Source organism: Drosophila yakuba, chromosome 3L (assembly GCF_016746365.2).
Source record: "Drosophila yakuba strain Tai18E2 chromosome 3L, Prin_Dyak_Tai18E2_2.1, whole genome shotgun sequence".
Taxonomy (NCBI): domain Eukaryota; kingdom Metazoa; phylum Arthropoda; class Insecta; order Diptera; family Drosophilidae; genus Drosophila; species Drosophila yakuba.
In genome coordinates this window covers 11460356-11578255 of record NC_052529.2, presented here as the reverse complement: position 1 = coordinate 11578255, position 117900 = coordinate 11460356, and the positions used below count along the sequence as shown (strand labels likewise).

General features: G+C 41.3%; 10 protein-coding genes and 3 long non-coding RNA genes across 15 annotated transcripts; 7 read left to right on the top strand and 6 right to left on the bottom strand.

Annotated features, from left to right (window-relative positions):
* Positions 1–3516: 3516 nt before the first annotated feature.
* On the top strand, positions 3517–5209 carry LOC6533708 (probable fumarate hydratase, mitochondrial). The gene is made up of 3 exons (XM_002094377.4): positions 3517–3756; positions 3819–4827; positions 4879–5209. The coding sequence occupies exons 1-3, from the start codon at positions 3613–3615 to the stop codon at positions 5136–5138; spliced, it is 1413 nt and encodes a 470-aa protein (XP_002094413.1). The 5' UTR covers positions 3517–3612; the 3' UTR covers positions 5139–5209.
* Positions 5210–8957: 3748 nt separating this feature from the next.
* LOC6533707 (ketohexokinase) lies at positions 8958–10119 on the bottom strand. The gene has a single exon (XM_002094376.4). It carries the CDS (start codon positions 10026–10028, stop codon positions 9060–9062), a length of 969 nt encoding a protein of 322 aa, XP_002094412.1. The 5' UTR covers positions 10029–10119; the 3' UTR covers positions 8958–9059.
* A 43-nt stretch (positions 10120–10162) lies between these two features.
* On the top strand, positions 10163–11547 carry LOC6533706 (ketohexokinase). The gene has a single exon (XM_002094375.3). The coding sequence runs from the start codon at positions 10284–10286 to the stop codon at positions 11424–11426; it is 1143 nt and encodes a 380-aa protein (XP_002094411.1). The 5' UTR covers positions 10163–10283; the 3' UTR covers positions 11427–11547.
* A 10457-nt stretch (positions 11548–22004) lies between these two features.
* Positions 22005–23485, bottom strand: LOC6533705. The gene is made up of 2 exons (XM_002094374.4): positions 22900–23485; positions 22005–22845 (listed from the first exon to the last, which is right to left on the bottom strand). The coding sequence occupies exons 1-2, from the start codon at positions 23278–23280 to the stop codon at positions 22156–22158; spliced, it is 1071 nt and encodes a 356-aa protein (XP_002094410.2). The 5' UTR covers positions 23281–23485; the 3' UTR covers positions 22005–22155.
* Positions 23486–33118: 9633 nt separating this feature from the next.
* LOC6533703 (androgen-induced gene 1 protein) lies at positions 33119–34065 on the top strand. The gene has a single exon (XM_002094372.3). It carries the CDS (start codon positions 33156–33158, stop codon positions 33843–33845), a length of 690 nt encoding a protein of 229 aa, XP_002094408.1. The 5' UTR covers positions 33119–33155; the 3' UTR covers positions 33846–34065.
* Positions 34066–39150: 5085 nt separating this feature from the next.
* LOC120321493 lies at positions 39151–41693 on the top strand. The gene is made up of 2 exons (XR_005561128.1): positions 39151–39255; positions 41371–41693. It is a non-coding gene; the product is annotated as an uncharacterized LOC120321493 (long non-coding RNA).
* A 1000-nt stretch (positions 41694–42693) lies between these two features.
* Positions 42694–44023, bottom strand: LOC6533702 (methylenetetrahydrofolate reductase 1). Of its 2 annotated transcripts, none has more exons than XM_002094371.4 (3): positions 43446–44014; positions 43245–43345; positions 42694–43186 (listed from the first exon to the last, which is right to left on the bottom strand). In XM_002094371.4, exons 1-3 carry the CDS (start codon positions 43957–43959, stop codon positions 42764–42766), a joined length of 1038 nt encoding a protein of 345 aa, XP_002094407.1. In that variant the 5' UTR covers positions 43960–44014; the 3' UTR covers positions 42694–42763. The 2 variants fall into 2 exon arrangements, 1 of the variants encoding a protein (XP_002094407.1); XR_005561127.1 differs by having other exon boundaries at positions 43176–43186; positions 43425–44023.
* Positions 44024–51858: 7835 nt separating this feature from the next.
* Positions 51859–52692, top strand: LOC122319591. Its single transcript, XR_006245195.1, has 2 exons — positions 51859–52293; positions 52364–52692. It is a non-coding gene; the product is annotated as an uncharacterized LOC122319591 (long non-coding RNA).
* A 20502-nt stretch (positions 52693–73194) lies between these two features.
* Positions 73195–73551, bottom strand: LOC120321602. The gene is given in 3 exon segments (XM_039374732.1): positions 73195–73273; positions 73275–73503; positions 73506–73551. Coding segments are annotated over 3 exon segments (354 nt in total).
* Positions 73552–75442: 1891 nt separating this feature from the next.
* On the bottom strand, positions 75443–77807 carry LOC6533699. The gene is made up of 2 exons (XM_002094368.2): positions 77789–77807; positions 75443–76515 (listed from the first exon to the last, which is right to left on the bottom strand). The coding sequence occupies exons 1-2, from the start codon at positions 77805–77807 to the stop codon at positions 75551–75553; spliced, it is 984 nt and encodes a 327-aa protein (XP_002094404.2). The 3' UTR covers positions 75443–75550.
* Positions 77808–91427: 13620 nt separating this feature from the next.
* LOC26536043 lies at positions 91428–92464 on the bottom strand. Its single transcript, XM_015194737.3, has 2 exons — positions 92228–92464; positions 91428–91791 (listed from the first exon to the last, which is right to left on the bottom strand). Exons 1-2 carry the CDS (start codon positions 92332–92334, stop codon positions 91560–91562), a joined length of 339 nt encoding a protein of 112 aa, XP_015050223.1. The 5' UTR covers positions 92335–92464; the 3' UTR covers positions 91428–91559.
* Positions 92465–92591: 127 nt separating this feature from the next.
* LOC120321547 lies at positions 92592–93189 on the top strand. Of its 2 annotated transcripts, XR_005561208.1 has the most exons (3): positions 92592–92636; positions 92788–92911; positions 92991–93189. It is a non-coding gene; the product is annotated as an uncharacterized LOC120321547 (long non-coding RNA). The 2 variants fall into 2 exon arrangements; XR_005561207.1 differs by having other exon boundaries at positions 92600–92911.
* Positions 93190–106727: 13538 nt separating this feature from the next.
* Positions 106728–110393, top strand: LOC6533698. The gene is made up of 3 exons (XM_002094367.4): positions 106728–108066; positions 108745–109380; positions 109560–110393. Exons 1-3 carry the CDS (start codon positions 107382–107384, stop codon positions 110042–110044), a joined length of 1806 nt encoding a protein of 601 aa, XP_002094403.2. The 5' UTR covers positions 106728–107381; the 3' UTR covers positions 110045–110393.
* Positions 110394–117900: the final 7507 nt, after the last annotated feature.

The following is a 117900-nucleotide window of genomic DNA, read 5'->3' as shown; positions in this document are numbered from 1 at the left end:
TACTCAGTTTTGCTTATCCACATGGCTTTGTTTCAAAATACATTCCATTTCCACGGCTCTGGCAAGAAATAAACTTTCGCAGTCCAATTTTCGCCTGCTGCCCAAGCAATTTGGCCACATCTAGCAAGTTTGGCAGTTGCTAGCAAAGCACGAAGCAAAAACAGGCCAGAAACTAAGCGAAAAAGTTGCGTAAACTTCAAGTGCAGGATAAACAGGACGAAGAAAGGAATGTGTACTGTGCACTGTAGTAATGCGAACGTGTGTAAGTATTCTCAGCCAACACAATTCAATTTAACTTTTTCATTCCTTTCGCCGAGCTCTGTTATTTTTATTTATATACATATATATGTATATATGTATATTATTTTTATATGGCTCGGTAAGCTCCAGTGGGTGGGATGGGTTGTCCTCTGTGTGGAAGTGTGATATGTGGATGCTATGGCAATTGCCAACGGAGTGGAGTCAGCAGTCAGCAGTCAGCAGTCCCTTTCAAAATTAAAATGTTCCTTATGCACGAGAGATTTCTGATGGAACGAACCGAAATGAAATGAAAGCTAACGGCCTGGAAGTCAACCAACCTGCGAAAGACGACAATGCTCCTGCTATATGGATATACATATACACTCATACCCAGGGGCGCAGATCGGAGTGCTTCAATCCGGGCTCATACAAATGGCTCATACATATGGCTCATACATATGGCTCATACTTATGGCCAACCGCACACACACGAGGTGGTCGGAAGTGTAGCAAGCTCACTGGTTACCATGGCTCTGGCTATGAGGAGCCAGTCAGTCAGTCAGTCTTTCAGTCAGCAGGGTAAATTAATTAATGCCAAGTGTGTATATTAGCCCGGAACATGCGTCTGGGAAATTTACAATACAACAACACCGCCCCATTGACCCGAATTCTTTGCATTTCTCCACAGAGTAAATAGTTTTGGGCGCAGATAAATCAATGATATAATTGCCCAAAGGCATAACACAAAGTTTTAATACCACATATGCTCTTTCATTCAAAAAGATATGACAAATAAGAGCTAAAGTTAATTATTTAAATAAAAGTATTTACTCACAGTTCAAGATTCACTGGAATCTAATACTAGTGCTATCGCAGTTTACTTCCTGTGCGATTGTGCAGTTGTGGCAACACGAATTTGTAGGCAAATCCACGTGTCCGACATGAAAGCCTGGTCATCATCTTGGCCAAAAAGAAGAACCGGGAAAAGATGGAAAACGTATCCGTCTCATTTCGTTTGCAGGCAGGCTGGCCATAAATCTCCGCAAACTAGCGCCCAGTGGGTGGGGCAGTTGGGTGGTTCGGTGGCTGGGTGGTTGGGCGTTGGAAGAGGGCACGAAACACGAAATCACATTCGCAAAAAATAATTAATATTTATTACCCGAGAATGAAGTATTATCAAATTGCATAATTGCTGTGTTTCTCATTCGACACGACAGGCGGACAGTGGAAGACCGGGTGGGTCGAGACCCCAGTAGCCACTCTGCCACACTGCCCCTCCTCCTACTCCTCCGTATCCCTCGGCTTTGGCTTTCCTGGCCAGTTCCCCGGATCCTGGATGACCACCCACCCGCACGGCGCTCCTCCAGAAATCCAAGCCCCAAATCGAGGACCTGCCTGCAAAGTGTGTGCAATGTAATGCACACTGTCCAAAATTAGCGTGTAGTTGGTGTTTAAAAAATACATTTACAACTCTAATCTAATTTCTATTAAAAATAGGAATATTTTCATACCAAAAACTAAATCTAAGCAAATGTATTTCATTGCCTTTATTACTACACATAATACATTAAATCATAATACATTGAAAAAGCTGAATTTCTTGCATTTCCAAGCCAAACTTCCTCTGTTTTTCTCTCAGTGATGGACTTCGTCTTGGACTTGGTCTGCGTTTTTGGTCTTGGTAGTGGAGTCCGGCTACTTGCGCGTAAATTGCTACTCTCGTCCACTGGTCGGTCCGAAAAACTTTTTGATATATGAATTAAGTTTCCTTTGGCCCTCTCTCTCTGTGTGTGTTAGTATGTGTGTTTGTGTGTGTGAGTGAGTGTGTTTGTTTGGGTGAGTTTGCAACGGCTGTGCGGCGTTGAGACATTTTGGATTTACGTTGTAATTACAGGATTTTGGATTTCTTCGTTGGCCAGCACCAGAACCAGAGTCAAAGTCAGAGTTTGAGTTGGAAGTTGGAGTTGGTGTGTTCGAGTCAACTGGCAGGCCCCCAGGTCGCTTGAAGGTTATTTATTATGACATGTTATTTAGGTTTCATTTCAAAAACTTGATTGGACACTTTAGACTGCCGCTGCAGCGGAAACATTGCGTGCCCATGTGCTGTTCGCCAAGCCAAGAAAACCAAACCAAAAGAAAGAACTTCGCTGGACGGGCCCAAGAAACCGCAGGAATATGGCCAGAACCATAATGGAAGTCGGCGAAGGAGGCGACTTCGTGTGCCCTGGGTGTGAAGTATCAAGCGGCCGGAATACACGCGATTGGCCACGGGGTCAACAGTTGACTCCAGTCCAGGATTCGCCCAACTAAAAATAGCTTGTAATCCAGTATTATCGCACAGAATGCTTTGCTTCACTTGAATGCATCTGGTTTGATAAGAAATTAAACTGAATATTATATTACCTATAAGTTGCTTATCTCTCCTAAAACTTATTAAAGCCCTGCTATTTCGGGGCTCAACTATAATAATCCAAGCAGACACACCCAACTTGAGTGATGAGTAACTGCGAAGGGCGGGGAAATCCTTTCAAGTAGAACCTCTAAGGTCAGACCTACAACCGAAAAACAAAAAACTCACGATGATGTGCATGATTTACGGACTTGGGACAGATAATGTGAGAAATGAAAAGCGAAATCCCAACGTGAATTCATTTAAATAATTAAACCATGATTCCCGCGCACACATTTTGACCTCAAGAGCCGCCGACTTAATAGACCTCAAATTATAGCAACTTGTATGACGGACAGCAAAGTAGGAATCGAGTGTTTCGCAGTGCAGTACAGAATAGAATAGAATAGAATAAGAGGAATAATTAAAGCGAACAAAATTAATTTGTTCCACTTCAGCCACCCGCCTGGCGAACTCAAGCCGTTTTCACCCAACATCGATTGTCTAAGCCAGGTTGTCTTAGCCATGGCCCAAACACAAAAAGTGCGGACAGTGCCATGTATGTATGTATGATGATATAACGTGTTTTTGGAATATAAAGAACACTCACACACCCTTTCATTAAATGGTTAGGAAAAGTACAGGTAATTTATCTAGGCGGTACACTTTCAGAAATTAAAGTTGATCAGTGATTAATATAAACATAAACTATAAGTTCAAGTCTGGATTTATTAATAAGCACTTTTGACTAAGTTAAGAATAGCTATTCATATTAAAATATGTTTATAATCTTATATAAATGTATGTACATGTGTGCTAGTGTTTTTTTTCCAGTGCAGACATAACCAGCAGGTATATAGTAATGACTAGCCGAAATCCGAACCAGAAATCCCCTGTTGTTTGTTGTCAAATCACCAGTGTCCAGCCAGACACCAGAGCATTTTTTGTAGTGCTTGCCAAGTAAAATACCTGATCTCACCAGGATGAGCACCAGCAAGAAGGTGGAGACGCGCCAGGAGAGCGACACCCTGGGACCCATGGAGGTGCCCATGGATCGCTACTACGGCGCACAGACGATGCGCTGCCTCCTAAACTTTCGCATTGGCGGCGAGGAGGAGCGAATGCCAGTAAGTTCTCTATCCACATGTCATCCTAACCATTGGATCTAACCCAATGTTAAACCGATCAGCGTCAGATAATCCAGGCAATGGGCATACTGAAGAAGGCGGCGGCCGAAACGAACCAGGAATTCGGATTGGATCCCAAGCTGAGCACGGCCATCTCGAATGCAGCGGATGATGTGATATCCGGAAAGCTCTACGACGAGGGTCACTTTCCGCTGCCCATTTGGCAGACGGGCTCGGGCACCCAGAGCAACATGAACAGCAACGAGGTCATCGGCAATCGCGCCATCGAGCTGCTGGGCGGACGCATCGGCACCAAGGACCCAGTGCATCCCAACGATCATGTGAACAAGTCGCAGAGCTCCAACGACACCTTTCCCTCGGCCATTCACATTGCGGTGGCCACTGCGCTGACCAAGGATCTCCGGCCAGCGGTCAGTGGACTGCGGGATGCACTGCACGCCAAGTCGAGTGAGTGGAAGGATATCATCAAGATCGGACGCACCCACACCCAGGATGCAGTGCCGCTGACGCTGGGCCAGGAGTTCAGTGGCTATGCCCAGCAGCTGACCAACGGCCTGCAGCGGATCGACGCGGTCCTGCCGCGCGTCTATCAACTGGCACTGGGTGGCACAGCCGTGGGAACGGGACTGAATACCCGTCGAGGATTCGCCGAGAAGTGCGTCAAGCGGATTGCCCAGCTCAGCGGACTGCCCTTCGTGGTGGCGCCCAACTTCTTCGAGGCACTCGCTTGCCGGGATGCCATGGTGGAGGTGCATGGCGCCCTCAATGTTCTGGCTGTCAGCCTGATGAAGGTCACCAATGATATACGCTTCTTGGGATCGGGACCACGTTGCGGATTGGGTGAACTGTTGCTGCCGGAGAATGAGCCGGGCAGTTCCATCATGCCCGGCAAGGTGAATCCCACGCAGTGCGAGGCCATGACCATGATCTGTGCCCAGGTGATGGGCAACCACGTGGCCGTCTCCGTGGGCGGTGCCAATGGACACTTCGAGCTGAACGTATTCAAGCCACTGATAGCCTCCAATGTGCTACGCTCTATTAAGCTATTGGGTAAGTGTTTTTATTAAGGAAAAATGAAAATAATTTATATTTAATTTATAGCGGATGGTTGCATCAGCTTCAACTGCAACTGCGTCAAGGGCATCAAGCCCAACAAGGAGAAGCTGGCCAAGATCGTGAACGAGTCGCTGATGCTGGTGACAGCCCTCAATCCGCACATTGGCTATGACAAGTCGGCCCAGATCGCCAAGGCGGCCCACAAGAATGGCACTACTCTCAAGGAGGAGGCGCTGAACGCCGGCATATCGGAGAAGGACTTCAACGAGTGGGTGCGTCCCGAGAAGATGCTGGGTCCTTCTTAGGTGCTCCTCTAGTGCGTCATGTGTTACCTGTTACTAAATTTTATCGTTGCAAATACAATCGAGAAAAAGAATATCAAGTTTTGGTAATGGTTCATCTTCCTGCACAAGGTAGTTATGCTATAGAATTGTTCTAGACATTTGAGTTCCAATTAAACTTCTTACATTATCGACTGAAAAAAGCGTAATATGCCACTATAGAATTGTTCTAGACATTTGAGTTCCAATTAAACTTCTTACATTATCGACTGAAAAAAGCGTATTCGGTATTCAAAAAACAAAAGTACCCATTGCTATATCCGTTGGGAAGGTCCTAATTAGGGTTCAGCCAAGGAATCTTTGAGAGTATTTCCATCCTGCCAGCTGAATGCGTACCAAATTAGGTCGTCAAGTCAAAATCGAAACCCCTTTCAAGGGGTATACATACATACCTTTCGGTTAGGGTCGCACTCTTGTCGAGTGGAAGGGAAATCAAATTGTTTTAATGATGCACAAATTGATACTTTGAAACGGCAAATAACAAAAGCCAAATAAAAGTAGCTCGCAGCAATTGCGACTATTTTCTTATTTCATGGAAATGACGGTCGTTCCAATCGAAGGGGACGTTGATGTACTCGGATTGAAGCTGCCACCGACATTAGGTGAAAATTGGATTCCCTACATTTTGCTTATTCCTTTCCATTCACCCTCCTCCCCCCTTGCCATTTTCCTTTTTTTCTGCATTACTTTTCTCCCTTTTCCCGCATTTCCCAACCAGTTGAACTGGGTCTTTAATACCTGAAGCGAGTGCAATTGCTATTATTATGCAAATTTTTGCTTTCATTGCATGCGTGTGTTACTTTCTCATTGTTTCTTTGTGTTGTCTACCCCACCCTCATTTTGTAATTTAAATGAGGGTCGATATCACTCCCTTTTGCCAGTGTTATGTCCTCGGTCCTCGGTCCTCAGTCCTCGGTACTCGGTACTCGGCAATAATAAAAGACAATTGAAATGTCAATAGCTTACAATTGTCTGCAATAACATCCCAGGTAACCGCCGTCGTTTCCGCACTGAGTTCATCATTACCTAGGGGTAGCGTAATGAACCGAGTGCCGGAAGGGTCGTCGAGTCAGGGGTACGATTACCTATAATCGAATAAGGGATATTACTAGACCCACTTGCAGGGATAGGGTATCCCTTCAAATTGCTACTATATAAGCAAACTGTCAATGCAAAGATTATAGTTGTGCTGCAAGTTCCTAGTTCCTAGGAAAGCCAACGACATTCTCTATTTTCAATTGGTATATAGTAGATTCCCTATTTTCAATTGTTCTTTAGTAGGCGTAACTAGTGGAAATATTATTCAAAAAACAAAAGTATGCAACCAATTTTGTTCTTGCTTCTTACGTGGCCATCTAGTGTTATTAGGTTTGAAACTTTACCACAATTCATTGATGTGGACAACAGAGTCCCTAATCAACAGCAAACAAGTCGGAATTAATATTGGTCTAGGAAACCAAGAGTTTTCAAAGCGAAATGCTTGGCTTGGGTTGGTTTGGGTTTGGGTTGGGTTTTTGTTGGGTAAACTGACGCAGTCAGTTACAAAGACATTTACAAAGACAGACAAACTGAATTGAGACGAACTGCATTTCTTCTAGAATCTGTACAAAATTATTAAAACAGCACGAACAGCTTAGAGCTAAATTATATTTAATTTCTCTAGGAACTTTGGTGGAAATGGTTTTCGGTACTCGCAAAGTTTTTGGCTGCAAGCATCGAGCTGCGCCAGCGGAAACGGAAGTCCTTTTTTTTGATGTAGCAATGGAGCAATGTAGCAATTGAAATAGAAATGAATCACAGCATCCACAAAACAGCGACAACCGAAATGAGAAAAGTTGGGCAAGACTTTTGGCGGAAATGTGACAAGTAAATTGAAGTAGCAGCCATACAAAAGCAATGTAGTAACCCCAAAGGTCGCATTTCAAATCCAAATTGCTGCCCTTCTCTTTGACATAATCAAAATATGATCCGGCCATGGCAGTTTTGTTTTTCAAGTTGCTGTCGCATAATTTTCTTAGCAATCGCATTATTTTACCAATTGAAGTGCAGACGGAAATAATAGAATTTTGTGGTGGCCACGAAAAAGGAAACTTTGTACGCCAATTTTTGAGAGCAAACTTAGTTTCTTTGGTTTAGTATTTGTTTAAAAGCAGTTATTTGGAATAAAATACAACTAAACTTAGCTTTTAAATCAGGGAGCGTATTAAATTGACAGCCACCCGCTGGATGGAAATAAATAATAATAACACTGCGAGAGCATATAGAGCACATTGAACCGCATGTCCACCATCCAGGGGAGATGTGTCCAGTCCAGTGTCCAGTCAAAGCACACGGATGAACACAGAGTCCCAGGATGGCATCCCCCCCATCGCCACAATCTCCTCCATCGACGGGGGTCTCGATGTCCTCTTCCTTTGATTAAATGTTGAAAAATTGCGGACTGCGGTATTTATCCAATAAACCGGAAGCTTTTCGAAATGAGCTTTTCAAACTGTTCGGGGACTGGAAAACATTTGAAGTGATGACCTTCAATGTCCTTTTAATATATGAAAGTGGCTAAATTTTAAATTTTATTTTTTAACTAGTTTTGGTTTAAAAAATACTTAATATCTGAAGTCAAATTTTTTATTAAGAATAACAGCTTTTTAGAATCATTTTATTTCCCCGTCTTTGGCCGTTCTAATAAATTATTCCCAATTAATTATATTAGAGATTCGTTAAATGGTTATACGTTATGAAACAAATCCCTAAATGTTATATCTGAGTACAAAGGGCAGTTTTTCAGAGGGTTTTTCAGGGGGATGAATTTACAATGGGGGACTTGACTTACTGGTGGTTGAATACTGGGCGCCCTGTTAAGTGAATTTATAAATGGCAACAAAAAGCATAAAATTTACGTTGAAAAATAGCAATTTGAAGCAAAAGAAAAGCGAAGAACGCCTGTTTTGCTCTAAATTACTTGGCACAGCAATTTGGGTATACAGCGCTTGATGACCTCATTAATTTTCAATCTGAGCCAGATTACAGTCCGCTGTTGGGAGTATGATGAATCTCCTCCAGGACCAAAAAACCCCCCACCCAATTCTAATTTATGATGATAAATGAGTTTCAATCAAGCGGCAAAAGTGAAGTTTACGGCAGCCAGTTGCCAGCTTTTGACCACTCGGCTTCTTAAATCACGGGATTGTACATGGAAATTTATACATAATTCGATTTGAGTTTTTCCTTTGGAGGAGAGTGGTGTGAGGATTTTCATTTCAATATTTATGAATTTTTATTATTTCGGGACAGCCATTTTATTTTTCCGCGCGGTTGCAAAGTTCAAAAATCAGAGGCTTATTGATTTTGACTTAAAACTCTAATTAAGAATTTGCATAATCTGTGGGCAATCCATTACTTCCATTTATTTCTTTATCGGTTCGAAACAGAGACAGTTTGGTCACCTGCTATAAACCATTTAGTGCACGAATGGCTACTATTTATTTAAATAATCTGGCTATAACTCAAGTGACCAAGGGCAAACAACAAAAGGTACGTGCGTATATGAATGAAAAACTTTTGAACCCTTTTCAGCGTGAAAAAATTAATGACATTGCAGGTTCGCTTTGCAATCAATTTGGAAACTCCCTTAAAAAAACGCAAAAGGCGGTACAACGAAAATGTGTTTATCCCATAATTTATGGTCGATACACTTTTGGTCGCGCGTCTGCAAGGGTAATTATGGTATTAACTGCCCACGGTGCGGATACGTAATAAATTTAATTTCACTGCATGGTGGCTGAGTTTAAGGTTTAAGAGGAGTAGTTATTTCTTTTATGTTCTAGATGCAATTGTATTTTTATTTTATCCTTTTTTTTCACAAAATATTCAAAGTGAGAAATCCCATCACAAGATCGGCGGCAGTAAGATATTAGCGATGTGATCGTATCCATTTCTCGTGCACTTGTAGCTGGCCATGCGATTGCCGAAGTCCACGGCAACGGCAAGGGATCTCTCCCGGATGTAGAGGGCGTAGATGAAGGTGCCCATGAAGGTGTCTCCGGCGCCCAAGGCGTCCACGATGCGTCTGGGCTTGTGGGGCTTGGCGTGGGTGAAGTTGCCATCGAGATCCATGAATCCGGCACCTTGATCGCCCCACAAAACGACCACATATGGTCGCTTCAGGTTGAGACCCCAACGCATACGCAATCGCTCGTCCAGCTGCAGGCAGGCGTCCTCCATGGAAGTCCAGCCATTGGTTTGGGCCAGCTTCTTGGAGAACACGGCATAGTCACAGTAGTCCATCAGGGGCCACATGTCGTCCAGGTTGTTATCAAAATATATGGATAGCACGATCTTCTCCTTGCTGGTCGCATTATAAGCCTCTATGTCCTTGACCATTGGCAGCGATTTATCAAAGTACAAGGCACGAATGTGTATCCAACCATAGCGGTTGAGGTCCAACTTCCGGAAATCCTCGATGCTCACGTACGGAAAGTTATTATTGCAATAGACAATGTTTCGCGTTTTGGTCGCCTTGCAGAGGATCACGGATGAGAAGGGCGCACCCTGGTCACAACGCGGACAGTTCTCGATAATGATGCCCCGTGCTCGCAAGTCATCGATCAGAACTTGGAACACACTCCAATTGCTCAGCACTCCCAGCAGCTCCACTTTGACCCCCAGATTGGCGAGTACTGTGCAGTTGTTCGATGCCTTTCCACCGCGAATCCAGTAGCCTCCAATAACCTGTTGATGTGTGTTCTCTCCGGGAAAGTGCTTTATGGTCGAGACAAAGTCAATGGTCGTGGTGCCGATGCACAGCACCGTCTTCTTGCCCACAGCCCAGCTCAGTTTGTTGCCATATTTGGTCATATTGAAGACTACTTTGTAAATTTCAGTGTTTTAAAATCGTTTTTCCAAAAAGTGCCTGCCTGATTTGATAAGGAAATTTAGAAGTGTATCTTTCAAAAAGTATCTTTGCCCAGAGGCGATGGCTAAGATCTACAATTCTTTACGTAAGAAGTCAAACATTTATCAAAAACAAAGCACAAATTATGATCAATTGAAATTCAGGGTGGAGAATCGAAGAGAGGAGTAGAAGAGGAGGAACTATAGACAAGCGCCAGGATGAGCCAATGGTGTGCGATCAGCGTGATGAAGGCCGTGCTCTGCGTCGGCTGCACGGAGGTGGACTACGTGACCACCATGGACAAGGTGGACTTCCAGTGCGACAGGTGCAGCACCCAGAACGGGAACCTTCAGCGCAGCGGCAGATCCTCCAATGTCAGCACGGCCCTCCGGCTGCTGGGCGCCAATGTGGAGCTGTTCGGCGTGCTCACCCGTAATCCCACCTATCGCATGATCCTGGATGATCTCGAGCAGCGGGGCATCGACATCAGCCACTGTACATTCACGGACCAGAGTCCGCCCTTCTCCACCATTGTCCAGGATCGCTGGACACGTCGCTGTACGGTGGTATACTGTGACAAACCATTTCCGTATGTCACGGCTGCCGATTTCCGGAAACTGGATCTCGATCAGTACGGCTGGGTGAACTTCGAGGCGCGCAGTCCCCGCGAAACTTGCGACATGATACGCCTAATCCTCGATCACAACAACGGGCGAGATGAGCGGGATCGCATAGTGGTATCGCTGCAGATCTTCAATGCCTTCGCACAGGTCGCGCATCTGGTGGCCATGTGCGACTATGTGTTCGTCACCAAGTACATAGCCGAGTCCAGAGGCTGGAAGACGCCGCTGGAGGCCTGCGAGGGCATCAATCAGCTGCTGCGCATGCCCAGGGACATCCGGATACGCAGACCCTGCATCATTGTGCCCTGGAGCAGCCTGGGTGCAGGCTGTATGACCACCGAGGGGCAGTACTTCGAGCTGCCCGCTCACAAGACCAAGAAGATCATCGATCGCGTGGGCGATAGTGATTGCTTTACGGCGGGCTTCATATACGCCGCTTTTGTGCGGCAAAGGCGACTGGCCGAAGCCGTAGACTTTGCCAATGCCGTGGCCAGCTATAAGCTGGGCTATGTGGGCTTCGATTGCCTGGGCCATCTGCCCATCGAGGCAGTGCAGCTGCCCGTCCGCATGAAGTGCGGCAGTGAGGTGTCCTCCGACGATGAGGATGGCGATCAGCAGAACAGCTGCCGGAAGCACCTGTTGCGCCCAATTGACTTCCTGCCGGACAAGGATCCCATGGCACCCATTAAGCAGGAGGCTCCCAGTGAGACTTCAGTGGAGCTGGAAGCCTCTAGCTAGGAATGCAATCCATGTTCAGCCCAATAACCATCCAAAGTATATACATTTAAGTGTAACATGTAAGTGTCTTGGTCAGTTTCGATCGCTATAAAGGCATTTAATTGGCCATTTATCAGGAAAATATGAATCGATTTTAGGACAGGATTTTAGGGCAGGATTTTAGGGCATGCAGGCATACCTGATTTAATCCAAACTGCTTTATTTAGATACATAAATGAGCAGGCTGCGAGGGCATGGCATAATTCCTGACACAATGATTTAGTTGCGTTTCCAACTGGGTGCCTGGTGGCAATTCGACGATGTCGCAGATAGCCCTTAGAGGAAATGGCCAAAAGGAGCATAATATATATATGGGTGTGCAAATGGATGCTGTGGAAGAACTGTTGCCACAGCATAATTGCCACATGATTAATTCTTGAGTCAGGCGAAACTTGTCCGGCTCGGAGACCAAGATAAATGCTAATAGATATACATTTATGTAGACGTTTGGGCGTTTGGACAAATGTTGTGAATGGCGGAGCACGGGGGCTACACGGTCATTTATCATTTCGTACAACAGGCAGGCAGGCAGGCAGGCAGCAACAACAATTACCACCGAATATAAGTGACAATTTTCATGCATTTCCCGGGCCACGCGGCGTATGAGCGATGAAGATAATTTCGGTGCGAAGCAGCACAGATTACCAGAGTTGCTGGCGATGCTAGAAGGCAGCGCAAATAATCCCTGGCCAGCGAATCGATAAATGTCCAACCATTTGATGTGGTTGTGGAGCAGGATGCTCCCATTCCACCCACTAGAAATGCTGCATCTGGATGTGGCACTCCCTCGTAAAAACATGGAGCGCAGGAAGTTATTTCCTTTTGGGGGCTGCTGTGTCGCCGCCATGCGAATATTAACCGGAATTATGTGTCGCAGGATTGCAGCTGCCAACTTGAGGGAGAGCTGCACTCAAAATCCTCTGAAAAATTCCATGTGCTTCTAAAATATATGTTCACTGGTTACATTTAAAAATAAATATTTTTTTGAGCAAAGAACATTTTTAAGCGTCTTTTTGAGAGTGATAGTGAGCACTTAAACTTTGGTCCTATGAATAAATAATAATATATTTTTGTAAGCTTACTTTATTTTGCAGCTGTTCTCTTTATTTTTTGAGTGTTTCACCCACTTTTTGGGTCTGGAAAGGGAGAAGATCGAGCCGGAGACGCTTTCATTTGCCTTCCGGATTCGTTTCTGTATGTTGAATGTTGAATGCAACCGGCAAAAGCCAAAGAGCAAACCGACTGCACACACTTACAATGTGAATAGCGAGCGGCATTTATGTAAATTACAAATTATTTCAGCAGTAAAAATTCAGTGGGAATTGTTTTTGGCAAGGCAACGCAGTCGTACTAAAGAGGGAGCCAAATATCACTCAATTGTGCAGCACTATTGGATACCCTTTTTAAAACATTTGCTTCATTTTTATCCCTCGAAAAAGTGCTCATATTCAAAAGGAATAAGGAATAATTGAACGTAGCTGTAGATCTATTTAAAGTTTACTTTCAATTTATTCGGTAACCTAATTAACAAACCCTTGAATCTGGGATCCCTTTAGCTAAAATCTTATGAAAACTATATACATTAATAAATATCTTGTTCATTGGTTGTTGCTAAAAGTTTATTTGACTTTGATTTTAGGGCATTATGCAAAACCAACGATCCAGCGGAGTTACTGGCAACAAAATCAGCAACAATAGCTGCAAATATAATAACAGTCATGACAATGGCCGTGGCAATTGAGAAAAACATTTGCTTTTTTAACGGCATTGGCTGTTAAGCAGATATAAAAGATAGTTATTGTTATTATTCCAGCTACACACACACAGACTGTAACTAAAACAGTGGCAATGCTGTCTCTTAGTTTCGACTTTTGTTTGTAATTTGCTCGTTTTAAAACAATGGTAATGCAGTTGTGATAAACATGATTATGAGCATGCAAAATGATACAAACGATTACATCCTAATAATGCTCATAATTATACTGATTCTTTGGATGTAACTGAATTTTAGGGAGCTGTCTTTTAGGTGCACTTCTTATGTAAGAAACTTTATTTAAGTGATTTTTGGAGTTGCTAGTTTTTGGAAAACAGCTCAATCCCATTTCCATACGCCCGCATCCGATTTGCGATGCCTGTGTGTGACTGCAATGGTGCATAGATTATGCAGTTGGCTTCAGTTTATGATTGGCAAATCCAATATACGCTCTGCACTTTGGCACCAGATTGGCAACCCGAAAGATGGCCGCCTGGCTGCCACTTTATGCCACTTGCACGCATATTTCGTAGGGCACACACACACACTGAACCTAGTGTACACACACACACACACACACACGTCCATAGTGCAGACACAAGATGGCGGAGCGCCCATTTCCGGCTGATGGGGCAATAGCGTGATTATCGGCAGACGGGCTGCGAAGGGCAAACCGCAGCGACAAAAAATGACTGTGTGAAGAGCCGAAAGCGGAGACACATCGAATTTTAAATACCCTTTAAAAAGGTATCTTTTGTTTAAAAAAAAAAACATTTATTCTATATTTACTTACTAGCGGTTTTTAAGTTTTTTTTTGTTAGTTTCTGGGTATATATTTTGTAAGCTCGCCTATTGATGCCTTTATAAATTTATACATAGTGCCAACATTCCCCTTGGCGTTTGGCATTTGGCGACTCCAGGAAGTGAGCACACACATCCAGTTGTGCAAAATTGCTGCCGCAGCAGTAAGCTGCAAAATAAGCCAAAAATATGCGTTATCAAGCTTGGCCAATATAAAAAACGCACACACACAAACCCGTGCATTTTAGCCAAGCGCACAGCTGGAAAAACAACAACCTTGCACAGTGGTAAAAGTCTATTATTCTGTGATACAAAAAATATTAAATTATATGATTTACCAAAATCTAAAAATAAATAAACAAACATTTCTTTAACTTTAGTTTAAACTTTTGCTGTTATAATACGAAGTTTCCTTTTGATATTTTGAATGATAAAACTTATTTACACATTATTTTTTCACCCAAATTGTATTTAAAAAATAACAAGATAAAAGTGTACCTTATTTTGATTTTTAAGCAATTAATAAATGCCTTTTTTATGGATAAAAAATTATGTAGAATTATTTACAGTTGCTTAATGGTTCTCAGACCACTGTGCACGTGGCGTGTGTAAGTGGACCACTTGCATTTGAATCGCTGCTGCCGCTGGCCGCCATCGCAATTTTGCATTACTTTGCATAACCAAGGGGGGCCATCCGTCGACGGCTGGCACACATATACATGTACATGGGCGGTGGGAAAATGGGGAAAGAGGGGGCGTTACAGTAACAACCGACACTGTTTCTAGAAAATGGAGTTTTGCCGCTGTGCCTTTATTTAACCATAAACTGTTCTTTCATGGTCATTATGGAGGCTTCCTTTGCCGGATTCCGCACATTATTCTTATTTATCGGTGGCGCAGCAGCACAAGAGTAGTTCAGTTCAGTGGCATTGGAGGATTAACCTTTCCATATATTACGTACAACGTTGGCTTTACTTTCATATTAGCATGTGCCCGAAACTCTGTTTAAATATGGCAAAAGTGGCATTTACTAGTCAAAGGACTGGACTTTAAGTCCATTTAATGCTTTTTGTAAAACAAATACCTTCAGTACACAGGCTGGAAATAGTTGCGGAACCAAATCTGTTTGCATTCCTCATCCATCATGGGCCAGAATCGCCCATTCTTGTAACAAGGCTTAAAACCCCAGTCGTCAATGGGATTTTTGCCCCATTTTTATTGTCTTGGTTAACTCGGCTTTGATTTTGCAGCGATGGGGTGGCGATAGGGAAAAGGAAAACCCTTTTGGGTTGTTCAGGTTTAATAAGGTTTTCGCTGTTTGTGCTCGAATCAATCAACAAAAACGTGGCACAGATCCTTTCGCATGTTTCTCTGATTATTACGCTCATTACATAAAAAAACATTTCACTTTACTTCAGTTCACTCAGCTTTGTGCAGGAATTTGTTATTATTTTCGTGCTTGGCTGCCTTTTCACAGTTCGCCGACTAAAATGAACTTCAGTGCGGGCGTATGGGGCGTAACACACACACACACACGTGGGGTAAAAGTCATTGGTTATCCTTTTACTCGCAGTTTTTCTTATTTTTTCCTTAAATACCCAGTGCTTGTCAGGATCTGGGGTGTATCGAAATGGGCGAAAGCTTACTCAGAAGCCATGAAAAACAAGCACATGGATTTCAGCAGAAGATGGCAAGTCATTTTAACTCTGTGTTCTAATATGTAATATATATCGTAGAGTTCAAACGACTTACTTTTTGCATTCACACAGGGTATGTGCTATTCGAGGGCCTCGCTTTTGATGTACTTCCGTTCAATCCGTTTGAGTTTCAGCGCGTGGAAATCCTTTCAAGTCGCAAGGGGACAACACGCGAAATTCATTTGTTAACCCGGAAGGGATAGGATGACGTCGACTGTCGCCGATGTCGTAGTCGCTGCCTAATCCACTGCAGGCGCTAACCAAACCCAACCCCAAACCCAAACCCGAACTCGAACTCAAACCCAAGCCCAAAACGGAACCGGGAGCCAGGACACAGAGCTCAGGATACAGGACACAGGACACAGGACCCGGGAGCTGACAGTGTTTGCTTTCGCGAGAAATGATTGATGAAGGTATCGCCGAAGAGTTGAGCAAAAGAAAAATCAAAACAAAAAAGTGGCAGGCAGGCGACTAATCTGGGCGGAGGAGCATGTCCTGAAAGGAAAGCCATTTAAATGCATTAAAGTACTATTTTTCAGGCTTTTATGTGTTTCCCCCCTAACAAGCATATCAATCATCAGACCCTCTTCCGAAAACTGGCGAATTTGCAATTAAGAAGAAAAGTACTTGCAAAAAAAAATGTAAGTGAGGGGAAGTCATAGGTCTCTGTAAGTAAGGGAATATCATAATTTTCTTTTACCAAAAAGAATGCACATTCAAGTTTTTTAAAGTTAAATTATTCTTCAGCATAAATAGAGGTTCTCATCAATAATGACATTTTAACTCATAAAACGACGTATGATTTTACCTTCACATTTTTAAAAGCGCTTAAATAATTGAACAGTATTTTTAAGCTGCTGCTGTTTGCTTTGTGCTGGTAATTTGTAAGTTGCTATTAACTGATTTAAAGCGGGTACAATGGACTGGAACGGCTTCAGCTTGAAGTGGCGATCAGGAATTCACTTTGTCCGCCTCGCAAAACTTAATTTCCTCCATGGGTTTTATGTCCCTGGACCTTTTAACGACCCCATAAAGCGACGCGTTTGCCCATCCATGTTGGCCGCATCCTCCAGTTGCCTTTTTGTCCGTCATCACCTCACCTGGTGACTGGTTACTGGTTACTGGTGACTGGTGACTGGTGTCCACTAACTGCTCGCTCTGCAGGGCTTTATTTGGTGTTTTTATGGCTAGTTACTCTCGTTTGATGGTATTAACATAATTTATGTATGAACACGAAACTACTAAGCGCACTAACAAAGTATCTAGCTCTCATTTTGCTGGCACTGCTGCAAAAGGGAAAAGGATCAGTGATGGGAAAAGTGGTGGTACTTGCCACATACTTTATGAATTTTAGTTTTATTTCATGTAATTATTTATTTATTTGTGCATTGTTAACTAGGCTACAGAATGAGTAGCAGTCACAGCTGTGAATGGTTATAATTATCAACAATAATATATACATTTTAGACATTTATAACCTTATATCTATATTTTCATACATATATTCTTATACTTATAATTAGCTACAAACATGTTGGAGCTTTCCCATCACTAAGCAGGACACTTGATGTTCTTAGAGCCAAGGTAATAAAGCAATCGACTCTTGGTTAATTGCCGCCACTCAGAGTAAACAATGCCCAGGATGAAGTGGGATGCCCACGAGGATTTGGGATTGGCGACAGCACAGCTGGATGGGTTAATGGATTTTCCAGTGGGATGGTGACTTTTAATTGAATCCAAGGTGCAAAACTGTAACCATGCTAAATTCCAGCCATTCGAGCATTTTACCCAGCTTATCGCCATATTCAAATTAGCGGGGACAACGTGCCACCACCACCTACACCACCATCGCCACCACCCACGACATTCCGAAAAACCAGTGTAATAAAAGAGTCCGAAAATACGTAAACATTTTTCGTTCATTTAATTTTACGATATGCAAAGCATTCATAAAAAGCGCAACGGCAACTACGCCGGCAAATATTGTAATAAAAAGACGAGTGCCCACCAAGCACCAAAACAACAAAATGTGTTCCAACTTCCGTTTCCGCTTCGCCATTGGAATCGCCTGGTTGTCCCTAAGGATTGACAGTGGGCTAAAACCCCTCAAAATTGGATATTATATTGTTTATAAGCTGATCATTTATTAATATTTTAAAAGTGGTATATAAGAAAAGATGAACCACTAATAGTATTATGGTAAAATGAATTGATATAGAATCTTTTAAAATTTTAAATTTACCTTAGATTTAAACGGTTTTTTCCATATATTTTTGACCCATATTTGTCCCACTGTTGAGCGGTTGACCAGCTGGCATTTTTGTACACATGCCCGTTAAAGTTTAGAGCATACACGTAGCATAGCCATAGCCCCTCTTGCACACAGGACTATGTGTGTGCACATATGTATGTACATATGTATATATGGTCTATATAGAACGCAGTCATAATCGTAAACAATTGACGGCGACCGCGACATTTTATAGCTAGAGCCATGTACTTGCCGAGTGGTTAATGGTAATGGCCGGCGGAAGGTCCGGCGGTTGTGTGGCCAATGGGCGTTTTGGCGGACGGACAACGTCGCGGACACGGACAAGGATACGGACACGGACACGGACAGGGACAGGGATACGGACAGGGCCACTCCGGCATAAATTAAAGCGCCGTTAAGCATAAGCTCGCCCAATTACCAAAGTATCCTTGGCCATTATATTTACGGATTTATTATTGTGTTGACTGCCATTCAAAGGAACTGCACCCACCGCCCTGCGCCCAATAAAATATAAATACACAAGAAAAAAAATTGAGTGGGTGGCGTGCATGCATGCAGGGATGTCTTATCAGCTCTTTGTCATTTGTCATGTTAATTTAACGATTTTTCCCCACTGCTGACTGTTCGTTCTTTTACACCCACCTTTTGGATGTATTTATATTATATGTATTACAGTGCTGCTCCTGGCCAACGTTTATTGAACTATTTATTAAGCTGATGTCTTAAGTAGCATAAGACCTACACACTAACTGGAATAAATATCAAATGAATGCATTATATATCTTTTATGACAAATCTGTAGCATAGTTTTTAGCTTTTTTCAACAGCTGTGAAAAGGCTTAAGCTTAATTAACTTTGAATAATGTATAAGTCCGTTTTGATCACTTCAATAGCGCATCACTGTTGGCAGCAAATGAGTATATACTATGTGTATAATTTATGCTTTATGTGCGTGTCTCTGAGGCCATAAGCAAATACATGTAATCATCGGGGTTGTCAATTCGTATGACGTTGAGGTAAACGTAACATGCGAGCTTTGCTTTAACTAGAGACACAATCCAGTCAGTTAAGGATTTAACTTAAATTTAGAGCCCAAAAATATATGATTTGCTGGGATGCTTTAAACGAGAGAACTACGTACGCAATGAAAGCAAGTTATAATTAGTAGGCGCGACTTTTATTGTTTTCGATGGCCGGGAAAAGCGTGGAAAAAAGGCATGCTGCTAATTTAGATTCCAGATGCTTGGCTGCCAACGTACCATCATTTTGCAAACCGAACGAGCATCTTCTGGCTGTGTTCGTTTAATTAATGCGAAATCTAATTGAAAAACTGATACTCTCTGTGCCTGCTGGCTGTTGGCTGTTGGCTGGCACATTTGTGCGTGTACGCGTACGACTGACTATCTACAGTGTTAATTGAAATTTAATCTAGCCAACACGAACGGAGACGAAGACGCTGCTGCGATGTGATGAGAATGGGAATGGCAATTGAAATGGGACTGGGAATGGGACTGCACTGTGCGAAATTACCAGTTATTCTACAGTACATTCTACGCCATCTAATCATTACAAACCCTCTTCTTAACCTCGCTTGCTTTTGCAGTTTTATGGTTTATTTCAATTTAGTGGGAAATATTTCTCGCTGTGCACAAATGGGAATGCGAACAGGCAGCAGCACGGGATGTATTTATCGGCAGCGTCAACGGCGGCACAGATTAGAAACATTTTGTGCGGCTAAATGGCCCGAGTATCTCATGGATACGGATGCAGAGAGTGGCAGCTTTCCCTTCTCCGATTTTCTGAGTTTCTGATTTTCTGATTTTCTTCCCAGCCCAGTTGAGAACTTTTCTCCTCCGTCGCCTGCTGATTGCAGCCCATCTACACTCTACTGACTTACCTGTCTGCTTTTTGGCCCAGTCTGGTCTCCACTGGCCGGGTCAGTTGTGTTTGCTGTGCAATTGGCGATTGGCGCTTCGCGTTGTCGCCATCGAAGTCCTGTTCCACACTTGGAAAAAATATGAATTCCAACTAGAAAATCATGTAGTTTTCTCTAGACTATTGCCTGCTAATTTTGCAGACTGTATGCCAAGAGAGGCAATCCCAATCTGAGTAGACGACTCTGTCTTCGTCGTCGGCTTTTCTTTAATTTATTTTGTCTCCTCATGCAACGTGGCTGCAATCGATGCCAACTGAAGGCTAACAATGTCGGCTTGTTGCATTTCTTTAATTTATTTGAGCTGCGATTCATTTGCAGCACTTTGGGCGCTTTCGCATGTCTAGCTTTTTGCGAGACCAAGGCTGCCATATTAGGTTGCACTTTAGTGGACAATCGATCACCAGCACAGCGTTGTTCACTTCACGATGCGGTTCACCAACCTGACCACTCTGACCGATTTATGCAAACTCACTTTGGCCACCAATTAAAACTGGCAGCCAATGAGTGCTACTATAATTTAGCTTTACACAATGGAAGGAGATACACAAATTGAAGAGCTGCATAAATATTTACAAGGAAGAGAAAATTGTAGTATCACTACCAAAAGTTTATTGAATTAAACATTTTCTGCTAATAGTATCCGTTTGCAACCTTTTATGGCATCTTTTCAATTCTGTGGTGCTTAAATGGATAGATTTTGACATTGTCCTTCGCTTTTTCCTTAAAGTGCAAGCCAGTATTTCCCATCTTCCGCCTGGCCAAAAACTAAATCAATCGCCGGATGATGTAACTGCAACCAAAACTAAAACCGCTCCGCTGAAATGGCTGCTTACGTGACCAGTCGAGTGTCTACAGCAAAAAAGCTAAATACAAAAAAAAAAAAAACAACAACTAAATATCAGATACAGCCCTCCCCTCGGTTTTCCCAACCCCTTTATCTGCCATTTTCCACCGTCGAACTGCCACGAACTGTTGAGCAGTCGAATCTTATTTGATTATAACGCTGAACGCCGAGTTCGCTGGCCGTTCATGAACTACAAAAGCCGCTGGCTGCGTTTCGTTTAGCGTTGCACTGCACTGAGAAAAATGTGTGATACTGAAAGGTATCGATATTCGGCAGATGTGATTTAAGTACCAAAGCTTTTACAACCGACCAAAAAACGCTTTTTAGCAAAATTAACAAGTTTCGAGTTGTGAAAATATCTATTATTAGCTTGAATAAAGACAAACGAGTAATGAGATAAGTAACTGGAAGTATAAAACATTTCCCTTAAGCTGTTTATTATTTATTTGCTTTTGTTGCAGTGCAACATGGCCTCGATGCGGTTGTTGGCTCTTGCTACCGCACTCACACTTTAGCACTCGCATCAAAGTATCTTTCGGATGCAAAGGCGAAACGCACTGCGCCGAAAACGTGTGCGTTTTGCATTGCAACAGAAGTTGATTGCGGGGCATAGCCGACTTGTAAATGCCCTAAGCTCAGCATCTTTCAAAAACAAGTATGCCAACGTGTATTGTTTCAGCAGATACCAACAAGTTCTTCAAGGTTATAATTTTATATATTCTATAATAAATGAAATGATTTATTTTTTTTAACAAAGGTAAGCTTCTTTAATACTATCTTTTACTATAATCCTTTTTTGCATCTACCTATATGATGTACATTTATTATTCTTCAAGTCAAGTCAACTATATGCTGTAAGGCAGGGCACTCAAACTAGCAATTTGAAGGCAACGACATCGTTCGACGGCCTAGAAGTTTTGCTCGCCAAACAGAAAAAATTGTTTAAAAATTCTACAAAAAGCAAACACAAAACATGCTTTACAGCAATGCAATTTGGTGCTTGTTTGCTTTGCATTTTTCTCCCAGTTTTTTGTTTTGATAAATGGGTGCAGTACTTTTATTTATGCATCTCGTGTGTGTCTCACGCTAAAATAATTATCTGCATTGCAATTCTGAGAGACACATAATTCAAAATTTGCAGGCGGATCCGCCGAAAAGATTCACGTTTGCAATGCATTTCAAAATTGATATTGATTGCATTCCTAAGTTAAGAACCATTATAGTTAACCATTCAACTTATTACCCGATTAACATCACTTTAATTTTGTTTCAATATATATAGTTTATAGGTGAACAGAAAAAAAGCAATGTTATACGGCTATTACATCTTTAAGCAAAAGTATTAATGTCGATGGGTGAGAGATGAGTTCTATACACGATATAAATTTTATGCTATTGCTCCATTTTGCAGTATCAGCCGTCGCAGGAGCTTGCATCCTGAGCTTTGGACAGTCTTCATGGCTTCCTGGAGTACAAAGGACTGCTTCTCGCTGCTGAGCACAAGCTGCTCCTTCTTCAACTCACTGGCCAGACAATCCACAAGATCATCCTCATCGAAGAACCTAAAGTTCACAATGGTGGTCTCCGGCGGCAGTTCCTGCAGCAACTCGAACTGCTCCCAGTACTGATTCGTTTCCAGATTGAAAACATAGATGACCAGGACCGTTTGATTCGCCTTCGGTTCGCCTTCGCGTTCCATAATCAGGCGATTGTAGATGGGCACCAGGCCGTGATCACAGGTCGTCAGATTGTCGATGATCAGCAGATTGACACCGCACTCGGAAAGTCCATCGGCAAACTGCCTGATCAGTCGGAACTTACTCGCACCATCCGGCACATGGGTGCTCCAGGAGTAGGAGTGTGCATTTCCCGGCCAGGGAAAACACTGGCGCAGTGTATCTGCCGCCAGGGATTTTCCCACGCCCGGCGGACCCAGTAGAGCCACCGACCGGAAACGCCCCGAGCCGCTCAACGCCCGCTCCATGCGAGCCAATGCCTGCTCCTGATTCAGGACCACCCTGCCCATGTAGCGAAAGATCCTGCCCAAGTCCAGAGCCTCGGGACTGCAAAAAGCATCCTGTGGAGGTTCGAATTTTAAGAGCACATGGACTAAAGTGCCTAAAGTGCTTACTTTACTACGCATATACAAATCCCCTGATAGATAATTCTCCTGCTCCAAGCCAAGCAGCCGAAGGAAACCCAACCAGAGGCCTTCCTCTCCAGGTGCGGAATAATCCATCTGCTCGGTGGACAGCTTCGTGCCGAGGAAGAGCATCAGAACGACCACCACTGCCAACGTTGCCATGATGGAAAGTCCATGGAGGAGCTGTGAGAGGCGATTGGAACGCAGTCGTTCACGGTAACGATGGCAGCTGGTTCTACGCAGGATGCCCCTTTGCTTGGGATCCTCCTCCTCCTCCAAAAAGTCACCGGCTTGGGGTCCTTGATAGAATCTCCAATGACGTGGAAACCGCAGGCGGCACCGCTGGCCATTCAGGTCAGAGTGCGGCATTGCAGTTTATTAAGTTTATGTCTTGTATATGTTTGTCTCGTATAAATACACTATGTTAATTTGATCGCCTTGGTAGAAAATAACTTTTTGACTGCAGCTTCGGAATTTGTTTATTGCTGTTTGTGTCTTTTGTGTGTGCAACAATACGAATCTAGTTTGACACAACCAAGAGTATTCAATTTTGTCTAATTTTGAGTGTTTAAACAAAGAACCCATTTTAATCTATTTAAAACTTAGAAATTTAAGTCTGTTTCATTGCTACCAACCATTTGCAGACTCGAGAACAGATTGTAAGCAGCGATTTGAAAGCAAAAAGTCAGCGGATTGAAAGCGCTTACTCATCATTATCGGACATTGGCAATCAGCTGATTTGGAGCAGCAAACACGATCATTACCATTACGACGCCGGTGATTAACCCCGCACCCAGACACCAACTGGGCCATCATGGTTCGTTCGAAAGCAGCTGGAAGATCTAGCGATCATGGTTACCAAGCCAAACCAAACTAAACCAAAACCAAAAGCAAAACCAACCAAACCTAACTGAACCGAGCAGAGCAGAGTCGAAGTAAGCCAAGCCATCAGAGCCACCAGACCAATCCAAGCCAAGTCGAGAAGAGACAAGACAGCCAGGGACAAGACAAAGCTGTGGACAGCCAGACAATCAGCCAGCCAAGCAGTCAGCTATTTTGGTGCTTGGCAACAAACATGGCTCAAATGTACGGGACACTCCAGTAAGTATTCGTATGCCAACAATAGGCAAAAATTGAGGAAGCCGTCTATGGCAAATGTCACTTTTACATGCCCTTTTTTGAATTTATTACAAATAAATCTTAAAATAAATTGGGAATTATTAGGGGAAGCATGATATGAGTGGAGTTTTAAAAGAACTAAATAATTTGTAAATGTTAATATGGGGAATAAAATATATAATAATGAGGGTATTTGGTTAGTCGTACTATTCCAAAGTGCCTCCAACAGACATGTAAAATCTCAGTGCCGTAACGGTTTATGAAAATCAAGTTGGGCGACTTGCAAAAGTGTCTTCATAAATCAGTCAACGCTCTGGGTACGAGCGTCAGCTGTCAGGCGGAGATCACTTGGAGCTGTGGAGTTTTGTCTTGGAGCTGCGGTTCGGTTGGGTTCACCGGTAATTACTCCAAGCACCCCACCCCCTCATCCCCTCATCCCCCTGTCCTACACCCATTCGATGCCCCTCAATCGCAGTTTGGGTGCCATTATGCTCTCTACATGACGTGACACGGGGGAAAGCTTTTGGGCAGGGTAAGAGTTAGTTGGCTCTAGAAACCGACTTTTACCGCCACCCAGTGATGCCGAACATTTGTGGCTTTAAATCTTACTGTTCTTCTATTCCAATTTGGAAAGAAACAAAAAGATAGGTATGATAACTTATCAAATGCTTAAAAAAATGAATAAAATATTAAATAAATAAATTACTCTTTCTGGTTATCATCTTAAATCTAAGCTATTCAATATATATATTTTCTAATAATTTTTAAATCAAATCTTTCAGTTAAATCTGGACACTAAAATAATCACCTATAAAGCAGCATCTATTTCCCAGTTTTAAAGTCGAAAGGCCAACTCTTCTGCGGATGGATAAAGAGGCATTCAGATGGCTTTGGGTCTTGCCATATGATTTTGACAGCCCAGCTCCGAGTTGAAGTTGAGGTTGAAGATGGGTTTGGTTTTGGCCCGGTCTGGTTCGTCAGTCAGCTGCTGAGTCAGCTGTTATAATTGTTGGCAAGCCGGGGAAGTTTTTGCCAGCCAAACGCTGCGTTGGTGTGAGTGAAACTTTATGGAAAATTACCAACTTCAATCGGCATTAGACGGTACTCCATTGTGGCTAAGGCATAAATTAAGTCACCCCCTCTTGGCTTATTTGCTGTGCCGCTTTAAAGATGTCTTAAGGAAATGAACCGTAGTCTAATGATTAGATAGCTTCTACGAATGATTACCATATGTTATAGCTATACTACGATCTATTCTATTATCCAACGAATTAAGTCTTTTTTCTCGAGAATCAGAAATTATTTCGCTAGTAGCACTTATTATTAACCTAGTAAGTAATTATTATTATCCATCCAACTTAAACTACAACCATATTTCTTTAGTCAATTGGCTTAGATCGCATTCCTTTCGTAAGAATAGATGAATAGGTTTTAGTTATGTACTGAATATATATGTATACTAACTATTATAAACAATAAAACCAATTTAAAGTGCAAATAAAATAGAAGAAATTTCAATAGGTATAAACTCCTGTCACTCTTTGGAATAGTTCAAGTCTGTAGGCCAAGCTGAAACTGCAACCACTTTTATGTAGATACTTTTTGCTCAAGACCACGAACTTAATTTATCTATCAGATTGTTTTGAAGACTAGCAAACTGTTATGGGACATTTCGCCAAGAGATGCAGATCTGCGGATTGTGGGCTATTGTGTGCTGAACCAAAAAGCAGGCAAAGAGCTGAAAATTGCAGGCGAAGAGGCCAAAACTGGCCAAACTGGTTGTCGGAGGTTGCTTTTTATTTTTTGCCTTTTTCGTTGTTTTTTTGTTTTTTCGTTGTTTTTTTTGGTTTTTGTTTTTAGTGTGGTGAGGCCCACTACTGGAGTTACACACACTCAATTCCGCCCGTACACCCCAGGCACTCCCCTTAAGTTTTTTTTATAGATACTCGGGTTATTTTTTTTTTTCTTGATTTTTTTAACGCCTTGTCCGCTGCGTTGTTTACGTTTAGCTTGGATTTCTTCATTCCACGCTGGTTTGTTTTGATTTAAAAAAGGTTGGGCTAGAAAAACTGGATGCCCTGTTTGGTTGTTCTTGGGCTTAAGATATTTGGATATTGTTTTTGTGCTCTGCTCTGTTCTGCTGTGCTGTGCTGTGCTGTGCCTACTATTTTCCCCCGACGTCTTTATCTGCGATGGTTTATTATTTCGAGTAGTAGTACCGCTGGACTTGTTTGTTCGTTCTGCTCTTTGTCCCGTCCCACAAAAGCAAAGCGGATTCTCCTCGGTTCGCTGGGAAGAAACCTGGAACTTTCAAAACTTCAGCGCTGCGAATAGAATCCGATTCGGAATAGGAATCGAATACCGCTGGTTTGTCTGCCTGCGTAATGAGTTACCATTTGCAGAGCCCTTCAACCACTGGCCTATTTGAAACCCTTTTGCCTAATTGAAATTCATGGCAAGTTAATCCCAGCCGGCAGAAAAAGCACCTACGACTCTTGCTTATATGCCATTTGTTTTTCAGCTAGTTTTATACCCATTTACGTCTTCAACTACAGCGTCATTGTAATCATATTTTGAAACCTTATTCATACTCCTTAGAAGGCCATAAAATAATAACAATAAAATACCATTTTAATGTGATTGAATGATTCTATACTCGTGTGAATGGATTTTTGGGCTGCTTGTAATGAATATTCCCGAATGGAGTACGAACAATGATCTTGTACAAACGATACAGTCAAGTGCGTTCCATATGGAATGGGGAACCGAAAAATGTTGGGGTCTTTGGGGGGGACTTTAATTATTCTTTGGGGAGATTAGGTCCCCTTCAGGCACTTGTTATTTTCGAAAATGGTTCGATAGGGAGAAAGCATGAAATAAATAGCTAGAATCGAGTTGAAGGCAATGAATAAAACATTTTTAAAGTGTTCTCCATTATAATGGGTACACAATAAAAAAGATATGTAAAATATAAAATATATTAAAACATAATATAATATATAATATATAAATAACATATTATTAATATCTAATTTAATATATAATATTTAAAAAATCTTTGTAAATTGCTTAACACTGTTGGAAATTGTTTTATTATTAAGACAACATATTTCTTTGTAATTCTTTATTGAACAATTGAAATATATTTTCTATGCACCTAGATTTTTGCGCAGTGCACGTCGCCCAATGAGCCAAAGTATGGCCGCTTAATTTAAGTCACAATGTTTAATAAAATGTATCATTCCGGGGCCTGTGTCCAATAAACAGTAGTTACATCAGCCTCCGGCAAAGAATCCAATGCAAATGTGTTGCCAGCTGCCGCTTTTCAATCCGAGAGGGATGTGGAAATAGTGGCTATAAGTGAAAACATGTGGAACGCAGATCGGGAGCCAAAGATCAGCTGCTACATTCGACGGCCAGATGGAAATGGGAAACGGAACTCAGCTATGTAGTTTCCACTATTTCATAGTTTCTATACTATACTATTCAAGTATTACTTTCTGCTGGAGAAAAATCGGATTTTTAAATCCTTAAAGCAGTGATTTAGCTGAGATTTGTGTCCACTGCCACGGAACCATTTCGATTTGCCAGCCTTGGTTTTGTGTGAACTTATTAGCATAATGAGTAGAAATATTGCCCGAGCAGCACTCGCTTCGCTTCGTTTTGCTCTGGTTTATTTGACAACTTTTCCTAGCTCTTTGGTTCACTGCCTGTCTGCGTTGGCCATTTGGCCATTTGGCCTTATGTCCCTTTCATCTCCTTGGTCATTATGTTAATAAGCGAAAGGAAAAATGCTGTCGCCGCTGGGCGAGCACTCTTGAATCCCGTGCTGGATGCTGCTGAAGTACACCCGAATACCCAAGTGTCCTGGTGGGACGAAAGGACAATATCCACCGATGGCCTCATAAAGTTTACTCTTGGCGAAAAATGTCGATTTGTTTTAATGCCAGCCGGAACTGAGCGGACGGAAGGTGGAATGCCGGGATGCTGGGATTCTCGAATACTATGGGATGCTGGGGATGTTGGAAGGTTGGGAGGTTGGTCATCAGGCGGGTATTACTTGCCGATGGCAACCGAGAAAGGGTGTAATGACCACCGGAGATGACGAACAGCCTGGCCATGCAAATGAACATAATTATTTTGACAGAGCCCATCAAAAGGTCACATCTGTGTGCTAGCAGTGTTTTCTGTTTCCAAAGCGCCAGTTTTTAAAATAAATTACACACTGTGTATAACAAGATAAGTAGCTTAACACAAACAGATTGCTTTGTCGTAGTAGATTTTAAGTATTTCTCTATATTTTATACATTTTACGCACTCTATTGTTTAATAGTATTCCAAGTTGTTTCTTTTATATTTATATGTATGTGCTCTCATAGAAGAGGTCCGAAAATAAGCACCGGGAACCTGCCAGTTTTTAAGGACTGTACTCTGAAAGCCGGCAAACGGTGGGGTAAAGTGGAATGAATACATAAATGGCGCCCAACGTGCCGCCTTAATGACAGCGATTAAAGTGCAGTGCCAGATGTACGTAGCTACACTTAAAAAAACCTATTTTTTATCACATTTATATATAGTAGAATCTAAAAACAGCTTTAAGAAAAAATCTAAATACGAAACAACATTTAAAAAATCCCTGAAATTGAGAGGCATGCTGCTTAAAATGAAAAATTGGCTTTTAAATTTGGAAGGATAATATTTTTGTGCTAGTGAAATGGTGGACGAGTTGGAGGATGGGTCGGTGACACATTGTGCGATACATGAAAAACTCGTAAAGCAAAAAAGGAAACAATTACAAATGCTCGCACACACACAAGCACACACACACACGTGCCCACCTACATACTTACATGTGTGTATTCAAATACAGGACCAAAGGATGCTGTGTGTTTTTGTGGGGCTGCTCCTCGCATAGCAAAGTGAAGTGAGCGGTTCGCAGATGTTTGAAGGATTTCTATTACATTTTTGTTTTGTTCCTGCGATGTCGTGGCTGCTTTACTTGTATTTTTGTATTTTTATATTTCCCTTTTTGGTTTTCTCCGCTGTTCTGAAGAGTGAAATTGCTTCCGCCGCACTTAACGGTGCGCAGTACTATACCACGCTTGCCTCCATCTCGGATTTTCCATCCATCTGCCCCCGCACCCCGCATCCCGCAGCCGCAGTCCTTCTTCATTTGATGCCAAACATTTCCGCAGCTCGTCGCATAATTTAATGCAAATACTCTTACCGCGCCCCATTCCCCAGTTTCAGCTCAGTGTTGTCATAGCAAAAATACAAGTTATAGGAGAGTAGCTTACGCATAAAAAAGCTTACCAGTTCATATAGCAATCTACTAGCTGTCTACTTTTTAAAAAATAAATTAAACATTTTACCAGAATGTATATCATAATATATATACACATATCTGAGAAATGTAAGCTGCAAAACATTGAATATATCCTAGAAAAGTTTTATTTTTCACTTTAAAAAGTTGGCTGGAAAATAGCTAGCTGACCATCCCTAATTCAGAGCACGTCCCTTTGCAGGATTTTCCTCGTTTCCTTCTCGTTTCTGGCATCACTGCGTGCGGCACTAAATATCGATTTTAATAGGGAAGCTGGATTTTTGTGCATCTTGCTGGCTGTTTGTCCTTGGGCTGACCTTTGCGAGCTGCATCCTCCATCCTGCATCCTGCATCCTGCAGCCGGCTTCTGGCCAGGTCCTTGAAGGGCTGTTGCAAAGCTCCTTGGACGGCGATGGCTCTCAGTGCCAAACTAATTTAAGCTGCATGTCGATTTCCCTTGAGACATCGAATGCTTATTAAATGTCTGAAGTAAATAAAAATGTATATATATAGTAATTATTACATTTCTTTAATTTCTACCCAGACCTCGAGCTATTTTAACTTTCACTGTTGCAACTAGGGTTTTTAAAGTGAATTCCTTTCAAAGTAAATAAAATACATTTTTCACATTGAATTCGCATTGAATATTGAGGATTTATTTACATGCCACAATTGCGTATGCACATAATTTGCATGAATGTTACTACAAAGTGATGTCCTGACTGCGGAATTAGGCGACATGTGCCGTGGGCCAAAGAAAAAAACCGAAATTCAAATATTTCAGACCGAAATTTAAGTATGCGAACTCGAATGCAAAAAAGGGATAAGTTGAATTCGCTTAAAAAAAAAAGAAAAGAAACATGCAAAAAGGGCTTATGGCGGATTTATTTGGCAACACACGTGTCTATGTTGTCGGCAAATCCCACAGTCTGAAAAGCATTTGCCATCCCGATCAAAACCCAACCTCATACAACTGGAAAGCAAACACAGGTTCACGCAATCCAAATATTACCGTGAGCCCTCTTAAAAGATACAAATTTGCAGAATACACACACGGCAAAAATCGTGGGCGGAGTTTTTATCAAACGGCAAGGAAAAGTAGAAGACGAGAAGAGTTAGAAAAGAAAGTATCTTATATTATTCAATAAAATGATAAAATGTATATTTTCAGATGATTGTATCGAGTGTACACATGTGTTGTAGTTTGCTTATGTACTGCAGTCACTAAACGAGTGAAGTGAATTTATAGTTTACATATGAAACCTCCTCAATATTAGGCATATATGTACACCTTCTCGAGCTCAAGTGTGTATGGCCATAGAAGTAGATCAGCAAAGTTGCTCCCACAGCGAATGCCATGCCATCGTACAATTTCCCAGCCTACTTTTCCGCCAAAACGTTTTGCGTCTAATGAGTTTTCTACTTGCGGTTTCGGGGAAAATTTGCGCAAAAATGCGACTCTTTACCTTTAAGTGCCGTAGGGGGAATGGAAAATGGTTGGTTAGCTGGTTGGGTGGTTGGGTGGTTATGGGGCAACGTGGTTTTTACCTTCGGTGGTGAGAAGTGAACAACAGGACCGTATGCGCTGTAAATGTTTAAGTGGTTACCGCGTTTAAGTCATTAGGGAAAATTCTTAGCGACCAGAGTAAAAGGGTTGGGTGAACTTTGCTCCCAGAATTTGAATCTCAAAGTCGTGTTACAAGTTGTGTTGTACATACATACATATATTATGCGGCACTTTTTGGGTGGCTTTCCAAATTTCTAGAGAGGCGGCAAATTCTTTGGGGTTAGTGCTTACAAAGCCGGTGAACAGTGAAAAGATGATCCAACATTAATTATGTAACGCATCTAAAACTTTGAGGGCACACAAAATATAGAACTTTAACAATTTGTTTAGGTATTCCGTTTGAAGTGGAATGAAAGTTTCCAAGAACACGTAAACGCCCTAGGCATACATATTGCTAATAGTAACTTTAAGTTTAACAAAGCATATACATACAGGCTTAATTAAATTAATATATTTTTAATAAATTCCTTAAAAAAAACTTAAGTTGGTTCAAATAGTTTTTATTATTTCATATTATCAAATATTACTCTTACACTTACTGTATGCCAACTCTGCATTCACGCTTTTTGCTAAATGCCTTGTAATTTAATCATTTTTATTTTACTAGTCAAGTATTTGAATTAAACATCAATTAATAACAATGTACAAAATATGTAGTTAAACTCGAATTCCGACCCGAGAAGGGGAAAACACAACCTTTTAGCAACCCCTCTCTTGAGTGAAGCGAGTTTGGCTCATTTTCGCCAGCACTTTGTTCTCTTCCAGCATTAAACGAACTCTTTGCAGAAACTCAAGAGATTTCTCATAGTGTAAGTGCACTCAACACACCTCCTTCGGAGTTTCTACAAGTGCTAAACAGCCTGAAACCATATAAACCATATAACCAACCATTCGGTCTTAAAGGGATTGATACATATGTTTGACTGTCAAATATCGTGCACCCCTTTAAAATGTGCGAAATTATCGGCGAGAAGCGTCTGCCTATATTTAAATAACTCTGTCGCAATGACCGTAGCGAAACGTGTTCGACAACGGCTTTAAAAAATTAACAACATTGCTCCAATTAGTCTGGGCTGTCCGGCTCATAATTAAATGGGCATACATCGTTCTTATATGGTATATATGTAAATATTTCGCAGGCAGGCGAACCTGCGTCACGGCCCTAGGTTTTTGCGACTCCTTTCGCTTTTAGGTCCATTTGGTTATCACTCCGGACAGACGGTTAAATTGAATTTATAAATAGTAACAGACCACTATTTAACTATCAGACTCAAATTCGAAGAGCAAAGAACCACTAATCAAACAGATGTCGACTTACTTTAGAGCATGTTTTTTATTGATAAGTGTGCTAAACTTATTAAAAACTAGAGAAGGAGATTTCAAGTTCCTGAAAAGGTACCTTTGCTCAGCAAAGCTAATAGGATATTATTTTTATTTACCTGGTTTATTAAGTTATCCTATATATTTTTATTTGTAAGAAATATTAGTAATTATCTTTAAGGTAAAAACATCAGTAAATTGGTTGCCCGTCAGCTGGGTGAATCGAATTTGGCAAAAGGTAATTCAACTATTTGCGTTAGGTTTTTCGACGGACATATGGTGGTGATGGGCCTGACTAATTATCACTGAGATCTGCACCGCCGACAAAGGAAAACAAACAAATATTTACGGAACACACAGCCATTTGATTGCCTGCGGTTCGTGGACCTTTCCACTTCCACTTCTACTTCTACTTCCACATCCCATCGCAACATCTGGTGCTGAAACTGGAGGACCTCTGGCCAAATGAATCAGCTGTGTCCAAGGTCGCACCCCTGTAGTTCAATCGGCCAACTCCCCATTTTCCATGCTCATCACATTTCCCTTCGATGCCGCAGTGGGTCAATAATTAATCCAACAAAGAAATTGATACGTTTCGAACACAAATTCATCTGTAAGTTTTAGGTACTGCATCTATGTACTCCCTTAAATTATTTATTGAAAAGAATAGATATATCAGGTATATGTGCATTTCCATTATGCTTTGAGGTGTTATTTATTTGTTATCTGTTTCAATGGATATATTTTAGTCTTCCTACCCAGTTTAATATAGAAAAAGCTGTATTTGGCATCACTATTCTACTGCCATTTCCAGCGAAACCGTTTCGGTTATAGACCACTTCCCTATGCCGGATCGATTGGCACCACTTTGGCATAGCTCCATCGACCGACGAATGCGTTAGTATCCATCCGGAAATGGAGCGACTTAGCTTGTGGAGCAGGGCTCGCCTGTTCTTCCACCTGCTCGCCACCGTGCACCTGGGCTATGCCATCTACTTCGACTGGCGGTATGCCCAGTTGCCACAAGTGGCAGTGACCCTGCGGCTGGAGCCACCGATTGGGGGCAAGTTCAAGTACATGACCTTTCTGGGCGGTCTGTTGCAGTTGGGCTACTATGCACTGGCGCTGACCTTTGACCTCCTGCGGCTGAGATCGCTGCGGAAACTGCGGGACTACATCTTCGCCAGCTTTGCCATACCGCTGTCGCTGACAGTGGGTTTAACCTTTTGGACACTCTTCGCCATCGATCGGGAATCGATATATCCTGTGCTGCTGGACTTGGTCTATCCCAATTGGCTGAACCACACCATGCACACCTTTGTCGTCATCTACGCCATTGTGGAGCTCGGGATCACACGACATCGATATCCGGAACGCAGGCGAGGATTGACTGGACTGGGTGCCTTCATGGTGGGATACCTGGTGTGGATACACATCGTGTGGTTCAGGACCGGCATCTGGGTGTATCCCTTCCTTGGCGGCATCGCCTGGCAGCTGAGAGTCCTTTTCTTCGTCCTCATCATGGTCCTCGGATTCGTTTACTATCTCCTTGGCGAGCGAGTTAATCTCGTCTTGTGTCAGAGAAATGCTGGCGCTCACAGGTGAAATGGTAACGATGCCCATCTGATAATTTAAGGCAAAGAACGTAGTTGTATGCTTCTTAATGAGAATTTATTAAAAGAAATATTAACACTAATGAAAGCCAAGCTATGTGACTATTAAAATCGTACAAAGACAAAGTAATAAAATATAAAGATTTTTGTAGAAAGCATAAAGTTCAATATGGAAGTAATAAAACAAATTCACCGATACAAGTCAGTCGTAATTTTTATGATTTTTCATTACAAAACCAAACCGGAAATAGGTCTGAATATATTACTATGGTTTTCAAATGCGTTCATCATCGAAAACCAGCTGCTAAGCGGCGCAATTCATATGGATTCCAAGTTATTCACATTCATAGTCATTCTATATATGATAGTCACGTGCGGAAATTACAGCTGCCAGCTGATTCTGAAAAACTGATCCTTTGTTTCACTCAATCCTTTCAGCGGGAGGTTCCGGTTTGCCTAGGACATGGGCTCCGATTTCGAATATTCCAGGACACCACTTGTGCCAATATTTCGAAAGTGATCTCCGCAAGGCGAAACTCATGGAAGAAAGGCACAGTTTGCCATTGTTTGCTGCAAAGGCAGATGGGTAACAGCCCATTTCTGTCATTCAGTCGTTTGTGTTCTCTAAAGGCGGTCTTGTTGTGTACATTTCTATTCTTCTGGTTGTATGCTATTATTGGCAAATAACTAAATTATTGCTTCATGAATTTGTATTACTTCAGTTCTTGGGTTAAGACTTACTAGCACATTATAATAGGTTTGCCTGAATATTGCAATTTTCTTAATGAAATGCATGAAATCGGTTTGAATAAAGTTGTGCAAATATATATTTATTTGACGTCTTTAGTTAAATATAGATATTACTTCAAAATTACACAACTAAAGATACATTTATAATATTCACAAGCTTTTGAGAAGCAATAGAAAACTCCACCTTAAGCAGAAATCATTTAGATAATTTAATTTCTATCCAGCTGCCCAACAGACTTGTTTCTAAAAAAGTTATTTAGATTACGAGTTTATTAAAAAGGTTATAAACCTTCATATTTACTGCGGCTGAACAGAAGCCGCATTGTTGACAAGCCGTTAAATTTCGATTAGCACACGCGAACAGCTGTTGAATTGTTTGATCAATTTTCGGGAGTAGCACGTTTGAAGATCGTTGATGCATACAAACCAAGGTCAACGACAGCTAAAAACGGCCTGAAATGGTGGCTTAAATGGTGACTAATATTATATGCATACATTATAGACGTGCCAAAAAGTTAGGAAGGGTAAATTTTCAATAAAATTCAAAGTTTCCCTAAATACAACTAGGAATACAGTTGTTGAAGGAGCTCCAATTTGGCGGAAAACTGGCTTTAATTGCTGAGACGTCTGCCGACTCCGCTGGGCAATGGGCCATTAAAACTAATTGGTCTGATTGATTGAGCTCCTCGTGGTGCACACAGCGATGCACTGCAAGAAACTACAGTTAAAATTCCATGGAATCTAGAATTTTTCGAAATTTTTAGAACGGGCTAAGACATTTTGAAAATTGCATTGTTATCGTTTAAATCAATAACAAAATTTGTGTAAACTGCTTGGTTTAGTTTTTTCTTTCAGTGCGAACTTCTCACATCAGTCATCGCATTCGCGTGCATTGTTTGTTGCTCCTTCACAATTTAATTTAATTAATGAGCGTATGTATCAATTGGACTGCAATTGTTTAATTACTTGTATCGTGTCTTGTTTTAGACGGCGATACTTCAAGTCCACAGTTTGTTATTTTTGCTACATTGCAAAGTTTTGTAGTTCTAGAAACTGGATATATTTTCAGAAAACTTCTATAAACTTACTCAATTTCAGAATTTACCTAATGCTCTATAAAATTTACTTTTAAATGTGAAAGGCTTTAAGTTAGTCTACTTTTAACTCCTAATTAATGAACTGTTAAGGATTGAAGGAATGATCTGTTTGGTTGAATGAAACGTGGTGAAGATCCAATTAGTTCCACACATGAGTCAAGATTACCTACTCATTCATAGCTGGCCATACAATAATTAGAATAAGGTACAATTTCTCAACTTGGTCAATTGATCGCCGCACGTTGCAGCAGACGTCACGTAGGCTATCATATGGCAATGGGACACGTTGTCGCCATTGAAAAGGCATAAGAATATAGGAATATTAAGAAACCGTGACGTAGAACGGAAAATCGGACGTCGACACGTGCGGTTCATAGGTCGGCGGCGACGTCAAAGGAATCCCTCCCTATAGAGACACATGTCCGGAAGGATCGATAGGGAAACCAGGCGTCACTCCCAATCACCAATCACCAATCACCATGACGTGGGCGCCGCTGGTACAATCATCTATATGAAAGCAAATTACAAATTTAAATAAGTTATTTAATGCTGCATGAATTTAAAGTGTGATTTTAATATTACAAGATGGAATAAGCAGATCTTTAGAGGGTTTCTAAAAATATTAGATATATCTACTGGTGATCATCATCATTATCTGATCACTTATCTGTAGACAGAAAATTTGCTGGCAATTTCTTTATTTTGATTCTTTTTTGCTCTCATGATAATTGTGGCAAAAGTTCGACTCTAGACTGTGGCCAGCCGAACATCGATTTGAAATCGCTGTGGGCATTGTGGTGACCGCTGTTTGCTGTTTGCTGTTTGCTGACTGGTAACTGCTGACTAGTGACTGGTGACTGGTGACTGGTTACTGGTGAGTAACAGTACTTTCTGGCCAGGCCGGAGCGGTGGCTCAGATAATCACCCATCCGCCGAACCTTCAACTCGCGTGCTGTCGCTGTTGCTGGGCGACCGACAATCGAGGAACCGGTCGATGACTAATCATCAATCATGCGATGTTGTGAAAAGTGCCACGATCTGGCCTGCAATTGCACGGAGATCTATCTGATCGCTCTGCCGACCGATTTTTATAGCCTAACACAAGTCGAAGATATAATGCCCTAGTTTTCTTGTATGTGAACTTCTCATTTGGAGTAAATACTAAGCCAAAGTACTTGTATAATCCATGATATTTTACTTTAAATATTACTTATATATTTTTTATTTATCGCTTGCTTACAAAAAAAACGTACAGTATTAACGAGAAAGAATTTTTCATTTATTGCATTTAAAGCTCTTTAAAAATGCGTCATTCGAATACAAATAAATGTCAAAAGGACGCAGGACAAGAGTTTCGCAGAACTGGAATAAAGTCAGTAAGTCAGCAATTAAATGCAACATCATTTGCGTATTCCACGTTGCCAATATTTCTCGTAGGGCATATGTTCGTTATTGACATGCTGTACAATTTTCTTTATTACAGACCGCCATTTAATGCCAACATGGGCGTGCCCACAATGAATCTATGTTCGACTTTGTGACATTAAAATTTTTTTTTTAAATTTATTATGATTGTAAAATCCTTGTTTTTGTTAATTTATATTTTAAAGGCTACATTCTGTAGTACTTAAGACCCCTTTCTACGCCCATGCATGGCAGTTCAACCGCAGCGGGTATAAAATCACACGGTGCCGTCAGTTTGTCTGGCGCGATTTTATTTTAGCGTTTGTTGCTGCCTTTTTTTGTTGTATTTTCTCTAGCACTTTTGCAGTTAGCTGTTGGCCGTGTAATTGCAGGCAAAAAGGCGGCACAAATGTCGTTTTGCCCCTCCAACCGACTGAAAGCCCCTCTTTGGTGGTCCTAGAGATGTGCATGGTTTTCATTTAAAACCTATGTCAGTTTTCATAGGCTTGCAAAAAAGTGAGGCTTAAAGATCCTAAATTTCCTGGAACTTCGTACATAGACATTGATTAAAACTAATGATTTTGGCATATACTAAATGAATTTAATTCTGGTTTTGTAATAAAGACTTTAAAAAGTGTGTTAACTAACTTCTGCTGTTATTGTTTATAGCAATAATAAAACATTAATACGTTTACAAAAATATACAGAGTTTTTACTAGACACATTTCCAAAACTATCTTTATTTTATGATCACTTTATGGCTTTATAATTCTAGTTACATCTCTAGGCTGCACCTCCTAATATTGTGTTGTTAGGGGAAATATAATGGGGCTTACGTAAGCGCGCAAGGCGGCAAAATGAAATGAAATTACAATTTTATAATGGGCGATTCCCATTGCGATATTGAGCAGCAAGCTGTATTTTCTGACTTGCAGTTTCCGCTTGAAATGGCAAAAAAATGTTAGCTATTTTTCAGAATTCAAGCGGCTTATTAAAACGATCATCAAGGACATGCCCATATAAATCCGGTACAATCCCATGATAGCATCGCAAAAAGATACATTCTGAGTGGAGAATACTAAGCATTTCAAGTGGAACAAGCGAGATGAATAGGGAATATACCAACTTTCTAAACGCAGTACCTTTTTCATTTGTTGTCTGTGCACATATGAAAAGCAATTATTTTGGCAAAAGCAGCTGTTCTCGCTGCACAACCAACTCAACCCAGCTTCTTAGCCCAAAGCGAAAGCTATGTATATGGCACACTACTGGTGGCAACGGGTGCGAATTGCGTCAGAGACTGTGTGAAAAGCTAATGGACGATCTGAATGCCAAATTCAATTTACGATTCGCCAGTTCGTTCGAGATTTCCTCTTCACTCATTTGGATTTCAGTGCAGCTTCCGATTTGGCCTGCCGCCTGCGTTTTATGTTTGCCAATTCTGCGGACGTCTTTCACTTCGCCGCATCTCCTCCACCAATTCCGCCGCTGACAGGCCACACACAACTCTGCCCCCTTTCATATCCTACAAATACGTATATACATACAACCAAGTATCTGGGCATCCGACAATCCGACTATCTGACTATCCGTGAGATGCAGCAGAGAAAAAAGATCAAAAGGCGCACTGCAATCGTGTTCTGCTTGCCTTAAACCTATGTACCTATGTAAATGGGGCATATTGGGCTGCAGCGAATGGCCTTTCATAATGTGACAAATTTCAATTTTGTTAATTCTTTTTATGCTCATTAGTACAGTACCTACTTAGTTTGTGTTAGACTCACAACTGCGTTCTTGGCATTCATTTCATGTTCTCACACTCTCATTTGTATAATACAGTAGTTATATGAGATATTGGCAGGTAATTAAAATATGCTTTAAGATTTTGAAGGCAACGGCCTTCACCTTGCTTTTCCACGGTATATCCTAATTGATATTATAGGATCTCATTTTGGGGCTGCTTACGTAGCTTGTTGATGTTTTCGTAGCTGACTCTTCGTTGACGTTTGTTTATAATTTGCGTAGCGCTTCGATTTTATTATTTCTGTTGCTTCCTTCTGAAAATAATCATTTTATTTTTGATCGCTCTTGAGTCTGGCCATAAATTATACCGCCAAACGGAACATGTGTGCGTGTCTCGTTCCCCAGAAGGTAAATATTGCCCCCGGAATATCCACACTTTTCTGCCGGACAAGTGCCCGTACATATAAATACTTTTGTATCTATCTAGCTAAAATTTTACATGTGTTTTCTTTTCTCCTGCTGAAAACCATAAGTTACCATTCACTTTATATTTAATTTATATACATAAGTAGAAGTCGACAGCCTTATTACAAAATATACTAGTTATTATTTATAAGGCATATATATTTTAATAATATTTTTAAAGAAAAAACTATTAAAACATGAGGTAATTAACCGCCAAATTAACAAACTTAAATTTTCCGCATAGCAACTGACGTGAAGTTTGCAGATAAACCCGATTTTCCAGAGTCTCATTATACGGCGTTCGTGTGTGTGGCACTTTCCTTACGTTGCTCTTGCTGCAATTTAATTAAAAATTGTTACAATTTGCCATAAATTTTGCCTGAGCTTTTCGCCTCTGCATGCGTTCCGTTCGTGTATCTGCGAATGTATCTGCAAATGTATCTGTATATACGAATGCGAATTTAGTGCGCACACGAACACGCACACGGAGTATGCAAATTGCGGTGGGGCAGGTCGCAAATTAGCAATGTTGCCGGTGCAGCAAAGATATCGCTTCTAGTAGAAAATGTTCAAGACAAAATACAAATATTTTACAGTGATCAACGAAGAATAACCTCCGGTCTAGTAATTAATTTGTTTGACATATGAAATTATCTGAAATGACAGAGGAACTGATATATTTTAAAGTCATAACTATTTTAAACAGAAACTAAATAAGTTAGTAATGGTCTATCTTTTTGAAAAAAATTTTGGTTAACAATCTGTTTTAATATAAAGCATGTAGTTCTTCGAAAATGTAGAATGGGAAATATCTAAGTATCTATAGTTCTACTCTTAAGTACGTGTAATTATATTCACCCTTTATATTTCACTCCACTCTCTTTGCATTTCTCTTGAGTGATCTTCACGCTATGTTTAAGAGCAATTGAGTGAGAAAATTGAATCTCTTTAACTCGGTTTTTTGACTCTCTTAAAACGCGATCACTCAAGAGAAAGCTGAACTCTTATTTCTCAGAACTCAAGAACTATGTGCCAAATCTTGTTTAAATATTATTGGTACAGAAAATATTCAAGATCATAATTTTCAGTATAATAATCAGAATGAAATAATATTTTATATAAAACGGTTTTAGTTTTGAATACTTAGCTTTGCGAACTCTTTGATCTTATTTCATTTATTTGAGTAGTTAAAGCTCTTTTAAGAGCGGTACAAAAAACATAGAAGAGAATGAGAGAGAATAATATCAGCTGTGAAAAATTGAAATTGAACTGAGTTCAGCCAGCTGATCGCTGTTTCTTCCTCTGCCGCTGCCGCTGCCTCTGCCTGCTGCGACTGCGGCAGAGAAACGTGACCGTCCGGTTTTTGTTTTTTTTTTATAAATGTTTTTGTATATTGATCTCTTCTCTACTTTTTACAAAAGTATATTGAACCGATCACATTAAAGAGATTTTAATTTATGATCAATCCGACTGTTTTACAAATTTAATAATAAACTCCAAGGAAAAATATTTGAAATAAAGATATAATTTAGGTTGTAAAAAACTAAAATATAGGATATCTCATAGTCGAAACACATTTCTACCACAAACGGCAATCTTTTTCACTCTGCTTGCTGATCTTTTGCTTTTCTTTGGCTGCAAGCATACACCGATTTATAGGCTTGCTGTTTGGTTTCATTTATCGCAGATTTCCCCCATTTTACGCTTATTTGTTTTGAAATAAAATTAAACGACGCATGGCAAATCAAGAAACGGCCAAACAAAAGGGGGCTAAGAAAAGGCAAACAAATGAGCCCCACAAATTGCATTTCTCCGATCGATCCGAGCGTATTCCCCAGATACACTTTTGCTTGCCGCACACAGTGGGGCAGTTGCAAGCAAAATTTAAAAAAGTTAAAAAATTAAAAGTACTACGAATTTGAAAAAATATACTTATTAAGCAAATGAGACAACATGTGTATTAATATCCAAATTAAATAATGCATTTAAAGTATTACTAGCTTACAATGTACATACTATTTGTTTCTCAATCGCAAGACTTTCTTTCTTTCTTTAAAGCACTCGCCAAATTTAAAGTTCAAATCACACAGAAAGCCGGCAAAACGAAGCGAAAATCCCAAGAGTTATGTTGAGTGACAGACATGGCGTATGCGCAATGTGCGCATTGTCCATTCTAACGGCGTCATTTGTTTGGCTTAATTGCCGATAAATAATTGCAAAGCGGAGTTACACTCCACCCCGCACCACATCCCCCCCCTCGGCGTCGTGAAACTCAATCCAAGAGCCGGAAGAAAAGGAAGCAAATTCGCATTCGCAAATCATTTTTCAGGCCCAGTCGACAGCTGCGAAAATAAGCGCAAATAAACGAAAATAAGAGAAAATAAGAAGCAGGCGTCGGATTTGAAGCGGTGGCACAACCTTTTAGCCCCGATTCCATCTGTGTGTGTCATCTGGGGGCTGCCGGTGAAAGTCAACCCCTTGGAAGTGCACTGAGAAATATCAGGTAGCTGGAAGCGGAAATTCCTCTAATACTTGTGTAGTTATTTAGTTTCTGTGCGATCTCTTGAAACGTAAATATATTATAGAAAAATTAAGTCTAAAAAATACTTAGTTTTATTTAAGTTATTGTATCTGCACTTCTTTTGAATTTGAGGACTAAGATCTTCTTAATTGCCAATATATAATATTTTATACATATGTATTTTTAAGTTTTAAATTTTACATTAATTTTTAACCTGATCTGTTTAACTTTTGCATCTGAACTTTTTTCTATGTGTGGCCGCCAGCACTTATCCCTTATCCATGGCCGATCAACCGCAAGTTACGAATGTCAAATGTTGCTTTTGTCAAAAAGGACCTTTCAGTGCGTCTTTGTGAACTGGGAAGGCCAAAGGGAAGGGAAGGGAAGGGAAGGGAAGGGAAGGGAAGGGGCGGCAACCCTCTGATGCCAAATGGCAAGTCCCGATGGAAGGTGCGATGACGCAACAGTTCTATTATTCCGGATGAGAAGCATCCATAAGTATCTACGCACTTCTTGCTCTGCGATTTGAAGCGCCTGTCACATTGACTGACGTTGATGACGCACCGGAGCTGCAAAATTTCGCATATGAAAGATGAAGGGGAGGTGGATGTGGAAGGGTTTCCCAATCCATTCATCACCCACCGATTTTGGCCAGCTGCAGACCTCGAACACTGGTCATTAGGCATGTCAGTCGCATCATTGGTTACTCTTCCACTGCAGCTTGTCCAGGGTCAAGCGAAAGGGGTGGCAAGCACTTTGTGGAGCTGCAAGCTGCGGGGATCCTGGCAAATGGAATAGAAAGCCACCCTCTGCTGAAATCTATTTAAAAACAGAGAGCTATGAAAGATGTACAAGGCTAATGGAGTCCCAAATATTTTGCAAATTTATTATTGTGAGCTGCGGACATATGATCACTCTTTCTAGCCTTTCTTATTCCTTTTCAGAATCCTTTAACAGATTCAGATCTCGCAGTTCCTGAAGCACAGCTTGAACGGGCTTGAAGCGGTTGAGTGTGAAGAAGTGGAAGCCCCAGATCCCCACATCGGCATCCAAAACATGACGCACAGTGCGGACTGTGAGGCCAACAAAGAACCTTCTTATCAGATCCTGGCCAGACTTCATATCCTTCACATGCGCACTGTGCAGCTGATCGAGTTCCGCTCGCAAATCATCCGGCAGCTGGACGCCGGCTATTTGCTCGATCATCGAGTAGGAGCGAAAGGATTCATGTGACATCAGGCCCACAACAATGGGCACCGCGATGCCAGCTGCTCGACAGTCCTTCACAAACTGCACTATGACCTCGGGTCGGTAGCAAATCTGCGTGATAATGCAATCCGCTCCAGCATCAATCTGTTGAAATATTAAGATACAATAGCTAAAATAGGAGTTGGCACAAATAAAAACTTACTTTGGCTTTCAGAAACTGCATGTTCTTAGCTGCATTTTGGGGCATGTCGCCTAAACTCGTGTATCCCTCTGGATAGCCAGGCACACAGACTGAAATGTTTTCTAAGTCAAGTGTAAGATTAAAGAAGAGTTTAATTAGTGATTATTTCTAGGAAGAGAACTATATTTTCTTTGCACATACATAGATAGTAAGATAGCTTACCACCTCGCTGGCGCCTCGACTGCTCCACCATGGGCTGGCTAATCAGGAATTCCTGCTCCTCGTGCACCTGATCCCCACGCACCGCCAGCACACTGCTAAAGTTGAGTTCCAGAAACTGATCCAATCGCTGCCTGCTCATGCGATAGGCGGACACGTGTGGCAGCACGGGAATGCGTGTGGCCAGGTGCTGGGCCAGCTGTAGGCTCTCCACCTGACCCACTGGCTCCACGTCCCAGTAACGCTGGCCCAGCCAGACGACGCTCACGAAGGTGGGCAGCAGCGGCAGGAAGTGATGGAAGTCCAGGCAGGTTGGCCGGCCACCAGGTCCGCTGGCCAGCAGCTCGATGCCGTAGAAGAGGCGCCGCTGGGCTGTCCGCTCCGCCACGAGCGTGCCTATCCGCTGCTCCGCCATGCCGGATTCATTCTGGCCCGGGGCAAAGGTCACGCAGGGTATGTAGGAGGTGGCGGCGGCGGGGAGCGGGGAACCTCCGGCGGGCACTTGAATCGCATGCATCGATTTGGACGCTCGCTCGCTCAGCGGCGGAACAACTAAAACTGCCGGCTGTTGTCATTTGCCAGACGGGTTATCATCGATCGGCAATCTATCTCAATCTCAGTTTACAGAAACAAGGTTTCTAACAGATACGAAACTGCTGGTTTCGATGAGCGAATGTGGGAATACCCTTTTCTTGAGTTCATTATTGATTTGACAAAGTCAATATAGTCATATGGCCATATGACAAATGAGTCATTCAATATTGCAAGTCTATATAGTTACAGCAATTAAGTATACATTTTTAAATTGGGTAAAAGCCACAGCTCAAATTGAGTGCTTATGTAATTGTGTATTTACTAAAATAATTAATGAAAAGAACGCGCAGTTGTTAAGACTGATGAAGAGTCACTAAAAGAATTATTAGATTTTTCTGAATTAGAACAGATTAGTATTCGAAATATTCCACATGAATTGAGTTGAAATCTAACCAAAACTAGTACCAATAGATTTTAGCAACAACTGCGGACCTTTAAACTAATCTCCTCTTATAGGAAAAGTTAACAAAAGAGGATTGTGTGATTGTTTTGAACAATTGCAGAACCATTTCAATAATCTCTTATTTGCCCCATACACCGACTGCGGAGTTTTGGGTGCGTGGGAATCGGGACTGGATCGCAGCCAACCCTTTTCAACTTCCCCTGTTGAAGAAGAGAATGGCCTCTAATCCGGGGCATTCGGGGCAATCGCTGCCAACGCCATCCAATTAAAGATCTCATGCAGCTGCACTGGATGAAGGATGGAGACCTTCAAATGTATCCGTCGCCCGGGATGGAACCTAAAATTAGTTGGGCCTGTAAACATGTGTGTGCGGGTGCAGCACGGAACCTGTTCTTAGTTTTGCTGGAAGGCCGTTCTATATTTAAATCGGAAAACTGAAATCGTTTTTAGGGGGAAGCATCGTTTCGTTTTGGTCCATAATACTAAGAGGAAACACATAAATGTGACAGAGGAAATATGCTGGAAATAATTTTATATCGAAAAGCAAAACATTCACATATCTCAGATTTACCAAGCGCAACGACAAGTATTTTTGGGAATGGATGGATGATATATTGGCAGAAGATCCGAAATACATAGAATACAAATGGGTATGGCAATAAAAAATTAAATAGCTTGTTTAATATATATGTATAAAATGTAATAAATATTTTAAACAACAAGCAACGTTGTTTAATAAAGTTAGAAAACTCTCTTCATGCGGCTTTTCCTTTCTTCTTTTCTTTTGGAAAATCTAAAAAGAACCTGGGTAATATGCGTTCTCAATCAAAGTTCTCGCTGCCTCATTGAGAAGCGAATGAGCCGAAACCAAGAGGGCTTCGATCCTTTGTAGGTACATAGGTCTCTGCGAAAGGACTTCAATCAGGGCGTACCCCCAGTGGATTACACAGGACTTGATTTGTTGCCTCGGAAGGATTAGGGGATATTACATTGTGCCATGCCCCGTGCACTGATTCTCATCCTTACGCCTGATTGAGAGTCCTTCGGCAAATTAGCTAAGCTGCCCTTTCACCGTCGATGGATGATGGGTCACCTGCTGTGAAATTGGGAAACTCCCTGCTTTATTCCAGTCATATTTTTCACGAAAAGCACTGAGGGGTTAAATTACTACCGCGAGATGGAAAATATTTCATAAAACGCGTCTACTTAGGGAATGAAAATGCGTCGTGGGGCACACGCATGAAGCTACAATTTCTCTTTCCCCTTTCCCCATTTTGTTTTTTTTTTTTGTATTTTGTATTTTTGTGGCGGAGCCTCTGGTTGCTCGTCATAAGATACTTTGCTCTGTTGAAATTAAAAAATTCTTCTGAGAGCTGGGAAATTATATTGCGGTGGCGGTCCCGCAAGGCGGCAAGGCACAGGATGATGGCTGGAAATGTAATAAAGACATGAGTTGTGAAATTATTAAGATGATTATGGAAACATAAAGTACTCGTGTGGAGACGGTGCCTCCGTCTTCAGTAGGTTTCGTAATCACTCTGAAATGCGAAGGACACTCTCAGGTGAGTCACTATCTCACTGCGTCCATCACCACGAATTTAAAATACTTCTTTCGTTGGCATAATCCGCTTAGTTTCGGTTTCAATAAGTAAAGTATTAATTATCAAATTTCATTAATATATGAAGGGTATGAAAGTACATCCAATGAAATATATTTAAATATTAACAGTCCACATTAAATAAATAATTTATCAAATTTTATCAATGATATGAAAAAAGATCCAATGAAATATATTAAAAGTCCACATTAAAGACATTAATTATCAAATTTCATCAATATAATGAAAGAACTTCCAATGAATTATATTTAAATATTAAAACTCCACATTAAAGACATATATTATCAAGTTTCATCATTGGTATGAAAGTACAGCCAATAAAATATATTTAAATATAGAACGTCCACATTAAAGATATTAATTATCAAAATGTTTTTAATGGTATAGAAGTACATACAATAAAATATATTAAAATATTAAAATTCCACATTGAGGATATTAATTATCTAATTGTATCAATGGTACAATTACATCCAATGAAATATATTTAAATATTGAAATCCCACATTAAAGACAGCTATATTCAAGATATAACAATTTTAGTTGGATTTTATTCAGACGTTACACTTTTTTATGTCGACATACGACAAAATCACAATCAATAAACTGCATTTTTTATTGTAAGCATAAAATTAATGTAATCAAAATGCCTAGTAGATTGGTAGCTATTTCCGCATTTGAAGGTTACGCGTTACATATGTACATGCGTATTTGTTTAAGGACGCGTGGAATTTTCCACGGCATTTGCAACCGCTGTGAATCATCAAATCGGGGGTTGAAACACTGACGATTTTGGGGGATGCATCTCGGGATCAGAGCATCGGACGCACCACCAATTTGATTTCAGTTCACTCCACTACCTTTGCCTATGGCACGAAGTGGAATTTTTGCGCTTGTTGCTAAGCAGGACGAAACGATGAAAGGACGAAAGGACTAGAGGACTAGAGAGGCACAGGACACTCATAACTGGGTGAGTGGGCTGGCCGGGTTCCCACTGACTCACTGACTGAATGCCACAATGAATGAATGAATGAATGAGTGAAGGTCCTGCTCACACGGGGGTTGTTCGCCCACCGACGCCCGCTTGGATCGCATCATTATAATAGGTGCACTCGGAGAAATCGGGGATGATAATTAACATTTTAAATAATGTATATACTCAGCTTATTTTATGCCCACAAACTGTTTACTTTTAATCAAATGAGTGTAATTATCAATTTAAAGTATCTAAAAAGTTTACCTTTTGCATCTTTATAAAGTATCTCACTGATGTAAGGCAATATTATAAATATACAGAGAAAAGTAAGCCTGCGATCTACATTACCCTTATATAAAACTTCAAATTACACATCATTCTGTTTTCTTTTCAGTGTAAAATCTGTTTTGGGCATCGAGTGAGTGACGAGAGCCGGCTGCCGCAGTTGTTTTCAGATATTTTCAGATGGCTTCGAATGGGTGGCGCATCAACCCCTGATGGCATATGGCATATAGCATATATAGCATATAGCGCACATAGAGCGTGTAGCACATACAGCGTATCCTGCAACGAAGGACATTGGGCCACCTTTGTGTATTTCGGTTGCAAATCTTTTGGAAATTGCGTCACCGCCGTGCGGCGAACGTGTCAGGCACGCAGCAGTGAAGGTCCTGCCCTTCCTGCTCCCTTCCCACGGACTGCGTCCTCCCAGTAGAAATCCTTTGCAATCTCGTATGAGTTACTGACATAATTAGGACTTAACTGGAAGTCACGCGCAGCGCATTCGTAATCCGAGTCCTGCCACTCATGCCGCTCCTGTCCATGTGCTTGTGGCGCATATTCAAGGTCACAGTCCTACTACTTCCACTTCCACTTCCACTTCCATTTCGAATTCCAATTCCAATTCCAGCTGCGGCCGAGTGAGTCGTCAGCGATTCGATTTCATCTCATTTCGCAGCCCGCAGCTGTTCCTAACCCATTGGGTCGCTCATTTAGAGAGATTACTGCATAAGGACCACTCGAGAATAACCGAAAGCGAGAAATGACCAGGCTTTTTGGCCAAGTTATGGAGAAATTCCCGATTAAAAATATCACGTTTTTTGGATTTTTTTTTTTTTTTTGATAAAAAATAATCACTATTTTTTCGATAGCAATTAAAGTAGTTTTCCAAAAGTTGAATGTCATACCTCGTTGAGCTTGTAACAAAATTCCCTATCCTCCTGTGCTCATAAAAGGAAATTGCCATTTTTCGCAAATTTTGATGATGAACTTATGATATGATATGACAAAAAACGTGATATTTTCCATCGGGGTTTTGTACTGCCAATAAACATAGCTAACTATCCTAATTAAAATTTTATATAATTTTCGAAAATAAATTTTTTACAAATTTTGGCATTTTTGATAAGGGAAAATATCACGTTTTTTGTCATATCATATCATAAGTTTAGGCCTGGAAATCTTTGAAATTATTACATCTTCTAAATGAACATGCTTCCTATTCAAATTTGGTTTATGAGTCCAAATGAATAAAGTTTCAATTTGTGCATAAATTCCAAGCTGCCAAGAATGGACGAAAGCCACGTCTTTTTATTAACTTTGAACTTTGAATGGCGTTTTTGTAAGTTCTAGAAATTTGAATTCCAGTGGTCGGCGCAAAAGGAGGCAATGAATACAAAAAAAGTTTGTAAAGAACTAAGCCTAGATCTGTGGGAATTATAAGTTATAGAATTCTTTTTTAACAAAAAGTGGCAATTACATAAATAACTTAGGCCGCATTTCGGTGATTACACACTTTTCTGCAGCACAAACATGGCGCAGGAAAATATTTAATTTCACACTCAGGGGCCAACTTTTCGCTTTTTCCGGATGTCTAAGTCATGCCCAAATGGTTCGCTTGGTGAAAAAGAGGGGAGGAGAGGGGATGGGAGGGGGCGGTACTGAGGTCCTGAACGGCAAACAGGACGCACAATGGGAAAAGCAAGTCAGCAGGCCTGCACACACATGCACACACGCACCAAACTAAAATATGTGTAATTTAATTATGGGTCTGCCAGCGACTCAGTCAACGGCGACAGCGACGTCGACGGCGACGCGTGCGGCGGGTGGCAAATTGCCAAAAAAACGTGTACAAAAAATTGGAAAAAGAGCCGAAAAAACTACAGAGTACTGGGTCACGACTATGGGATACCAATTACTTACAATAAGGTTAGAACAAGTCGAATTTTAAAGGTATTAAGTTCATTTCTGTTCTATTCTATGACATTAAGGATCTACTTTTAATAGTAATTTCCCAACTATAAATAAGAACTACATTTTTATAATTAATAAATGGGTTTTCATTTGCTCCGTTTGATAACTGCCTTCTATAATTACTTCTAGCTTTGTCCAAATATATTATCTTGTTCGAAAAACCGATATACCCGTGCACCTTTTAAGTGCTGGGCATTAAACTCGGGTGTGTTGTAGGAAAAGGGGAAGCCGAGTGTACGCATATCCTGCTGCTCAAAAGTCCTGCCCCTCGCCTCACTCGCTTTTTCCTACGCTTTCTGCGCCTTTTGTTGTCCTGTTATTTTTTCCGCTCCTTGCGATCCTGTCCCCCTTTCGTTATTTTGACTCAAGCTGTGCACATTTTCGGTTTGATTATCGAACACAATATTTTTTCCGCTTTCCTTGTTGGCCATAATTGACGATTGCGCCATGAGTCGCCACAATTTCCCATCCGCCTACGCCCCCACCCCCGCCTGTGCCACGCCCTCTTCGACATCCTATTTCGCATCCTTCGGCCGGGGCTTTCCCTTTTAATGAAATTTTCCCCTGCGCTGGTCGAGTAAACACATTAAACAGATTTCAATTTTTTAATATTCCAGCGTTTATTGGGTGGCATTTTTTCGTTGGGTGGCAATGGGCGGTGGGCAAGGGGCGTGGTTGGTCGGGGTCGGAGGGTCGTAGAAATTAATTTGTAATGCGGAAATTGTAAAAGGCGAAAAGATCTGAAAATTATGCTGTAATTTGTAGCGGCGACGCGAATTTGATTGAAATATTACTCGAAATGGAATGAAGCTCGTTAAGAGCAAGTGTTGCTTTTAAACATTATAATATGAAAATTTAAATATATTTCGTATTTTACTTTTGTATTCCACATAAAAATGGTGAATATACATACAGTTAAAAATGGTAAATATACATATGTATCATTGGCTTTTCTTACGCATTAAAATATCATTTTCGTGTAGCTGTTTAACGACCCAACCTTCAGATGGCAAACTGGTTTCGATTCTGAAGATTTTTCTTTTTCCCAATCGAATAAAGTTTAATGTGTAAAAAAAGCGATTAGAAATCTGTATCCAAAAGGGATGTTTGCCACTCGAAGATACACAAGCGATGAGATACCATTCAGCTTGCTGTCGATTATTACTTCACATTCAAATCTCGAGTTGAAGGTAACAACACCAGGGCACCAACAACTCCAAAAACACACAAACACACAGACAATAGATCGCAACGCCCAAAAATGGAAGATTCGGGCATTAATAATAGCAATAAAAAGTGTCGTAAAAGAGCGGCCGTAACCGTTAAAGCCAGAGAAACCCGTTAAGAGCACGAGCACAGCGCAACACCCACACGCCCCAATATGTAAAACGGTGGTAATGCCATGCACAAAGCCAAAAATAATAAACCGAAGAGGAGCCGCAGCCACAAAATTGATAGTACAATGGGCCAGGCACCATAAATGGTGTGTCCAACACACAAACCGCACAATCTCGCATCGGATAGGCGCTTTTATGGCCGTTTGTTGGGTTTTGCATGGTTCATTTGGCCCGTGAGTTTCTTTGGAGCTATTGATTTGCGATGCTTGGTGCTAAGGTGTGCCGAATTATAAGGAAGCCAGCCGCTGGAAATGCGATTATTGTCACGGTCATGTCTTCACCAAAGACTTTGATTTTCACCTATCTTCAATCACTTTCAATTCGCCGCATGGTGCTAGTTTAGTATCTTAAAGGATTTTTCCAAGTCACATCAGTTTTTAAACGGGATTGATTTCAGGTACAATAGTAGTTATATCAAACATTTCAATAGCAACATTGTTGACTTGTATATTCCTGATATATTCATGGAGTTATAAAGATGGAAAGATACCAAATCCACGAATGAATTATGAATACCAGCGCAGAAAAGTTTCCCTGCACAGATAGCGTTTAAACGCATAATTTTCCGAAATAAAGTTATGTGACACAGTGTCCCCTGTGTGCCTTTGTTTATGAGTCGTAAAACCCAATTAGGAGCGATAGTTTGAGCCTTTGTGTCCTTGTGAGCTCACTGGTTTGGTTTCCTCACTCGATGACTGGGAATAGTTCGAATGTGTTTGTTTATCCAGCCGTTTAATGGCAAACACCTTGCACCACAGAGACGCGTCAACTTGTTAGCCTCAATGCAAAGGTATCAGCCTCAAGTATAATACATACATACTTCCATATATACATATATATATATATATATATATAGATATATCTAAAGTATACAAAGTACCCAGTGTATGTATCTACATATATACACTAGTGCTTGTAAGGGCTCGAAATGTCTTTCGTTTCTATCTGTTGATTTTTCTTTCTACGACCTGCTTGCAGTTTGAGGTATAGGCTTGCTTTCGGTACATACAGTAGAGCGCAGATAAGTACGACACCGCTTTGAATGCTTACTTGTAAGAAATAATCAAACAGAAGCTTACAGAAAAAAAGTTTAAAGTGTGCAATTTTAAAGTTGATAATCATTTAGTTTCAGAAAAACCTTATTAAGTGCAAAGTTTTTTTTATAGTTACATATACTTACCATCGCTTGGTTATCGATGAACTGATGTGACACCGACGCTCTGTTGGAGGTTCCACTATAGTAGGCTTCGCCCCCATTTTAGGGCCACTTTGGGGCGACTGACTGACTGACTGACGGACTGACGGACTGACTGAGTGACGGAGTGACGCGACGAGTGGATGACTGACTGATTGCATGACAAACTAACGAAACTAACGAATCAAGCGACGCGACGGACGGAACGACCGATGCCAAACACTCAAAACAAAAAAAGAGATATATACACAAGCGCACATATGGATATGGACACTCAGACACTCAGAAACAACAAGACGAGAACAGGAGACCTCTTAAAAGGCAGACCTCTATCCATCCATAGAGTATATGAGTATATGGCAGCATAGAAACGGAGGAAGAAACACAATAATGGGCTCGAGACCCCGGGCCTATGTACATATATACATACATAAGTTTACTTTGCCTTTTTCACTTTTGATATTTTGACATTTTCATTTGACAGCTGATTGAAGGGCTCCCGACCAACAACAACAACAACAACAGCCACAACACCATCGACAACAACAGCAGCAAGAAAAACACGACTGTGTGATTCGATTTCGATCGATGTTGTGGTGCGCGACACTGTCGAGAAAACCGAGCTACACCTAGAGATATCAATTGGATCTAGAAATCAAGATATTCTTTAAAATTAACATCACTAAACATATTTTAGTACATATAAAAATATTTGTTAGCTGTTAGTCATATAAAACCAGCATATCTCTTATAACTACCTAATACAAACACTAATCTTTATTTATCTTCATATATTTGAATTGCAATTTCAAACTTGTCACCGTTATAATTTGCTCTTTATTTATTCATGAAAATTCTTCAGTGTTACTTTTTTTTTCATAATTTTAAAAACATTTCTAATCACCATTTTGCAGTGGATATCTTGGCTTGTTGTCAGGTCGAATAGTGCTCACGTTCATGTGGTGTCAAGTGCTCCGACAGTGGGGCAAACACCATTAAAAAATGGGCAAAAATCTAAAATAATGTGAAACTGAAAATAACAAAGGAAAATTACCCAACATTTGCTAATGAATTATGAAATGAATGAGGTGCTTGAAGTTAAACAATCACAAATAAATCATGTTAATAATTTGTAGTAAAACAAACTCTATAAAAACATATGGTAGATATGAAGAATTGGTAGATATATCTTAGTGCCCACTGTGCCGCGCCCCTATTTTTATAACTAGAGGGCGAAGGCGGTGCGTTGAGCATATGAATGTGTGACATGTTTGTCGAAAATGTTCAAAGTTGTTTGGCTCTTTCGGTTTGCTTTCATTGCTGTTGTTGTCGCATTGCTCGCTTGATGGAAATGGAAATGGAAAAGGAGGGTGGAGGGGGGGGGGGGCCGAGGAAAAAGGGGGCGGGGCAGTGAGGTAAGGTGTTTTGCCGTTGCAGGCCAACTTGCGCCTAATGGCGTCGCGTGCGTTAACTTTTAGCGTCAAGTGTCATACGCAGCGTGTGTGTGGCTACACTGGGCAAAACTGCATGTATGCTTTTGCTATATACTAAACTATATATTTCAAATTGAAATATAGCTTATAGCAAAACGAAAGAGCCTTCGTTAGAAGCAATGTTTAATATAAGTTCGATCAGATTTTGCAATCCCAGGGACAAGTTTCGATAGCAGTTTCTGCCAGTGCAGCTGTGTGTATTTTATGCTATGTTTGCCTAACTGCACATGACAGTTGCCGAGCATTAGCCTGATCCAATTTGGCATTCCCTGCGTCCACAGTTGCCCCTCTTTGCTACCCAAAAAAAAAAAAAAATAAAATAGTGTCCATTGTGGCAGCGAAATGACCCGAACCACTCGAGTGACACCTTTTTTGGGCTGTGGCCCGGCCTTCTTTGCATTTAATTGCCCAAAACGAAACGAAACGAAACGAAACGAACGAAACATACCTGGGTGCACCCTTATGAGGGCCCTCCAAATGAGAGCTAATCGAAAGCGTTTTTACTTTCATTTCCTTCTCGAGTTCGGCTCATTTCGGTTGACATTAGTTGCAGGTAGTACGTGTAGTAGTAGCTGGAGTTGCTGCTCCACCAAAGTAATTATGTTCGCTGTGTGGGTGTAACTATCCAATTAGGAGCAAAATGTCCACTTCTGGAGCAGGTAATATCGAACTGGTGGGCAAGGACTGAAGTAAAGTAAAGTGAATCCCACAGAAAAGCAAGAAATCACGCACATGTTTACCCTTCAAGTTACTCAGGCAATGTTACACAATATCTACAAAATATATTTAGTAAAATACAAAGACTTAAAGATGGGTTCATACATTATTATAGAGACATCATATTCAAGAGAAATTACATTAAATCATAGCTAGAACAGCTAAAATATATTAAACCACTATAAGTTGGGTGCCCAAGTAACTCGATCCAGATGGATGGAAACCTCTTGAACGTATACTTAATATGCCAACTGCTAACTTGGCCAGCTTTGGCAATTCTAATCCCAGCTGGCCATTGCTCGAATTGAAATACAAGCTGTGGTGTTGTCGGCAAACAGTTGTGGGGCCAAAATGAAGATTGACGAGGAACATGCACCAAACACCGTTCACCGTGCAACATGCACCACTCACGCCCATCGACGCCCACCAATTCAGATTCTTCACCAAGCGTCCCGAAGACATTTTAATGTAATCCCATAAGATAAGGACTCGAGTGCAGGCAACTGCAGCCGAAGGACACGGAGACTACACGGGACAAATTGCATTGCCATTCCACCCCCCCCCCCCCCGCACCACCGCCTCGTTTCTCTGCAGACCCCTTGTTTTCCCCCCAGCAAACCCCGTGGATCAGCTCCCCATCTCCCCAATTTTGCCAACTTCCCACCTCCGATTTTGCCCGCAACTCTACTCTGTTCTTAAGTGCTTGAAAGCGCATAGTTCGCCAGCTTGTGTGAGACAGGACGCATACTAGCAGGAGTAAGTGTAATCAACATGCAAGCCGAACATTTTAGGGTGGACCTTGGTAAGCAGGGGTGGGAAGTGCACTCGAAACAAATGTGTGTTGTATGTAAGATATTAAAAATAGGTACTTAAAATGCTGAGAAGTTCATGTGCATCTTCTGGCAGTACATTGGATATCGGTATTGTTAATAATATTAAATGTAATTATATTTTATTTAGTTTTTTTTTGAGTGCACTGGGATGCCCTCACGTATCCGAACGGGCGCCTGGAGTGGCGTTCAAAACGAATTTGCCACAGCACTTGAGCGCTCAACAGGACGAGGATGACGAGTGGGGGTACGGCGATGAATATGAGGACGAGGACCACGAGGACGAAGGACCAGGATGACTATGGCCATGTGAGGGGAGTGCGGTTCGGTTCAGTTCGGTTTGGTTTGGTTTTGCTATGGCGCAACAACGCAGCGTAGCGATAATAATGACGGCGAAAACAATTGCAACAGCGGTAAACAAGAACTCGCTCGACACGCTCTCGACACTTGAGGCGCCCAAGGAGCGAAGGACCTCCTGGTACCTGAAAGGACCGCTGAGCTGCCGAGCTGACGAGCTGCCGAGCTGGTGAGCTGGTGAGATCCCCGGCAGAAACATCCCGGAATCCGGCTGACTGGCACGCAATCACGGGCCCGGGCACGGACGTCTGTTGTTGTGTAATAAGCATTAATAGGGTGCTCGCCGGGATTGCCGTTACCGTTGCTGTTGCCGTTGCCGTTGCCGTTGCCACGGCCGTTACCTATTCATCCCAAATGTTGTTTGTGTTTATCTGTCAACATGCAACGTCGTCGCCATCGCCATCGCCATCACAACGCCGCTCCCTGCATGTTTGCTTTCGCCCCGGCTGCTGCACAAAGACCACTCGGATCGGATCGCAGTCACAGTCACAGTGGAGTGTGCGAAAATATTTGCAAAAATTTCAGGATATTCAGGATACCAGGATATGTATTTAACTCATGCTAAGAACAGGTCTATGTTTAACGCTGGTAGGCAGAAACCGCTATAACTGCTTAGATTGCTTACTTTATGCAGCTGGTCACATTTTTGTAAGCTAGTGTGACCTTGCATTGTGCAGAAACTGATGTAATGTGTTTTGTGAATCAAATGATCTATGTAAAAGTTGAAAACTGATACTTTTCTCTTCACTTTGCATGCCAGACAGGATGCACACCTCGGTCATCCCACTGTGCCAATGCCATCATCATCAGCGTTTGCCACCGTCATCCCCGAACCCATCAGCAGTGATGATTTTCACGATGATGATGATGATGATGATGCCGTCGCTGCCAACGACAGGGAGCGCGCGTGTGAGAAATCATCTTTTTAATTTTCACAATCAAATGTTTTTGTTATTTTCTTTCCACTCGACTACCGCATTTTCCGAGCCCAGCCAAACCGAGCTGCAGGCTACGGTTAGAGCAGCTGTCCGAAATTGAAACGGGGTGGATGGGATGCTATATGATAGGTGGTATGCTATATGGCATGGTATATGCCATGGTGCGGTGCTTTTGTGGAAGGGGAGCAGGGGTTGGGTAAGGATAAGGGGATGGGGATGGGACTGCCACTCAGAGACTTGTGTTTTGTTTTGTGGTTTATTACACGCAAATTCATTATATTTATGTTTGTTTTCATTTCCCTGCAGTTGCCGGCGTTTAGGGATGGGAATTCAGTACATGTTCTAATAGTTTCCATGTCCTGATGATGCAGTTCTAAACAACTATGATGTATTTGTATTAAAAACAAAACAAATAGTTTCCATGTCCTGATGATGCAGTTCTAAACAACTATGATGTATTTGTATTAAAAACAAAACATATATACACAAAGTTAGGAGTGATTTCTAGAAATGATCTACAAAAGCATGCTGCGCGAAATTCATTAATTTATTTAAGAAAATCTCTTAAAAACGGGCACTATATTCACTTAATTTATAAAAAACAGCCCACTGTCTTAATTGTATAAGCTGCAATGTTACATAATGGTGCATACATACCATCACTATGGCCAACTTTGGCGAACATTTGTTTCCATTTTGCGCTGTAATTTTTCCACTGCAATTTTCCCATACACTTTTCCTCACCCATTTCCCAGTGCTCTAATCACCCCCTTTGGCATTGCGACTTTGGTCCGTTTTCTCGATTGTTGTTTGCTGCTCTTTATTAATTTGATCATTTCATGATTGCCATTGTTATTGTTGCTGCTGCCATTGTTGTAATTAACCTTTTGTCTTTTGTTTTTTGTCTTTGTCGCTGCTTCGATGTTGCTGTTCATTTTGGCCAGCGTTTTTGGTCTATTTGTCGGACTCGAAATGGAACTCGAATCCGAACCCAAATCCGAATCCGAACCCGACTTGAACCACTCACCCTCTGCCATTGTGTGTTGGCAGCTCTGGTCAAAAGGTCCGACGCATCCCCAGCTCCCATCGGTCCATCGCTCCATTGTCCCATACTCCCATTGTATTTAGTGACATCAACACAACACAACACCATACCATAACATTCCCCCCTCCGCGGAGAACCCCTCGTTTTTTGACCATTCCCTGCTGTTTTTCCACTTGGAGTCGCACCACTCGCACCGACATTTTCGGCATTTTCCAGCTAAAGTCGGATGCTAATTATGCACTTGACATTTGATGAGGGCGTTGGCCCGCCCCCCGAAGCTGCTCGACTTTCATTATCCACGTACAACAAATTACTACATAACCCCTTAACCCCTAATTGCTTTTTTGGGGGGGTTGGAAAATGATCAGGGAGCTAAAAGAGTGTTAACTGCGATTCGATTCGATACGATTGCTGGTTCATCACAAGCTATTGTCATGCATAAATGGTCTTTTGGTCTTAAACAGAAATTACTGCAATGAGAATTTAAATGATACCATAAGCTCACTTGCCACAAATTTGTATTACGTAGTAGGAAAGATAAATTCGTGGAACTAGAGCCTGTGCTCAGACTTAATTTATTTATTTATAAGCGCATTTATTCCTTGCTCAACGCTTTATATTCGTATATAAATTTACATTAACATTTTTTCGCATCATTTCACATAGGGAGCGAAATGGAAAGGCAGCGTTGAATGGACGAGGGCGAAAAACATTAAACAGCCGAGAAAAACCAAATGAAACTCATTAAAATTTTACGAACTTGATGTTCGGAGCAGTTTCTCTCTTTTTATGGGTTCCGTATTTTCCTTTTTTCGCCACAGCACTTTGCCTAATTTCATGGCCAAAAAGAAGCCTAAGAGGCGACACAGACGTCAAGGACCAAAAAGACATTTGAAATTTTGATCACGTTACGCTTTTTTAATTGTTCCCCTGCGGCGCGCTCATTAAAAAGGCCCACTTCCCCTCCCTTTCCCTTAGCATTACCCCAACATTTTCCCATATTCCATATCTTTCCCTAGTAATTGAGATCTTAAGAGTTTTAGTTCCCTGCCAGATTCTAGAGTTCCCTAGCTTAAAATTGAGTGGAAATTATTTTAAAGTTTTATTGACTTTCTTCTCGACACCCCTCGCATTTCGTATGGGGAGAAATTTACGATGGAACCCAATACCCTGCAGCTGGATTTTTGGGTTGCCACGTCGGCAATTTCGAAATTAGCTCGTAGCAATTTAAATGTTGTAAAAAATATAAATAACATGACGAAAGGCGAAATACGAAATGCGAAAGACGAAACGCCAGCTTTATGGCACTTGGCCTCCGGTTATTTGTCGAGTTAAACTCAAGACGATTAAGCCGTTTTAGGCTTCAGACGAGGCTGAGGACCAAACCCGGGACCAGTCATCTAATTATCCTTATTCGGATGGCCTATTAAGCGGGATGAGTCGCTTTTAGCACCCACATAAGCCCATTAGCATTGCACGACCCATAAAAAGCTGGATACAGCGAAACATGCTCATAAAATATTTGACGACAGCTGCCGATGCCGATGGTTGTTAATATCAATTTGTCAATTTGCTCGTGGAATTCCTTGGGCCGCCGAGAAATCCTTGAAAGTTTCCTAATTAAGTTTAGGATGTTTATGTCTTGATCGAAATTCTTCTTGTGTGCAGACCAAGGTTAAGGCATTGTTGTCATGCCCACAAACTTTATAATTCATTTAGGTTCATAAGTTTCTGGAGCTCAAATATTGCATTAGAGTTCAAAAGCTAAGCGTCAGTCCCAATGACATAATATTTGATATACAAGCCAGCCAAAAATATTGGTTAAATTTTACATTTTTTTAATAATTGCATTTCCAATGGTATTAAAAAGTAGTGTTAGAATGAATTCCTCTTAAGCAAAAAGAAAAGAGTTCGTAGCTAATGCTTACAAGCACTTTACAAATAAGCATTAAGAAACAACTAGCACTCTAATCGCATTTCGTATTCAATCAAGTTGTTGTGAGTGATTCGTGAATCCTTTCAGAGTGGAATTGGAGAACGAAGAACACTTAATCTATAATCGATAAGGTAGCCATCTGCTGTACACCCCACCTAGCAGCTAGATAACTCATTAAAATACCCCCAAATTCGCCTGCGCACCTGTACCCCTCCCCACCCCTCGACCACACTGCTAATTAGGCATTTGCATATCAAGTTGGGCCACAGATGTCCGGGGCCATAACATCAAAGTTAAGTGTCCCAGGCGGCAAAAGAGGCCAACGGGCGTGGAGCTGGGAGCGTGGACAAATCGGAGCCGAGAGTTATGCACTACGCACGTGACTGTTGGCCAGATCGCATTTGCTTTGGCAGTAGTAGTAGTAGTTTCTCGGACACGGAAGCGATTTATTAGATTTTCATTAAACAAACAAAGCGTTCGGCGCATTTAATTGCTTAATTTATTAATAGCCAAATGGAGGAGCGGGACGAGGGACGCGGGACTTCAAGCAGCTGTCGCCTCTTCTGCGAAAGGAAATTTGGGGGGTGGGGTAAAAATGGGAAAATGGGAGTTGGGCTCAAATTAGTTTTTCATCACGAAATTATGCCGGGGACGAAACGTCAATTTGGCACGCCCCGAAATGAGATTCGACCAACTCGAATACAAAGCCGAATAAGTACAATAATGAGGGGCATTGCGGGGCGGGGTTAGGCTGATACACAAGAAAAAATTAATTGTAAACAAGAACTACTTTTAAGAACTTAAGAGAATATAATATTGAGTACTAATTAGCCATTGACTATGACTTTCAAGAAACTAAGTTTTAATATATTTGAAGACTAAGGCTTAAGTACAAATAGAGGTACAAGTTTACCATAAATAGCCCCTTATTTTTCATGCCTCTTATTTATTTTACTTATTTTTTCTCAGTTTCGAAAGTGTTGTTCCTGGCAAGTCCTTTGGGTAAATTAACACTCTTTGATTAGCCCCGCCCACCCCGAAAAAAACAAAAACGCTCTTATTACGTATACGCCATGTTGGCAGTCAATCAATGGACACTTGAGCAGCGCCTCGCCCCGCCACCCACTTCCCATTTCCCCTTCCCCCTCAAGGAAGTTGGATGCTGGCGTATGCTGCCATTGTACCTCCCTAATTTTCTTCCACCTCTTCGGCTCTTCAGCTCTTCAGCTACTGCTCGTGTTGTCAGGCCAAGGCGGAAAGTTACGCAATTTTTGCTTATTATTTTCATAATCAATATTCAATTTAGACGAAACACTTGCCAGTCAACGTGGCAGCCATCGTCATCCCCCCATCCCTCTATCCGTCCAGGTCCTCGACATCTCCTCATATTTCCTCCTCGTTCGAAATGAGCTTCAAAGGATGTGGGGCGATGGCGTTGGTGGAGGGCAGATGGCGATGTGGGCACGAGGACATCTAAGTAGCAGTGGGCCTCACTTTATTTTAATTGGAAAAATTCAAGATTAAAGTGAATGTTTAAATAAAACCTTTAATAAATAAAGAATTTGTTGGAATTTAAATAAGTTATATTATTAAGAAACCTTTTAAAAATGTGTTTTGAGTATATATTAAGTTTAATAAGCCCATTTTCTTACTCAGGTTTTTTAACTATTTATGAGATAAATCATGTTTAATAATATTACTATTTTTTGAAATCTTTGACTCTTTGTAATACAATTAGGCATTAAATCCTTCAAGTTGTTAATTTGGTCACCATTTTCTAGTGATATCTACCCACTGTTTGCACACGGCAGTTTCCGTAAATTTCCCTGGAGGCGGACGCTCCTTTTCCAGGAGAGGCTGACTGCCTGACAGACAGGAAGACTGAATCGCAGGCAGAAATTCGGGTTGGGGGCGGCAACATTCTGCATTGAACTTATAATTAAACATGGAAGACGTGGAAAGTGCGCCAAATGTGGGGGCAAATGTGGGGGCAAAACAGGAAAACAATTGAGGGGCGGGCCGGAATTAGTCAGCAGTCAAGAGTTGTGCGGCAGGCGTTCAAATTGAAAACGTTATTTTGCATTCGATTGAAGTGCGCATAATTGGGAATTATATTCCACCCCCCCAAAGGAATCAACAGCACAGCACAGCACAGAGCAGCTCAGCTTCAAGTAGATCAGCTCATTTGCAGCCCGAGGCCTCTATTCTGCAATTCAGTGTGATATTTTGCTCATTTACACTTGGCTGCATACTCGATGATGCCCCTCCCCTGCCGCATCATTTCCCTCGGAGCCCGTTCTCGTAATTGACCAATGCAAGGACTGCGGACCAGGAACCAGGGACCAGGGAACGGGGAGCAAGGACCAAGGACCTTGGCAACAGGAGGCAGGACCAGCAGCGTCGACAGTGGACAACGGCCCCCAACGGAGTGCTTTCATCATTGGAGCTTATGAAACTTTTGATTGACGAAGCCAGCCAAATGAACGAAATGCGAGTGCACAGATAGAAGGACAGACTTAGATACGGCAATAGCTGCACTGAAAGAAAACTATGCATTTAGCAGAAATTATTGAGCTGAAACGAATGAGAAGAACTCAATAAATTGGGAACAAGGGTATCACCAAAGGCATCTTTAAAGTAAAGTAGCAGAATCTGTAATATGACTTTTACCAGTAACATATATAATAAGTGGCACTGCCAACTATTTCGCTCAGTGCAGAGCAATGGCTACGAATGATGAGATGAGAGGACAGCAGCTGGCCGAGAGACATTCATTAGCATTAATAAACATTTTGTATGCTGCCAACTAGAGCACTGAAAGAAACGCCTGCCAACTGCGCAGCATTCAATATCCTCTTGCGCCACTCGATGCGTTGCTGATGTACGATTTCCCCAACTGTATCCTTCGGCTTCCACCAATCTGCCACAAAATGAATGAAATTTTATTAACTCAGTCCCCTCCCCCAACCAACCGAATTGATTAGTAAGCCCGATGGGGCGGTGAAGTGGTGGAAACGTGAAGCTGACAGAGCAGTAAAATTACTTTTTAACTCAAGGCTTGAATTCGAAACTTGAACTACACACTGATAACCGATGACTGATAAATGATTCATGAGCCGCTGCTTTGTGCGTTTATTGTATAAGTTAAGTCATTATTGGTCTCTCTGCGGAGTTGGGGAATTGGATTTGATCTATAAACACAAACGAGTGAGTTAGTCATGAGATGATGTCAACGCTAATGGAGTGATTCTGCTTGGGAATCGACAATTGGATTGAAGTAGCAAAATGTGTCAAGCTTTCGCATTCAACTGTAACTTAGTAAAGATATAACAGTTCTTAAAAACATATTTAAATGAGATAAACAAGTTAGTTTCGCCTTCTAAAAACAGGGAAAATTATGATAAGTGCTTGCCAGTTGGAGGCAATGCATCAACTGCCATCTGGCGGAAAAGCAGAGCTAAGTAGTCGCCCAAGTTAATGGATAACCCCGCTTATGCAACCCAATTTCGCTGCGACTGTACCTCGCACATAAAAACAATGGCATAAATCTCGAGAAAAAGGGAGAGTCGCGCGTTTGAGTTTGTTTTCAATATACGAGTATATTCGAGGAAATGGCCGCCAAGCAGCACATTCAACACCCAAACACCCGAACACAAGTGTAATTAATATTTCAGAGCCGAGCATTTATCAAAGAAAAAACTAACCAAAATTTTGGAAAGTTGCCTCCATCCAAGCAGAGAGCCCCAAACAATTAATGGCACACTCTAACTTTTGAGGCCCTCGGGTTTGGGGTCCCAAAAAAAAAAAAAACCAAGAAACCAAGACAATAAAACCTAAATCTTCACTTTGGGGGGCGGGGTGGCTCGTAAATGGAGGCGTTGGCCCGGGCCAAAGAAAAGCCAAACTCGAGCTGATAGACAATCGCGGTGGACCGCAAAACACGGTAGCCAGCTCCACACCCAGTGCATCCATCCACATGCAGAGACCATAGAGATCGGTGGATTGGATTGGACCCATCGAAGTGGGCCGTGATTAGAGTAGCAATCATAAACTGACCGAAGGGTGAGGCTCGCCTGCGGTTGCCCCGATATTAAGTTCACTTTTCGAGTGATTTACGAGCGGATTCGGACTCGGATTTGGATTTGGATTCGGATGCAGATGCGATGCCCTGCTCCAAAAAGGTTGCCTTAAGAAATGTAAAGTAAATGTAAAGGAAATATGTTTAAAGGTATATATTTAATTTAAATTGCATGGGATACACAAAAAATCACCTATTTCATTTAATAAAATATTATTTATAATAAGACTGTGTTAACTGTCCAAACTCCTGAATAGAATAGAATGCAGTTACTGCCCTGGTTTTTAACTCTATTTTAAAGTGCGTTTTTCTGAACTATGCCTCCTTAGAGTGAATAGATTTCTTTAGCTTCCCCTTGGGTTATTTTCCTTTTCCTCAGTGTGCATGCTAGTTTCCCCTTTAGCTTGTTTTTACTGTGCTCGCCTGCGGTTGGGCCAAAGCAAACAAACTCGCCTTGCACTGAAAAACAGCACAATCACAAATCGGGACGGGTTGTCCTAACAGATTGAAGAGACTTCCATTTGCAGTGCCTTCGAAAAACCCCACGGGGTCTGCAATTACGGACCCGCAACAGAAACCGAAAACCGAAAACCAAGAGCCGAGAACCAACAACACATCAGTTTCAATTCGGTCAGCTGGTCATTTATCCGTCGCCGCCTGAAGAATATGGATTCGAGCATCAAGAATCGAGTATCGAGAGTCAAGAGTCAAGAATCGAGTCAGGCATCGAGCATCGAGGGCTCATACTCGTACTCGAACTCGTATATCTTTAATGGCATATTCATCAGTCATTCGTGATAAAATCGGTGAGCACTCACACCGGGACACAAGTTCTTATGGTTTTTGGCCTGGCTGCCAGACTTCAGACCCAGTTCGGTTCAGCAGTCTGGGCTGCTGAGTCTCTGGCTGAGTCTCTGGGTCTTGAGTTTGCCGTCTGGTCTGGTCTGGTCTTTTGTCCGGCTCTTCGGATTCGTCTTCACCTTCGACTGGCTTCAACTGGCTGTTCAAGACGCAGAGTCATTTAGTTAAGTGGCAGTTGATTGGAACCAGTCGTTTGGTTGTTTGGTCTCCAGCGAGAGTTGTGTCCCCTTTAAGTCGCTGGCTTTGTGTTTCTGCCCACGGATTTACACTCGCAGTTTAGCATAATAATTTCGGGTCCAGCTGAGCAGCACAGTGTGTGTGTGTTTGTGTATTTCTATGCCGTGGTATATCGGCAGTTGCCCAAAATTGCTGTCATTAATGAGTTACAGATATTACACTTTTATAGCCGACAGACACGCTTATCCACTCTAATCGTGTCTGTCTATTGATTCGTAGTCAGCTCTGAAGACCTCAAAACCCAGACCTTATACCCAATCTCCAATACCTAATGCCCAAAAACCGAAAACCAAACCACTTTTCTGACCCGTCCCTTTCTTTCGGCTACTGTTTGTTAATGATGACTTTTGCTCTTGTTATTTTTTTATTTTTTTCATCGCCAGTGCTGCAGTGCTATTGTTAAGTAAATGCCTTGCAAGCAAAGCCATCGTCATCACGCACAGTGGATCTATAACTATGTTTATTAAGAAAAGTTATTAAAAAGTTAGCTTATGCTAAAGAATGAGGAATGGAAGCTTAAAGAAAAAAATAATAATTATTTGATAATATAATCATTTGAAATTAATGCTGAATGCCTAGAATATTGGGATCACTAGAAAGTAAAACACAAAATGATTTGTTCCATGTCTAACAGGTATATGAATGTTTAATATTTTGCAGATTGTTTTTTTGTGTATCTTATAAGGAGTGCCTTCTTCTTGCATTACTTGTGCCACTGTGCACCGTCATCGCCCATCATCATCATCATCATCAACAACATCTTCGTCACCCGTCATCGAAATCGAGCCCCAGACTTGAGCTCAAGTTGGAGTTGGAGATGGAGCGCTCCAATCGCCAAGTCTTTAGCTCTTCAATCGATTTCGTGGCTACTGTTTTTGCTTTCTAGTTCATCCAATTTGAAGTTTCGTTGCTGTTTTTCTCGATTGCTGTTGATTGTTGTTGCCACTGCCCAGTTGTTGTTTTCGCCTTGGGCCGCCGCTTCTCTGTCTTCTAATAGGCTTCTTACTGCCGCACCATACTTTGTTGTTGTTTCCTCGGACTTTGTCTGACTTTCCGCCTGATTGATTTTCAGCTTATGGATCTAGTTACGGGCATTGGTTCTTTAGCCGGTTCGCGCATTATCTACAAAGTTGCTGCTGCTGCTGCTGCTGCGGCTGCCTTCGTTACTGATTCCTTTAAATTACTTTAATTGATGGCATGCCGGCAATTGCCCCATCATCTGAGGAATCGCAGGGATGGCGGCGAGGGATACGTGGACAGTGGAGCTGGCGAGGCAATCAACTGCGATCCCCAAACCAGAGAGATCGGGATCACCAATCCCCAATCCGCAATCCCCAATCCCCAGCTCAATGATTTCTTTTCATCGCACTGCGATCGCAGGCTGTCGTGCATGAAATCGCTCTGGCACAAAGATTGGATCCACGAATCGATGGATAGATCGATCGATGGATCGATGTGCTCCAATTTCGAGCCCCATCTAATGCATCGCTCTGCACAATTTCCAATCTCTTTGCGAAGCCAGCTGATTAAGTGATCTTGTCTAGTTGACTGATTTTCGATTCTGATCTGATTTTGCTCATTCTTTTTTTTTCCATTTGATCAGCATGAATTGACTTAAAGAAAGCTGGAATTATCACCGGTCTATTGGGCTCTATATAATTGTATTCTATTGAATTCAGAGCAGTATGAATTTTCTTGCGGTAATCATATGCATCATGAGATCTTCAGAGGGTTACCGAAAACGGTAGCTTTAGAATAGAATTTGACTTATATTGAAGCCAAAAATGATGAAGAAGATTAATACATCAACCTTCGTAACAAAGAAACATTCGAAACACTGTGCCTTCGAGGCAAATAATTATCCAAACCGATCTTCTTGTCGAGTTACTGGAACATCTCAAGTTCCATTACCCCAACTGGTTTGCTGCTTTCGAGAAAAACAAAATATATAAAAAATCTCGCCCCACCGGAAAGTTAACCCGTGTCTTTTGTTTTTCAGCTTTTTGTTATTCTCAAAATATTACCTTTTATTCATATGGTGTCGCAGTACCCAAAAACAGCACAAAGTAGTTTTCCAGCTCATTACACATCTGAGTTTCGTGTATTCTCAGGATTGAAGTCATCGCAAGGACTCATTCACCAGCTGTCAATTTGATGGGTGGGGATAGGGAAGTGATGAGGACCAACGTATTCATTTATGCTGGCAAAGTGCGATGTATATATGTATATTGTGGTCGTAAATCAGGACCCCGCAACGCTGACACCTTTTTGTCGACAAGTCGACAAGGCATAGCAAAAGTTAATAACATGTAGCCTGTAGCCAGCGGCAAAGGGGCACTTCTAATTTGTGCCAATGAAAGGGATAATAAAACTGGATATGGCACTGAAACTGGAACTGGAATTCGAGGAGGAAGCGGGCCGAAGGACTTGTACCTACTGTACCATTACCACTCGGCAAGGACAATGGCAATGGCAAAGGCAAAGGCAAAGGCAGTGCGCATATTGAAACCGGAAATAGTCGAACCAAGTGCCTGGCAACCGACTGACGCACTGACACACATTTCGCAAACAAAGGACAAAGGCCAAACAGTCTCACACACACACACACAAAGACACTGGAAAAAGGAGTTGGCAATGCGGCGCATAAAAAAAGGGAATTGAGCAAAATAAAAAGCTCAAATAAAATGCTTTGTCCATTCGGCGGCGGACAGGGAACAAAGCCTAACTAACCGCCTGTGGCGGAACAACCACCCTTAATGGCGGAAGGACATGCAGGACAACCCAGATGCCGCCTGGCAACTGCTGCTGCTGCTGCAAATAACGTAAAAACCAAACAAGGAAGAGCCCTCTAATCGAAGGACACGACTGGCAGATACCTGGTAGTCCCCATGTTCCCATGTTCCTAATTAATAATGAGCTGTAACAACATGAGCAACTATTTTCCATACTCACAACTTTTAAGTTTATGAGAATGTACTCAGAGACAAACTATGTTAAATATAATATATTTTATTAAAAGCCAAAGTGGCCTCCAGCTGTATATACACTCTCAGCATTCGCAGTTCCAGGCATCGTAAAAAACACTCACAAGGACCAAAGGAGCCGAAGCAAGAGATCATAATAGTGGGAAATCTTGAAGCCAAGGATACGCGGCAGGATACCTGCCAAGTCCTGTTTCCCGTGCCCCAAAGACCAGAACCGGAATGCGTAAGGCGATTGCATCATAAATTCTGTTGATGCGGACCCCAACACACATACTATATACTCGCACATACATATATACATATATATATAAAGTGAATCATCCAAGCGAGTCGCTTGAAATGCAAAAGGAATGCCCAACGAAAGTAAATAAAAATTAACCCATTTGCATATTATTCAGTGAGCGGGCGAGAAAAGGACTCAGCTTCGGCTGACAGGCGGACTTAGGCTTAGATCCCGAAGGTTTTCTAGAAACGTGCAGAGGTGCTAACATTCACACAGAAAGGATACACTAACAGAGCACAAAAATGACATGCACTACATATTTAAATTCGGACACATTAAATATGGAAACATTGGATACTTTTTGCTTTAAAAGCCATTAAAAATGATTAAATACGGAAACATTGGATACTTTTTGCCTTAAAAGCCATTAAAAATGATTTGGATCAGAACTAAGCAATAGATTATCTTTAGAATAAAAGGGTGCCTATCCTACAAACAAAATCACAGTTATAGAGTGGTCAGGAAAGGACAACCTTATATTTTTCTCAAACTTTCCAGCATATCCTTCGCGATTCGAGAAGGGAGACTGGCAAAAAAAAAAGGTTGGTGGTGTGTGTGGTGGCGTGATTAAGTGATGGACATGTATGGACACATGCAGCGTTATGTTTAGCATACACAAACGGGCTACGGAAAGGAGGTGGCTGGCATGTAAATATGTGGGGGCGCAATGGTGTTCGCCCACCGGCAAGTCCTTGCGCTTTTAATCATAAATAACAATGGACACATGGCGGCAGGGGCCCGGCATTTAGCTTCATCCAACAAAGCCTTCCGCCCGACAACACGGAGTTGCCCTCAGTCCGGTGGCCGAGTTGACCAAGGATGTACTCATACCCAGTACTCACAGGCACAAAGGATATGCATTATTTTTGAAAAAGTTCTTTCAAAATGTCTCAACAGCAAAAGTTCTGCATATGGAATTGCACCAGCAGTGACAACGTTGGTTTGGTTTGCTTTTTATAACTTTGAGTGGAAAGAAAGAGAGGTATCATTTAGCCAAAATACCTCATCCTGTGCTCTTGCTCGTTTTTATTAGGTATCTGGGCAAGTGTGCGAGTGTGCTTGCCTGTTGATAATCCTCCGTCCACCGACTGGGTGGACCTCCTCCCTCATACGCCCTGTTGCCAGGCGCTTTCATTTCCGCCTCATGGACGCCAAACATGCCACTCTCTCTCTCTCTCTGTCCGTCCGTCCGTATATCCATCTGTCCGTTCGGCTGTCCGTCCGTTCGCTTGTCCGTTTGTCGCTTTCGCCCGTCCGTTGCGCTTGATAGGCTGACCAGGACTTTGCTAGTTGGGTGTCCGTGTCAGTGTCCTGCTCAATTTTATGTTTTTTTTTTTTTTTTTTTTGCTTTGCCTGACTCCGTTCCAAGCGAAACCAAAACACTGCGCAGTTGCCGCCCCGAGGCGGTTGCTCTGTGTGCGGAATTTTGATATTAATAGCCTTGGACAGTTTTATAAACGCCTTTCGGGGTTAACATGCTCAAGTGGTATTCATATTTTCCACTGACCGACCTGTCACTATTGTGTGTGTCAGAGCGACCCCAGTAAAATGTGAAAATAAAACGCAACCCAGGGGCGGGCTCTATTGGATCGGATTGGATTGGATTGGATTGGACTGAGTTGGGTTGGGCTCGTAGAGAATAAGTAATGGAAAATGTGTGGGCTACAAAGTACATGGCCAAGGCACTTATTTAAGGTGCTTTTAACTTACAAAAGAAATGGCTTTTTCATCTAGGTTCATATATATGTTGAACTATATAAATAGAAATATATTCTTTAATGAAATGAATTCTCATTACATATGACTCATTTATCAGTTAGTTTTAAGCCAAAGATTACTTGAAAAGATATTTAGATTTGGAATTTGCTTATTTTAATATCATTCCAAATCTTTTAAATTCGTAGAATTGTAAGAATATTATGTATAAAAAAATAGAAATATACTGATAATTGCAAGCTTCTTATCTCATCAAATATACTTCTATAAGCCAACCTCCCATTTTCCAAAGTTGCCAAAGGACTGGTTGTTGTTTTAAAGGATTAACGATAAAGATCATCTCCTGAACTCAGCCACAACATATGTAACTTCTCAGGATTTCCACGGCAACTTTCCGCTTAGGGCTTCGAGATGGAGTTTCCACGACACACTGCGCAGTTTCCTTCAGTTTTCACCCTCCTTTTGATTGAATTCAAAGCTGGATTACCGGGGGAAAGTACAAAGCGATGGGATTCTGTACAAGGAGCAGGGTTGCTTGGGAGTTAAAGACAATCGCAGTTTTCCTTATTGCGTCGCAGCTGAAACTTCGAATAGCCATTTTCCCCGAAGGGAGTTCCATTTGGGTGGAAAACTGCATGCTCTGCCTCTGTACCTCTGGTACAGTCATCCCTGGCACAGTGCGTCCGTGTTCACTTCCTTCCTTCCTGCCAGCTCACCCCGCTCCTTCCTTCACTGTGCCACTTCCTTGCGCGTCCTGCGCAGCATAAATTACGCAATTCACTTTGGCGTCCTTTTTCCATACCCATTGTTCGTGCGGTAAAAAGGATATACTCGGAATATTTACTTTACTGTACAGGATCACGGTTAACTCTTTGACTTGCTGCAGGTATAAATGTATATAGGTAAGTAAATATATAAAACTTAAATGATATATTTCAACTAGGTGGTACATAAGCAACCAGCATAACTTTTGTTTATATGTTTTTGGAGACTGATAGGTATTTGTTAGTCGAAAAATCGCTTCAGCAAGTCCTTTTTTTTAACTTTTCCCTGCCTCTGTTTGTTTGCAGCGACGCTGTTTGCGTTGTTGCTTATGATTTATGTGCCGCGCGTAGCGATGACACACACACACACTAACACACGCATGGCGAAAGGACACTGCTGCAGTTGAAAACACCCCATGCCCATCCATTTTCCTTAACCACCTCCTCCAGAATTTTCAAGAATTACACGCAAATTGCACGCAACACGCGAATCGGGCGAAGTGGTCGCGTATGGAAATGACGCGGGAATGCCACTCATGCGTTCCCTTCCCTTCGGTTTCCTTTCATGTCCCTGTGATTGTGATTGTGCTTCTGACTGTGCCTGCATGTGCGATAGTTCCCGTATCCGGCACTCGTTGCCCGTAGTCCGTAGTCCACGGAGTACGTAGTCCAAAGAGCCCAGAATGCCCCACCAGAAATCCGTGGCATTAAGTCATGCGTCATCCTTGGCGGGGACATGCGTGTAAGCCGGTTATCGGCCGAAAAGCCTGCCAGCAGCAGGACACTTTAAATATCTTTATGCATACCATAAATATGTTCCCAAATGCTAATCCTTAAATGCCGGCCCCCAACGAAATGCGTCACAGCACCCAGAATGTGAGTCAGCCTAGAGAATTCTAGGAAACTCTATGGAAATGTTGCGGTTGCGGTAAGTGGCAGGAAAAGGATCAATCACTCCAGCTGGTCAAGTTTGCAGGACATTTTAAATATATATATATGTACATATATACTCCCACTGAAAGAAAAACCTTGTTACTTAAAGTAATTCTTAAGAGGGTAACAAGCTAAAGTTTGATTAGTTTTATTAGCTTTTTTCTTCAATGTAACATTTACCCATTCTTTTTCTAATGAGAATCAGTCGCCCTTGTAAACCAAAAATCTATTCAAACCTGTTACTTGATTGGTAGTCATTTGTTAGAGCCCAATTCGCGTTAAAACGCTTTGCTTGTTTTCTTGATTGACGGAAATTGGGGAAAACCAGTTTGCCATCCATGAGAAAACCACATAAATGGCTTTACAAGATGGCATTGACTTTTCTAGATTACTGCAGACAGCCAATGTAAATTAGACCTTATGATAGTGACGATCTGGTTCTCATAAAAGTTCAAAACCCATTTTAGGATTTTATCCACATAGTTTGTATACCTTAAAGTCAAGCTGGACTTTGCTGACCTCAGCATCAGCTGGTTGAAAAATTGTAATATTTTATTTTCCATTTTTTGTATGCCTTTTATGGTTTTGACAACTTTATGGGTGGAAGGAGGCGAAAACATTTAATATATGACACCCAGCGAAGCCGCAACTCACTTTTTAATCACTTTTCATGAGCTTTTAATTACACACTTCTTGTTTGGGTTGTGTCGGAATGAAATTTATGAAAAACCAAACGCATAAAATGCTTAACAAGCTCCTGCCGCCCGACCGCAGGACATACACACACACACACACACACGTACGAGCGAAAATAAAATGGAAAAAGTGTTTGCATGCACATATGCGTGTGTGTGTGTGTGTGTGTGCAAAAATAAAATAAAAATATCCCCACTCATTTCCGTTATAATAATGTGTGAAAGGATATTAATTATGAAACAAGCGAACGGCAGGAAGCCCGGGCAATAAAAACAGCAAGCGACAGGAACACCATGCGTGACCAACAATAACAACTACGGGAACATCCCGAGCGACAACAACAATGTATGGCGACTCAGTAATATTGTATTTTATACGAGTTGGTCGGAGTACACTCGAAGAAATGAGTGCAATTTGAGCGAAACTTAGATAAATACATATAAGTTATGTACCGCTTTAATGCTTAAGCAACGCTTCAAATTCTTATGCAAACTCTTTTCATAAAATCAAAGTTTACAATACTTTAATATTAATTAAGTTACATATATCCTTATTGAAAAATACAAATATATTACCTACAACTTTACGTGATGTAATAATTCGAGAATATTTCTCGCCGTGTAGAGTGGGCGTAGATGGTGGCTTAGATGAGGTGAGTTGTGCCGAACTGTGTTGAGTTGGGCGGAGCGGAAATGGGAGCAACATGTGCAACATGTCGAACGGAAGTGTCGGCCATATTCCGCACACAAGCACACACGAACGCACACACGCACAGCCAACCTAAATAGGCCCACGTCGCACACACACAAATTATGTGTCCTGGCCAAGTAGATTTTTATGTAATGTCGGTCGGTTATTGCTTCCATTCATTTATTTTATTTCATTTACCCAAACCCCACAGTAAAACGCCCACACGGGCGAAATGCATATTTTTGAACCATCTAGTTTTGTATACTCTACTCCACTTTTAATAGTTTTCAACATTGAACTTAGAGCACATCTTAAATGCATTTAGCTTCAGAATAAATATATTCCAACTTATTAAATATACATTTTCATATTTTAAATTAAACCTACTTTCATATGCTCATTGTTTGTCTTTTAATGCATTCATAATTTTCTGTGCATGTCCTTGGAAACTTAATGGCATACAAAAACGTCGGACTTAAACTTAATACTCAGTCATAGGATTTGAACTTGTTTTTAAAAGATATAAACTGTTCCCCGAGCGCAAGGATAACTGCTCAGTGCCGTCACTTCAGTTATTAAGCTGAAATATTTTTGTCCTGCACTCCATGTCCTGTCATCCGAGTCAGTCAACCGCCCGGCGGCCCATTCAGCCATTCTGGCAGTGAGGCAGTGAGGCAGTCAGACATTTAGCCAGTCTGCCAATGACAGGACCCTCTGCGGCGACGACTGTCGTCCATCAGAGCCGTGCGTCAGTTGATCACGTTGCCGCTCCACGTGACGATGACAGGGCTGCCGGAATGCCAAAATGCCAAAATGACAGTAAGCCGGAATGCCAGTCGAAGTGGCACACACAGACCCACACACACACCACCCCACATCCACAAACTCCGTGGCCATCCGCCCACGGGCATGTTCTGCGGCTCCTGCGTGTAATTGCCGTTGTAATGTCGCCCGACGCGAATATAATTGCTAAAATGTTGCATAAACCGACAGACGTGCGAATGGCCAATGCCCAGGACTCTGCCTCTGCCCCTGCCTCTGTTCCTTGCTCCAACTCCAACTCCAACTCCGAGTCCGGATCAGAGTCCAGGTCGCGGCGACGACACTTTTCCATTTGAATTTAATTTTAATTTACGCCCAACGGCCGACGCTTCTGCTGCTCGTGATGCCCATTGCCATTTTCCGGAAATTGGCAACGGCAATGGCCAGAACATTCCGCATTCCGGACGTGGCCCCTGGCTTTTGGCCCGGTAGTTGAAAGTACACGAGAAGAAAAACCATGTACTCTTATATATATAAAATATATACAGATTTTTTACTGTCAAATATTTCATGTTGTTTTAAAAGTATATATCTTTGGGCACTTTTTACAAACTTAATTTAATTTTAAAAAACTTTATCAAATGGGTTTTACTCGGCTGTTATTAAATCTTTATAAAATTTGTTTATGATATAGACTATGCATTTATAAAATTTGTTTATGATATTATGCATTATATTAGTTTATGCATTTATAATTTGTAATCTGTTTTTTTTTTTCAATATTTTTCTCTTTGCTAAAATGAAGCTTAGAGTGGCACTGCGGTTCTGGCCACGCTTCTGACCAAATTTGAAAGGGCTGTCCGCACCGTTGAGTTAATGAGAAGAGACAGAGGTCGAGAGGAGAAGAGGGAGAGAATAAAGGATAGACGGGGCCAAAAAGGGAGAAAGAAACCCGTCGACATTTTATGTGCAACCGGCCGAATTGTTAGAAGAACGGCCAGTCTAATTGAAGCGAACTCAAGCAATTAGTCGATGAATTGAAGCAACAACAGTGCCAGTTCGGCGAATCATTTAAATTTAGATAAAGTTGAATTGAAAATAAGTCGGATATGACATTGTCAGTTGTCTGAGCTTGGAAATTCATGGCGAAATTCAAATTGATATAATATGCTGCTTTCACTCTGGAAAATATATGAACAAAGTCCTTGAAAAGCAATCATAATTTGGTTAGCAGTGTATGTAAAGCAAACGAGTTAGTAAACTTAATTAATTCACACTCAATGCTTTAGTATGAACCCAAAAATAACATTTTTCCCCTCTAAAATGAAGCATATCACAGCTAATGAAAAATCTTTCCCATATTAATTAGTAGCCTAGTTTCCTAGCCATCCACAAACTCCGAATTTTCCATTCGCGCTGATTCAAAGCCTTAGTCATCGTGTTAGCCACAATGTCTGGGCCTATGAGTAATTTTCCGCTGGCAAAAATCGTGCCTTCAAGGGCCGACTCATTAAGTGCAGACCGGGAATTAACAGATGAATAAAAATAATAAAGAAATAAAGATAATGCATGAGAAAGATGACGCCAAGAGCTGAACTGGAAGCTAAATCCGACCGATTTAATGAAAACAATTTTCCAAATTTGGCAAAACTATTAACCACGCTACGTTAATTTCATTAGCAAGTCTGTCTTTCTTGTTTCGGTGACCGTATTTTAGCCACATACAACAAAAAGTACATATACATATATATGGCAGCCATTAAATGCGCTAATTAGTTGGTCAATTAGCGTATGCTTACTGGATTGTTTTTCGGCTCTTTGTTTTGTTGGTCCAAAGAGGTTGGCTTTTTGGGTGGCTCTTTTGGAGGGCCAAAATCACAGTCACCATCGCATTTTGGACGTCAGCGGTTTGATCGCCCAACTGTCGCCACATTAATAAATCAGTTTAATTTAATTCAGTTGACAGCTTTAAGTCAATATGCTTGATAAATTGTTTTCTTTAATTTCGGTTTTTTTTTTTTTGGCTTTCCGTTTTGGTAACCTGCAGCTGTTGCCAAGAGGCAAATGAACAGCTCACCGTTCATTAACAGCATTTCATTTCATTTTTGTTAATTAGCTCACTTTGGGTCCATAATTCTTGTGCACACTGGACGGGTTTCCCAGGCTCACGTTTTCAATGGAAAATTAATCGAAAGCCCATTGTTTTAATAATTAATATGCGGCAAATGAAAATATTCTGTAAGTGCATTTTAATTACATTTATTACAGAGAACAGGAGAATTTTTGAACATTCAATTCTACCGCTTTTATTTTTAAGATGCGCTTTCAGCTGAATAAAGCTGTGAACAAAACTAAATATCCTCTGATTTCCTAATCTCGTCCAGGGCATCGCTCCAGGACATGAAGGAATCCTGATCATCCTGGCACTCACTAGCGACTCTCTCCGATTCAGCATTCTCGAATTCGGCCAGCTTCTGAAGACGAAGCTCCATACGGCGTTCCACTTCCTCTGTACTACTTGGAACCCTTTTTATGGGATTTTCATTGCCGTACAAAGACGACTCACTTTCCGGAAGGAAAGGTGACTTATCCGCTGAGACTGGCGAATCGATGGTACTGAGATCACTGACACTGGCCGAATAATGGGAAGAGTTTATATCGAATTGGCTGCATGTTCGTGAAAAAGTGAAAAAGCCATCTCCAGCTCCCCTTTTTGGTGGTTCGGGCGGCAATTCACTTATTTTGGCCATGAGACAACGACCGCGGCACTTGAGCTTATCCATTTTCAGCAGACGAATGAGATCCCCACGGGAATCCATTTCCACATAAGCGAATCCCTTGGGTCGCTTTCCCTTCTTGGGAATGGTTAGAGAACGGATCGAAAAACTTTGAAACACTTTCTGCAATTCGGATTCGGTGCACTCCATTGGCAAGTTGCTGACCATGGCCACAAATGGTGGATCCAACGGCACCTCCTCTTCCGGATCCGGTGTACTGACCTTCTTCTGTAGATTCGAATTCGATTTCTTGGGCCCATCGCCGTACAAGAAACGCTCTTCAATGTCGCCTTGGGAAGTTAGCACCTTTGTCACGTGCAACATGTCCTCCAATCCTTGCCCCGATTCGCTGCCGGAAATCGAGGACACGGAAGAGGAGCTGACTGGCGGCAGCTTGAAACAACGCGATGACTTGGACATCTTAGCCTTTAGTTTCCAAATAAAGAAAATATGTATTTTTGATATATGGAAAACGAGTCTGTATTTTCCTTGAAAACTGGGAATGTTTTCTGCCACAAAAAGCAAAGCCCTTCTCTTCTCTTTGAAAACGATTTAATTATATATAATGCATTTTAAATTAAGCATATTCTTCTGAATTAAATCTAGTTAAATTTAGCGCTCAATAAACCCTCATTAAAATGCAGAAAATTAAGTAATTAGCTATTTTTATATTAAGCTACCATTTATTTATCAATTTACAAAAGAAAATGTTGCTCACAACCTAATAAAATCATGATCATTATCCGCTAAGCATGATACTTTATACCTACACTATTCAGTTAATTCTTCAGCAATAGTTCACTTCTTCAGTCCTCACATCTTTTTTCGTATTCTATAAATGCATTATTATAGCTGGTGGAGCAGCCAAGCAGCTAGATTGAATATTCCCAGGCTGCGGATCGCATTCAGTGCAGCACCTGCTCCCCAGATACATTTGTACATATATCGAGCGTAGACCAGGCAAATGCCAAGGTTCGCGGATCCCAACTGACAACTATCGGAGTTGGCTGGAAAATATCAAAAGTTCAGCAAACAAGTGGCATGGAGTTGAGTTGTAGTCGTAGTTTGAGTTTGAGTTTGGCTAATGCACGGATTGTGTCGTTTTCTGTTTGCTGTTTGTTAGTTTGGTCGTTTTAGTTGGTTTGGTTTGGTTGGTTTGGTTTGGTTGATTTGGTTGGTTTGTTGGGTTGGGCTGAAACGCGAGGATGGAAGGAGGTTTCCACATTAGGCAACTGGCAACGGGCTACACCCATATTCCGTGGAAAATTGGGTGCGTTAGCCAAACACAAACTAAGGTAAACTGATAAAAATCATGGCCTGCAGCATGAGTGCCAGTACGAGTGCCATGGGCTTTCGGGCCAACTAACCCAGCCAGAAACCAAGTGCGAGTGCTGGCCCTCGTAGTACGTGTCTGGGACCGGGTATTACCAACAGACGGCGGACAGACGGGCTGAAATATTAGGCCAATTATATTTCAAAAATTTACATGACGATGAAGTTGACGATGGCCGGGTCATCTATAATCCAAGCCATAGACAGGGTGCCACTTGAAAAAAATGCACAGTTAAAAACATGGTTAATTTCTCAACTTTCTAGCCTTAAAACTCTTTAAGCAATCCCCTGATTTTATTAACTAAACTAATGTATAAATAATATTATGATTAATATATTTCATAGCAGTAGAAACGAATGCAAAAAGAACCTTCTCTTGCCTGTACATTTATTTTTCAGTGCAAGTACAGTGTGTACACGAAGGAAGCGTCAAGTGGCCTCCGCCTTCACGTTTTTTCCCCACTATCTTGATGCTCTCACGTGGAACGTGCACGGGCATAAGTATAAGTACGGTGTCTGGAGAGCTGCTCGTATCTGGGCACTAGGATCACATTCAGCTACATGGAATTTTCTTTTCTTTGCGCTTAATTTCATAGGAACAGACTGAATGAAATGCGGCATAGGTGCAGCGAAGGTAATTAATTTCGAGGATTAGGCATTAGATTTTGGCGATATCAACGTGTCCCATAATTCTCATATCGAGGGGCCGGACGAACACGTTCGTAGACCCTATTTATCTACAAGCCATCTTAACTCTACGTCTTCTTTGTGGGTCACCAGAGGGCAAGACATCGAAATTAATAATTGAATAGGGGCATGAGTGGGATTAGGTGTAAAAAACTGTGATTTGAGGTGCATGTTAAAGAGGGTTCAGTACCTGGAACGGAAAAAGAATGTCACTTAAATTATACATGTCATAATTTTAAACATAACTTAAATGGAAACATCACAATTACTAGCCTTCAAACTGAAATGTACAACAAATAAGTAATTACTTGTCGCCTTTTTTTAAGTGTTAATTAGCATCACTTTACATGAACGTCAAAAGCGTGATTCCCTTCAAATCAAAATCGTAATTTCTTGATTGTATTCGGTAATTGATGCCATTCACATAAATGGGAAATATTAAAACCAACAAACCGCTAATTATAATACCTAATCAGCGTTTTCTTTCACCTCTATTTATTTATTTTGAGGGCAACAAACTACCCCAAAAATGTGCCTCCAAAATTCAGTCGATCCAAAAACCAAAAACCAAAGGCAAATCAAAATCAAAATCCAAAAACCAATGCAGACACGAAAAGTGTTCCACATGACAGCGTGAATAATTTGTCACCAATTGATGGAAAGCTGAAGAAGAGGGCGGTACCAAAATGAAAACCGTCATCAGGTAAATGCAATTAGCCCCCTACTCGCATTTTGATTGATGTATTTCGAATGAGCTGCGCCAGGAAAATTAATTAGCTTTAAATTATGTAGGTAGCCCAGAAAATGGAGTATCGAAACTGGTTGGTGGCCAGGGCACGGGCACACCCAAAATCATTGCCGGGGCTCTATTCTGAGCTTCAAATAAGCTCGAGCACCTTATTAATTAATCAATTGGCTTCGGCAAATTGCCTGGATTGGAGCAATTATCATTATTTGGTTAAATGCAGCTTATGGTGAGCTGGAGAATGTTCATTAAGGGGTTCAACAATGTGGATAACTAATTGTTTATTTACCCCTCTGCAATCCCCTTTAAATATTCTACTTGCTATCTCATCTTAAAAGCTGGCTATGTCTATCTAATCGATATTATGTTATGCAAATCAAAAAGTAGAGTGTCTTTTTAGATTGCAGTGATATTATGCTGCTGAATAATATACCCCTAAAGTGGAGATATTAAGCCCATTGAAGTAGAAATAAAATGATTTTAAGAATCTATCATTGGTAATTTATTTTTCAAGATGAAGACTCTTTTCAAAAAGTTTGAATGAGGGCAATTTTTTGCTTTTGACAGTGGCAACCATCCCATGGCATTACCCCGACTTCCAACCCCCCATTTTATAATCTTTATGACTATCTCATTTGTGCCGAAATCATTGCATAGAAATCCGGGGGATTCAGAAGTCGCTCCACCGAACTGCGCCCAAAATTGACAAATGCACGGGCTGAGCAGGCCTGAAATGTGAAAATTTATCAATCGGAGGGTATTTTCACGACTTTTCCGGTGCGCAGTGAACCGAGCACCGGGAAATAATATGACTTTAGCCACGGTTATCAATAACCAGGCATCGATATCTTATGAAAATTGATACGCCACACACACACAGCGGGGAGGAAAATAAAAATAAATAATAATGGCCATTATTACAGTTTATCCCATGGCGAATAGTTTCGCCCACTCGCCCCGTTTTGGGCAGCAAGGAATCGAGGATTCGAGGTATCGAGTCCTTTTGCCGATGCCGATACCGATGCCACTCATAAGCGAACTAATCCGTCAAAATTTATTGCCCACCACCGAGGGGAGCCACTGTCGACTGCCAATTGATAACGTGCGTGTGAAATTTATCAAATAAATTGAGGCCATAAATGTCAAAGCTGCGCATGATTCATGCACAGACAATCGCTGCTAGCTAGGGAATCCCACTTATTAGCCAGCTTCTCATCCATCCATTCGAGTCGAGGAGTTTTTTGGGGTCCAGTCAGAAGTCAATCCCACATTGGATTAGCTGACAAATTTTGGTAATTTCTTGTGACTCTCATGAGCTTATTAAACACCCATCAAGTGGTAAGCTGCGAACTGCGACCGGAATTTTAATTAATTTGTTATATTTTCTCTAGCAAATATTTATGGTTTAAGTTAATTGCTATAATATAACATATGAGGTTTTTTTTATCAGTTTATTGGTTAATTTATGTTTGTATTTGATTTAAAACCACAAATTTGCATAAATTTCGCTTTAATCATTTCTTTAGCAGCCAGTCAGGGGGTCAGTCATTAAATCTGTGCCTTTGCACATTTATTAAAAACCCATCAAACGTTAAGCCCCCGAATTACGATTTGCATTCGACATTCAGCCGGCGAAATTTCACCCACTTCCTTTCCCACCTCCGAGCTCCAAGCTCCAAGCCCCAAGCTCCATCCCAATCCCATTTCCATTTCCATGCCGATTTCCATAGCAATTCCCACTCCCACTATTACGCAGCGTAATCAGAAAGCGTAGAGAACCGGAGTTTGGATCTGGGTTTTGGGTTTTGGGTTTGGGATTCGGATTGGGTTTGGGCTTGGGCTTGGGTTGAAGCTCCAGTTGGAGTTCGAGTTTCGAATTTCGAGTTCCAGTTCAGTTCAGTTCAGTTCCGCGTGGCCATCATTATTCAGAATTTAGTTTACTTTTTTGCAGCTCCGCCGTTTGTCTGTCTGACTCCGACTCTGATTGCATATGAAAGAGGTGAATGCTTTTTCACGCTATTATTAAATTTGGTTATTTCGCTGGGATTTGGCGCGGGCGAGGTGAAGGCCCTGCGTTTCGAGTAATGACAATGCATGATGGCACGCCCTGATGGAATACCAATTGTACGCGGCCAGCACTGCGAGAAAATGCTAGCTACCTACCACGCAGTGTCTTTATACAATGGGGTAATCGTATGTAGGTGGTAGTTGTGGTAGCTGCTTTAGGAAGTAGCAGTAGTAGTTACGTTTATAGTAGCGGATGGCATTTATAATATGGCAATTATCCTTTTTATATACATCCCTCATAAAGCTACTAAAATATCCCACCTTTATCTCCAGAGCTACTCGTATAAGTATATAATACCAGTCCCAACAAAACTACAACGATGGCACAAGAAATCGCCACAAATCGCAGAGCAAACACAGACAATCGCTGTAAACTAAAAACCGCTTCCAACTTTGACATAATAAATAGCCGAGTAGAGTGAGAGGGGGGGGAAATGTGTTGGGGGTTGGATTGGGGCTCTTAATAAAAGTCAATTGGCAAACCCACAAGCCACCCCCACTATGTTTTTCCGGATTTGTCCTTGCCGGACAGCCATTTGAAATTTTAATAAAAAGTCCTTTTATCGCACTTAGAAGGCCATTTAGTAAGCTAAATTATACCCGAGTATTATCCGGACCAGGATCCGCTCCACCCGCTCCTCCCCCCGCTACCAGAGAATCTTAAACCCAATCCCCAATCCCAATCGCAATGCCGAAAACCCGAAATCGTAGTCAAATTGGCCATGTTAAACCGCACAGCAGTTTGGCCCTTGTTGTTGTTGACCCGACTTATCTCTTTTTGGCCAAAACGAAACGAAACGAAACGAAACGGAGCCGCACCGGCAACGTAAACTTGCCGCAAATTGGCCAACTTGCCGCTGCTGTTGTTGCCACTCCTGCTGCATAAGTCCAATTTATTTTTGGTTTTTTACTTCAAAGCGAAGACAAAAAGGCAGCAAAACCAAATCGAATTAAGCTTAAATCTACATAAGCTTTTTCTCTCTGTGTGCCGGTGGATGTGCGGCCCAGTAGTTGGGAATCAACGGTGGTGCAAGTTCGCCAAGAACTCACTTTTCTAAGGGAACTTTCTTATAGATAAATAAATAAATAAATATGGGTAAATATAGGTAGTAAATAAATGTTATCATAAGTATTTTGATGTTCAATAAAACTATTTAGTTAAGCATTGAGTTAGTTATATATATACAAATATGAATTAGGCACCATTATTTACCACCAAATCGTTTTTTTTTTGTATGAAAAAAGTACAAAATATAGTTGATAGATACTTTTAACCCACTGTGCCCCAAGTTGCCTGATTGTTCCTCTGCCTTTCGGTCCATTTGGTTGCTCTGGTTGCTGTTGTTGTTGCTTTTGTTGCTGGGGAATGAATTACATTTCTCTTTGCATTTTGGCTTGTTGTTGTTGCTGTTGCTGCTGCTGCTGTCGGTCGGTTGGTCGTTTCCATTTTTATTTCGGTTTTCCTCTTTTTCTTTTTTTCTAAATGCTAATTTATGGGCATGTGTTGCCATTTGGTTGCCGTTGGGTAATTTTAGTGCCCACCAAAACACAGCACACACAGCAACATTGCCACAGAAACAGAAACAGAACAGAAGCACAACACACACACAGAAACACAAACCGAAACAGGAAATGCAGCAAGCGAAATAAAAAGTGAAGTAAATTGCATATTTATGAATCTGTCAATTGTTTATACTTTTATGCATTCGCCATTCGGCATTTGGGGCTATTGTTGCTATTGTTGCTGTTGCTTTCACAGAATTTCCCAACTTATTATTTGCGCGCTTGTTCGCTGATTGTTGCTGTTGTGTTCTTGTGTTTTTGTGCTGCTCCAGTTGCACAGAAACAATATTTATAACTTTTTCTGATCGGAACATTTTCAATTTCAGTTAACTTCCTTTTGTTTGCTGTCAATCTTAGTTTGCAAAAATTTAAATTTCGGGTGCTAATAAATAAGTTCAAAAAAAGTAGTGTCAGAAGTGATGATTAAAACATCAAAAATTGTATATAATATGTAAAGAAAATATGTAAAAAATATTATAAAAAATTGTATATTGTTAAAAAGTACAACATTAAAATTGTATGTAACAGCACAATCACCAGTTTTTTTTAGAAAATGATAGTATTAATTCTAGAGTGTATTATTTCAATTAGCTGGCAAACAGGATTGGTAGCTTCAAGTTTTTTCCGGTGTGCTTGGGCTGCAGCCACGCCCCTATGTTACTTTTACGCCCCCCATAACATATGATTCCATTACCATTTACGTATTCACATTCGAGTTCGTTCTGCTTGTCGGTTGTGTTGCTGTCGTTCTTGCATGAATTGCAACTGCAATTGCAACTGCCCCGCCCCCTGACTGACCCCTTGCCCCCCTCCAGCCGTCATCCTCAAGCACCACCCCCTGCCACCCCCTGCCCACACATCGCTGACCGGCCGGCAGACAAAACAAACGCATTATAACGAAATGTTGGCAAAAAAAAAAAACTAAAAAACACAGGGAAAACAACGAAAACACGAAGAGGAAAACTTACACCTATTTCCTGTAGATGTCCGTTCATGCGTACACTGTGAGAAATTGTCGCTCCAAAATATTTCTCACAGCGGCATGCTTTAAAGCTTGATAATTTTAAGGTCAGCATAGAAGATTTCGTGGAAGCCCAAAGCCGAAAACAGATGTAGCGACTATCTGACATCATCTAGGTATTTTTTTTAATGGAAGTTGAACAAGGTCTATTTGAAATTATCTAACACATTAAGGCCAACATCTTACGAATCTGGCGAGAAAAGTTATGTTTACATAGTGGAAGTAGCTAATGGTTAAAATATGGAAATAATATTGCAGAGGCAAAGAGATCTAGCATTCCTTAAACGTGATTTACAAAACTATATTCTTCTAAATTATTTTTAAAAATACAGAAACTGCTACTAAGAAAATATCATCAAAATTCGCCGAACTGGTAGTCGCTTACTTGTAACATAATTATTCATTTCCTCTATTTTCATATGTTATGTTTAGAATGGTAAATTAATTGGTAAATACACCATTGGTGTTTCCTACTGCAAAACGCCTTGAGGGGCTTTTCTTCGGGTGCATGCAATAAACTTAAATCAATAAACAAAACAAAAGAAAACAACTTCCATTGTCTGTCCCCCCTGTTGCCCGTTGCCCTTTGCCGGTTCGTTTAGGTTCTGTTTCCCATTTGAAGTAAAGGCATTAAATAAGTCGAAAGGTATAAACACAAGCTGGCAAACAAATAAGGCCGAAACCGAAACCGCTCGAACCGAGACCGGAGTAAATGGTTTGGCATTGCTAAGGGAAATGGGAATGGGAATGGGAATCAGAATGGAAATGGAAATGGCAATGGATATGCCAGAGACACACGGCAGCAAAAACCGTCGAAATTCCTTCACAGAACATTTATTTTCGGCTGCCTTTCGTTACACACATTGATTTCTGAGTTTGAGTTTGAGTATGAGTTTCAGTTTGAGGCACTGGCCAAAACTGCCCCCCCCACACACACTCCAGGGTACACGCGATGCAATAAAGTTGAAAAAGGTAAATTGCCGAGCATATTTTGTATCTTTCAGATACCACAACTGGCACCCGAAACTGCAGCGCCAGCAACTGAAACGCACTGAGCCAAGAAAACAAACCAAAAATCAAGCGGCAGTAGGAAAACCAATATGAAGATGCCAACCTGAGTGGAAGGAAGCGTTTCTTTAGCTTGTCCTGTCCTTAGTTTTTATATTTATGCACTTTTTTCCCCATGACAACTTTGGCACTCAAACAGCTGCTGCCGGGTAAATATTTTACCAACCGCCTGGGATATTCTGCCATCGGGGGTTTTGGACAATTGGATAGGTAACAGATAATCTTCGGGGCCAATAAGATATCAAAGTTATGGTGGCCGACATGTACGGTTGCTTTTAGTTTTGACAACACAATTGCAGCAACTTTCTTTGAATCTGCTGATGCTTAGATTGGATAACATATGCCAAGAGTTTTTATTTCCCCTTTGCATGTAAGCTCTTTTTTAGAAATTTATATGCAGACTAAAATACGTGTACCCTAAATTTTTTATGATAAAAACAACAGCTTGAAGCTTATCAAAATGGATAAATATGCTCTGTTCCCTTCAAAATTTGAATTCATGTCATCTGGTCACAAGATTGTATAAATAGCTCTATTAGCAATTCATTAATTCCCGCAATGATACGAAAATTACTACACCTTTGCTGCACCACAGCGCGATAAAAAGAAAACCACAGAAATAATTAAATTAACTGGCAAGATAATTCCATTAAAAAGCCACCTGGAATGATCGCTCGGATCAGCCTGTGTTTACCATGTAACTTACATAATGTAACTGCTATTTTTAGCGGAAAAAACTCGTTTCCCCTGGTGTTGGCCCTTATCTTAACGCTTCAGCACAGCCAGCAAAAAATGAGTCCTGTTGCTGTAACGCTCCTTGACCACACATACACACTTGCACCTACATATACATACATATATATATATATATATGTATTTTTTAATATACATTTGTATAGGAGAAAATCCGCAATGCGGCAGCGAAACATTTGGTGGATAGAATAGAAACTCGCTGGCGGAGGCCAACGGGGGATAAAGTTGGAGGAACTGACTATCTACGACAGCAATTCATTGTGGATACTCATTAGCAGCAGGTAAACACATTTCTGGAACATTGCTTTTAATTAGTAAAACAGACGCCCGGTGTCACGGGTTCAACAAAGTAAACCAAACCAAACGGAAGGGCCCCTGTCCGTACGTCCGTCCGTTTGTCCGTCCGTTTGTCTGTCCGTTTGTCTGTCCGTTCGTCGGTCCGCTCTGCCAGCATGTCCGCCAGTCACCCGGTGCCTTTTTAATTGCAAGAACGTCAAAACATTTACCAAATTAACGCAATCCAAGCTCAACGAAATTTTTCGGGGCGAAAGAAAAACCGCCAAAAAACACGAAAACGAAGGAAAAACGCGAAAAGAATCTACCCCCAACCAACCGTTGTGGTGGGGGAAAAGCGAAAGAAACAATGCTAAATGTCCGTCAATAGATTGCAGTCAGTGTGCGAGGGGAGAATTTCCGACTCTTATCAGATAAACCTGCTCTAATTTGTGTACACTTAGTCAACTGAACGAGGACGAATGGGAAGTGGAAATGATAGTTGGCCAGCACTATATGGCATGGGATATACCAGTAGTAGTGCTCGTATAATGAGTCTCAGCTGGTGGACGGACCAGCGAGCATACCAAATCACCCCGGTCGAGGAAATGCTTTTTTCTCTTTTCATTTAATTTCACTTTGAGTCGCAAATCGTTTTTACTTTTTGTGTCAGTGTTATACCCTTGAGACATCTTGGGTATAAGCGAAACGCTGTCAGTCGGGGGAGCAGCATAAAAACTAAAATATTGATTACAAGTCATTTATTAAATATCATATCAGTTAAATACAGTTTGTATTTTGTATGTTGTAAATAAATTATTTCACTTTGTGCAAACTGCACCCTAGCATATTCATATCTAAATTTACTGATTTACTGATAAATTAATTATAAATTTGTCACTTAAAATCCAATCAATTAATGCCTAGTATTTCCTTCACTTTAAATATATATTAAGTTTCTTCAATACTGCACTATATACCTCTTACTATACTTTTAAATTATTTATTTTACTATCCTAAGCTCTGCTTATTCCATACTTAAATAGCAGGGTACTTCTTAAGTTTCCTCTATAATCACGTCCCCTTTTTTTCTATTTCTTTTCGGCATTTGTGTTTTGTGTATCTGGGTGCGTTTTTTGTCGTCTTTCCGCTCGTTCCTTACGCTTTTTTTTTCGGCTCATGTAAAGTGTAATATATTTTTTCGGTACTTTGCAGCGGACAGATACATTTAAAGTCATTCAGTGCAGACATCCCGGGCACAAACAGCCAAACAGCCAAACAGCCAAACAGCTGAAGAGCTGAAGAGGGTAGATGTGGGCTGGCGGTTGGGGGTTCCGGACTGCGGAGGTTGAGGTTGCGGGGTCAGTGGATCGGGGAAGAGGGCAAGAGACAGGCAACGAATTAACTACAAACGACTACACATTAATGCCAACTTAACAACAGAAGCCGTCCAAGCGACAGGCCAGAAAATGTTGGCAAAGAAAGGGCAAGGTGTTCTGGAAAGAAAAAGGAACAGAATGGAACCGAATGGAAAGGAAGAGGCGATGGACGGCATAAAATACCAGAAGCTAACGACTACGAACGGATATACGAATACGACGAATGCGAGCGACTGAGGCTGGAGTTGCTTCACAAGCCCAAACATAACAACACTGCGGGTGTGTGAGATCCGCAAGATACAGATACGAGCCATAAGATATGAGATACAAGATACGACCCTGGACATGGTCACGGGCACGGCTAAAATACAATATATTATGCGTGCGTTGGCTTTTTTTTTCCTTTTTTTTTTGTATTTTTTATTTTCCTGTGCTCTTTTCAGTTGGCAACACACAAATGGAGACACCCCAACCGCTGGCATTCTTCAAAATTAACATACCACGAAAAGTACACAAAACAAAAGAAGTGTTTGCCATGTTACTAGATGGGTGCATGGATGGATGGATGGATGGGTGGATGGATGGATGGGTGGATGGATGGATGGTTGGTCGAATGGTAATATGGATGCATGCCCCGTTTGGAGAACAAGTTACTGGGCTCTGGACAGCTGACGGCCAGTGGATCCGATGACCGTGTCGGTGGTTTCCAGCATATGGTCGAGATTTGCCCAGTTTAGTGGGTCGTGGGTCATTGGGTGGTGAATGCTGGAATACTCACTCCTTTCACTGGCTCTCTTAATATATAATTGACATACATATAATTGACTTGGTGTAGCTTACTTAATAAAGAAATCAGTTGTGCAACTATATTTCATTTAAATTATTTAATTTCGCAAGATATTTCTGTAATGCATACTTCCTTCTTCCCAGCTTCCATTTTGTTCCATATTATTTGAAAATAAAATTATTTCAAAATTGCAAGCTTGGCCAACTTGAATGGTATAATTTTCTTAGTCAAACTCAGGCAAGACCCATTTATTTGTTATGTCCCATTATATTCTATTAATTTAATGGCAGGCAAGACAACTCAAGTTTAAAGCTTATCAATCTGGCTGATCTTAGTTGATGGCGAACTTTCTATTTTGTTCTTGGCAGAAACCATGGAAAAAGTCTACTTTCACGGCCCATTCACGTGGATCCAATTAAAGTTGCCACTCTGGCACTCAGGCAGTTTTCCCAACAGCAAAGCCATCGATGGAGCGGAGTTTCTGTGCTGGCTGAACTGAACTGAACAAGAGGAAGCCACAGAATGCTTTGACAGCATCAAGGACGATGATGATGTGATTCCGCCGGCTTGCTTCAATTATAGGAAATTGCGCAAATCCTTCAAACTTTCGCCCCCACTCGCCGCAAGTACAAACCAATGGCAAAAGTTGGGCGCCAAATCTGCCCAAGTCGCTGGGGAGCGGAACTGCCGTCTTATTAGCGCTCTTCTCGACTTTTCTGTGACACTAATCCCGCTGCAAGTTCCCTGCACTTCAACTTCAAGTTGGCTGCACATAAGCCGGGGCTCATCCATCCAAAAAAAAATAAAAATAAAAGCGAAACAACAAGTAAACAAAAGCAGCCAGCACATCAGTACACCAGCAAACTGGCAACAAAACGGGCTAACGTCGATGCCGATTGCGATTGCGATTCGAGAATCGAGATTCGCGATTTGGGATTCGGGATTGGGGATTGTCATTGCCAATGCCATAGCCATTGCGGTGCGCATCTCTCCTCTGGAACAGATTAAATTCCAAATTGTTTTTCATGGGCCGACAGACAAGTCCGCTGTCCTGACATCGCCACATCCACCCTGGATTTTCGAGAGCCTCTGCCCCCAGGCGCTGGCTAATTCCCGTATGCAATGAAAACAATTTGTATCCCTACGCTTTATATCCTTACCCTGTATAAGGGTGTGCACAAAGGAATACGGGTTACATTTTTGAATCAAAATTCTGCAAAATATTGGGCATTGTATCTGCATTGAAATCTGCATTCAGTCACGCGTATATTTATATTAATTTAAGCGTATCAGTTTAACATATTAAAATCAGAGTAATTAATTTTACAATATAATTTGTTTGAATACTCCATAGTTTATAGTTTATATGTATTCCTAATTTATTTTATATTGTATAATTATTCCTAATACTTTTTTTATCTCATTACCAATGGGTATTCCGTGTTCCTAGTAATTGTTTCTAGATTACTGCTCTTTATGGCTGCATTTTTTATTCCTTTTCTGTGCCTGAACAAGCGCGTTGATTTTATCAAGCTTATTATATGGGTCGTGGTCGTGGTTGTGGCTGTGGCAGTATCATCAGGCTGGGGTGCAACCCTTTTCGGGTTCTTAGGCTGCTGCAACAACAATGACAAGGGCTTCTGCAGATGGGGATCGCTTTAAGGGATCAGGAGATCGGAGACAGGGAATCGGGAAATAACCACATCCAGTGCAAAGCCATACAGAGAAAGAAAGATCAAAGCTTAGCAGCATCACTACATTAAATATGAATTATTTATATTTTATACTATACCAAAGTAAAACTACTCCCACTTTGTGCCCAGCAAATTGTCATCTGTGTCTCCAAGACAGTGCCCTAGATTAGTAATAAAGCAAGCTACAATTTCCCCCAGTGCACCCATCCTCGGCTGGGTCTCAGCTGGCATCCTGGCCCGCATGATTCGGTCACATCCACATAAACAACCATAAACCAAGACCCTTTTCGCAGGCGCTGGTGCCCCAAGTGCAATGCAGCGCGAAATTCCACTCATTTTTTAACAAGTTCTCAACGCTTTTGTTGCACAACAATGCGAAGGTTGATTTTCAGTGCGGGGCGAAGTCGCAGAAGGGGGAAGGGGACTCCAAAGGGACGGACACGGGACGTGGCACTTCATATCATAAACTTAAGTACCAGCAGCGACCGAGAATACAGCGTCATCTCCTGCCCTCCGCGTCCCTCATCGTTGGTTGTACTTCTGTGCGTACTCCCCTACCTTCATCAAAGGTAACCCAAATAGTGTTGCCCAGTTGGAACCAGTTAAAAATTCCATTTAAAATTAAGCTACAAAGAAATCTAGACTACATTGGGTAATTTGGTATATATCATTTTAGTTTTAAGTTTCAAAAAAGTTGTTATATGTTACATATATAAAGTTAAGATATTTGAAAGCATAACATTTTATTCTAATATAAGATGATGTAAATTGTATTAGTTACTTACTAGTTCTTACTTACTTTTCATATTGTGCAGAGAATATTATTATATTTATAAATATATTAACTAGTTTCCCAGTGTTTTCTAGCTCGAAAGTAGCCAGTCAGCCAGCACTGATCCCGAGTAACCCAAGAGCCAGCACATTCTGTTTTCCAACGTCAGCGGCTACCGGAGTGCCTGCCTGCTACCGCTTTTGATACTCGTTTTGGTTTTGGGCCCTGATGATGACATTGACAGTAGAGCCCCGACCTCAGAGACCCCTTTTGGCCCCTTTTTCCCCTCGAGTACCCACTGAGTACCATCTGAGTACCCCCCCGCACCGGAATCAGCTGTTGCTCAAAGAACTATCTACTGGTAGAGGTAGAAGTGAAGGTAGAGGTAGAAGTACGGGTAGTCGGGTACTCAGAATGTTTTGGCACAATTAAAGCTGCTGGTCGCCTGTCTCACTCAGCTGACCTGACGTTGTCTTGTGTCGTCAGTGTCTTCGTCTCTATCTCTATCTCTTTCTCTGTCCGTGTCTCCATCTCTGTCTGTGTCACTGTGGTGGGCCCCTTGTTATTTATTCGCCTTTACTTGGTTTTTCATCCAGCCGCACTCTGATCTCGGCAAGTGAAACTATACAGATCGAGGTGATAGTAAATTAAGTAGCTGATTGCAGGAATATGTCTTGAAGTACGCTCAAAGTTGCCTCAAAGAGACCGCCTCACAGTCTGCGGCACAAACAATGCTGCCTTTTAAAAATGTATATAAATAGAGTTTCTGCTTAAATTGAAGACATTTGATTTCATCAAGGGAATACTACGTAATATTCCACATTGAGTTGTAAAGTAAAAAGCTTTTCTTGTATTAATTCATTCCATAATAATTATTTATTAAGAGTATATGTATAAGACCAGTAGATAGTTAGGTTTTTGAGCTCATTAATATTTCTTTTCAACTACAATAGCCTATGGCGATCCTCAGCTCTTTGCGACCAACAAGTTGAAGCCATTCTCCTGGGCTTTTGGCCCAGTGTGCATTGTCATTGTCCCATCAGCGTTTTGCTGTCGCTGTCATTATTGTTTGCTTTCTTGCTGCTGTCGGTTTTTTGTAACCTTAGAACTTCTCAAGTTGTAGCTGCCTTTCTCGCAGCCTTTGTAAATGGGCATAATACCGGAAACCCGCAACACAACGACAACCGCCGATCGACAGACTTTATACTCGTAGTAACCAGCCAGCCGAGCGAACAGGCGACCGACTGACACCGACAACGACAACAGCTGAGAGCCTGCACTGAGAGAAAATAATTACAGTTTCAACAAAATTGAGAGAAACGCTTTAGATACCTATTCAGTTTGAAAACTCAGTTCATCCTCTTACAGTAACTTGAAAATTATAACAAAATCTCAAAATAAACCATCTGTAGGTAGAAGATCCTTTTGTATCTAAGGAGTTATTATTTTCTGCCGTGTCGAAATGGAGCTGGAGTTGGACACTGGACTGCAGGAGCGGAGTGCCAACGGGGATCGGGAAGAAGGTAACCGCGACTAAGGGAGTCGGGTGAGGGATGGGGCATCTTGGTATGTGGTTCGAGCAGCTGAGTTCTTGCCGGTGCGGTGCGGTTCGGTACACTTCGCTGCCTCTCACTCATTTCATAACAAAACGCCACAACAAAGATCAAAAACAAGCTGGAAAAAGTTCATGGAATTAGTATGAATTAGGCGCATACCTCTTAATAATGAAAATATGCTTATGTGCTGATAATAAAATGAATTAATAAACATTTTAAAACAAAAGCTGGAGACTGAAAAATGGAGCTGTTACAGGGCTGCTTTCTCAAGAATGGTCTTTAGTTTATTTTCGAGGGTATGACAATGTTTGTTTTTCGAGGGTACCACATAGTGCCATAGAAAAGCCACAGTTCCGACATGGCCGCAATCCCTTTCCCTGTCCAGCGTATGAAAAACTTGCCAGCGGTTCCGGTGAAAATTCACGTTTAACCGAACAATTAATAGAATCCACTCGACAACTGCACAATTTACAACATTGTGTTCTGTCCACCGGCCTCCGACTCCACGAGTCTGGCGGTTCTGTTTGTTTGTCTGTAACTGGCAGCATAATTACCACATATTTTCTGTAAGTGGCACGGTGCGAAGTTCCCATTTAGCCAAGTTGGAGTCTCCAAGTTGGCCACTTCCCAGACCGCCGATGCCACGGGAAATGAGATTCATTCTTGGCGTTTTTCCCTTCTGGCTACGCCTTTTGTTTTCCGCAGCATTCCAAAAATGCTCAACTGCCGGTATGATCACCACTTGAATCTTTCTAGTTGGGACTTTACCGAATGCCCCCGGAAAAACCGAAAGAACAATTGACTTTGTTAACGTCTATGATATGGTTTAATTAAATAATGCGGGATTACGAGTGGAACTTAATTTAATTTGCCATGATCTGGATTAATAATACTACCTATCTGGTTAGTCGTATGCTGCAGCATTGCATTGCACAGTAATTATTCCGGAAAGTTCTCGATGGTGTAACTATTTTGCTATCCCACTGAAAGTAGTATTTTACAAATGATAACTATCTGTTCATTTCTTTTTAACGCTTGGAATCTATTCGCGGTCCAATTAAATCTTTCCCTCATTTCCCTTCATTTACAAATAAATTGGTTTCGGATATCATAGTGGCTCCATGAGAAATATGTTATTAAATAGGCATAGATACCTGGGAACTGGCATATTAAAATGGAACTCGAAAAGGTGCTGTTTCAAATGGTATATATAACATTCAGAACGCCGAAACCCCAAGGTGATATGGATTCCATGACCAGTTCCAATTGATTTCCCCTTTTTCATATTTTCATATTTTCATATCCGCTCCTTTGTAGTTTTTCCCCACAGACGCCACAAAGATCATTAGCCGATGGCCGGCAACTAATTGATGAGCGTAAAATGAAATGCCAACTAATTTTTAATTAAAATTTTGTATAATCCACCGCCAACTGAACTGCAGAGGACCCACCGCAACGGATAAGATCTAATTGCCATAATTAATTCTCATATAATTTGGGCGGCGAAGGCGACTACTGTTTTTATTGTTTTTTTGGGGGGCCATTTACATAATTTCATAATATGCAAATGGATCTGCATCGGGGCAAGATCGAAGATAGAAGCCATTAAAGGCAGGGCAACAAATCACAGCTGGACTGGGAGGCCTCTTCAGATACAAATTGCAGATCGGTATCTTTTGATGCGTAATTAATAACTGCAGGGGGATCCGAACGCTGAATCCATACCCTTAAAAGGAGGATCCCGAAAATAAAATAAAATAAAAAATATCTCGAGGGAAGGGGCATAATTCCCGGATCTGTAATGTGAGAGCGACGAGGAAAACTGGAAACCACAGCGCAGACAATGGCCAACGAGAGTTGTGAGGAAAAGTTGAGTGGAAACCCCTGGAAAATTCGCGTTGTCAAGCGAGCTCTGTTTGTTTGTTGTTTTCCCGTGCACCCATTGTCAAGAACCTACCCGACAACTTTATTGATAGATTGCAATTTCTGGGGGACTTCTTTTTTTATTTTCTTTTTTTGGGCTGCCTAACAAAAGGCAACAAGTTTACAATTTCCTTTTGTCAATGCGTGAATTCTAAAGGAGGTGAAAGCCAAAATTTGCGTAACAATACAATTTTCGCTCGCTGATTTATAGATATTTAATAAAGCCCTTTCCCAGGCCAAGCATCTCAAGGAAGATCGGCGAAAGGCACTATCATTTGCATGATAAAAGTCGCGCTTCTCGAGGGTTGCGAGTAAATGTATGGCCATGTATGGGAATGCATTTGGGTTAAATGGGTGTGTCCTGGCAATAATAACAAGCTTCTTGCTGCACCCTGATGATCGGTTGGTTCACGTTCTTTCACAACCTGAACTGAACCCCCAAAAAAGATTTTCACAATTTTCCAGCGCCGTTTTCCCCCTTTTGTTGTTTGCCAGCGCAAAATTATGACGCAATTTATAGTTTTTGAGTTTCTGAGTTCCATTGTTGAGGGATTTCGGCCGAGGCATAACTAAGATTTATTTCCGGCTTTGTGAAATTTACACCACATGCCACCGGGAATCGGTTTCTCTGGCCAGCGCAGCTGTAAGTTTGGTGGAAAAGTCGGGGCGGTTTCAAAAGAACAAAGTTCTTCGCTTATATTTTTTTACAACGTGAGAATCGCACGGATCAATCCCGCTCAGATTTGAATGGGCATATACTGGCGTAATAAAAATGTTTATGACCATGGCAACCGGCTGTAATCCGTAATCCCCGCCCTGGTATCCAAACAAAAGCTCTGCAAGTCCTGCTTTCATAGTTTCCTTTTTTTTTTTGTTATCCCGGTGAGCATTTGCCTTGAGAATCGGTCATGGCAATAACTTTAATCTGGTTTTCATTGATTACAGTATGTTCTTAGCGACATTAATGTCCGTAACGATGGATGTGTTTCTTTGATAGCTGTTTATGGCCACGGAAAATGCCGCTTTTCTTATTTTGGTGGTGAGAGATGCAGTGGAATATATTAGGGAGTCCAAATTACAGAGACTGATGTACAGGCACGTTGTCAAATATTGACATTTCAGGTAGTTTCAACTTAAGAAAGTTGTTTAAAAAGAGAAAATAGGGGATTTTAAGACATTAAACCATATTTAATTATTGCCTATTAAAGCTGTAATATATATTCTGCCATGAATAATCTATTTTTGGTGGTCATTTGATATCTTAAAGTCACTTTTTCACCCAAGTTCATTTCAAACGATAAAATTTCACTCCTTAGGTTCTTGATAAGTAAACTCGGAATTTGTTAACCAGATGCCATCAGCAAAATGCAAATGAGCAACCATAGTTTCTTATCGCTGAATAAATTGTTGGTCAATGAGCATATGGTGGAACCCAGAAAAAAAGGCATCTCAAGGAGCATAACTCATCGGGAAATGGTTGTGGTCTCTAGCTTCTGACAGACTTCCCCCGGCGCTGATGATGCAACAATATTTCATCCCAATAAAATATGAAATATTACGACTCCATGGCCCTATGGTTCTATATGGGAAGGAATTTTCGGCCTCGTATCGCTGCAATCATAACTCAACCGGGTCGGCGTTATGTAATCCAATACCAGAACATAAAGTGCACGAGATGTGGCACTCGTTACGTGGCTGTATGTTAATATTATGCGATAATTTATGGCACTTGCCCGATTTCTGTGTCAACGCTCGTGTATAAATAACAAATTTCGGTTTACGACACCGCTGACCTTCGCTGACCCCATCCTCCAGCCCCATTCCCCCTTCCCCTCTGCATCCAATTTGTACTCGAAATCTTTGGGGCCACCGTCCACAGATCATTTAACAAACTCAAGACAACGACTGGCTTTGTGCCCCATACGACTCACTATGTGTACGTAGTTTTCATTTGAAAAACATTTGATTTGTGTGCCATCAAATGCGAACTTTATTGGAGGTCGTTCGGCAGATAAGAAACCAAATGGAAGTCCGAATAAATGAACTATATTTTTATTAAATTTGTGTTCTATGCATGCCCTCCATGAGTTTTGCCAGTCATTTTATAGCAAATATTTTATATTCTTTTAGCATAAACAAGTTGGAACTTTGTTATAAAAATACATGATAAAATCATTTAACATTAAAGGAATTAGAAAATATATCTAGCATGCAAAGCCATTTTGAACTGAAAATATTCCACTTTTGATTGTAAAAGCAGAACTTGATTCAATACATTTCACTCCTCAACTTGTTGGCTCAATTTTAATTCATTAGTGAATGCCTTGCGTTTTTATTATCCGGCGGTAATAAATATGTTGGCAGCGAGTCGAAAATAAATATTGTTTCAATTTATTGGGCTTGGTTAAAATGAATTTGGGTGAATGCAGCACATGCTGCAGACAGACAGACAAATGCAGCATAAATCATCTTCAGTTTCATCTGCAGCTACAAGTTGCAGTGAAGCGTTTGCGTTTGCGTTCGCGTACTTGCCACATGCTGCCAAATGGTGGAGAGGTTCTTTCTTCGGCCGCAACGCCCACACAAACATTTCCCTTTTCGTTACCACGAAATATACACATAAAGAAATATTAACAAAGAGGTAAAATGTCAAAAGAAAATTAAAGAAAGTATGAGGGATTATTTGTGGATCTTTTTATTTAGTAATAATATTGGAAAGTTCAGAGTTTCTTATTTAAAAATGTGTTTTTTATTTACATGAGTGGAATATCTGATTATTATGTTTTTCAAGTACTGCCCACATATTCAGCACCAAAAAGGATGGAATTAATTAACCGACAAGCACACATATGACTATTTGCAAAACAGTACACACATATTCTTTCAGTGTGCCATTCGATGGCCATACCCATTCGCAGCTCCATTCCTTCAACCGAGTTGCAGTTGCAGTGGCTGTGCCGACACTATGCCTTTGATTTATGGGCCAGCTTCCAATATAATTATGTTGTATCCGAATCGGACGGGCGATGCACGGACTAGAGCAGATATTTCAGCTATTTTCGAAACTGAAAAGTCTCTGGGAAATTGTCGCTATCCACGCATCGAACTGGGGCACATTTCGGCTGCGGTCGCTTCCATTTCATTCCATTCCATGCGATGCGATGCGATGCCATGCCATTCGATTCGATTAGTTTCGAATCCATTCCATTCTATTTTAATTAAAATTTAACTTGCCAAAAAAGAGGAAGAGTCCCAGAAAATGTAAATTGATTTATGGCCCCGTGCCCCCGCAATGCACCAGCCCCATCGACGTTGGATTTATCCAACGCATCGAGTGCTAGAAATATGGAAAATGGGGCTAATCTTTTCGACATGTGATGCTTGGACAAGCAAACCTTCGGGAATTTATAGAACATGCAATAGGTCCATAGATTTGACGGGGTAAATTTCAAAAAGTAGCATTGGATAAACATTTGGGCAGCATTGACTTAAGTGCAACTATGAATTGATATTTTAACGATAACTTTTATCATAATTTATTTGTTTGCAAGCCCAGAAAACACATTTATCAGTTGTTAAAAAATTGTACAACTAAAGTACAGCGATACAGATGAATATGAATCCTGTATGTGCACACATCGCTGCCCAAAAAATGATTGATATTTTCAAATATAAATGAAAGAGTGTGTTCATTAGTTTCACAGAAGCAAATCTATATGTATGTAGCTGGCAAATTTGATATATGAGCGTAGAAATTAAAACCGAAAATTTTTAGTTATCTCTTTGATGCATCTACGCCTCGACATCCTCCTCCTTCCAGTCCGATTTCCAGAATGATTGAGCATGGAAGGCAAACAGATACAGATACAGATACATATACATATATATATATACATATACATATACATATACAAATACAAATACATATACATATACGTATACATATACATATATATCAGCGGCCGAGTGGAATCAGCACACCAGCATAACCTCACATAAATAAATCTGTCAAGTGTTGCGCATAAATATCTCGGCAACATGTTGTTATGCTTTGTTGTTGCCTCAGGATGTTGCTGCTGCTGCTTTTCGCTTTGATTTTATTTTATTTTTTCCTTCTCTGATTTTGGCTGTTGTTGTTATAATTGCAATTGTTGATGCGGTTCTTGGAGGTGCACTGCAAAAAATGGCATCTATATTTTATGTAAGGTACACCATTTAACTGAATAGTCTTAAACTATGAAACTATAGAAATTATAAAATATTTTAATTGACAAAAACACATTTGTGGTTCTATAAAAATAATCTATTAAAAATTAAAATTCGAAAAGCGAATATTTGCAAGTACTTCCCCTTTGATTACCTTGTTATATACATTTTATAATTTACCTTGTAATTTAAAAAAAACCTCGCACTCAGTGAGTAAATGTTAATCTTAAGATATACATTAAACATATTTCTGCTTGTGTGTTAATTTTCGGTGGTGTCCCTCTTAAATTGTTGCTGCTGCTGCGGCTGCTGCTCCTTCTGTTGCTGTTGCTTTAATTAAATGCTGCAATCAACTGCGTAGCGCGATATTTCCAATGAAAAATTACGAAAAAGTGGCAAAGGCACCGAAGACATTGCCGCAATTTGTGGGCAACCGAGAGGGTTAAGGGGCCGAGAAGGGGTTAAAATATGGGAAAGGGGCCAGGCCATTTGGCCGCGGGCTGGCCTCGTGTTTGTGCATTGAGAAAATTGTGTCCGTTGCACATTTGTTGACTTTGCCACTTGCCTGCGTGTCCCCCACCCCCACCTCCTTGCCCCCATCGCCCACCTCGCCCCCCTTGCCACACACAGCCAAAGGCCTGGGTGAATTAAATTCATAATTAATGCGTTGCATGCACGCACACACATGGGTATGCATACATATAAACATATATATTTATACATATATAGTGTATATATAGCTGCTACCGTTGCCTCTTTTTGTTGCCTGACACGTTTATTAAAACTGATTTTTTCAGAATACCCTACCCTTTGAGAAAGGGATAACCGAATACCAAGACATTAGTCGGGTTTAAATAATTAAGATAGTAAAATATTTTAAAATATTGAAACTACACTTATTTTCCTCAATAAAAGGTAGTATATATTTATATATAATCTTTTTCTATATATACCTTATTTTTGCAAATAGATGGGCTCATAATCTTAGCCTGTGTTAAGCTGATTATTCCTCTGCTTTGTAATTAAAGTTAATTAGGTAGTAATAATGTAGGAATAATACATATACTGTTGCTTAAAGTTAAAGCTTAGAAGCTAATGGCAACACAAAGTAACTCCAAAATATATCGTATGAATACAGTTAAAATGTATTGATTATAAAAAAAATGTTATTACATAAAACTATAACTATTTTTGTACTCTAACAAGCAAAACTAGTTTCTTTTGCCAATCTTGTAAGTGCGAAGTAAAATGTTTTTTTCAGGAACCCAAGTGCAGTAATGCTTCGGCTAAGAGAACCAATAAATATCTGAAAAGTTTTTGTTTTAGGTTTTTGTTTGACTTCATTCTGGGCATATTTGGCAAGCAATTTTTTGCCCTTTTGTTTTTTTCGCATTATTATAACGAATTTTGATTTTATGCCAAAAGCATGCAATTAGAATTTATTCCTTGTTCATTTTGCCGTTGCCGTTGCCGTTCGCATTTATCCATTATGCGTGTTTTGCCTTCTTGCATCGGCACGCAATTTTGTTCATCAAATAAAAACCAAAAAAAAAATGAATGAAAGAAAACCTAAATAAAATAACACGAAGCGAAAAAACTTTGAGGGGGGCAGAATGACTGAACGTTTTCCTGCATGAGGAAAACAAAATATACTCACTCACCCATTAAAGAAAAGAAGAAGAAAACTCGCACCGGGAAATGAAGGAATAAGATGGGGAGAATGTCACCGATTATGTGTAATTTGTATTTAATGATTCATTAAGGCAATTTCAGTGTCAATCATTTTAATTTGAATGGCTTATCAGCAAGTGCCATCAGGTGACGAAATTAATCAAATTTCATATCAAATGTGTCAGCACAAAATTGTTTCCCAAATATGGTCTTAAGTGTTCCGGAAACTTTCATGTTTTGAGGTTTTCCACAAAAATAATAGCGTTGTTAGTTGGAAAAATTTGTATATTTTTTTAAATTTACTGTGCTTTATTAATAATAATATTAATATTATAGCAATATATCATAGTAATAGGTAAAGATGCTAATTAATATATATTTTAAGTGAGTTCTTTATGGCATTAAGATTTTATTTCTAATTTTATGAAAATCAATAAATGTGAATTATTTAATTGTTACTACAGTATAATAACAGATAATTACTGCAATTAAGCTAAAACTATATGCACTGCTGTATTCAAATAAATCTCGTTTAAAAATCCAGCGACGGAATAGTAATAAACACGCTCGAATTTAAGATTGCATTAGCCATCTGATTTATTCATAGATATTCTGGCTTTTATTTCTCATTCCGGTAGCTGGTTTTATTAATTGCCTCCGCACTTTTTTTTACCCCGTTTATGTACCATTTTTATTTCACTCCGCTGGGCTTTTAGTTTTAAAACTCGGCGTGGAGAAAGGTGTACGCAATTATTTATTTGCATAAGGAAAAACCTGCGAACGGCAAAATGGCACGTAAAAATGTATTTAATTATAATTATTGCTCTTCTATTTACCCCGATTCACCGTTTTCCTTATTATTTCTTTTTTTTTTTTTGCTACTGTGCCATGGCTGCTTATATTGTTTCCTTTTTATTGCCGGCCATTCGGGAAAATTATAGTAAATATAAATAATAAAACACGGGGCCAGAGGCGAATGATAAAGTGCATTAAAATGCACGCAAAGGCAATGCGATGCGATGCGATGGGATGGGCGGTTGGCGGTAGGCGGTAGGCGGTAGGCGTCCCTGCCACGCCCCCGAAAACCGCAATTAAATTGCATGGCACGCAACAGGACGCACGACTCGATAAATTGTTTTTCGCTTTTTTTTCCTCCCTGCCAAGAGCGACTTTCCTATGGCCAAATGCGATCCTGGCCAGCGGACGAGTGGACACTGCACTACAGCCGCTTATTATCGCGGCTAAATTATTCAGCTGCCTGACAGCCAAACGGCCAAATGGCCAAATGGCCAAACAGCCAAATGGCCAACTAGCATTACGGATAGGACAGGACAGGACAGGACTGGACTGAAGCTCCTGGTTCCAGGAGATCCAGGAGTCGCGGCAAGTGCCTCGCCGGAGGGCGGAGAACGGAGGACGGAGAAGGTACATAAATTTCGCCTGCACTCCGGAACCTTCTGGATGGAAAGTGGCCAAGTGGTCTAATGACTGCCGCTTGAAATCCCTAATGAAATCCCATAAAGCGTCAGACAGGCACAATTAGTGACCACCGATTTGGGTTGATTTTTTCCGTTCTCTGCCGCTTGAAGTTTGCATTTTAGATGGAAACTGTTAGCATTTATTAACGCTTTTTAGTTTAAGTCTTTAAGTTTTATATTTTCATGGTAAATATTAAAAATCAGGTTATTCATTAGAAATTCTATTTTATTTGCCTTGAAAATACCCTTGAAAAATCACCGTTCGTCTTTCGAAGTAATCCAATTCAGAGGCACGACAATGATCCATTTATAGATTGGGCCCTGTAATTTCGAGCTCTATAACTCGGATCAGCGGCATCGCATCGAATCGAGTTTTACCATTGAAGTTCACGTTTTATGGCCCATTTTAGATCAGCGAATAGATGCAGAGATGGAGATACACAAAGTAGTTTACCCATTTAATAGGTCAGCTCTTGGCGCTGGAGAAAGGCAGCTCGGCTAACAAATGTGCCCCCATCGCCATTGTGCCGCATGCATAAGTGTGCGTACCTTATGTTCTTTTTTCACATCTGCGCGTGTGTGTTTGTTAGTGCAGGTACAGCAGTGGTCACATTAGTAGGTTATTTAGTATTGAAGCAATCAATGATACATATATCTCTATTTATGCACAGTGTTTTGGGGTCTTTTTTGGAGAATTAAAGCAGCATGAGGAAAGAAATATTATCAGTATTTGTTATTTAACACATTTATTCTGAAACTTAGTCATATTTTTGACTCTATTCCCCTGGCTGAGACTGTATCTTGTAGAGTGCATTCATACACACGTAGCGCAGTAAACCTGAAGAGCGGCGATCTGTGGTCCGACACCCGCTGAGGCAACACGTATCCGCTGGAACAGTAGCCGGCACAGATGGGGAGCGTAGGCCCGAGCTGAAGTCGAAGCTGTATCTGTATCTGAAGCTGTAGCTGAAGCTGGGTTCCCGGTTCGGGTCTGTCCGATCTGTCCCCCGTGTTCAGTGCCCCAACCAAAGAGGCCCATGCCCCAGTCCCCGTTTCCCAATACCCATACCCCATACTCCATGCCCCATGCCCCATGCCCATTTTCAAGCCCCTGTCCCCGGCTCCATTCAGCGCATGTCATGTCTCGTATCTTTTGTGCTAATCGTAAATAACTGTCGAAATTTTTTGCTACTGTATGTGATTTGCACATGGCATGAGGATGAAAAGGAGTTGCGAACTCACTCCACTTTCCATGCCACTTCATCCTTCCCGCGGCCCACACTGCGAATGGATTCGCTCCTCGGATGCGAGATGCGAGATGCTGCGCCTTAAATGCGATCCTCTGCTGTTGCTGTCGCTGTCGCTGTTGGAGTTGCTGTTGTTATCTCTGACGTTGGCAATCGGTGCCATTGCACTGTGGGCGATTTTCAGGGTTTTACGCTCATAAATAATTCACTACGAGTGATCCGCTAACCTCTGTTTCCCAAAGCATACTATTACTAGCCGTTTTTCATTGTGGAGTTCAGTTTTGAGTTCATAGAAAGGGCCAGCATAATAGTTTGGAGCTTGAACTGGTATGCACTACATAGTTTAAACAAATAAAAATTAATTAATTCTAAATAATATAATTACTAGGCTTGATGAAATAACCAAATCAAGTGAAATCAGTAAAAGATCTCAAGAAGATTGTTTCCCATACCAAAGCACTTTTATATCATCCATGCTGTTTCTCCTTTCTAATATAATTATTAAAGTGGAGCTTACCACTATCACCCACATATCACATAAGCCTAAGCCGCAGCCTGCATGTTTTTTTTTTGACAGCGTACTTCATCGAGTTAATCCACTGTGATTCACCGGGGATGGGGAAACGGTCTGAAGACTGGTCGGATGGCTGTTAAGGCCTCTTTATATGCGCACCTTAAAAAAAGAACAACAAGATGCTTAATGCTGTTTTGTGCTTTTTATTTGACTTTTTTTTTTGTATTGCCCCATGAACGGGGCACACTTATTGCCACGCAGTCGGAGGCACAACACACACAGTCACCCAGAGATACAGATACAGATGCAGGGGGCATAGGCTTGAAACCGGAGTTTGAGCTGCTTTTGGAGTTGGAGTTTTAGCAGCGACACTGGAAAAATAAATGTATGTTAAAATGCAGCATCATATGAAAAGAGTTTCGCTCTAATTGCAGCTATTATATAGGGAAATAAAACGAAAATGATTGCTTGCCCAATTATGAAATAAATATTAAAAACCATAAAATAAGTACTTAGGTAAACTTACAGTATATGGCAATAGAATAAACATTTGTAACACAATAAACCAAGTGGTTAACTTTTATATACACCATATAATATATGAAATTGTATATGTAAATCTTTAAATTAGATGAAAGCATACGCAGATAACTTTATTCTACCAAATTTAAAATTTAATGAATGCTCTTCTATATGGATTACATCTCAAATCTTTTGGTGAACTGCTGAGCGGCACAACAATATTAGAATCAAACGATGTTTAACCGAACACTCTAGATTATTTTTTTATTTATGTTGGATTTGCTTTGATTTTTTCCACTGATTTTTCGTTGTTATTTTTTGTTGTGTTTAAAGGCACAGCTAGAGCCACGAAGTGAACTGAGTAAAAACATGTTTGGATTTAATTCTTTTTATTTATTTTCACCGTCGTCGCTGGCATTTTTTTTTTTGGTTTTTTTTTTTGGTTCGTACCATGTTGCTTTCTTTCCTTGCTTTTGGACATGTATCCGAAAGATACTTTTTTGTTGTTGCTTGTGTGTGCCACGATGATGACGCTGACAAAGGTCTTCCCGCCCCACGCCCCACAGCTCCCCGCAGCCGTACGCGATTTTAATGAAGCACTTAAAAAGCATAAATGAAAATAAAAACCCAACAAAGGCAACAGACAGCAGATAGCCCCAGCTCCATGGTCCATGGTGCCTTCCGATCCGCAGAACGACAATTGATGTGGAGCTGAAGCTGGAGCCTGTGCCTGTGGATGTGGATGTGGATGTGCCTGGGTCTGGACCTCAATCAGGAACCTGGAACTTGGAACTTGGAACTCGGGACCTGGGCCCCAAACAGCCCCTCTATCTGCCTGCAGTTGATGGGCGGCCGACCCGGACAGAATCCATCCCCAGATACATTACTTTTTACTGTCGAAGTTTGTCCACAGACATTGGCAGTCCGCAGAATTATTAGACACAGTGGTTTCTACAAAGTAGCAGATGAAAATCAAACAAAAGAATAATAATAGCTTAGAAGTGTAATTACAGCTCTTGTTTTATGCATTTTTCATTTGCAGAAACCTATTATAATAAACACCTATTATATTAAACATCCTATTATATTAATATTCTATATTATTAAGTTTATTTTATTTACCATTTTAAAAATATATGAGCAACCATTAAAACTCCAATAATATTTATTGGTCGAGTCTCAAAGATCAATACATAGTTTGTATATAGTTTCAGAAAAAGATAAAATAATTATAATAAATTCTTTTTTGTACCAAAATTGTTTTATATTTCATTTAAACAGTCCATTCAAGAGCTGGCTTCACTGTACTTGCAAGTACTTCTTCCCCGACTGCGACTCAAATTAATTCTAATCTAGCAAATTACGGTGGACCATTTATGCTGCCATAAAAATTAAAGACGCCGTCCCTCTCCCTATTTTATTTTTTCTTTTCGGCCGATAAGAAAGTGCGTGTGCGTTCATTATGCGGCTCGGTGGTAGAAGCTCATAGTTACGCATCTCACAGATATACAGATACATATATATATATATATATATATATTTACGGATCCAGGGCCACAAAGATAGCTCGCAACAGTAGCCAATAAAACAGGGGGGAGCATTAAAAACATTAACGGCCGCATTACAGATGCACGGAGATGTTTGGCACAGTGGAGTGGCCATCCCGATTTGATAGAGTCGCCATTGACAATTGCCCATTGTCGTTGAATAATTAAGCGGGGGCACGGATAAGTGGCCCATCCCCAATCCGACCCCAATTCACTGCTAAATTATGCCAGCAAATAGGGCCCATTGCGTACAGTCACATCGTATACGCAGCAATTGGCACTAATCGAATTGATTCTTGAGTGACTTTCATCTTTGATGTTTTTAGATGGCCATAACATATACATATATCTGGATATATCTTCTTAATATGTGTGTGCGCTTACAGCTATTTCAATTTTTTTATGGCACCGAATTAATTACCATTATTAACCATGCGGGGGTTCTTGTTTTTTACGATATCAAAGCTTCTAATTGGTGCCTTAAAGCGAGTTGTGTGTAAATACAGGGTACTTAAATACATTAATGTCTTTTTTTTATAGTTCTAGCATAACATTTTGATTTCAAGCGTTATTATGCATAATGCTGTACATATATATCTTCACCCTCTAGTTCAAAAATACATTCACAAAACATTTGTTCATACGAGAAACTTGTTTCTATATGCGATAGGTCAGTAACTCTTTGATCAGCCATTTGGCAATGGTCCAATAAAGTGTTGTAAGCATTAAACACAACTTTCCCTTGGTTTTTATTTGCTAGTTTTGAAATCGCTGTAATTGGCGCTCTTTGGTTTATTTTAAGTAACACAAATCCGCTCCCGAATACAAACATCCCACTATGTAAATAGTTGACCACCTCTGATTTATGCCGAATCTTGTTTGTTTTGCAGTCTCGTTCTCGCCCGCTGAGTAGAGCGGATATCTGAGGGGGTGGTGGCGGGTGGGTGCCTAAGTGGAGTGGCAAGGTGTGCGGTGGGTGGTGGGGGGTGGTGCTTCGCACTGTGGGTCGCTGCTCGGCATCGGGGTCTGGGGCACTGAGTAAATGAACGCAGCAGCGCCTACGAAACGTTGCCAATACTAATGCACTCGGCGTGCGTGTGTGTGGGCGGGTGTGCGAGTGTGCGTGCTGCAGTTGTGTGCAGTTGTGTGCAGTTGTAGTTGCGGGTTCATTGCACGTACACTCGCACAAACACACGCACAGCGCCCAAAACGACCAACGAAGAACCGACCAAGCGACCGAACAGTCCACCCACCAGTGATGGCACTTTTTTGCACAATGCCAACAAAACCTGGCGAAAAAAAGGCTAAAGACAGTAAATATATTTAAAAGTCGGAGGAGATCAATAGTTTCTTAGGCTACAAAACCAACAGTGTAACTTTTGTTTTAATTATTTACTTTAAACTTTATTTTTTCATAAAATTTTCCTACATCTATTGACTAATGGACTATGATAAATAATAAAATCACATATTTTTGTATACTTCACGTAATCTTAAGAGGTCCCGTTAAAAAAATCTGAAAATTTCGATTTCTTGATAATGCGCCATTAAGTAGGCAATACTTTTAGAGCCATGTGCAGATGCAATCAAGTATACGCCCTGTTTACTTAAGAGTAATTTCCAAAGTTATTAACAAAAAAACATTGTTATACATTGTATTTATTATTTATTATATAATATTTATTTACTATTAAAACTACATTTACTAATACACTAAAGACAACTAGGCGGATACTTGATCTACCCCTTAGATGCGAAAAAAACTTGTTGCCTACTTAATGGCATTATATCTTAGACGCAGTGTTTACATAATGAAAACTGCATACCTTACGATTTAATATTTTGAAAGTTTTTAAAATTTTATTTTGATAACATTTTGCTAAAATACTAAACCTTTTATTTGCATTCTTAATCACCGATAGAGTTAAGGGTGTTAGATTTACGTTGCAGTTAACGTGTTTCAAGCCAGATCAGCTATTACTGCATTACTGTCGTATTACTATCCCCGACCCGCCGTTGGCCCCACTGTACCAGACCCAATGCGTCCCACTGTCCGTCGGTTGCTTCGTCACTTTGTTGCGTGTTCGTGATGCAGTTGTTGTTTGCCCTGGTTGTAGTTGTTGTTGCTGTTGCTGGGACTCCGGTTTAGACAGCCGGGCTTCGGACTCCGGGTCTCCTCCGCCTGCCTCCCTCTCTCTTTCGCTGTTCCCCCTCACACTCCCACAGCCCCCTCGGCCGACAGTAGACTTCGGTCATCGTGGATTTCTCTGCTCTCCGTTTTGCGGACCTGCATTTTGCTCTGCACTCTGCGCTGCTCTTTTGTTTCGCTTTCCGCTGCTTCTAATGCTCGTCCCCCACTTACCCCTTCGCCGACAACACCCTCTCTTTTTCGGTGGCTCTAAGTTAGAGAGAGGGAGAGAGAGGAGACCCCCAAATGAAAGAGAGGTAGCTTGTTTATCGTTGCCTTTCTTTTGGGCAGCCTGCCCGCTGCTTTTTTCCGCCTCCTCCTTCATCTTCCTCTTCTACTTTCAGTGCTTTTCTTCTCTGTTGTTTTCGGTTTTTGCAGCTCTGAGCTTCGCTGCTTCTGTCGCTGCTGCGCTATGTTGTTGCTTTTTGTCTGTCTCCTCTTTGGTCTTGTTGCTTGTGTCTGTTTTGCTTTTTCGCCCTGCCATCTTACACACTTACTCACTCACACATACACAGAAGCAAGCACCTACACGCGGAGACTTTTGTATGTAAAACTGACGTCGTCGCTGCTGACTCTTCTTTCCTTTTTCTGTCTTTTTTTTTGCACATTCTCCCTGTTCTCTCTTCTCGCCTGCATTTTGTGTATCTCATCTCGTGTACGCTTTCGCTGCCTTTCCAATCTCTTCGGCATCGGGGCAACAACAACGAAAAGCTGGCGTCGCCGTCGCCGTCATCGTTTTCTCTATTTTCCTCAATCGCTGTGCCTTTTCATTTTCAATTCGCATATTTTTGCAAACTCTACTTTCAGTTATTCGCCGATAATTGATGTCAAAGGACGCAGTTGTGCTCCGCCGGCGCAGTTTCACATCGCCTTTGGAATCATCGCCGCGGTACAGGTATCATTCAGTGCCAGTGTGACCAGTTTCGGTGTGGCCATGCCCAAGGAGGATCCGTTCGTGAATCGGGCCCAGCTCTTGAAGGCGATCAAGAAATATCCGGAGATCTGGGACTCCAACAACAAGCTGCACATGTGCCGCAGCGTCACCTCGCCCATGTGGACGGAGATCGCCGAGCAGTTCGGCGGTCATGTGCCGACAGGTGAGTCCAGCCAGGATGTACCAGCCCCTCGGATCCATTCCCCTCTCCACCATAAGCCCCCCTCACACTCTACGCCACTCCTCCATTCGCCAACTTTGCAGCTAGCGGTGCTGATTTGTTGCTGCCTTTCCCACTCTCCTTTCGCCTTCTCTTTCGAAGCGCATTCAGTGGCGCAGGCATGTGCTTTGCAAAGGGGGTCTGAATATGACATGAATAATAATCCAAAACATAATTTAAACATTTAAAGTTTATATAAAAAATCCACGTTGAACCCATTTGGCTTAAGGGCTATTTAATGTTCCTTAATTTCCCAAATTACGTCACTGCGCTTGGTCTCTAAATAGACAAAGGGAATTTCGGATAGAAATTAGAGGTCTCTGTCCGTTTGGAATAATAGAGGAGGCTACGCCACTATATAATGCAAATTGAAGCACGGGCGGTAGAAATAATTGACGGGTGGAATATACTTTGATAAATGCAATTGGGTGGCCTAATGTAAGCTTAGTTATCTGCACCGCGCCACAAGATATTACAATATTCATGAGTAGAAGGACTTGACTTCGCACAGTGGAAATTAGGCAAAGCTGAAAGAGTCAATTTATTGGAAATTTCAATGATCAAGATTTGAAAAATATTTTTTAACAATGAACTTTTATTTTATTTATTGATAATTTTCAGTTAAGTTGCAATCGATCTGGAGCCAGATGAAGTACCACTATCACAACTTGGTCCACCGCCAGATCCTCCACAAGGATCGCTTCAACACCAAGTGGGAGCACTTCGAGCCCATGTCCTTCATGTACAACATTACGGTGGCCAAGATTGTGGGCGCTCAGTCGAGCGGCGGCAGTGGTGGCGGCACCTCCTCCGATGTCCCATCCACTGAAGCATCAACTGTGGGTGAGGAACCAGCTGCTCCAGTGGCGCCTCCTCCGTTGCCCACCGCCTCCCATGGTCGCGGACGACCCAGTGGTAGCTTCAGCTGGCTGCAGACCACAACCACTCCCACCGCCCCTCAACTGCCGCATCTAATCGCTCAGCCGCCCCATGGCCAAGGTCATGGAATGACATATACCGCCTTTACGGGACTGGTACCTCCACCAGCGACTGTGGCCTCAGAGGCGGTGGCCACGCCCCCGCGGAAGTTGGGCCGCCCCAGTTCGTTGCACAATAGCATGCGCGGGCGTATCATCGATGCCATCAAGACGCGTCCATCGCTGTGGGCCGGACGCCAACGGAGTGAAAAGGGACAGGGTCAGAGTAGAACCTCCGCGGTTTGGAAGGAAGCGGCCATGGAGATGGGACTGACACCGAGTAAGTTGATTCCATCTTTAAAGATCAATAGAAAGCACATTTAAACCTGTGTATACTTAATCCTATTATGAACAAACACATACTTGAAAAGTTTAGATATGTGTCTTATTAGTATTTAAAGAAGATTTAGTAGTTTAAAAACTTACCCTACTCCCTCAAAAACATCTGATACCTTGCAGCTCTCATGCAAACGCGCTGGTCAATCATCAAACAGCGTTACGTGGACGAACTACAGAAGGAACGCCACGCCCAGTACTCCCACCAGTCCTTCCGCTCCACGTGGGAGCACTTCGATCGGATGTCCTTCATGCGAGAGATCCTGCTGAAGAAGGTGGATGAGCGGGAGCAGACTCGCGAACAGATCCAGGAGATCGTCAGCGAGCAGCAGCACCACCAGCAGCCGCAGCACCATCCGTCGCAGCACTTGCACCACTACCGTCCACCACAGCCGCCAGCCGGATTGGTGGAGCACGCCCAGGACATGCCCATCGGATTGGTGCAGCATCACCAACACCAGGAGGCACACCATCCGCCGCTGGTCATGCACCATCCGCAGCACCCACAGCCCATACGCCGGCGGGTCAAGCACGAGTCCGACCTGGAGTGGGATCCCTTTGAGATGATACTCCACGTCCATGGCGCCGGAGAGCCAGCTGCCAATTAAAGACTGAGTAAATAGGGACAGTGGAACCCTAAGCACACCTGAGAAAGAACCTGCACACTTTTGTTTTTTTTTGCACTAAATAATATTAAATTTATAGATTCAAATATTTCAATATAATTGAACAAAATTTTCTTGTTTATTTTATATTACTTGATACAACTTTATTAAGTGTAAGGTTTGATTCGTTACTTATAGGTTTCTTCTCAGGTGCCATTTAGAGACCCTAAAATAATCGTCAGATGTAAAATCATTAGCTATATACCGCATGCCCACATCTATTGAAAACCCTTTTTGTAATTCCATTTTCTACTAATCCGCAAATAAATACATCACTAAGATATACATAATATTCATTTTGTAAAGTTCTGGGGGATATATATATCTCAATTTGTATAATTTAGATACTTCCATGTATTTATTCAGGCTTAATGAATTGCTATTAAATTAGTGCTCATAGAATTCGAAACTGAAACGGATACAATTCACGCTATATAACCGAGTGGTATACATTGCATCAATATCAATTTCGAGTAAAATGCGATTGTAATTTCCGAATGAAAGGAGATTTATTCCATCTGAAGTGCTTTGCACTCAATCAATTGCGATAATCGTGATGCGATGCGACGGATTCAGATTCAAGAACGCCCCGAGCGCGAAAAACTAAATTATGCTAATTCTCACAGTGTGTGCAACATTTGTCGATTGCCAAACTGGCAAACATGTTTCAAATACACACACACACACCAGCACACACTGTGGCACTTGGAGTCATCCAATAAAGCTCTGCTCTTACTCCCATCCATCCCAGCTATCCAGCCATCCAGCTATCCAGCCATCCAGGCATCCAGTGTTTTGTGGATTTGTGTAAATTTCTGGCTGAGGGCCAAGGGCGGAACACGCGTAATTCCAATCACGTGCCAGCCCAGAAAAGAAAAGTTCTCAAACTGTAAAACGTTTATCAAAACGTATAGCACTCCCTCCAATCTCCCCTTTTCCCCCCTTCGCTCGAAATGCCACCCACATAATTGGCCCAAAGGATAGCACACCGCACACCCCGCACACCCCCTTATATTTTCATCCGCCCGCAGACTCCGACAATATCTTCAATAATAAATGCATTTCACTGTCGAATTTGCCGCATTCTGCACAACACACGTGCCTTAAATAATTCACGTCGCATTTAGCGGCGTTTTTGCCAAGCCTCTAATGGGCCCAGCGATTTGTAGTGGGCGTGGCGGTGGCGGGGAGCGGGCGGCGGAACGGCAAAAGGGGGGCGTGGCACGCCGCCAGGTAAAGTGGAAAGTAGTTGGCTACGTTTTACGTTCTAGTTCGGGGCGAAAATTTGCCTAAAAACTCAAGTAGTTTGTTCAAACTTTTATGCTCCGTGCATTTATCAACGCCAGCTAAGCGGGGAAAGGCGGTCGGAAGGGGAAGAAAGGGGGGGTAGAAAGGGGTGGAAAAGCTGGGTGGAAAACCCATCCAGGAGTCCATGAAGCGCAGCAGCCCGGAGCAACAGCGCTGCCGTGTAAAAGTTTCCACAAAGCCATGGGTGGGTTAGATGATGGAGCGTTATTTAAATGGTTTTCGGATGCGTACGTGCGAAAATGTTAGTAACAACGCCAGGTGCTGCAAGCCATGTTGGGGTTTCGTTACCAGGGAAAAAATGTTCGTGATTTGTTAGCTCCAACCGATTTTTATAAACGTCCTAGAAAGAGGGTTTTCATCATTTTTCAAGGGTAATCAGTTTACTGATATGCAAACTACTTTCACACCAATAAGAGTGATACATACATTTAAGTATATAAAGCAAAAAGGTATATTTCTAAAATAAATTTCAAAAATAAGAATGAGTAAGAAGTTTTTCCCTAAAAATTTAAACCGTTTTACTGATAAATTTTCAAAAGAATTGTATAGCTTTGGGAAACATTATATTTATGAAATAATATTTTTTTGTGAAGCAGTATAGCAGAAGCTGGTACAGATTGTGTGCACATTACTTTCTTAAAAAATATATGGCTCATTTACTTATGGCTTGGGAGCACTTAAATGTAAATATTTCATAAGGGGCCGCTTTGTGGATTTATTACTCCCATGGTATTAACATTTTTCAGTTAACTAAGATGATTTTGAAATATATATTTAATGAACAGATTGTGAAATAAATCTTGGAAAAGGAAAACAAAAGTTAAAAAAGTTGCGGAAGTATTAGTCAACATTGTTTATAGTATATCTTACTACTGAACTTACTGACTACCTAATTAACTAATCAAGTTTATATTTAAATATTATTTAATTTACTCATATACTAAGAAGACTAATACTATACTTTAATAAGATTAAATATTAAAAATACTCTTATACTAATAATACTAATATTTTTGCATGGGGTCGGCGTAATGGCTTTCGAGTGGAACGTGAGCCGGGAAAACTTCGCTTGCCTAAATGCTCGGTAGGTGATTTCTTTCCGCAGGAAGTACGCATACACACGCACTTAACACACACACACGCATACACACAAATCATTTTCCACGCCCACTCGCCCCCACACACACACACATGATAAGAATGCTTATGTGAATTATCGCACATTTTACGGCATCGAAAAAAGGGGTTTTGGTGGGACTTTGTAACGGGAAAGAACTAGAAAACTTGTCTAAAAGTGCGCACTCCACTCATACATATATGTATATCTATATGTATATGTATATCTATATGTATGTGTATACATATCTCCAAGGCGGACACGCCGACAGTAGCGCATAAAAACTTTTAAATTTACTTTTGCTAAGAGTTTTGCCCGCCCCCTAACCAGCCACGCCCCTTCATGCCCATGCATATTCATTTCAAAATCCACACACACACGCACACACACACACGCACGCACACATGGCCAAGTTTTCTTGGTAAAACTTACTTTACCCCTTTTCCCTGCCAGAAAAATCAACGAACTGTGAGAGAGGCAAACAGAAAAAAAGTTTCGCCTAAAAGGTGGGCATGGGTTTCTGGGGTTTTTCTAGACCCCCCACCCCCCACTCCCCCCTGAAAGGTGGTGGCGTGGAGGGGGGGATTTTCCGGATACGGATCCGGAGCGGCATCGCTTAATAGAGCTGCCAAAATTTGTGTGCCTCAGGTTGCGTCGCTTGTCGGCAGACGCCGCGTTACAAGCACTCCAAATTGCTCACTTCTCGAGGCGCTCTCCCTTGCCCCTTCTGCCCCACCATAATGCCCCACCGTAATGCCCCCTACTGTCCCCCATCTTTGGCGCTTTTAAAGCCCTGCCACCGAAATCCCAGCCAATTCCCCCAACTGCCAAGCAACTATGATGTTGCTGTCTTCCCACTTTGGCACACTTGTCTATTTTTTGGACTTGCCACAGTGGAAACGTATCAAAGCTTTACTTGCCACAAAAAAATGTAGAAAATAATTGAAAGTTAATGGTAAAAGACATTGTAAAATACACAATTTATTAAGTCCCTTATTTTAATATATTATATTTCTCCTAAGTATTTTTATTTATTTCTTAGAAAACCTTCCCCTCCTTTTTTGGGTCAGTATATTATCGAATTGCTTCATCTCAATACATACTGGCAGTCAAAAACACTCGCCCATCTAAAGTTCCCCCACAACGAAAGCATCCAAGGAATCAAACCTGGCCAGGATTCATATCCTTGGGTTCAGCGCACCCCGGATGGCTTTGAATACGAAAATTCCAAAATAACTTCGATAAGTTCTTTATTTGACAAGTTCCCCACTGTGCCATTTGGGTCTACTTCTGCCCAAACTCCAAGGACCAAGGACCTTCATTTCGTGCAGGTCCTTTTTACGTTGTTGTTGTTGTTGCGAATGGTGGGTTTGCTGAAAAATGTTGGGCCACGTATCCTGCAGCAATTCGTAAACTAATTCTACATACGTGCCCGTGTCAGCCATCACCCATCACCCATCCGCCCTGTTAACCCACCGACCCATCAACCCACCGCCTCCCTCTCCCCCCTCTCCACCCACCTTTGGCTTCCCGCAGAGCGACCAAATCGTTACGTGCGTTGGGCTACGGTGGCGCCCTCTGTGGGCCGTGCGTCATGTTTTGATTGGCGTCATGTACACACGGACGGATTCGCTCCGGCTTTCCGCACAGAACGCTCGTCTGGATATGGGCTGGTTATGGGTAGCTGGATGCACGGAAAACAAATGCTAAAATATTTACCCGCAGCAGTTATTTTATGCATATGAGCTTTGGCATCAAACTCATGTTAATTACGATTATTAAAACATAGCTGGGGAAAACCGCACTACAAAAACACCATGAAGCACATGGATTGTTTTCATTACTAGAAATAATAAACTTTAAATTTAATTTCAATTTCAAGTATTGGATAAACAGTAAATAAAGAATAGAAGGTAATAGTATTAGCGCAGAAATAAGAATGGGTAATTAGACTGTTTTGGTAAATATACAAAATTATGAATGTGAAAATATGATTACTGATATAAAAACCCTTTCTGTATTAAAGCCTTTCAAATTTTCCTTCTAAATTCGTATTGCATTTGATTAGTTTTTGCAGTGTGCGTGGCTTAGATTTGCCTTTTTTTTTGCTAATAAATAATTGCATTTTCACCTCAAGAACTCACTGACAGACGATGCCCGAAGGGGGTCGAAGGGCCAAGGACCTCGGTGATTTTCTCCGAGGGCGACACAATTCAATTTGCCCGCGTTTCCGTTGCGACTGCAGGTGCCTGGTTGCTGTTGCTGTTGCTGTTGGTGTTGGGTGTATTGCCAGTTTTTGTAATTCCATTTCTGATTTCATATTTCGCTGTCACTGTGAAATGATTCAATTTTGCAGATTTCTTTGGGTAGGGTGGCAATATTTGCATGCCGGGCATGTATCTATGTATCCTTTTTTATTCTCTTTTTTTTTTTTTATAACATTCGGTCTGCGTGCCGTTATCAATCACAAGCGAAATGCAAAATGCGAATTGTGCGCATATTTGTTGCATACGCAGAAATATTTGCTATATTGCAATGGCAATCAAAGTGCTGCGTGATTGACACGCCAAATGGAATATTTTCGAGTGATATTTTCCAGCTGCAAATGCACTGACCTGAAACATGTCAAAGTCTGTCTATCGTTCAATATCTGAGTGATGCAATATGCAATATAAGTCCATCCGCTTTTGGTTATGTGTCATGGCCTTTCCACCAGAAACTCTTAAATATTAAAATATTGTATATTAAAAACCAGAAGATTATACCTTTTTCTGCTGTTTTACTAAGGGTATTTTTCAAAATCGATAAGAGCCTTTCTTTTTAAATAATTTGGGTTCTTTCTTAGTACTATTACAATGCCTGTATAACGAATGTAACTTGTAAAACTGATTTTATTGGTTTATAGATTTCTCAAAAGTGGAACATCTTACAATGCATATTGCTTCCTTCGAAATCCTATTAAACATAATAGCCCTAAGCAGATTTCCCATAATAACCTTCGCAAAGGCGGACTCAATTAGCTGGGAGGTTAATTGCTCCAGTTTCGATTGCACAATCTATTGAGCAGGTAAGAGAGTCCTGTATGGTAAGGACCTCCTTAGATTCCTCAGGGAGCGACCTTGTTCCTTTAGACCTTGTCTATGCAAATTCCCCGCACAAAGGAGCTGGCCACAAAGAGGCGAGTCACTTAGGCCGACAGTCTTCCTGATTCCACGCGGCATCCTTGAGACGCTGGGCTGTTTAATGCCGGAAGTGTCCTTCGCAGAACTCGCACGTGTGTCGGCATAAAATAATGCGACATTTTTATGGCCCAACCGAGTGCCGCTTTGGGCCCTCTCCCTTTCGCACCTTCGGCCTGACAGCTCAACTTAAAGCGGTGTTAAAATTTATGAATGAATTTGACTAGGACACCGCCAACACACACACACACAGACACACACACTAACACAGACAGGAAGCAGAATCCTGGCAGCAGGTAAGCAATAACTCAGTCCCCGGTCGGGAGTTTTTCTAATTTCTTTTGGCTAAAATACAGTTGCCGTCCTTGCATAGTAAAAATGCCCAAAGATTTATGATGAGGCTCGTTGAACGTGCACACAACCACATCTACATCTACACTCACATACACACTCACAACTACATTCACATCCCATCGCATTCCCGAAAGTGAGAGAGCGCTTCAGCTAATCCTGAATGAATGAATTGGACTCCTGGGCTGTCGTCCTCGCTCCTGCGGAATGGAATGCAAATCCGTTGATTTAGAAATTCCATTAATATCGGAGTTCCTTCTGCCCGCCGCCTGTATTCTTTATCAATATGCTGCCACACGAGGCCCACGGCCACCCAAAACACTCAAATAAATGTAAATGTACTTATGCTCGTATGCATATAGCGAAAATCAAATTCCTAACATATAAGCAGGTGTATCCGAAAGATATGGACATTTTTGTGAGGTGAGACACATACGTTAGAAATATTACAATTTATTTAAATTTAACATATAACACTGGAAAATCTGCGCAAAAAATGTATAAGGTTGTCATTACTTAAATTAATAATTTTATAGGTAACTCTACTCAATACCAAAATACTAAACTTAAAAATATAAAAAGTAACAAAGTTTGTAATGCTTTTTAAAATTGTTCAGCCCAAGGAAACAAGTTAACTAAACCTTTATTTAATTTATTAAATTGATAAACACATTACACCATTAATTCACTGCAAAACATGTTTTTAACAAATTGAAATATAGCTTATCATAACAAAATGATAACGTAACTGAATTATAATAGATATATCTAGGGCAACGGCGTGTCATGCTACTCCGAATAAACTGAATAATTTAGATCTCTGTCTGTACATAAAGCGGACAAGTTGTTATTTATTTTTCGTCTCTTGGCCACAGTCTCGGGTCAGAATAAACATGTCAGCCATATTCCGGCGACACTAATATCCAACTTCATGTGTTCAATATTGGCCAACACCAGGGACAATGCAGTGGCCACAGTGCAGCCCACCATTCAGATGGTAAATAGATGTTGACCAAGACCAAGAGCAAGACCAAGAGCAAGGCCTCCATGGTCATGCTATCAGTGTCGACTGACCACATTAGCATGTCACTCGGCGGTAAACAGAGAAAAGTTGGGGGAAACTTCTTGGAAAACTTTGCTTATGTTTGTGCCTTCGAGGAAAAACTTGGCAGATAAACAAAAATCGTTGAATAGATTCGACAGGCGGCTGAGTTGAGTAGTTGAGTGTTTAATATGAATGCGTAACTTTCCTTTTTGGCTATTCACGCATTTGTGACATCCGACGAGTTGCTTAAGCAAATACTGAAAATGTATGGGCGTGGCACAGGAACTTGTTTTGCTTTTGGGGGTTTCGATTCAATTCGCTTCCGCTGACCAAACGGGTCAATTCCATCGATTCCATCGAAGGCAGGGCATGGAAGGCAGGGTCCACAATAAAACTAGACTGCGTGTGAGTGTCATTTTCATTCTGTTTATTTGTCAGTCATTATTTTGGGGCAAATATTGACGCTCTTGTCATGCCCAGTAGCACTCTGCGTTAATTGATTTCGAATTCGGAGCCACTTTTATTGTTATTATAGCAGAGCCCAAACAAACTGCCCTGCAATCACACACTCGATTGCCGATATACATACACCACCTTCCTTCCATTTCCACCTCCAATCCCTTGAAGTTGGCCCAAACCATCGAGTTACCGGAGCGAAGTAATCAAATATCCAATTCCGACCTGTTTAAGCCTGAGCATCCATGACTTGCACTCACAAATTGTCAAACTTTTGTACTTTTACGAGCCATTTGGAATGGCTGTTGGGGAACTCTGGTGTCTTAAATTATCTCGATATTTA

What these genes read in the sequence shown, in the direction of transcription:
- LOC6533698 (XM_002094367.4), top strand. Translation starts at nt 107,382, where the DNA reads ATGTTGTTGCTTTTTGTCTGTCTCCTCTTTGGTCTTGTTGCTTGTGTC. An exon ending in CGGCGGTCATGTGCCGACAG is followed by an intron (nt 108,067 to 108,744) that starts GTGAGTCCAGCC and finishes GATAATTTTCAG; the next exon opens with TTAAGTTGCAATCGATCTGG. An exon ending in GGAGATGGGACTGACACCGA is followed by an intron (nt 109,381 to 109,559) that starts GTAAGTTGATTC and finishes GATACCTTGCAG; the next exon opens with CTCTCATGCAAACGCGCTGG.
- LOC6533707 (XM_002094376.4), bottom strand. Translation starts at nt 10,028, where the DNA reads ATGACCAAATATGGCAACAAACTGAGCTGGGCTGTGGGCAAGAAGACG.
- LOC6533703 (XM_002094372.3), top strand. Translation starts at nt 33,156, where the DNA reads ATGGAGCGACTTAGCTTGTGGAGCAGGGCTCGCCTGTTCTTCCACCTG.
- LOC6533702 (XM_002094371.4), bottom strand. Translation starts at nt 43,959, where the DNA reads ATGCATGCGATTCAAGTGCCCGCCGGAGGTTCCCCGCTCCCCGCCGCC. An exon ending in GTCGAGGCGCCAGCGAGGTG is followed by an intron (nt 43,346 to 43,445) that starts GTAAGCTATCTT and finishes CACTTGACTTAG; the next exon opens with AAAACATTTCAGTCTGTGTG. An exon ending in TGCAGTTTCTGAAAGCCAAA is followed by an intron (nt 43,187 to 43,244) that starts GTAAGTTTTTAT and finishes ATATTTCAACAG; the next exon opens with ATTGATGCTGGAGCGGATTG.
- LOC6533708 (XM_002094377.4), top strand. Translation starts at nt 3,613, where the DNA reads ATGAGCACCAGCAAGAAGGTGGAGACGCGCCAGGAGAGCGACACCCTG. An exon ending in GCGAGGAGGAGCGAATGCCA is followed by an intron (nt 3,757 to 3,818) that starts GTAAGTTCTCTA and finishes TAAACCGATCAG; the next exon opens with CGTCAGATAATCCAGGCAAT. An exon ending in ACGCTCTATTAAGCTATTGG is followed by an intron (nt 4,828 to 4,878) that starts GTAAGTGTTTTT and finishes TTTAATTTATAG; the next exon opens with CGGATGGTTGCATCAGCTTC.
- LOC6533706 (XM_002094375.3), top strand. Translation starts at nt 10,284, where the DNA reads ATGAGCCAATGGTGTGCGATCAGCGTGATGAAGGCCGTGCTCTGCGTC.
- LOC26536043 (XM_015194737.3), bottom strand. Translation starts at nt 92,334, where the DNA reads ATGAATCTCATTTCCCGTGGCATCGGCGGTCTGGGAAGTGGCCAACTT. An exon ending in CCACTTACAGAAAATATGTG is followed by an intron (nt 91,792 to 92,227) that starts GTAATTATGCTG and finishes AACTTTTTCCAG; the next exon opens with CTTGTTTTTGATCTTTGTTG.
- LOC6533705 (XM_002094374.4), bottom strand. Translation starts at nt 23,280, where the DNA reads ATGCCGCACTCTGACCTGAATGGCCAGCGGTGCCGCCTGCGGTTTCCA. An exon ending in ATTTGTATATGCGTAGTAAA is followed by an intron (nt 22,846 to 22,899) that starts GTAAGCACTTTA and finishes GAACCTCCACAG; the next exon opens with GATGCTTTTTGCAGTCCCGA.